Here is a 144,179-nt window from a genome sequence, read left to right as displayed (position 1 = left end):
CCCAGAATAGAACTGCCCCATAGGGTTTCTAAGGAGTGGCTGGTGGATTTGAACTGTTGACCTTTTGGTTAGCAGCCGAGCTTTTAAACACTCCATCACCTTAATGACGTGGATGGAGTCAAGTTTTTGGGACCTTCATTTGCTGAGGTGTCATGACTCAAAATGAGAAGAAACAGCTGCAAATATCCATTAATCATCAGAACATGGAATGTATGAAGTATGAATCTAGGAAAATCGGAAGTCATCAAAAATGAAATGGAACACATAAAGATCCATATCCTAGGCATTAGTGAGCTAAAATGGAACTGGTGTTGGCCATTTTGTATCAATCATATGGTCTGCTATGCTTTTCTTTGTCTCATGCTTGTTTTAATTGTGGTTTTATTTTTACGAATATTATATGGGCACACAAAGTCAAATAGTTCTATGAGGGTTGCTATGAAAACCAACAGGACCCCTTCCTCTCTCTTCTCCATTTCCCACTCTGCAGAAGACACCACTTTTCAATTCTTTGAGCTGATCCTTTTGGTATTTACTTCCACATGTCTAAATATCATGTTTATATCACTTTTTTTTGTGTTTGAATATTTTCTATTGATTTTCACTATAGAGGATGAGACTTTAACTTGTTTCCCCACCACTCCCACCCCACCCCACGGGTACATTTCCCACTCACCCTCATCCCTTCCGTTTAGTTATGCTGAAATTCTGCGAGATTGATATTCATTGTTTACATTATGATGGCTTTATAAATAACTGCTTTTGATTCCCTGCACATTTCATTTTCTCTGGAATTAATAATTGCCTTTTTACCCTCTTTGTTTAGTTTTTTATGTCCTTACAACTAAATTGACCTCCCCCACTCATTTATAAATTACCTCTCAATATGTTCAAATACATTATTGTTGTTCTTGTTGTGTGCCGTTGAGTCAATTGTGACTCATGGTGACTCTATATGACAGACTAGAACTGCCCCATAGGGTTTCCTAGGCTGTAAACTTTATGAGAGTAGATCGTCAGGTCTTTTTTTCCATGAGTGGCTGATGGGTTCAAACCACCAGCCTTTCTGTTAACAGATGAGTGCTTAACGATTGAGTCACCAGGGTTCCTTTCAAATACGTTAGATATTCTATCATTTTACCCCCCGGAAGAATGATTTTCCTGGAGCTTCTGGATTTGCTCCAGTGTGGACTGATTGTTCTAGGACTGTTGCATAGCTATCATCTTGGGATTTTGGTTCACTGTTACCACAGGGATTCCCTTTGCCTTTCTCTTAGGTTGGAGCCTCTGCTCCGCCGATCTCACATCTTTCTCTTTAGTTAATTCATTCATTTTGTAGCTTTCTAAGAAACAGTCCACAGGAGGTAAATTTTTTTTAGAATTTCCAGTTTTGAAAATGTTTTTATTTATGTTATGCTTATATTTAATTGATATTTGCTGGGTGTGGAATTCCACAATGGAAATCCCTTTCCTTCTGAAATTTTAAGGCATAGCTCTACTCTCTTCTACCTACCAGTATTACTGTTGAAGAATCTGATGCTATTCTGACTCTTGACCCTTTGAAAGAACTATGTTTCTCTTCTGGAAGTCTGTAGGATCTTCTCTCTGTCCTCACTGTTCTGTACCTTCACTCCGATATGCATTTATGCCACAATGATGGGTCTGCTTTCACCCATTGCGCTTGGTACTCTGTGGGCCCTGTCAGTCTGGAAATTCATGTTCTTCATTTCTGGAAAATCTTATTGAACTTTTTCTTGAAATTTTATCCTCTCCACTATCTTTGTGTTCTCTTTCTAGAACCCCTATTATTTCAATTGTTGGACTTCTTAGATTTTTCTCTCTTCCTTCCCATGTCTTTGCCTTTTTGTTTGGAAGGAAGATTTCCTTCCACTTAATATTCCAGTTTCTGTGTGTGCTGTTTTAAATTCCAAGAGCTCTTTTTGGTTCTCTAAATATTACTTTTTAAAAATGGCATCCTCTTCTTGTTTTATGTATTTTCTCAAAGATATTAATGAGAGTTTTTTGGAAATGTTTTTCCCTTGCATTTTTTTGTTTACTGCAGGCTTTATTTTATAGACTCATTTTAGTCTCTGTCTTTCATACTAACGTCTGTGGATCCTTGGATATCTGTTCACATTTAAGAGTTGTTGTTGCTAGGTCCATCAAATCAGCTCCATCTTGCCGTCATAGCGACCCCATGTATAACAGAATACAATACTGTCCGGTCCTGTACCATCCTGTGTTTAAGCTCATTTTTGCAGCCACTGTGTCAATACAACTCATTGAGGGTCTCTCTCTTTTTTGCTGACCCTCTACTTTACCAAGCATGATATCTTTCTCCAGCGATTAGTCCCTCCTGACAATGTATCCAAAGTAAGCAAGATGAAGTCTCATCATCCTTGCTTCTAAGGAGCATTCTGGCTGTACTTCTGCCAAGACAGATTTGTTGGTTCTTCTGGCCATCCATGGTATGTTCAATATTCTTCTCCCAAAACCATAATTTGAGTGCATCAATTCTTTTTCAGCCTTCCTTTTGCATTGAGTAGGGAACTATAAAAGTGATCAGAAGCTCTTGGTAAATTGGCAAGGCTCTTCAATTATGATCTTCACTATTGTGCTCTGACTGGGCTATTTCAGTGGATACCTGTCATCAGTGTCTTAAGTCTTCTTTTTTTTCTCTCTCTCTCTCTTGGATTTGTCAGATTCCGCAGAGAAGCTTTTTCAGCCTCCAATCTGGAGGTGTATATCTGGCTGTGAGCAGTCTGATTGCCAAAAACAGAAGGCTGGGCCAGGGTTTCAGTACTCATTATGTAAATTTTCACTTTATCATGTTTTCAGTACAGTATCCCTGCCCTCATCTGTGCCAGATACTTCTCCTCCCACCTAGATACTCTTTGTTTTAGTCCCTCTACAACAAGAACCTCAAATTTTCTTCCCAGGTGTGAGAGAGCCAGTTGCTGTACTGTATGTATTTGGGAAGAGATCTCAAGGGCTGTTGTTTAACCAAGTTTTCAAGCAATCCTCCTTTTTTTTTTAGTCCCTTCTAGCCTCCTTTTCCAGAGATATCTAATGCCCCAATTCTTGAGCCTTTGGGGGGTTCCTCAATTAAACTGGAGCCATGGTGACACAGTGGCTAAGTGTTCAGCTGCTAATCAAAATGCCGGCAGTTCAAATCCACCAGCCATTCCTTAGAAACCCTGTGGGGCAGTTCCACTCTGTCCTGTGGGGTTCCTATGAGTCAGAATCAATTCAACAGCAATGGGTTGGTTTTGTTTTTTGTCAACTAAACTGAGTTGTTTTTGCAGTCTCCCCACGATTGCCTTGTTTTTCAATATTTTTAATTCTATCAAATCATTTGCCACTTGTCCATTTGTTTCCTATCTTCTGAAATTTTGTTGCATTGAGTCCTTTTTTCCCCTGTGGATTTACGTCTTTTTTAAAAAGATATTTACAAGGTGAAGCCAAGATGGTGGAGTAGTCAGATGCTTCCTGTGGTCCCTCTTACAACAAAGACCGGAAAAAAAATAAGGGAATCAATTATACATGACAGCCTAGGAGCCCTGAACATCAAAGACAAAGTTGAGGAATTGGACTGAGTGGCAGGGGGAGGGAGAGACAGTTCAGAAGCAGTGAGGAGTCGCCAGACCTGAGCCAGTGGGAACTGGCACCCTGCAAGCTGGGATCAGCTGGTGCCAGCAGCAAAGCAAACAGTGTTGTTCCGAACACGTTTTTCATATCAGGAGAGACCAAGCACTGGAAAGGCTACTTACGCCTCCAGAATCAGTGAAAAGCAGCACTCAGTCGGCAAAAGATAAGAAGTGTCTAATCTACCGCGCGGGTCAAAAAATACCAGGTCAAGAAGGAGAGGGTGAATGTTGACATGTCATGGGGTTGGCAATCAATATCACAAAACAAATGTGTATTAATTGTTTAATGAGAAATTAATTTGCTCTGTAAACCTTCATCTAAAGAACAACTAAAAAAAAAAAACACAAACGGTAGCATTTAGAAAAAAAAAAGTCGCCAAGACATATTATAATCAAACTTGCCAAAACCAAAGATAAAGAGAAAATTTTAAGAGTAGCTAGGGATAAACAAAAAGTCACCTACAAAGGAGAGTCAATAAGACTAAGCTCGGACAACTCAGCAGAAACCATGCAGACAAGAAGGCAATGGGATAACATATATAAGCCTTTAAGAAAAAAAATTGCCAACCAACAATTATATATACAGCAAAACTCTCTCTCAAATATGATGGCGAAATTAAGACATTTCCAGATAAACAGAAGTTTACGGAATTTGCAAAAACCAAACCAAAATTAAAAGAAATACTAAAGGGATTCTTCCAGTTAAAAGATCAATAACACCAGACAGCAATCCAATACTACAACATAGGACAGAGCAACCAGATATCAACTCAGACAGAGAAATCACAAAAATAAACCAAAGCTAAAACACAGGAAACAGAGATGTCATTATGTAAAAGATGACAACATTAAAACAAAAGAGAGGGACTAAAAAATGTAGTTATAGATCTTTCATATGGAGAGAAAGTCAAGGCAATATAAAGAAATAAAAGATTGGTTTAAATTTAGGAAAAAAAAGATATTTACTACCATTTTAGTGGATTTTCAGAAGGGAGCATGCATAAATTATGTTCTAAATCTGCAATTATTTAATGCTTTTCTTAACCCCCAATCTCAAAGGTTACGATGTATGCATGTACAGATTCTGGGAACCTGTTTTTGAAAGTGTTTATGACACTTGCCCTGAACATGCTGGGAAGCAGGAAGAAGCGACTTATCACACAGTCTAGAACCTGCAACTCAAAATATGTTCCTTAGACCAGCATTACTGGCATCACCTAGGAACTTATTAAAAATTCAGAATCTCACACCCCATGCCAGACTTACTGAATCAGAATTCACATTTTAACATCATCCCCCGGTAATTCACACCCAAAAGAAATACTGAGAAGCACTGGTCCAAATGATAGCTTCTGAAGGAGAGGCAGTTTTGACCCGAATATTCCATTCAACAGTATTAATTATGTTTGGAAATCAACCGGCCATTTCTTCCAACTTAAATTCATACAGCTGTTCTTAGGGATATGACCTACAGGGAAACAATGGTTAGTCACACAAGTTGAATGGTGGTAATACCAGAACAGGTCCTGGAGCTTCAAGCTGTGAACATAATTACTGTTCAGTGACTCAAAAAAATGCCAGATATATACACAATTTACTTTAGTGGAAAAAGTATAAGCAGTGATGTATATCAAGTCATCTTATTGGAAAACAAATTTTTTTTTTAAAGAATTTGTTCTTATTTTAAGAGCTTGGTAAATAAGTGACTATTGCTATGACATTAACAGAGATTCAAAAACCGAAACCAAACCCACTGGTGTCAAGTCGATTAAGGCAGTTAATTCACCCTTACCTTTACCAACCTTTTGCTTTCTAAGAATTAGAGAGAAGCACCTGCTGCCTTGAAAATAAGGCCATCTATCCCCTCTGTTCCAGGTGTTCTCCAGATAAAAGATAATAAACTCCAGATTGGGGTTTGGTCATTCAGGGCAAGGGGTGAAAGGGAGTCTATTCTGGGAAATTTCCTAGAACTGGAAGGATTCAGTGACCAGCTTTATGTCATTTAAGATTGACAATTGATTGTACTGGCTTTAAATGAATAAGCCTAGCTCCAGTGGGCCAAAGTATAGTAAGATCAGTCAATGATCTGGGACAACAGAGCCTGTCATGTTCCTAAAACAAGTTGACTCCACAGGGGCAGAACTCATAAGAGAGTCAACTGGCTCAACTGAGTTACTGCAAACCATGGCTGCAATCGAGTGGAGTTAAACATTTGTCTAGAGTCAGCCTGGAAAACCCAAGCAGGGAGAGTATATGAACAAGAGTGTCATTTATATCATCAATAGGAACATCATCAGTACCCAATCCTGCAGGATCAACTGGACAAGTCCTGGGCTGGGCCCAGCAAGATAATCTGCTACTTGAGTGGGCAGAAGTTACATAAACAGCGAAAGAACCATGTCATTTGTAGAAGAATGCTAAGGCTAGATGCCAAGTGTTGAGTCCGAATTGTGATACAAGAATGCAACTGAGTAGATGAAGCAAAGATTAGCAGAAGGCAGAATTCAAGAATGTCAGAAGTGTTGGATCAAGTGAGAGGGGCAGGCCAAGGAGAATGGAATAGAGCAAAGATCAAGAATGATCTCCTTTAATTCCTATATACCATGGAGTAGTTGCTTCAAAGAGCTACAGGGGTCAGATGGTTAGCTGGTGGGGATTTCAAACGACAAATTCTAGTGGAGGAGGGAATGCTTTCTTAGGTAGGGTCTCTAAATTGAATAAACAGGAAGTTTGGTAGACAAAGCATTATATGAGTGGAATAATAACCGTGAACTAGACCTTGAAGCTTAATGAAGCTATTTTTTTTTATAGATACAAGCTTATTCAAATTGGAATCCTTTCCTTTCTTTGAGAAATGGACAATAAGTTGGGTCCTCAGTGTAATGATGCATGGGATAGGGTTTCTTTTTTGACCAACTATACATCCATCTCCTAGAGATGGATACTGTGATTATCACCTATATATGGATACAGTGAGTGTTAGGACTTTGTGTCTTCTCGTAATGAGGAGAAAATGAGAATGACTTCAACTATACAAAAGAGAGTTGCATCTTGTCCTCAAAGGCATAAATTGTTTTGTTCTTGTATAGAACTTCAATATATGTAGAAAGATTTTAATGGATGGTGAGTAGCCAAAGGGATTGACTGTGCTGGATATAAAGCCATATTCTCTAAACTTGAAATCCAGCTTTCTTTGCTCTTTTTTATGCTGCCACACATGGGACTCTAAAAACCACATTTCTCCTTTGCCAACTCTCCCTGTTAGAATCTTCTAAAAAAAGTCTCTATAAGCTCAAACAGCCTTACTCTACAACTTGAGTAACTACAAAGAGGAGAGCAAACTAAGCCTAAACCTACCAGAAGAAAGGAGATAACAAAGATCAGAGTAGAAATAAATGAAATTGAAAACAGAAAAACAATAGAAAGAATCAGCAACACCAGAAATTGGTTCTTTGAAAAGATCAATAAAATTGACAAACCTTTAGCTAGACTGACAAAGAAAAAAAAAGAGAAAGGTTGCAAATAACCAAAATAAGAAATAAAAGAGGAGGTATTACAAATGACCCAATAGAAATAAAAAGAATAATGACAGAATATTATAAACAACTGTATGGCTAAAAACTGGATGACCTAGATGAAATGGAAAAATTCTTAGAAGCACACAACCAAACTGACTCAAGAGAAAATAGAAAATCTCAACAGATCCATAAAAAGTGAAGAGATTGAATCATCCATCAAAAACCTCCCAACAACAAGGAAACATCCAGGACCAGATGGCTTCGCCGGGGAATTCTACCAAACATTTAGAGAAGAATTCACACCAATTCTGTTTAAACTCTTCCAAAAGATAGAGAAGGAAGGAATACTCCCTAATTCATTCTATGAAGCAAACAGAACCCTGATACCAAAACAAGACAAAGACACCACAAGAAAACTACAGGACAATATCCCTTATGAATATAGATGCAAAAATCTTCAAAAAAATACTAGCAAACAGAATCTAACAACATATTAAAAGACTCATACGCCATAACCAACTGGGATTTATTCCAGGAATGCAAGGATTGTTCAACATTAGAAGATCAATCAACATAATACACCACATCAACAGGATAAAGGAAAAGAACTGCATGATCACCTCTATGGATGCAGAGAAAGCATTTGATAAAATACAACACCGTTTCTTGATGAAAACCCTCAAGAAGATTGGAATAGAAGGGAAGTTCCTCAATATGATTCAGGACATATATGAAAATCCAACAGCCAACATTATACTTAATGGAGACAGATTTAAAGTGTTCCCCTTGAAATCGGGAACAAGACAAGAGTGCCCTCTCTAACCACTTCTATTCAATATTATATTGGAAGTTCTAGCCAGAACATAAGACAAGAAAAAGAAATAAAAGGTATCCTGACTGGAAAAGAGGAATTAAAATTATCTTTACTTGCAGATGACATGATCCTATATATACAGAAAATCCCAGAGAATCCACAAGAAAGCTTCTAGAGGTAATAGAGGAATTTAGCAAAGTTGCAGGTACAAGATCAACAAATAAAATCAGTTGAGTTTCTACGCAGCAGCAATGAGAAATCTGAAAGGGAAATTACGGAAATAAATCCATGTACAATAGCATCTAAGAAAATAAAATACCTAGGAATAAATTTAACCAGAGATGTGAAAAACTTATGCAATGAATGTTATAAAAGACTGCTGAAAGAAATTAAAGAAGACTTAAATGAATGGAAAGATGTTCTGCGTTCATGGATTGGAAGACTTAATATTGTTAAGAGGTCAATACTACCCAAAGCAATCTATAGGTTCAATGCATCACGATCAAACTTTTAACAGCCTTTTTTACAGAAATATAAAAACCAATCCTCAACTTTATATGGAATGGCAAGAGGCCACAAATAGAAAAAGCAATGTTGGAAGAGAAGAACAAAGCAGGAGGGCTCATACTTCGTGATTTAAAAATTTGTTATACAGCTACAGTAACCAAAACACCCTGGTACTGGTATAAAAATAGATGCACGGACCAATGGAATAGAATTGAGAGTCCAGAAATTCACACATCTAGTGTCAACTGATTTTTGACAAGGGTACTAAGGGCTTTGGCTGGAGAAAGAAGAGCCTCTCCAATAAATGGTATTGGAAAAATTGGATTTCCAGATGCAGAAAAATGAAACAGGGTCCATGCTTCACACCATACACAAAAACACATTCAAAATGGATTAAAGATCTAAATGTAAAAACTAAAACCATGAAGTTCTTAGAAGAAAATGCAGGGTCAATGCTGTCGGGTCTAGATTTTTACGATGGATTATCTAATATAATAACAGAAGGACAAAGAGCAAAAGACAAAATAAATAAATGGGACCTCACAAAAATTTAAAACTTTTGTTCACTAAAAGACTTTACCAAAAAAGTGAGAAGACAAGCTGCTGGCTGGGATAATGTATCTTCAGAAACCATATGTCACAGATTCAATTGTATCCACCCAAAATATCTGTCAACTTGGCTAGGTCATGATTCCCAGTATCGTATGATTATCTACCATTTTGTCATCTGATGTGATTTCCCTATGTGTTATAAATCCTACCTCTGTGATATGGATGAGATGGGATTAGTGGCAGTTATGTAAACTCAATCTACAAAATTAATCTATAATTTAAGCCAATCTCTTTTGAGATATAAAAGAGAGGAGCAAGCAGAGAGACATGGGGACCTCACACCACCAAGAAAGCAGCACCGGGAGCACAGCGCATCCTTTGGACCCAGGGTCCCTGTGCCTGAGAAGCTTCTCAACCAGGGGAAGATTGATGACAAGGATCTTCCTCCAGAGCTGACAGAGAGAGAAAGCCTTCCCCTGGAGCTGATGCCTTGAATTTGGACTTGTAGTCTACTAGACTGTGAGAGAATAAATTTCTCGTTGTTAAAGCCTTACACTTGTGATATTTCTGTTATAGCAGTGCTAGATGACAAGACACCATATACATAAAACTTTGACAACTTAACAACAAAAAGACAAATAACCCAATCATAAAGTGGGCCAAGGACTTGAATAGATATGTCACTCAAAGAAGATATTCAAATGGCCACTGTCTTAGGCTGGCTTCTTTAGAGGAGCAAAAGCAGTGAAGCATGTATGTATGTATATATAGAGAGAGAAAGAAATTTATATCAAGGAAATGGCTCACATGGTTGCAGAGGTTGGGAAGTCCCAAGTCCGGGAGTCAGGTATCAGGCTGGAGGCTTCTCATATCTCACGTAGCTGCAGGGGCAGACATACCCAATATTGGCAGGTCAGACCGCAGGTCAGATGGCAGGCTGTTTGTTCATGGGCTGTGGGGGCTGATGAATTCAAGATTGGCAAGTAAGATGGCAGACTGCTGACTCAAGTTCCAAGAACCAGAGTTCAGATGACAAGCTGAATGTAGGATCCAAAGCAGAGCAAAAGCCAGCGAGCTTTGCCAGAAAGTCCATATATATCGGATGCAGGCCATACTCTCAAGGAAACACCCTTTCAACTGATTGGCTGCTCATAGAGGATCTTATCATGGAGGAGATTACATTGTATCAGATCATATCTCACCATGGAGGTGGTTACGTAATTACGTAACTGCCAAACTACATCTTAACTGCTAAATCACCGAGAATCACGGCTGAGTCAAGGTGACACACAACCTTAACCATCACAGCCACAGCGACCCTATAGGACAGAGTAGAACTGCCCGATAGAGTTTCCAAGGAGCCCCTGGTAGATTTGAACTGCCAAGCTTTTGGTTAGCAGCCGTACCTTTTAACCACTAAGCCACCAGGGTTTCCTCATTAACCATCAGATAGATGCAAATTAAAACTATAATGAGATGCCATTTCACTCCCACTAGGATGGCTAAGACAAAATAATAATAACATATATTGGCAGGGATGTGGAAAAATTGGAACATTTATCCATTGCTGGAAAACAGTCATTGTGGAAAACAGTCGTTGTGGAAAACAGTGTGGCAGTTCCGCAAAAATCTAAAAATAGAGCTACCATATGACCCAGCAATTCCACTCAGAGGTATATGCCCAAACCAAATTTGTTGCCGTCAAGTCCATTCCAATTCACAGTGACCCTATGGGACACAGTAGAACTGCCCCATAGGGTTTCTAAGGAGCAGCTGGTATATTCTAACTGCTGACCTTTTGGTTAGCAGGCAAACACCTAACAACTGCACCACCAGGGCTCCAGGTATATACCCAGAAGACTTGAAAGCAGAGACTCAAGCAGATGCTTGTACATCAGTGTTCATTGCAGCACTATTCACAATAGCCAGAAGATGGAAACAACTAACCTAAATGCCCCTTAAAGGGTGAATAGGTAAACAAAATGTGGTACATACACACAATGGAATACTACTCAGCCAGTAAGAGAAACAAAGTCTTGACACATGCTACAATAGGGATGGAGCTTGAAGACATTATGCTGAGTGAAATAAGTCAATCACAAAAAGACAAATATTGTATGACCTCACTTATATAAAAAGATAAGAACAGGCAAATGTACAGGGACCAAAGTTTATTAGTGGTTATCAGGGGCAGGAGGGAGGGGGAAAAGGGGCTTATTGCTTTTGGAGTACTGAGTTTTGATTATAATGATGGAAAAAATCTCATTGATTAAGGGCATGATCACACAGTCAATTAATGTAATTGATATCAATAAATTACACACTTGTAAAGAGTTGAATTGGCAAAAGCTGTGTGAGCGATATATGTACAACAATGACAAAAAAAGAAAGACTATGAAAGAACGAACTCTAGGCGCTGAAGAAGATGTCCAACTAGCAATTCAAAGAGACAAAACCGGCAAGCAGGTTCCTTACCAGATCTGAAGACACTTCAGGCAGAAGGTGACATTACGGCTGCTTCTCTTTGCTACCCAGTCTTATACCACTTTAGCTGATTTACCCTCTGCCACAACTATGCTTATTGACTTTCAGTACCCTGAATGCCTGAGCCCTTCCCTATCTCTTTCTCTTGCTTCCACACAGATGTCTTTCCCTCTTTACCTATCTGCTCAGGTTACAGCTCAATTCTTTTGTGAAGACTTCCTTGTCCCCTGCTCCAAGGGAAGGTAAGTCAGGCCCTCATTGATGCCTTGGAGAACCTGGTTTATACTTACCTGTACTTATTCAACTTATGTTTTCTGTATTTATTCTATAGCCATTATAGATTTTCCCCCCACAAAACTGGGTTCAGATTCTGGCTTGACTTCACACTTGATCATGCAGAATCTCATTTAACTCACAGGGTTTCTGTGAGGAGTAAGCATAGTGCTTGGCACAGAACTTTTCCTTTAATAAACCTTTTAATGTTCACTCTTCCCTTGTAAGAAACATCGGTCAGGTTTAGTGACTTAAGACGTCTTCTCCATATTCTTTAATAATAGACCCCTATCACTCTTATAGGAGCCCTAGTGGCGTAGTGGTTAATAACTCGGGCTGCTAAACAAATGGTCAGCAGTTTGAACCCACCAGTTGCTCCTTGGAAACCCTATGGGGCAGTTCTACTCTGTCCTATAGGATCTCTATGAGTCGAGATCAACTCGACGACAACGAGTTTGGTTTTTTTTTTAATCATTCTCATTTGGGATATGCTTTTATATATATATATATATATACACTATAAAACAAAAAAAAAAGTCAGAATTGACTCAATGGCAACAGGTTTGTTTTTATCACTCTCATATGGGATATGCTTTATATATATATATATATATATATATATATATATATATATATATATATCCCACACACACACACAAAAAAAACCAAACCCATTGCACTGAGCCAATTCTGACTCATAGCAGCCCTATAGGGGATATATATCTTACAGTAACATTTGATAGGGATGATGATAAAAACAAATATAAGTTCTAAAATCTTCCGATTCCCTAATGGATTATCTTATATATTTGCAAGATAAGGACACTCCAATTGCAAATCCTCTTAGTTAAGATGGCACCATTAAGGCTGGAACCCAGGCCCATCATTCAGAAACACATCTAGCCATGGTAAAGTCCTCCTCAGTAGGAAAATGCTTTCCTCAGGCTGTCAGAAAAAGCTTCTATACCATACTTAGAAATGCAGTAGCCACCACCAAACATGGATATTCTCCCAGCTGGACTAGAAACATTGTGTACTCTTCCACTGGCCTTTGTGATCAGGAGAGGTAAGCTCAGTGTCACCCCAATGAGCCCAACCAAGTCTGCATTCAGGATCATTAAGAAATCATCTTTGGTCAGCCAATCATTGGGGACACAAGGCACACAGATGGTAACATCGTTCGCCAAACCCCAGAGGCCTGGTAGAAACAAAGAATATTAATTAGAAATGGGAAGATAATTTTATAATCATTTCAGTGTGGAAACTGCATTTTAGTGAGTGAGATAAATAATAATCAATAAACCTAATAAATAGGTAAATTATACAGTAAGTTAGAAGGTGACATACAGCAATAGAAAAAAAATGTAGGGTGAGCAGGGTTGGGGTGTTGGACACCATGTTGAGTGAGGGTCAGGGTAAGCTTTATGGAGAAGTTGAGAATCAAGCAAAGGCTAAGAAGGAGGAGTTGGTCAAAGGAATATCTGGAGAGGATAGTTCTAAGTGAAAAAAAATTCCTGTAGGCTATACCCTAAGGCAGAAACATGCCTATCGTGCTAGGGGAGCAGCAAGAAAGACAGTACATCTCAGGTAGAATGCTTGAGTTAGGGACTAGTAGGAGAATTGGTCAGGGAGTGGATGAGTACCAGATCACACAACACCTTATAGGCCATTTTACTGAGTTTAGTTTTATTTCAGGTGAAATGGTAAACCATTGAAGGTTTTAGGTAGTGTAGTTTTTTTTTTTAGTGACATAATCTGACTTATTTTATAAAAGGTGCTCTCTGTGTGTTATGTTGAGAATAGACTGAAGGTAGACAAGGGTAGAAGCAAGAGCCCCTGCAGCAGAGGTGGTAAGAAGTACTCAATTCTGTATAAATGGTAAAAGTAGACAGTACGGTTTCTTGGTGTATTGAACAAGGTGAGGGAGAGAAAAGGGGTAGTTAAGAATGACTTTGTTGAAATGAATAACAGAATGGCGTTACCATTAACTGAGATGGGAACGGTTTGGAGACAGGCAAAGATCACGTGTTCAATGCCATAAGGCTAAATTTGAGACAACTCCCAGATATTCAAGTGCAAATGTTGAGGAGGATATTCGAAATTTCAACCTGGAGTTTAGGAGAGAGGGATGGGCTAGAGATACAAGCGACAATACACATTATGTCCATGAGTTGAGCTCTGGAGCCACCCCCAACTCATGGTGACCCCATGATACTAACTGCTGCCCAGTCCTGTGCCATCCCCACGAGCAGTTGCAGATCAGACCTACATTGCCCACTTTCATTTTTTAGAACTTTGAGGGGAGTACATAGGACAAGAAGGTAGCATCCGGTATAATTTATGCCCTGAATCAATAGTCCAACTGAAGCCATTCCCATTACAGAAATGTTTATTCTCAAAAAGAAAAGAGCAAGATCTGGTGTTGTGGCTGTGCCAGCCAAAACCCATACAGGAGATGTTCACTGGCTCTTAAATGCCTATCTTAGTCATCTAGTGCTGTTATAACAGGGATACCACAAGTGAATGGCTTTAACGAAGAGAAATTTGTTCTCTCACATTTTAGGAAGCTAAAAGTTCAAATTCAGGGTGCCAGCTCTAGGGGAAGGCTTTCCCACTCTGTCAGTTTTGGGGGGAGGGCCTTGTCATCAATCTTCCCCTGATCTAGGAGTATCTCAGGGTAAAGACCCTGGGTCCAAAAGACGTAGTCTGTTCCTGGTGTTGCATTCTTGGTGGTGTGAAGTCCCCATGTCTCTCTGCTCACTTCTCTCTTTTATATCTCAAAAGAGATTGACTTAATACACAACCTAATCTTGTAAATTTAGTCCTGCCTCATTAACATAACTGCCTCTAAACCTGCCTCATTAACATCATAGAGATAGGATTTACAACATATAGGAAAATCACATCAGGTGACAAAATGGTGGACAATCACACAATACTGGGAATCATGGCCTAGCTAAATTGACATGCATTTTGGGGGGACACAGTTCAATCCATAACATTCCACACTTTGGCCAAAAAAAATTCATGTCTTTGCCACACATAAAATACGTTTACCCCATCGTATCTTAGCAAATGTCTTAAGTCAACACCAAGTTCAAAATCCAAAAATTCCTCTTCATCTGTGAAATCAAGAATATAAGTTATCTGCTTCTAAAGTACAATGATAGAACAGGCACAAGCTAGACATTTCCATTACAAATGGGAGAAATTGGAGGGAAGGAAGGGATAACAGACACCAAGCAATTCAGCAGAACACATTAAATTAGTTCTCAAGGCTTGAAAATAATTCTCTGTTCTCTCAGACCATTTAGGAAATGGCACTGCCCTCCAGACTCTGGGTGTTGGCCACAGTCTCTGGATACCGCCTGGAGGTCCCTCAGCCCTGAGCTTCAGCTCCACTTTCTAATCCCACTGGACTAGCATCATTGATCCCTCAAATTTGGACGGCCACCTTCTCCTAGTCCATCTGAGTGATAACTCCACCCTTTGAGACCCCAGAGGTCATTGCCCTACCCTTCAAGACTGAGGCAGCTCTGTTTCCTGTGTTCCTTATCTCTTTAGCTTCTGTTTCCTGGTTCCTTGGCCTCTCAGCCCTTTGGGCCTCACTGCCTGTGTCTTCCCTTCTGGGGCAAGTGTTCCATAGCTCTTTAGCTCCACCAATAAGTGCCTGAAGGCACCACACTTTGCCAGTCAGCTTCAACGAGAAGGCACTTAGCTCTCTTGCTGCATGGATCAGAAAGCCTAGCTCCACTGATAACTGCTCAGAGACACCCCATTCCACCAGGAAGCCTCTAGCACAAAAGGCTCTCAGCTCTCTTGCTTTATGAGTCAGCTCGAGTGCTGTCTCACACTGGTCTCCTTGTTCTGCTGCTGCTTCTGTGCTGTCTCCAGTATAATAAAAAAAAAAAAAAGTATAATAGCTCTCCTCATTTCCTTCTCAGTCCTCACCAGAATTGTCTTTGATATCCATAATTCCACCAACAGTCTGTTCAAGGCAATCCAGGCTTTTACTATTAGGCACTTTAAAACTCTTCCAGCCTCTATCCATTCACAGTTTCAAAACAGCTTTCACATTTTGGGTATCTGCCAGAGAAGCACCCTACTCCTGGTACCAAATTCTGTCTTAGGCTGGGTTGTCTAGAGAGGCAAAATCAGTAAAGTGTATAAATATATGTAGATAAAGAGACATTTATATCCAGGCAATGGCTCATGGAATTGTAGAAGCTGGAAAATTCCAAGTCCATGGTCAGGATAGAGGCCTCTCCTGATTTGTGTAACCACAGAGGCTGGTGAACCCAAAATCTACAGGTCAGACAGCAGGGCTCTTCTCACAGGCTGTGAAGATTGATGAGTCCCAAGATTGGCAGACAAGATGGCAGGTAAGCTGCTACCTCAAAGTTCCAGGACCTGGAGGTCAGACAAACAGGAGCCAACTGCAGGATCCAGAGCAAGCAAAAGCCTGCGTGTGAGCCTTGCCATAAAGTCCACTTATATTCGAAGCGGGCCACACCCCCAAGGAAACTGCCTTTCAACCGATTGGCTACTCACAGCAGATTCTATCATGGAGGTGATCACATATCAAATCTCATCATGGACGTAATCACATCATCATACAACTGCCAAACTACAATATAACTGCCAAACCACTGAGAATCATGGCCTAGCCAAGTTTACACACATTTTGAGGGGACACAATTCAATCCATAAAAGTGCTCAATGTCATGCCAGTATGTGTATGTGTGTGTATATATATATATGTGTGTGTGTGTGTGTGTGTGTGTGTGTGTGTCTTTTAACTTGATGCTGTAGGAAGTAAAAGCAAAGACAAAAAAGCCTGCTGCCATTTTGTTGATTCTGACACATGGCACCTCCACGTGTTACAGAGTAGAACTGCTTCGTGGGGTTTTCTTGGCTGTAGTATTAATGGAAACAGTTCAAGAGTCCTTTCTTCTGAAGCACAGGAATAAATGGTATGGGGGCGGGAGGGGGAAATAAAGTGCTAATTATTAGAACCGAAATTACAAACAAAAGGAGTTACAAAAGAATGTGTACCCGTAGTTGTCACGGAAGGCTTCGTGGAAGGGTTGGCTTTTAAAGGAAAGGCTCAGATTCAGAGAGGAGAAAGGACAGAAATGGTGATCATGGGAAACAGCTGACATCAGCCAACTTCAAACACATCAGGATTTAGCTCCTGGAGTGTAAGATTTCTTTCTGAAACGATGGAGAGGTGGAGGCTCTTCAATCTTTTCTTAAAACGTGTATTTGTATCAATAAGATCCAAGCCATTTTTTCATTTTAGTTCCTTTCTTACAGGAGAGGGAAGGAAAAATGAAATCATGTGGTCCAACATCGACATTTTGCAGGAAGCACAGTGCCTGGGGCCTAAAGGATTTTCAGGTATCTACAGAAATGCTTGAGGCATGAAAAAGCCTGTATTCACCACAGAGTATGAAAACAAAGTGGCAAAATAAAACAGTTGTCGAAATAAGATTATAAAAAATCAACTTCATTCATCGTTCATTTTTCTGTGAACAACTTGGGGGTTAAAATTTTTCATGTCAAAACAAATTCCTGAATATTCGTAATGATTCCTGCGGTGTCATAGCCAATCACAAATTAAAATGAATTATGGGTAGCTCTGAAAGTTAGTTTAATTTTTAACTTTATATTTAACTAAAACTTTATTTTATTTTTTTTTAATCTGACAGGTGGTACTAGGCCTCCACACTAAGCCTGCAGGGTAGTTCAGGCCTCAGTAATTTCTAAAGTAACTATGAAACTCAAAACAAAAATTTTAACCAGTTTTCTTGTCATGAACTTAAATTAGAAAATGGTGCTGCTCTCAGCAACTGGAAAAAAAGCACTGTTTGCAAAAGCCCTGAAAGGAAGACATTTAACTTTCTCAAAACAAAAAGAAAAAATGCCTTCTACAAAAATTATGATGAAGTGTTGTCCTCCTCCAGTAGCGCAGGGACTGGAGACATTGGAAAAGGGAGGATTACAGAGTTGGGCAGAGAAAATTAATTCTCCATTTCCTTTTCAGAACTGGGAGTGGGAGGGATATTCTAGGAAGGAAAATGCAAGATAACTAGAAAGTGAATTACAAAGAAAGTAGCAGTTCCTTCAGTGGATGGCGCAGCACACAGGGTTGGGTAGGCGGCAGGCCTTTCCTTGTGTCCTGCTCTGGCCTTTACTGTAGCCTCTCTCTTGGCTATTTCCTCTCCTTACTTCTGAGCTCTTGCCCAGAGTGCATTCAGGCCTCAGCCAGATTGGTGCAAGTAAGCAAGAGAATAAACACCTACAATTACTAGTCTACAGGGTACTCAACTGCAGCTGACCCTGATGGGTGCCCCCCACCCCGTTATAGTCTCCAAATGGTCTGCTCTGGAGCTTCTTCTAGAAAACTTGGAAATCTGTCTGCTCCCTTGCTAGGATTCAGGGAGTCCTCTCTGCTACTTCCCTGGCTTCCTCAGAAACTCTTGACCAGGACCTATAAGAGGAAACAACACCCAGAAAAACACCGCTCAGGTCTTTGTGATCAGAGTTTGGGTATAACTTGATCTCACTTGTGTTTCTAAAAGGTGCTTGATCATAAACTTCACCTGTGGGTACTTAACTGCACAATAAAGATATTCCTAGGCCCCTCCCTAGATGCAGTCGATCTTTCTGGTTGCCATCATTTGGCAAGTTTGGGAAAGACAGGTTTATACTGGTCCCAGGAAAAGACATATATAAAATGAAATGTAGTCAATGTAATGACATCCTGTATTAATGGAACCAGCTTTTTTTCACTCTGAATTTTCAGAGGCCACTGCACCTGGAGAATTAGAGGTGTTCTACACCATAGTCATCTGTTTCCATTCTCTTTGCCTTCTTAGCCTTCATTCTATCTTTCACCCAGGTACATACACTTTACCTGTTAAACCTATTTCCCTACTGTCACTATACCTACTTCTACCTTTCACCCAGGTACAAACATATCCCACAAAACCTAAATTTTTCAGGACAGTCCCAATTATAAACATTTATTCACTTACCCCATGAATACTACTGGATTTGTCAGTTCTCATGTAATGAAAACACCACCCCAATATATTCAACAATCTGACCCCTAAGACTTTGCATCTGGCAAATTCTCTGGACATTCTAAAACACTGAAGGCAAGACAGCAATCTGAAGGACAGGATCCCTTGGCCATATCTCTGTCCCCCACGAGCTCCTTCACTTTCTAGGTGGCTACAGCGATGCTCTTTGTCTGGGTGACAGACAGGATCACAGTCTCCAGCCTGTCTCATGTCTGGCCCCTCAGGTGCTCAGCCCCATGCCTGCTCCGTCAGACACGCAGCCAGCACCCTCAAGCTCTGCAGGTCCAGCTGCCTGGCCAGCAGTTTCCCGAAGCCCGAGTCACAGCCCGTGATAAAGACATACTTCTCTCGGCTCACCACCTGCCTCTCCTGGTACCAGTGCAACAGGTAGCACAGGTCCATGAGGCCCACCAGGTAGAGCCGCATGAGAAAAAAGAAAAAGTCTTCTAGATTCACACAGCTAGAGGTTAAATTGTTTTGACTGTAATCAGCTCCTCCTTTAATATACCCATTTTAGTTACCATGACTCCTGTGAAATATTAACTTTCAATAATAATGACCTTATGTATATCAGTTGACTGAGCAATTCTCAGAATTTGTACAATAAAAGATGGAACATCTCTCTGATCTTATTAACATAAATAGTTTCACCTCTCCCTAGGTGATGCAAAAGTTAATGCACTCAGCTGCTAACGGAAAGACTGGAGGTTCAAGTCCACCCAGAGGCCTCTCAGAAGAAAGGTTTGGCAATCTACTTCCGAAAAATCAGCCATTGAAAACCCTATGGAGCACAATTCTATTCTGATACACGTGGGGTTGCCATGAGTTAGAATCAACTCGATGGCAACTAGTTTTACCTGTCCCAAAAAGAACTTAGTTAAAACCCAGTTTGTTAAACCCTCGTTCAGAATCCAGGAGTTGGGTGGGATTTTCATACTACACAGTACCAGCAGGTCTGACCTTACTCATAAACTTGCAAAACCTAACATCTGCAGGGATATTGGTATATAGAGAAAGAAGTTTGGCATTCCAACCAACCAAGCAGTGAGTGTGGTGGTGGACAGCAGTCAGGGCATGCACGGGTCAAATTCTTCTCTCCTTGAGTTAAAAGCTTGTTTATACCTTGGCAATCTGTGGGAAAACATTGAGAGAAAATATATTAGCACACGACTATGGAAGCAAGCAATAGAGAACACCATGAAACAGTAATTTTTTTTTCTCTTAACAATGGGAGGGTCATGATTTTCCCTTAGGCACCAGTCCTGATTGCTGGTGGTAGCCACTGAGGATTGTGTGAGAGGGAGCACCATGCAGAACTGAGCACGGGCTCTTGTGCAAGATGACTGGTTTGTAATCCTGCCTTTTCCAGTGCCTGTTTGGATGAGTTCTCAATCTCTCTCACCTCAGTATCCTCATCTATAAAAAGGTCATAATAATAATCCATCTCTCATGGGGATATTGTACAAATAAACTGAATGCTTCATACAGAGCTAATCAGATTCAAGGGAAAAGAAGGTCTGCCATGAGCAAGGGAGCAAGGAGGAGCAGGAAGCGAGCCTGGATCCTGCCTGGCACACAGTAGATGCTCAAGAAGGTTTTGTTAAACTAATGAATGTGCCTTCTCTGCTCTGACAGTATTGAGGACAAATTTACAGCCTTCAAATTCTTTGTCTCCATAGCTCTTCTTCACCTCTGGGAACATTTGTATATTCAGGGCAAAGGATGGGAGTTTTGGTGTTTTCTTGCTCTGTGGTAGCAACATGAACACCCAAAGGACAAGCTCCCTTCTGAAACACAAGACAGGAAACTATTAAGCAAGGAAACAGTGTGTGTCTGTATGAAAATCCTATCCCATCCTATCAAAGGCAAAGCAGCATTAAGTCAGGGAAGAATGAAAGTATAAACCCCACGGCAGCTGGAGAAGAGGTCCAAGGTCAACACAAATGAGCAAGTTATTATTTTGAGTCATATGAAATTAAGGAGTCCCTGGGTGGCACAATGAAGCCTTAGTGGTGCAGTGGTTAAGGACTCTGCTGCTAACCAAAAGGCCAGCAGTTCAAATCCACCAGCTGCTCCTTGGGAAACCTACAGGGCAGCTCTACTCTGTCCTATAGGGTTGCTCTGAGTCGGAATCAACTTGACAGCAACTAACAACATGTGACGTTGCCATTTTGGTAAGTCACAAACAGTTGCATATGGACAATTTCATACGATTCAAACCAAGAGACTCAGTTCCTTGAGTACATCTCAAGATGCTTCAGGCAGAGGGAGGCATTACTGCTGCCTCTCTTTCCAGTCCAGCTTCATGTCCCTCTCACTGATCCAGCTACTTGGAAGCCATGCTGAGCAACACTTAGTTCCCTGGAAACTTGAGTCCTTTCATACCCATCTGTGCCTTTGCACAGGCTGTTCTCTCTGCCCAGATCTCCCTTCCCCTCCTTACTTGCCTTCCTTGACCCTGTGCCTCAAAGTAGAACTAGTCACCCCTTATTTATGTTTCTCTTGCACTTAGTAAACTCCTCATGGATTCAGTGGATATTTGTTACACAGCCGAGAGCCAGGGCTTTGCAAGGTTCTCAACAGTCCCCGTCTATATAGAGATCACTGCAATGACTCCTATAGCACTTTTTCTCCTGGTCTGGTCTCCTGGCCTGCCTGTCCACTTCCCAGGCCGTGAGGTAACATGCTTTCACCTCAATCCCCAAAAGGCATACTGGTTTAGACTAAAGTTGCCTCATAACCTGCCTAGAAAAACAATCAGTTGGGAGTAACCCTAACTACACAACCAGAGAAATGTTTGTAAAATTTTTCACAATGAAGTTTTGGGAATAATGTTCCTGAAGTTGCATGTTCAAGTGCCTCAGATCTTAACTTTTCCTGCTGTCTAATACCTGACAGATGGTGATTATACTGCACATCCATGTGTATCAGAGTTCTGCTGTGTTAACAACAACAAAAAAAAGAAAACAGTTGCCATCAAGTCAACTCCAACTCCTGGTCATCCCATGTGTGTCAGAGTAGAACTGCATCCCATAGGGCTTTCAATGGCTACAATTGTTTGGAAGTGGGTATCCAGGCCTTTCTTCCAAAATGCCTCTGTGCAGACTCGATTAGCAGTAAGCAAGTGCTTTAAGTGTTTTTTTATTATTATTATTGTACTTTAGATGAAGGTTTACAGAGCGAACTAGCTTCTCATTAAACAGTACCCATATTGTTTTATGACATTAGTTAACCACACCACGACATGTCAACACTCTCCGCTCTCAACCTTAGGTTTCCTATTACCAGCTTTCCTGTCCCCTCCTGCCTTCTAGTCCTTGCCCCAGGGCTGGTGTGCCCCCCTAGCCTCATTTTGTTTTATGGGCCTGTCTAATCTTTGGCTACGTGGGGAACCTCAGGAGTGACTTCATTACTGAGCTGAAAGGGTAGCCAGAGGCCCTACTCTCAGGGTTTCTCCAGTCTCTGTCAGGCCAGCAAGTCTGGTCTTTCCTTTTTTGAGTTAGAATTTTGTTCTACATTTTTCTGTAGCTCTTTTCAGGACCATCTATTGTGATCCCTGTTGGAGCAGTCAGTGGTGGTAGCCAGGCACCGTCTAGTTGTACCGGACTCAGTCTGGTGGAGGTCATGGTAGATGTGGTCCATTAGTCCTTTGGACTAATCTTTCCCTTGTATCTTTAGTTTTCTTCATACTTCCTTGCTTCTGAAGGGGTGAGACCAGTGGAGTATCGGCTGCTCACAGGCTTTTAAGACCCCAGACACTATTCACCAAAATAGAACGTAGAATATTTTCTTTGTAAACTGTGTTATACCAGTTGAGCTAGATGTTCCCTGAGACTACCGTTCCCACAGCCCTCAGCTCAGCAGTTTGGTCCCTTAGGGAATTTGGAAGTATCTATGGAGCTTCCATGACCTTGCCCTGTACAAGTTATGCTGGCTTCCCCAGTATTGTGTACTGTCTTATCCTTCACCAAAGTTACCACTTATCTATTGTCTATTTAGTGTTTTTCCATCCCCACCTCTCCCCACCCTCGTAATCATCAAAGATTGTTTCTTTTTGTGTGTAAACTTTTATATGAGTTTTACAGTAGTGGTCTCATACAATATTTGTCCTTTTGTGATTGGCTTATTTCACTCAGCATAATACCCTCCAGATTCACCCATGTTGTGAGATGCTTCACAGATTCATCATTGTTCTTTATCGTTGTATAATACTCCATTGTGTGTATGTACCACAGTTTGTTTATCCATTCATCTGCTGATGGGCATCTAGGTAGTTTCCATCTTTTTGCTATTGTGAACAATGCTGCAATGAACATGGGTGTGCATATGTCTATTAGTGTGACAGCTCTTGTTTCTCTAGGATATATTTCTAGGAATGGGATTGCAGGATCATGTGGTATTTCTATTTCTAGCTTTCTAAGGAAGCGTCATACCGTCTTCCAAAATGGTTGTATCATTTTGCATTCCCACCAGCAATGCATAAGAGTTCTGATCTCCCCACAACCTCTCCGACATTTTTAATTTCTTTTTTGGATTCGTGCCAGTAATGCTGGGGTGAAATGGTATCTCACCTTTGTTTTTTTTTGCATTTCTCTAACGACTAGTGATCGAAGCGCATTAACTGTTAATTCCACCCAAGGAATTCTAGCTTTAACTAGGGTGATCATATAATGTATTGTACAAATTACTCTTCTGTGTCCTTCTCTGGCCCATTAGGTGAAGCCTCTCCCTGGAGATTTCTGTCCTCACCCTTCAGAGCATTTACCTAGGGTGCCAGCCAGCACTGAGGCCTGTGCCAGGTTGGTGCAAGGCTAAAGAAGACTAAAGACCTACAGTGACAAATCCAGGGGATGGATGTATAAAAATCCCATCTTGGAGCTCAACTGCAGCTGGACCTGGTAGTGGCTCCCTACTTTACACCTCCAAACGGCCTGCTTTAGAGTTTCTTCCAGGAAACCACAACTTTGGCTTCTCCCTAGATAGGCTCAAAAGTGTCAGAGGGCTAGTTGCCTGGCTCACCTCAGAGTGTTTCCATGGCTGCTGGGCTGCAAACCATTCGCAGAAATACACTGCTTATGCCCCAGGGATCACTTGCTCTCATCTCACTGGTGTTTCCCAAATATGCCTGATCACAAGACTCACCTGGGTCACTGGTTGAACAGTAACATTTCCCAGGCCCCTAAGTTCTTATGATCATGAAAGTTTGGGAAGGACTAGTTTAGACTGCCCTCAAGAAGTGCATATAAAATGAGATGTGGGCAGCATAGTTGCATCCTATTTTAGAGGATGTATTAGTAAACAAGATTCTTCCTGAAAGGAGTAAGAAAAGGTGCTTCTGAACTTATCTTTTTGGCTAAGTCAGCATATCTGTACCCTGGATTTTCCCTGGGCAAGGTCCCTGCAGAGTTTGATTTCTGCACCATTTCTCTTCCTCACTGCCTTTGCCTACCAGTCCTTTATTCCACCTTGCAGCCAGTTACATACACATGAATTACATACAACCGGGATTTTTTTACAGCAGGCTAGACCTCTGTGTCCTCCTAAATACCTTTGTATTTGTCAGTCCTGGTGCAATGAAAACACTTCCCCCAATACATGCTCCACTTCAATTCTTAAACTTTGCACGTGGCACATTTTCTGGTAATTCTAAGACATTGAGGAAAAGCAGCCTATCTGAAGAACAGACCCCCACCCATAACCATTCCTCTGCCCCCACACACTCCTTTACCCGCTGGGTGGCTGCAGCAGTGCTCTGTGTCACACTCACACGTATCCAGGGTCACTGTCTCCTGTCTGACATCTGGCTCCTCAGCTGCTCCACCCCTTGCTCTGTCAGACACGCAGCCAGCACCCTCAAGCCTCATAGGTCCAGCTGCCTGGGCAGCAGGTTCCTGAAGCCTGAGTCACAGCCCGTGATAAAGACATACTTGTCTCGGAGGTGGCTCACCACCTGCCTCTCCCAGTACCAGTGCAGAAGGTAGTAAAGGCCCATGAAGCCCACCAGATGATGAGAGCCGATGGATGGGAAAAAAAAAGTAATTGCATATGTGTGTGCCATACACTGAAAACACACACACGCTTTGCACCTCCTTCCATTGAGAAATTTCACACACAGCAGTTTGGATTCCACCATTTCATCTTCAGTCTAAACCTTAGTTCTCCCCCCCGCCCCCCCGCCACAGTCCATCTTGGGAAAAGCAGTTTTCCACTGAACAAGAGCTCCAGTCATCAGAAACTCTTTTCAACTAACTCTGTTGACACTAGGCCCAAGGCTGCTCCATAATGGCTGGTGTCTGGTGGACATTTGGAAAATGAATCACAACCATGTGATCGAGGGGTTCATGGCTGGCAGAGGAGACAGATGGGTCAGTGGTTAATCACTATGCAGGAAGCCCTCACTATATGGATCCTCTTAGGCCCTTGGGCTTGGAAAACCAGACCTGTGGCTCAGAAGGAAACTGTACTGTGTGGCATCTATCTCACTGTGGGCAGGGTCTGTGACTTTTCTCTATTCCCTAGAAGCTGGCCCAAGGTCGGGCATATAGGTGTACAACAAATACTTGTTGAAGAAATACAGAATGTATGGTCTCTAGAGGATCAGTAAAGAAGTTACTTAATCTCCCTTGGTACAGTGAGTCAAGGAAGGACTCAAAAAGGAGTTGAGCTGGAAACTAAAAAGTAGATAGATAAGGAGAGGATGGGTATTCTGGGCAGAGAGAACAGCCTGCAGAAAGACACAGTGGGTTTAAAAGGACTCAAGTGTCCAGGGAACCGAGAGCCACTCAGCATGGCTGCAGCGAAGAATTGGTCTCTCAGAATACCATGAGACTGGGATAGAAAGAGGAAGCACTCTTGACTTCCTCTGCCTGATCATCTTCACATCTGGTAAGGAAACTCACTTGTATCTTGTGTTTTTGAGTTGTACCCTGGACACCTGATTCGGCTGCCCTAGAGTTTGTTGTTGCTGTTGTTAGCAGCTGTCAAGTCAATTCCAACTCATGGCAACCCTATGCGTGCAGAGTAGAACTGCTGCACAGGGTTTTCAGGGTTGTGACCTTTAGGAAGCAAATTGCCAGGCCTGTCTTCCAAGTTGCCTATGGGTGGGTTGGAACAGTCAGTCTTTTGGCTAGCAGTCCAGCACATAACTGTTGACACCACCCAGGGATTCCCTTGGGTTTACTCTTTCACGTCTTCCCAAAGTACTTTGCCTTGGGCGTCTTTAGGAGGAGGAAGCGTTGTTCACGGGCACATACTGTTCCTGGTTCATACTCTCCTGTCTTGTGTTTCAGAAGGGGGCTACAACCTTTTGATGGCTATCATAGAACCAGGCAACTTCGAAACAGGTCTCCTAACCCCTGACAACATACAGGATGTGCTTAAGGAAATCTGGAGCCAAGCGTCCCTAGAGACGAAGGAGAGCTACAAAGACTAGTACTTTGAAAACTGTAAGTTCCCTCTTCAATACCCACAGATCAACCAAAAAAAAAAAAAAAACCAGTTGCTCTCTAGTGGAGTCGCGTTAACTCAACTTCAGCTCATGGCAACCCCACATGTGTCAGAGTAGAACTGTGCTCCATGGGGTTTTCAGTGGCTGATTTTTCGGAAGTAGATTGCCACGCCTTTCTTCCAAGGTGCCTCTGGGTGGCCTTGAACCTCCAATTTTTCAGTTAGTAGCCTAGCGTGTTAACCATTTGCACTACTCAGGGACTCCACCCACAGACCAGGGATGACAAATTCATAAATTCAGTCTGTACTCCTTAAGTACCTCCTCTGTGCCAGGCACAGTTCCAGGCTCCCTTGCTGCTGCTCCCTCCTGCCTTGCTCAGGCCTCCTTTCCCCTGAACCTCAGCATGTACTCAGTATACATAAGCTCAGTGCCAAGCACTATTCTAAGACCTTTATAAAAATTAAATCAGTTAATCTTCACATCTGTGAAGTGGGGAATGTTATCATCTCCTTCTACCGTTAAAAAAAAAAAGTTGAATTACTTGGCTAAGGTTACCCAGCTCATCAGTGGCAAAGCCAAGGACCAATCCCTGGCAGTTTCACTATAGAGCTGTGCTCTCCAGTATGGTAGCCACTGGCCACATGGGCTATTGAGCACCTGAAATGCAGCTAATCCAAACTGACGTGTGCAGGAAGTGTAACACACCCACCAGATTACAAAGACAGTACCAAAAAATGTAAATATTGCATTAATTTTTATATATTGATTACACGTGAGAGGACATTATTTTTGATATATTGAACTAAGTGAAATATATAATTGAAATTAATTTCACTTGTTTCTTTTCACTTTTTTGAAATGTGGCCGTTAGAAAATATAAAAATACATATGTGGTTCACATTATATTTCTATTGGCCAGTACAGCTCTGGGGTCCGGGCTCCTCACCACACACCGTGGTTCCTCTCTGCACAGCCCTTTAGCAGCCACCACCCAGCAATCAGCGCAACCTTTTGCCCTCCCTGCACTCCAAGAAAAAAAATAAAAATTATTTCTTGATTTTTTCTCTTGCTTGCTTTCATTTTCAAATCTAATACATTTCTCCCAACATTTTATTTCTGTAACAGATTGCCAAAATTGTAAAGAGACCATGGCCAAATCGAGGATAAATCTGACCCCAGCCACCAACTGCATGTAGTATGCCCTGACGGTTGTCCACCCTCACGCTCATTTCACTGCTGACCGGGAGTCCAAACTCTTCTATGTTCCTCTTTTTATTTATCAACATCCCTGGTAGACTTTACCATTAGCAATATTAGATCAGTCAGACCTGCTTCTGGGCCACCAACTGATCCATGGATTCTTGATGAGTGTATATTGAGTGGGGTTTTAACAGAGTTATTTTTGAGGAACAAATTCGCTTTCCACTTTAACAAGATAGCACAGACTCTAGCATCTTTCCATTTACTCACTTCATGATTTATTCAATCAATTGATTTTATTCATTCAGCATATTCTAATGAGTATCTTTCATGTGCCAGGAACACCTCTAGACATTACCAAACCTGATACCAAACCCATTGCTGTCAAGTCGATTTCAATTTGTGGTGACCCCATGTGTTGCAGAATAAAACTGCATTCCACAGGGTTTTCAAGGCTGTGACTTTTTGCAAGCAGATGGCCAGGACTCTGGGTGGGTTTGAACCACCAACCTTTCAGTTAGTAGTCGAGCACTTAAACATTTGTACCACCCAGGGACTCCCTCTAGACTTTAGGGAACAAAATAAAGGCCTGTGCCCTGGTGAAGCTGCCTTTTTTGCAATATCTCACCAAGTATCACAAAACTGATGCTTCCTCAGAATTAGTAATCACGAAATTCAAAGGATCCTGGGATTTCTGAGTAAACTAGTGTGAGGGAGTATTCAAGGGCAATGTCGTGGCTATTAACCAGGAAAGTATTTAATAGTCCTGATGTTCCATTTTGAAAATAAAGATTTCTCTGACCAAATATTTTTTTAATTTGTTTTGTATACATTTAAATAAGCCAATATTTTTCTTTTTTCCCTTTCCTCTAAACTCTTAAAATACTTGAATTTAACTCCCCATATCCTTTTACAATGACTATGTGTACGATAATTTCTATAAAATTCTTCTCCAAACCCCTACCTTGTTTGTCTGGCCTTCACACCAACCCTATTCTTGCCCAACCTCACTCTCCTCTCCTCATCCCACTTCCTCTCAGCCCTGCCCACTTCCTTCCCTCAGCATTGGGAAAAAAGAAGGTTTAGTAAAGAGAGCCTAGCCTCAGAGTAAGACAGCTTGGCTTCAAACCCCAGCTCTTCCACCTCCAGCTATGTCACTCTGAACAAAGATACCAACATATCCAACAAGAGTTTAATGTCCAAGAGCTATAGAATACTTCAACATCTCAATAACAAAAAGACAAATAATCCAACTAAAAAAATGATCAAAGGACATAACAGCCACTTCACCAAAGAAGACATTCAGGCAGCTAATAGGCACTTGAGGAAATGCTCTCAATCAGTAACCATTAGAGAATTGCAAATCAAAACTACAATGAGATACCATCTCACCCCAACATTACTAGCATGAATTACAAAAAAAAAAAAAATAACAGAAAATAACAAATTTTGGAGATGTTGGAGGGAGATTGGAACTCGTATGAAATTTTGGTGGGAATGCAAAATAGTACAACTATGGAAAACAATATAGTACTTCCTTAAAAAGCTAGAAATAGAAATACCATACAATTCAGCAACCCCACTCTTGGAAACCTATCTGAGGGAAATAAGAGCTGTCACAGGACATAGGCACACCCATGTTCATTGCAGCATTATTCACAATAGCAAATAGATGAAAACAACATAAATACCCATCAACAGATGAATGGATAAATAAATTATAGTACATACACACAACGGAATACTACACAACTATAAAGAACAATGAGGAATTTGCAAAACATCTCACAACATGGATGAATCTGGAGGGCATTATGCTGAGTGAAATAAGTCAATCACAAAAGGACAAATATTTTATGAGACCGCTATTGTGACACCCAAGAAAAGGTTTACACACAGGAAAAAAAATCTTTGATGGTTATGAGGGAGGGAAGGGGTGGCGAAGGGAAATCACTAACTAAATAGTAGACAAGTGTTAACTTTGGTGAAGGGAAAGACAACACACAATATAGCCAAAGTTGTAGAAGCTTCCTAGACAAATCCAAACACCTTGAGGGGCTGAGTTGCTGGAGCTGAGGGGTGGGGAGATCTAAGTCAACTGACATAACATAGTTCTTAAAGAAAATGTTCTCATCCTACTTTGGTGAGCAGCGTCTGGGTTCTCAAAAGTGTGCAAGAGGCCACCTAAGATGTATCTATTGGTCCCATCACATTGGGAGCAAAGGGGAATAAAGAAAATCAAAGACACAGGGAAAATATCAGTCCAAAGGACTAATGGACCACATGAACCACAGCCTACACCAGCCTATACCCAGAAGAACTAGATGGTACCCGGCTACCACACTGACCACTCTGACAGGGATCACAATAGAGGGTTCCGAACAGAGTGGGAGAAAAATGAAGACTTAAATTCAAATTCATGAAAAAAAGACAGACTTACTGGTCTGACAGAAACTGGAGAGTCCCTCTTGACTATGGCCCCCAGGCACCCTGCTAACCCAGAACTGAAGCCACTCCCAAAGTCCACCTTTCAGCCAAACCATTAGACAGGCCTATAAAAGAAACAATAACACTCTTGAGGAACGTCCTTCTTAGTTCAATCTAGTATATGAGACCAAACGGGCAATACCTGCCCAAAAGCAAAGATGAGAAAGCAGGAAAGGACAGAAAAACTGAATGAATGGACACAGGAAACCCAGAATGAAAAGGAAGAGAGTGCTGACACATTGGGGGAATTGCAACCAATGTCACAAAATAATTTGTACCTAAATTTGAGTGAGAAACTAATTTGTATAATAAAGTTTCACCTAAAACACAATACAAAAAAAAAGAGAGAGAGAATTTCAAACCAATGAGGATAGAATGAATTTTTCAATAAATGATGTTGGGAAAAAGGATATAAATGAACAGTTCACAAATGAAAAACTGCTAATAGCACATATATGAAGAGGTGCCAACCTGCCACAAAATACTAATTAATCATTCTAAACATCAGACCTCATCCAAGTTTCACCAACTGTGTCAATAGCATCCTTTATAGCAAAAGGATTAAGTCAAGAATCAAGTCCAGAGTTCAGGATCAAATCCAGAATACATACAAATGATATTAAATGCATTTAGCATCGTTTGTATATTGCATTTAATATTTGTGTCTTTTAAGTCTCCTTCAGTTCAGTTTGGAAGGGAAACCCTGGTTGTGTAGTGGTTAAGAACTATGGCTGCTAACCAGAAGGTCAGCAGTTCGAATCCACCAGGAGCTCCTTAGAAACTCTATAGGGCAGTTCTACTCTGTCCTATAGGGTTGCTATGAGTCGGTATCGACTCGACGGCAACATGTTTTGGGTTTCAGTTTGAAAGAGTTCCTCTGTCTTTCCTTGCATTTCATGACCTTAACTAACTCTGAAATGTATGTCTAACCCCTCTGTGAAGGATACATTTTGTGAGAGTTTGTTACATGTTTGAGCTGGAAGGTAGGTTAATTATAATTTGGATCTTCCCTCCACTGAAACACATACTGTCTAATTTTTAAAGAAAAAATACATTGTTTTCCATATTGCAAGAGTCCCTGGCCTCGTGCACAGCTGAAGAAGGCTTTCTTTAAAAGGTACAGAAATTAGAGGTGACATTTTTTTCTGGCGGATATTTAAAAAGTAACCAATCAACCTATGTGAATCCCATGTTTAATGATCTGACCTCCACTCCTGGCTTTTTGATTGTATATTTTGCTGCCAAAACAAAGGGTTTGGAAGTTTAGTGTATCCTCTGCTAACAGGGTCATGTTGGCAGCTGCTGTGTCCATCACAAACACATACCTGCTCCTCCAAAGAAAAGTAACTGTGCAGCCGATCACCCACAGATTGCATGAGCACATTCCTCAACATTTCTCCCTCACTTGCAGGGAAACCCTTTGGGTCATTTGCATCATAATAAAGCAACCTTAGAATATCACTCCTTCTTGATCATATGCCACCTCCTAAAATGGTTGAATGTTGACCAATTCTTTTTGCTACAGTGACTCTGTGTATTCCTTCCATCTTCTTTTAATGCTTCTGCATCGTTCAATATTTTGCCCATAGAATCCTTCAAAATTGCAACTCCAGTCTTGAATTTTTTCCTCAGTTCTTTCAGCTTGAGAAATAACGTAGAATAGCTAAAGTGAAAGGAAGAAATGATGAAGTAAAAGAGCTGAACAGAAGGTTTCAAGGGAGCCTCGAGAAGATAAAAAAAAAGTATTATTATGAAATGTGCAAAAAGCTGGAGTTAGAAAACCAGAAGGAAGAATACTCTCAGCAGTTCTCAAGCTGAAAGAACTGAAGAGAAAATGCAAGCCTCAAGTTGCGATAGTGAAGGATTCTACAGGGAAAATATCAAACGATGCAGGAAGCATCAAAAGATGATGGAAGGAATACACAGAGTCACTGTACCAAAAAAGAATTGGTCAACATTCAACCATTTCAGGAGATAGTATATGATAAAGAACTGATGGTACTGAAGTAAAAAGCCCAAGCTGCACTGAAGGCACTAGTAAAAAACAAGGCTCCAGGAACTGACAGAATACCAATTGAGATGTTTCAACAAACTGAGGCAGCACTACAAGTGCTCACTCGACTATGCCAAGAAATTTGGAAGACAGCAACCTGGCCAACTGACTGGAAGAGATCCATATTTGTGCCCATTCCAAAGAAAGGTGATCCAACAAATTGCAGAAGTTATCGAACAATATCATTAATATGACACAAGTAAAATTTTGCTGAAGATCATTCAAAAGCGGCTGCAGCAGTATCAACAGGGAACTGCCAGAAATTCATGCCAGATTCAGAAGAGGATGTGGAATGAGGGATGTCATTGCTGATATCAGATGGATCTTGACTGAAAGAGAATATCAGAAAGATGTTTACCTGTGTCTTCTCGACTATTCAAAGGCATTCTGCTGTGTGGATCATAACAAATTATGGATAACATTTCAAAGAATGGGAACTTTAGAACACTTAATTGTGCTCATGAGGAACCTGTACATAGATCAAGAGGCAGTTGTTTGAACAGAACAAGGGGATATTGCATGGTTTAAAATCAAGAAGAGTGTTTGTCAGGATTGGACCCTTTCACTGTACTTATTCAATCTGTATGTTGAGCAAACAATCCAAAAAGCTGGACTATATGAAGAAGAACAGGGCATCAGGATTGGAGGAAGACTCACTAACAACCTGCAATATGCAGATGACACAACCTTGCTTGCTGAAAGCGAGAGAACTTGAAGCACTTACTGATGAAGATCAAAGACCACAGCCTTAAGAATGGATTACACCTCAACATAAAGAAAACAAAAATCCTCAGAACTGGACCAATAACCAACATCATGATAAACAGAGAAAATATTGGAGTTGTCAAAGATTTTATTTTACTTGGATCCATAGTCAATACTCATGGAAGCAGCAGTCAAAAAATCAAATGATGCATTGTGTTAGGCAAATCTGCAGAAAGAAAAAAAGAACTCTTTAAAGTGTTAAAAAGCAAAAATGTCAGTTTAAGGACTAAGGTACATCTGACCCAAACCACGATGCTTTCAATTGCCTCATATGCATGCAAAAACTGGACAATGAATAAAGAAGACCAAAGAATCAGTGCCTTTGAATTATAGTATTGGCGAAGAATATTGAATATACCACGGACTGCCAGAAGAACAAACAAATCGTCTTGGAAGTACAGCCAGAATGTTCTTTAGAAGCATGGACGGTGAGAGTTTGTCTCACACACTTTGGACATGTTATCAGGAGACAGCAGTCCCTGGAAAAGGACAACATGCTTGGTAAAGTAGACAGTAAGAGAAAAAAAGAAAGGCCCTCAATGAGATGGGTTAACACAGTGGTAGCAACAATGGGTTCAAGCACAACAACAATTGTGAGGATAGCACAGGACCAGGCACCATTACATTCTGCTGTACATAGAGTTGCTGTGAGTTGGAACCAACTCCACAGCGCCTAACAACAAGGTTTAACCAAGCAAAATAAGTCAACCTCCACATAGATTCAGAATCACATGGATTAAAGGCAGAAAGGACTTGCACTTGACTTGAGAAACGCGCGGCAGAAACAGCTGAACATCCAAGACAGGAGTTTGGCCTCGCCAAGAAGGGAGAGGTGGAGAGAAAGAACCCAAGCATAAGAGGCTCCATCTCTGCCAAGGCAAGTTTAGAAAAACCAGCAGATGAATTTAACATGATAAAATATCCTGATATCAAAGATTTCAAAGAAGTCTCTTTAATCCAAGGGGCACCTTGTGCTATCTTTATCCAGAGCAAATGTGATCCATTAATAACAGTAAAGCCCAACACTGTCAAAACCACCTATTTCATACATTCATCAATACCTCATGTCCATAAAAGGCATTAGTGTTATGTGTTATATAAGTTGAGCTAGATGTTTAACTGGCTGGATTTATTGAATTTTGCCAGATAGTTTACATTCCAGCCTAATCTCAAAATACTTTATCTTTTAAGAAATAGGAGCAAAGAAATTGGGTTTTCATGTATGCACACTAAGCAATTTGCAAAAATGTAGGGTTCATATCAGTAAGGTACGAATCATGACATTGGTAAAAACATGCCCTCACTTCACAAAACACACACAAAGACACCCACATACATGATCTCATTTAGTCTTTATGCAGTCCTGCCCTTTACAGGCCCTACCTTTTCCATTCAACTTCTTCTCCCATCAGTGCTCCCAGGCATAGATGTGCTCCTTAGAGAAGGTTCTCTCCTTTCCCCCCTCCAACACACACAGGGTTGCTATATACTTTGACTCATGTGGTCCAATTTAACAAGTACCTATGATATAAATATATATGACTCATGGTGACCTCATGTGCACCAGAGTACAGCTGTGCTCCATAGCCTGTACGACAGCTGACTTTTTAGAAGCAGATCATCAGGCCTTTCTTCCAGGCCTGGATTCAAACTTCCAAACTTTCAGTTAGCGGCCAAGCACATTAGCAGTCTGCACCACCCAGGGACAGTTACACTATAGTAGACACTATGCTGTTGTTGTTGTTGTTGTTGTTAGGTGCCGTCGAGTCAGTTCCAAGTCATAGCAACCCTATGCACAACAGAACAAAACACTGCCCGGTCCTGAGCCATCCTTACAATCGTTGTTATGCTTGAGCTCATTGTTGCAGCCACTGTGTCAATCCACCTTGTTGAGGGTCTTCCTCTTTTCCGCTGACCCTGTACTCTGCCAAGCATGATGTCCTTCTCCAGGGACTGATCCGTCCTGACAACATGTCCAAAGTATGTAAGATGCAGTCTCACCATCCTTGCCTCTAAGGAGCATTCTGGCCACACTTCTTCTAAGACAGATTTGTTCGTTCTTTTGGCAGTCCATGGTGTATTCAATGTTCTTCGCCACAATTCAAAGGCGTCAACTCTTCTTCAGTCTTCCTTATTCATTGTCCAGCTTTCACATGCATATGATGCGATTGAAAATACCGTGGCTTGGATCAGCTGCACCTTAGTCTTCAGGGTGACATCTTTGCTCTTCAACACTTTGAAGAGGTCCTTTGCAGCAGATTCACCCAATGCAATGCATCTTTTGATTTCTTGACTGCAGCTTCCAAGGCTGTTGATTGTGGATCCAAGTAAAATGAAATCCTTGACAACTTCAGTCCTTTCTCCATTTATCATGATGTTGCTCATTGGTCTAGTTGTGAGGATTTTTGTTTTCTTTATGTTGAGGTGCAATCCATACTGAAGGCTGTGGTCTTTGATCTTCATTAGTAAGTGCTTCAAGTCCTCTTCACTTTCAGCAAGCAAGGTTGTGTCATCTGCATAACACAGTTTGTTAATGAATCTTCCTCCAATCCTGATGCCCTGTTGTTCTTCATGTAGTCCAGCTTCTCGGATTGTTTGTTCAGCATACAGATTAAATAGGTATGGTGAAAGAATACAACCCTGACGCACACCTTTCCTGACTTTAAACCAATCAGTATCCCCTTGTTCTGTCTGAAAAACTGCCTCTTGATCTATGTAAAGGTTCCTCATGAGCACAATTAAGTGTTCTGTTATTCCCATTCTTCGCAGTGTTATCCATAGTTTGTTATGATCCACACAGTCGAATACCTTTGCATAGTCAATAAGACACAGGTAAACATCCTTCTGGTATTCTCTGCTTTCAAGACACCATGCTAGGGACTTTATATTCATATTCATTAGTCTTTAAACAAGCTTCAATCTTAGTATAAGGCCAAAGTATATGGTATAGGTTATGAGTCTCACAGGAAGCAAACTAGGAAGGAAGGAATTTGGGTCAGAAGAGTCAGAAAAGATTTTAGAGAGGACCATGAATGAAAAGGAAGAGAAAGACACTCCAGAGGAAAGAGCATGAGCAAAGATCAAAGGTAAGGATGAGCTGACTTTTACAGGAGAAGCAAGTCTCATCAGAAACCCACGTACTGAAGAGCGGGAGCCATGTGAGAAAAGCTGGATAAGGGTGTCAGCCTCCTGTGGGGAAGTGAGCAGTGTGGACTCAGCAGGGTAGGAGAAGGCAGACACATTCTTGATAAAGCGCGTTCCCAAAAAACCACAGGACCTTCTTGGCCAGAACTCAGCAACTCTGCTCCTGGGTATTCTGGAGCCCTGGTGATTCCCCTTGAGGCTCTGACTCTGTTTTCATGTTATTCTAGAGCCTGTTCTATGCTCTCCAGCTTGGGTTTTGGCACTCTTAACTCTCACTCTCACCGTGACCATTATTGGCTCTGCTATAGTAGCTAAGAAGAAAAACCTCTGACAACAAGAAGCAGCAAGACAAAATCCTTCAAGCAATTATTCCCCATTTTTAAATTATTAATTATTTGCATATACAAAAGAATATGTGTAGATATATGGAAATGATGAAGCAAGATAACTAAACAGCCAGAGCACATCTGTCAACCTGAGAACTACAATATTACTGTATTATCAGTGGGCCCTGTGTGTCCTTCCCCAGCCCAAAGTCTTACCTCCCCTAAAGGTAACAGCCATCATAAGCTTCTTTCCCCCCATTTATGTTTTTCTTTATAGATTTACCACATATATGTTGTTATTGTAAATTGCCATCGAGTCACCTCTGAATCACCATGACCCCATGAACAACACAACAAAATGTTGCCTGGTCCTGTGCCATCTTCATGATCCTTGGTATGCTCAAGTTCATTGATTCAGCCAGTGTATTTTGAGTGCCTTCCAACCTAGGGGCTCATCTTCCAGCACTATATCAGACAATATTCTGTTGTGTTCTGTCATGGATTGAGTTGTGTCCCCCCAAAATAACTGTCAACTTGGCTAGGTCATGATTCCCAGTATTGTATGATTGTCTACCATTTTGTCATCTGATATGATTTCTCTATGTGTTGTAAATCCTATCATTGTGATGTAATGCGATGGGTTAGTGGCAGTTATATTGATGAGATCTACAAGATTAGATAGTATCTTAAGCCAATCTCTCTTGAGATATAAAACAGAGAAGCAAGCAGAGAGACATGGGGACCTCATACCACGAGGAAAGCAGCTCTGAGAGCAGAGCGCATTCTTTGGGCCTGGGGTTCCTGCACTGAGATGCTCCCAGACCAAGAAAAGACTGATGACAAAGACCTTCCTCCAGAGCCGACAGAGAAAGAAAGACTTCTAGAGCTGACTTCCTGAATTCGGGCTTTCTACCCTACCGCACTATGAGAGAATAAACTTCTCTTTGTTAAAGCCACCCACTTGTGGTATTTCTGTTACAGCAGTGCTAGATGACTAAGACAGAATTTGATACCAAGAGTGGGGTGCTGCTCTAACAGATACCTAAAATGTGGAAGTGGTTTTTAAACTCTGAATGGATAGAAGACTCAGAAGGAAGTGAGGGGAACTTTTAACACCAGAGAAAGCACAGATACCAAGAAACTGCAGCAGAAAACCGGCAGCAGCACAGAACCGGCAGCAGCAGACCAAAGAGACCAGCGTGACACGGAGCTAGAGCTTACCCAAGGAGTGAGAGAGCTGAGTGCCTTTGCACAGGAGACTTCCTGAAGGAGTATGGTGCCTCTGGGCACTTATCAGTGGAGCTAGGCTTGCCAACCCATGGAGCAAGAGTGCCTTCTGGCCAAAGTTTACTGGTGGAGTGGGGTGCCTCCAGGCACTTATCAGTGAGCTACAGAGCTTTGGAATACTTGCCCCAGCAGGGCAGTTGCAGGCATGAGGCCCAAGGAGCCGAGAGGACAAGAAACCAGGAAGCAGAAGCTGAAGAGGCAAGGAACGCAGGAAGCCAAACTGCCTCAATCTCAAAAGGTATGGGCAAGACCTCTGAGGTTTCAAAGCATGAAATCATGGCCTCTGTTTCTAAGGGTGGAGTTGCCACTCATATGGACTAGAGGAGTGGAGTGCCTAAAGCTGAAGGAGCAGAGTTGCTGTCCCAGTGAGCCTGAAAAGCAGAGCTAAAGCCCAGGGCTGAGAGGTCTACACTCAGAATCTGGAGGGTGTGGCTAATACCTAGAGTTTGGAGGGCAAGGCCATTGTGTAAATTCTCTCAGAGAACAGAGGATTATTTGCAAAGCTTTGCGGGCTAATGTAATGTGTTCTGCTGACTTTCTTACTGTCTCTCTGCCTACTGGACTATGAGAGAATAAACTTTTCTTGTTAAAGCCACCCAACTGTGGTATTTCTATTATAGCAGCACGAGATAACCAAGACATGTTCCATAGAGTTTTCACTAGCTAGTTATTTAAATTAGAGTGCCAGGCCTTTCTTCCTAGTCTGTCTTAGTTTTGAAGCTCCACTGAAACCTATCTACATGGATGACCCTGCTGGTATTTGAAATACTTGTGGTATAGCTTCCAGCATCATAGTAACACATAAGCCACCACAGTATGACAAACTGATAGACAGGTGTGGACCACATATGTTACCCCAAAACCCATTGCCTTTGAGTCAATTCCAACTCATAGTGACCCTATAAGACAAAGGAAATAACGCATAGGGTTTTCAAGGAGCACCTGGTGGATTCGAACTGCTGGCCCTTTGGCTCTTAACCACTGTGCCACCAGGGTTTCCATATATATTATATATATCCCTAAACAACATTGGAATCATACTGAACATAATCTACATTTTATTTAATAAAAAATGAATATTTCCCCATTCGTTAAGCATCATCCTTCTACAACTTGATTTAATGGCTATTTTTTATTCCATCATGGACGATGGATGCCTGAAGTTTTTTTGAGCAAGAAAATTGAGGCTGTCAAGAAAAAGTATTCTGGAAAGAAGTGTGAGGCAGAGGAAACAGAGAAATGCGAAAAGGTCCTGGCAGCAAAGAAAATACACACAATAAAATGTATAGAGGCAATGAGAGAAATGTCACAGGAGAGAAGGCAGGGATAAGCACGGCAGAAACTTACAGGAGAGGCCAGGTGGTCAGGAAGAGCCCCCTGGAGGAAGAAGGGAGCTTCAGAGAGGCTGCGGTTGGGGCTAGGCTCAAGAAGCCAACCTGAAAGAGAATGATGGGGCCATTGACTTCCTTCCCTTCTCTCTGTCACCTAGTATTCATCATTCTGTATTCTTCCAAATAGGAGTAGAAATTTCCCTCCCCTACCCACCTCTCTACCTGGGGGCTTGTTTACCACTTGCCTTCTCCCAACCCCCTCAGAAGAAGACCAGCCTGAAGAACACGGGGGCCCAGGAAAGGTGACTCAGCATAGCTTTAACATGATTACAAATCTTTGAAAATTATCTTTCACATATTCACATTTGTTTCACCATTTACTTCATGTCTTATCAGCTGCTGCTTACAAGGTTTTTCTCTTTAAAACACACACACACACACACACACACACACACACACAATTTCTTTGGCAGCAAATTTCTGCTTCACTTTTACGGCCTAGAAGACCTGGTGGCATAATGGTTAAGTATTTGGTGGCTAACCAAAAGGCTGGCAGTTAGAATCCACCGGCCGTTCCGTGGAAACACTATGGGGCAGTTTTACTCTCTCCTATAGGGTCGCTGTGAGTCAGAATTGACTATACAGCAATGGGTTTGGTTTGTTTGTTTGTTTTTGGTTTATAGCTTAGCTCAAGGTTACAGTCTCTGGGAAAACTCCTCCCAGATGCCTTTCCTCCCCAGCCCTCTGAGAAATGGCTTCCTTCTCAGTCCCAGTACAAGCTGCTGTGACCCCTACACAGGGTGCTAGTTGTTTGCTGTGCTCTCCAAAGGCGGGAGTCCCTGTCTCCTCGCCTCTGCGGCCCCAGTGCCTGGCTCAGGGTCTGGCTCATTACAGGAGCAGTTTAGTTGTGTTAATAAACACCAATTTGAAACAAAAGCAAAAGAAACATAAGAAAGTTTAGGGGAGGTCGAATTTCCCTGGGTCTAGATCAAAAAGACTTCAGCTTGGGTAACTTTGTTACATAATCACTTCAGAAGTTCTTCATGGCACAATTTTCCATCCTATTGCCTCTGTGCCCTGCGTGTTCCACATAAAACCATCATCTTATTACCACTTCCGCCCACACCAAAAACACTACAGCCCAGCTCGATGAATGGCTCTTCATATCTGCAAAGCTCTGAAGTGCCTGGTTCTGCTTTCTCATTCGATGAATATTTATTAAGCAACTGTTATGCACAAGGAACGATTTCTTTTGACGTCCCCGGCGTCCCCTTGAGACTCACTGCAAGAGATAAATAAGGCACTATTATAAATGTACACTCAGACACGGAATAATGACAAGAGTGCAGCCAGCTTTACTTCTGAAAGTCGTGCTTTCAAAATGACCACATCCTGTACCCTCCTGCATCTCAGCCTTTTAAATTTTTATAACTTAGGCAGTCAGCATGGTACAAACTGTCTAGAAACAGCTTTCAAAAGTAAAGCTACTAAAGTTTAGGAAAACTTAGTTGTGTTCTAATTTCAGCTCCCATACCTGGTGAGAAATGACTACAATAAATGAAAAGTAAATTGTGTCCTCAAACCAACAGATCTGAAGGCCTTGTCTGCTGTAAAAAAAAAAAAAAAAATGCCACCTCGCTTCTTCATAAAACTAAACTGCATAGAAATAGAAGTTCAGTTTCTAACTGGATAAGGAAGTTTACAAATTAGGTTTCATGTAGAGAAGAGGGCTGGAGAAAGTTGGGGGGAGCCTGGGGACGGGCAGAGGAAGCTGTTCTCCTTAAAGCAGACTTACCAAGTTAAGAAGGAGTCCCTGGGTGGTTCACACGGTTAACCACTCAGCTACTAACCAAAAGATTGGTTCTTCATAACACACACAAAGATGCTGCGGAAGAAAGACCTGGTGATTGGCTTCCCCATGAGCCAGAATTGACTAGATGGCAACTGATTTGATTTTTTTTGGTTTATGAAGTTATGGTGCCATGGAGGAAGAGGAGTCTTAGGAAAGAGGGACTGGTCAAGAGGCAGATACTACAGCAAGTTCAATTGAGGTAAAGTTGTTACCGGAATAAGGTCCTTGCCTCTCACTGGTCAAGAATGAACAGGTAAGGCACACAGAATTTTCCACACAAGCAAAGCTTTATCGAAGAGGCTTGCAAGTGGAGATGAGGAGGGCCTAAGCCACGCTATACCCCCATCTCACAGAACAAAAGACTAGCCTGGGTTTTTAAAAGTTCTTGGATGGGAACAGATTCACATTTATTCATAGGCACAGGGGGGGATATGTTAACTACAGTGCACAGCACACAGCAGCTTTCCAAGATGCTTCCTGTCCCAGAGGCCTCCGGGATTCGTACGTAGCAGGACTTTTTATGGGGTATTGCGCCTGTGCAGTCTCCCAGCTGCTGCTGCAGCCCCTCACTGCCCCTGATAGAAGGTCACACAGCGGTCACAGGTGGATGTTCTGGGCATGTCCCTGGGGCTGGTTTTCTCCAGCTGCTTCTGAAAGACAACTTTAAAGAAGTTTGTGGGCTATTTTTTTGATACCCTGCCCCATTGTTCTGGGGAGTGGCTTTGTTTCTGGGCCCTGGCCCATTTCCTGTTGCTTTGTTTGCATATTTGGGGGGTGGGGCCCCCTCTGTTCCCTGTCTTAAAGGCTGACTAAAAACCCGTTGCCATTGAGTCAACTCCAACTCATGGTGATCCATATGTGTTCCACAGGGTTTTCAACTGCTGATTTTTCAGTAGATCACCAGGCCTTATTTCCAAGGCATCTCTGGGTGAACTCAAGCCTCCAACCTCTCGGTTAGCAGACAAGCACATTAACAATTTGCACCACTCGGGAACTGGCTGACCAGCATTCATTAACTTGCAACTCCAAAGCTACAAGAGAAGTTTCAGTGCCGACAAAGAAAAGAAATAAATTGCATTGGATTGAGCAGGGCATGAAGATGAGAAAGTGGAAGATTCTTTTGACAAATTTGACCTCAAAGGGAAGAGAAAAACAGGGCAGTATCTAGAAGGGAGTGTTGGCGGTAGTGGTCGTGTAGTCAAGTCAGTTCCGACTCAGCCATCCGATGTACAACAGACCAAAACACTCCCAGGTCCTGCACCATCCTCACAATCGTTGCTATGCTTAAGCCCATTGTTGCAGTCACTTGACAATCCAGCTTGTCGAGGGTCTTCCTGTTTTTGACTCACCCTCTACCTTACCAAGCACGATGTCCTTCTCCAAGGACTGGTCCTTCCTGATAACATCTCCGAAGTATGTGAGACCCCAAAAAAGACCAGATTTACTGGTCAGAGAGAGAATGGAGAAACCCTGAGAGTATGGCCCCTGGACACCCTTTTAACTCAGTACTGACGTCACTCCTGAGGTTCACCCTTCAGCAAAAGATTAGACAAAACAAAATGAGACTAAATGGGCATACCAGCCCAGGGGCAAAGACAAGAAGGCAGGAGGGGACAGGAAAGCTGGTAATGGGGAATCCAAGTTCAAAAAGGGGAGAGTGTTGCCATGTCGTGGGGTTGGCAACCAATGTCACAAAACAATACGTGTATTAATTGTTTAATGAGAAACTAATTTGCTCTGTAAACCTTCGTCTAAAGTACGATTAAAAGAAAAAAGTATGTGAGACAAAGTCTTGCCATCCTTGCTTCTAAGGAGCATACTGGCTGTACTTTTCCAAAACAGATTTGTTTATTCTCCTGACAAACCCATTAAAAAAAAAACCCATTGCCGTCAAACCGATTTCAACTCATAACGACCCTATGTCCCTGGTCTATTCAATATTCTTCACCAACACCGTAATTGAAATGCATCAATTCTTTGGTCCTCCTTATTCATTGTTCAGCTTTCGAATGCATACGAGGCGATTGAAAATACCATGGCTTGGGTCAGGCATACTTTATTCCTCAAAGTGAGGTCATTGGTTTTTTAACACTTTAAAGAGGTCCTTTTGCAGCAGATTTGCCCAATGGAGGGGGTACTAGAGCATGAAGGGAGTTTTTTCGAGATGGTTTGAGAAATGTAAGCATGTTTTTTTTATATAGGCTTAGAGGAAGAGCCAGTGGACAGGGAGAGACTGAAGACGTAGGCTAAGAAAGGAATAATTATTGGACTAAGGACGTGGTAGAGGGTTGGATTCAGAGTACAGGGAAAGGGATTAGTCTTACATAGCAGGAATCTTCTTCCATGAAACTGCACTGGAGGAAATGATGTTGGTCAGTAGGGAAGACAGGAAATAGAACAATTTCTCATTTGGTACCTTCAATTTTCGCAGTGTGACAAGTAGGTTGTGGGGTCAGGAGGTTGAGCACAATGGTGAGTATCTAAAACAGCTCCTGGGGAAAAATGGGAGACAGCTGGTTAGGGTCGTACAGGCTGCTGCACTAAACGCAGCATTAGAATGTAAGCTCAGTAGTATATTAGCAAGAATGACTGAAACAATGGATCACGTTTCTCTCCTGGGAAGAAAGTGAAGGCAGGTTGATGGACTGGAGGAAATGGTCGAAGAGGTTGCTGTTTGGAATTTAGGAGGACAGAAGTGAGGACCTGGAAAGATAGGACAGTGTGATCAGAAAGAGTGGCTCTGGCTGCTAAAAGTCTAGGTTGAGGTTATGACCTGTAGTTGACTGAAATGGAAATGAAGGTCACTAAATTTAAAGTTAGGGAGATGAAGAAAGTGTAAGGCTAGAATATTGTATCATCTTCATGAGCGCTGAGGACATCCAGAATGATGGCAGAACTGTGACAGAGAAGGTCATAAGCCAGGTGAAGGCACATCATTGGTGTGATAGACATTTGTTTTTGACTGCCCAGCTTCCATTTCTTCATCTTTTAATAGAGCACTCTGATTTCTTTTGGGAAATTACCTCTCTCTTATGTCTGCAGGTTAGGCGGGTATGTAAATCCCAGCACCCTGCTCTCCCCTAGCCAAAGGATGGGCACAGTACCACAGGCCAGCAGAACTCCTCTCCCTCAGTACTTTGAGCAGTACTAAAAAAACCAAAGCAAACCCATTGCCATCGAGTCGATTCTGACTCATGGCAACCTCATGTATTATAGAGTAGAACTGCCGCTTAGGGTTTTCTTGGCTGTAATCTTAACAGAAGCAGATTGCCAGGTTTTTCTTCTACAGCTGGGTGATTTGAACCGCCAGCCTTTAGGCAAGAAGTCAAGCGCGAACCGTTTGCGCCACCTAGTGATCTTTTGAGCAATCCAGGTGCAGAAAGGATGGTTGGGAAACATTTATTTCAGCGGTGGTGCCCGACAAGCCTGACAAAGGAAGTTGTTGCTACTGGTAACCTTAAGCAGCCTAAACAGTTGACACCTTAACAATTTGCACCACCCAGGGACTCTTTTGGTCTCAGATGGTTGTGGAAAAAGCATTCCATACTGCTGCCCCTACTGGTTACTTGGCAAACAAACCAGTCAGTTGCACCACGGTCTGTAGTGTGACCTGTGAGATGCACAAAGCCTTGAGCTAAAAGTCAGTGGGGGCAATGAGAAATTATAAGTGTACATGAGATATGTATGAGAAGCAGGCTGAGTAGTACTGCCATGATCTGAATGAATGTTCTTGTTTACAGTGGTTTTGTTATAATATAAAGCTACAGCTATTCATTATTTGACCTTTTTTTTTTTTGGCAACCCTGGTGTGTAGTGCTTAAGTGCTACCACTGCTAACGAAAAGGCTGGTAGTTCAAATCCACCAGGCACTCCTTGGAAACTCTATGGGGGCAGTTCTACTCTGTCCTATAGGGTCACTAATGAGTCGGAATCGACTTGACAGCAATGGTTTGGGTTTATGGGTGTTTTTGTATTTTCCAATGAGCTTTAAAACATACTTAATGAAAATTAAGGAGCTCTGGTAGTGCAATGGTTAAGTACTCGGCTGCTAACTGAAAGGTCAGTGGTTCAAACCCACCAGCCACTCTGTAGGAGAAAAGACCGGGCAATCTGCTCCCATAAAGATTTCAACCTAGGAAATGCTATGGGGCAGTTCTACTCGGTCCTTTAGGGTGGCTATGAGTCGAAATCGACTCGAAGGCAACAGATTTGGTTTGGTTAACTGGACTACAACATTGTGGCGAAGCTGATGTTGCAGCAAAGTACCATTTAATACTCTAAATGAGTATGAGGTTTCTTTCTCTTTTTTAAATATATTTTTTTAATTGTGCTTTACATGAAGGTTTACAGAGCAAATTAGTATTTAATTAAACAATTAATACACATACTGTTTTGTGACATTGATTACCAACCCCACAATGTGTCAACCCTCTCCCCTTCTCCACCTTGGGTTTCGCATTTCCATTCGTCCCACTTTTCTGTCCCCTCCTGCCTTCTTGTCCTTGCCCCGTGCTGGTATGCCCATTTAGTCTCATACACATGGTTGAGCTACCTGTGTTACTGTTTGTTTTACTGGCCTGTCTAGTCTTTGGAAACCCTGGTGGTGCAGTGATTAAGTGCTATGGCTGCTAACCAAAAGGCCAGCTGTTCGAATCCACCAGGTGCTTCTTGGAAACTTTATGGGGCAGTTCTACCCTGTCCTATAGGGTGGCTATGAATCGGAATCAACTTGACGGCAACGGGTTTGGTTCAGTTTTCGGTCTAATCTTTGCCGATGGGTAAACCTCAGGAGTGACTTCAGTGCTGAGTTAAAAGGGTGTCCAGGGGCCATATTCTTGGGATGGGGTTTCTTTTAAGGGTGACAAAAATGTTCTGAAATTAGATAGTGGTGATGCTTACACAACTCTGTTAATATACTAAACACTACTGAGTTGTACACTTGATGGGGTGAATTTTACAGTATGTGAACTATCTCTCAATATACTTTGGAATGGCAAAGTATTTCTTCCTCTCTTTCCTGTCTGTTATTAATTAGATTTTAGAAACCTTGGTAAATCAGTGCTCTACTTTTTTTATGAGCCTGCTAGATTTTTATTACATTTTGCTTAAAATCAGTTGGAAATCTTTGTTCAATATTCAACAAATAGAACACCATTGTTGAATATTTTAGCAAACTGCAATTATTGAAAACAAAACTTGTAAACAGCGAGACATTTAAATTCATCCCTACAAAGCAAGAGAGGAACAGAAAAAATTAACGACAAGAACTCGAATAGTGTACAAGGTTTAATATTGAAACTCTTTAATTGCATTTTGGCATATATGGACTTCTAGGAAGAACCTTTTGTTGGAAGTCCTGTTTTTAATGGATAAATGCATATCCTACACTAGAATGAAAAAAAATTAGAAGGTCTGTGCTTTTGCAGCATCTAGGTTTGGTGAAACCACAGAGACAAGTTTTTGTCAAAAATATTTGTTGAAGAAAGTTACTTTCAGAGAAGCCAAAAAGAAAGCAACTTAAGAAAATTTTTGAGTGACATACGTACACTTTTCAATACAAAAAAAATTGAAAATATCCTCCATTTAGCAGAATTTACTCTGAAGTTACTAAGCACTAAGCCCCTGTAGAGAAAGTATTTTCTCAATTAAAAATTTATGGATTACAAAGAAGAGTCAGTTGATGGTGTCAATAATTTCAAATTTATTAATCAATTATATGCAATTTTATGAAAAATTAAAAATAAAAAGACCATATTGAAAATGTATTCTTCAGAAAGAATTAATGATGGCTCAGTAAAAAAAAAAAATTTTTTTCCAGTATTAGAGACAGATACAGGTAAGATATTGATTAAAGAATATGGATAAGTACCAAAAATAAGAATTCTGCTTACTGCGTCCTTTGTCATGAGACCAGAAGAACTGGATGGTGCACAGCTACCATTAGTAAACATTTTGATCAAAGATTCTGTAGAAGGATCCTGATCAGAAGGGGGAAAATGCAGAACAGAATTTCAAATTCTCCTGAAGCTATGAAGGTTGAACTCCTGAAACTATTGCCCTGAGATAATCTTTAAACCTTAAACCAAAAATATCCTCTGAAGTCTTCTTAAAACCAAACAGTAGTTTAATTAAAAATGTCTGCCTTGAGCATTATGCTCTTTTAAGAACTATCTGTATGGGATCAAATCGACAACAGCAACTCAAAAGATTAGATAGGAACCTTAGAGAGCAGTGAGTTTATGTTAAGGAGGGAGAAACAACTCAGAAATGGAGGGTGAGAATACTTGCACCACTCAAAGAATGTAATCAATTTTGCTAAATGGTAAATTCAGAAACTGTTGGATTGGTGTATGTTTTGCTGTGTATATCCTCAACAACAACAAAATAATTTTTTTATATAAAAAAGGAAAAAAAGAATTCTGCTTAGGCTACTTTAATGTTTAGATAATCAATATAAAGTAAGGTATTTGCTTTAATATACACAGACATGTTTGTATTTTTAGAAAGAATTTTTATTTTTGAAAAAAGATTTGAACAGAACTATTATATATGTATAATAATAAATTAAAAGCTAATTTGTTGTTCCTCAAAAAGTTAAACATAGAATTATCATATGACCCAGCAATACTCCTAGGTATACAATCAGAGACTTGAAAGCAGAGACTCAGACAGATACACCAATGTTCATTGCAGCATTATTCACAATAGCTAAAAGGTGGAACCCACTCAAGTGTCCATCAACAGATAAATGAATAAACAAAATGTGATATAGACATACAACAGAATATTATCCAGTCATAAAGAGAAATGAAGTCCTGATACATCCTACAACAGAAATAAGCTTTGAAAATATTATGCTGAGTAAAATAAGTCAGATATAAAAGGACAAATATTGTACAACCCCACTTACATGAAATATCTAGAATAGGCAAATGAATAAAGACAAAAGTTTATTAGTGGTTACCAGGTGCTGGGAAAAACCAAACCCACTGCCACTGAATTATTTCCAACTTATAGCAACCCCACCTGTTACAGAGTAGAACTGCTCCAAGGGTATTCCTGGCCCTAATGGCACAGTGGCTAAGCCCTCAGCTGCTCATTAAAAGGTCAGTAGTTCAAACCCACCAGCTGCTCCGTGGGAGAAACCTGTTGCAGTCTGCTTCTGTAAAGATTTACAGCCTTGTCATAGAAGCTTCACAGACACATCCAAACTCCCTGAGGTACCGAATTACTCTCTTGAGGGCCGAGGACCATATTTTCAGGGGACATCTAGCTCAATTGGCATAATGTGGTTTATAAAGAAAATTTTCTACATCCTACTTTGGTGAACAGCACCTGGGGACTTAAAAGCTTGTGAGGAGCCATCTGAGATACTCCACTGGTCCCACCCTTTCTAGAGCAAGGGAGAACGAAGAAAACCAAAGACATGGGGGAAAGATTAGTCCAAAGGACTAATGGACCACAACTACCACGGCCTCCACCAAACTGAGTCCAGAACAACTGGATGGTGCCCGGCTACCACCACTGACTGCTCTGACAATATCACAATAGAGGGTCCCAGGCAGAGCTGGAGAAAAACGTAGAACAAAATTTTAACTCACAAAAAAAGACCAGACTTGCTGGTCTGACGGAACTGGAAAAACCCTGAGAGTATGGCCCCTGGGCATGCTTTTAACTCAGTACTGAAGTCACTTCTGATGTTCACCCTTCAGCCAAAGGTTAAACAGGCCCATAAAACAAACAATAATACACATAGCTCAACCATGTATACGAGACTAAATGGGCATACCAGCTCAGGGACAAGGACTAGAGGGCAGGAGGGGACAGGAAAGTCGGATGAATGGAAATGGGGAGCCCAGGTCAAGAAGGGGAGAATATTGACACGTTGCAGGGCTGGCATCCAATGTCACAAAACAATATATTAATTCTTTAACGAGAAACTAATTTGCTCTGTAAACCTTCATCTAAAGCACAATTAAAAAGGAATAAAAAAAAAAAAAGATTTACAGTCTTGGAAACCCTATGGGGTAGTTCTACTCTGTCTTACAGGGTCTCTGTGAGTCAGAACTGACTTGACGGCAATGGGTTTTGATTTTGGTAACTTTTACGGAAGCAGGTCACCAGGCCTTTCTGCCACTGGGGGGGAGGAGTGAATTATGCATATAAATGTATCCTTTTAAAAAATCCAACTGGGATCATACTATTTACTAGTATTTTTTCACTTTTTAAGAATATTGAGAATATATTTATTAAAATATTATATTAAATATAGTTTTAATAATTTTATGCAACGTATTTATAAATTATTTACTTGATAATAAATATATTTAAATACATCTAATATTCTTAAATATTTGTGTAAAATATTAAATATTTCTAAATATATTATGAGTATATAAATATTCTTCTGCAACATTGCTACTTAGTTTTCTATTTACCATTTCCCCTATTTTTGGAAATCAAGTTCATTTCTCATTTGTTCTTTATTTTTAAAGGCACACTAATGAATATTCCTTGTAGTTAAGTCTTTGCTTTGTCCATAATTTATTTCCACTGAATAAAGTGCTAGTAATTAAACTGCTGGGTGTAAGAGTATTCATAACATTAAGACTTCTAACTGTATGTACTCAAACTGATGCCCCAAAGGGTTGAACCAATCTACTCTTCCACAAATCATGCCCTGAGCCTAGACATCCGGTTTCCTTATGGACTTGCTGCCCCCTCTTGGAGGGTAGTAGTTGCTGCAAACCTTTATGGATTCCGCAGAGCAGCTGGTGCATTCAAACTACCCACCTTTTAGTTAACAGCCACCAAGGCTCCTTTGACCCTGATTAGGAGGATGGTTTTCAGGCCTGTATGCCAGAAATGTATTAAATGTAAATACCCCCTATCATAAACATAATACACAGTTATAGAAAATTCAAACATCACTAAAATGTATAATATGGAAAGTATAAATCCAATCCCCATCTGACTTCTGAGATAAACAACACCAACAATTGGGGATTATTTCTCACATGTACACACACACACATACCCCATGCATGTGTGTGTGTGCATATTTATTTTTCCAGAAAAGTTTTGATAACATCTATGCCATGCTACATTTTTCACTTAACAGCATATCTTAGACACAGCTTTCCATGTAGATAAGAAGTTGATAATTTAAAAGATTTTGCTAATGTAATTCATAAACACGAAGGTCAATGTTTTGCTTATCCCTGCCAACAGATCTAAATTAAAAGAATGTTTCAAGTCTCCCACCCTTACAAAACAGTGTAGTCCTCGAGAAAAACTCGTAAACATGCTGTTATGGATTGAATTGTGTCTCCCAGAAATGTGTGTCAACTTGGCTAGGCCATGATTACCAGTATTGTGTGGTTGTTCACCATTTTGTGATCTGATGTGATTATCCTGTTGTTGTTAGGTTCCAGCTCATAGCGACCCTATAGAACAGACTAGAACTGGCCCACAGAGTTTAAAAAAAAAGCAGCTGGTAGATTTGAATTGCCAAGCTTTTGGTTAGCAGCTGTAGCTCTTAACCACTGTGCCACCACAGCTCCGTGATTAGCCTACGTGTTGTAAGTCTAATGAAGTAGGATTAAAGGCAGTTATATTAACGAGGTAGGACTCAATCTCCAGGATTAGGTTGTATTTTGAGTCAATCTCTTTTGAGATATAAAAGAGAGAAACTGAGCAGAGAGACTAAGGAAGCTCATACCACCAGAAAGAAGCGCCAGGAGCACAGCACCTTTAGACCCGGGGTCCCTGTGCTGAGAAGCTTCTTGACCAGGGGGAAGAAGATTGAGGACAAGGACCTTTCCCCAGAGCCAACAGAGAGAGAAAGCCATCCCCTGGAGCTGGCACCCTAAATTTGGACTTCTAGCCTCCTAGGCTGTGAGAGAATAAATTTCTGTTTGTTAAAGGCATCCACTTGTGGTATTTCTGTTGTAGCAGCACTAGATAACTAAGACACACGCATAGAGGTTACCTTACCCCAGTCAACAGTTTAAATTCTCATTCTTTTTCCTGTGGTTGCTAATATATCAAGAATACCACCACCCACAAAGCATCAGAAAAACAGCCTTTATACTTCATGTAATTTTATATTTCCTGCATTTGCTTCATCGGCAAAATATTCATTGAGTGGGTATGAGGGCAAACCCTGGTGGTACAAACAATTAACGTGCTCAGCTGCTAACCGAGAGGTTGGAGATTCAAGTCCACGGAGAGGCTCCTCAGGAGAAAAGTCTAACAATCTACTTCTGAATGATTAATTCAGTCACTGAAAACCCTACCACGCACAGTTCTACTCTGGTATACACGGGGTCACCATGAATCAGAGTTGACGCAACGGTTTCTGGTAACAAGAGGCAAGGTCATTGACATTAAAGATTTATTGACATATTTACTTATTTTTCCCCAGGACTAAGCTATTTTGAAATGCTGGTGCCCTGAGAACATTGTGCGGTTAATTTAGGTCAGTTAACAGCATAAACAGGTCTTCCTGTTAGTGATCTATTTGAGCAAATTCTCTAAAACAAGTATGTTTGGCCACAGGAAGATTTCCAACAATATCCACTAAAATGGGAACAGAAAAGCAAACTCAAATTATTATTCTCTATTGAAAAAAAGGCTTAATTTTACATCCAATAAATGCTTTTTGACTGTTTACTGTAACAAGGCATAGCAACAGGTGTTTAAAGAAGTAATTCCCAAAGTTTGAGATTACTTAGATCATGGCTTTTTTATTTTTATTATTAAATATTTGAGGCATACAAGACAGCATAGAGAATATTAATTAACACCTATATTTTTTATATATCTAATACACAGCTTAAGAAATATATTACTTCAATTGACACTTCAATATACCCCCTCCTCAATAGCCAGAGGTAACTACTATCAGGAATTTGGTGTTTATCATTCAAATATATATTTTAGTACTCTAATTATATACATATATACCCCTATACAATATATAGCACTTTCTGTAAGTTTTAACATTTTAGACAACAGGTATCATACCACTATTCATGTTTTCTGTAACTTTTTCACTCAACATTATGTTCTTGAAATTTATGCACATTCATGTAGCTCAACCTTATTCATTCTAAATATATATGTATATCAGAAACCAAACCCATTGCTGTTCTGTCAATTCCAACTCATCACCCATTGCCTTCGAATTAATTCTGACTCATAGCAACCCTACAGGGCAGAGTAGAACTGCTCTATAGGGTTTCCAAGGAGGAGCTGGTGGATTCGAACTGCTTAATTTTTTTTATTGTGCTTTAAGTGAAAGTTTACAAATCAAGTTAATCTCTCATACAAAAATTTATATACACCTTGCTATTTTTTTTTTATATACTCCTAGTTGCTCTTCCTCTAATGAGACAGCACACTCCTTCCCTCTACTCTCTATTTTCGTGTCCATTCGGCCAGCTTCTCACCCCCTCTGCCCTCTGATCTCTTCTCCAGACAGGAGCTGCCCACACAGTCTCATGTGTCTACTTGATCCAAGAAGCTCACTCTTCACCAGTATCATTTTCTACCCCGTAGTCCAGTCCAATCCCTGTCTGAAGAGTTGGCTTTGGGAATGGTTCCTGTCTTGGGCTAACAGAAGATCTGGGGACCATGACCACTGGGGTCCTTCTAGTCTCAGTCAGACCATTAAAAAATTAAGTCTGGTCTTTTTACGAAAATATGAGGTCTGCATCCCATTGCTCTCCTGTTCCCTCAGGGGTTCTCTGTTGTGTTCCCTGTCAGGGCAGTCATCGGTTGTAGCGGGGCACCATCTAGTTCTTCTGGCCTCAAGCTGATGTAGCCTCTGGTTTATGTGGCCCTTTTTGTCTCTCGGGCTCATAATTACCATGTATCTTTGGAGTTCTTCATTCTCCTTTGCTCCAGGTGGGTTGGGACCAATTGATGCATCTTAGACGGGCGCTGGCCAGCGTTTAAGACCCCAGATGCCACTCTCCAATGTGAGATGCGGAATGTTTTCTTAATAGATTTTATTATGCCAATTGATTTAGATGTCCCCTGAAACCATGGTCCCCAAACCCCCGCCTCTGCTACTCTGGCCTTAGAAGCATTCAGTTATTCAGGAAACTTCTTTGCTTTTGGTTTAGTCCAGTTGTGCTGACCTCTCCTGTATTGTGTGCTGTCTTTCCCTTTGCCTAAAATAGTTCTTGTCTACTATCTAATTAGTGAATACCCCCTCCCCCCCCTCCCCCCTTCCCCCCCTCATAAACATCAAATAATATTTTCTTCTCTGTTTAAACTATTCCTCAAGTTCTTATAATTGTGGTCTCATACAATATTTGTCCTTTTGCAACTGACTAATTTCACTCAGCTTAATGCCTTCCAGATTCTTCCATGTTATGAAATGTTTCACAGATTCATCATTGTTCTCTATCAATGAGTAGTATTCCATTGTGTGAATATACCATAATTTATGTATCCATTCATCTGTTGATGGGCATCTTGGTTGCTTCCATCCTTTTGCTATTGTAAACAGGGCTGCAAGGAACATGGGTTTGCATATATCTGTTCATGTAAAGGTTCTTATGTCTCTAGGATATATTCCAAGGAGTGGGATTGCTGGATCGTATGGTAGTTCTATTTCTAGCTTTTTAAGGAAGCACCAAATCAATTTCCAAAGTGGTTGTACCATTTTACACTCCCACCAGCAGTGTATAAGTGTTCCGTTCTCTCTACAACCTCTCCAAAATTTATTATTTTGTGTTTTTTGAATTAATGCCAGTCTTGTTGGAGTGAGACGGAATCACATTGTAGTTTTGATTCGCATTTCTCTAATGGCTAATGATCGTGAGCATTTCCTCCTGTATCTGTTAGCTACCTGAATGTCTTCTTTAGCGAAGTGTCTTCATATCTTTGCCCATTTTTTAATTGGGTTATTTGTCTTTTTGTGGTTGAGTTTTTGCAGTACCATGTAGATTTTAGAGGTCAGATGCTGATCAGAAATGTCATAGCTAAAAATTTTTTCCCAGTCTGTAGGTGGTCTTTTTACTCTTTTGGTGAAGTCTTTGGATGAGCACAGGTGTTTGAATTTCAGGAGCTCCCAGTCATCTACTTTCTCTTCAGGTGTTTGTAAATTGTTAGTAATGATTCGTATACTGTTTATGCCATGTATTAGGGCTCCTAGCATTGTCCCTATATTTTCTTCCATGATCTTTATCATTTTAGATTTTATGTTTAGGTCTTTGATCCATTTGAGTTAGCTTTTGTGCATGGTTGAGGTATGGGTCTTGTTTCATATTTTTGCAGATAGATATCCAGTTATGCCAGCATCATTTGTTAAATAGTCTTTTCCCCTTTTAACTGACTTTGGGCCTTTGTCAAATATCAGCTGCTCTTATGTGGATGGGTTTATGTTTGGATTCTCAATTCTGTTCCATTGGTATACGTATCTGTTGTTGTACCAGGACCAGGCTGTTTTGACTACCGTGGAGGTATAATAGGTTCTAAAATCAGGTAATGAGGCCTCCCACTTTGTTCTTTTTTTTCAGTAATGGTTTACTTATCTGGGGCCTCTTTCCATTCCATATGAAGTTGGTAGTTTGTTTCTCCATCTCATTAAAAAATGTCTTTGGAATTTGGATTGGAATTGCATTGTATCTATAGACCGTTTTTGGAAGAATAGACATTTTTACAACGTTAAGTCTTCCTCTCCATGAGCAAGGTATGTTTCTCCGCTTATGTAGGTCCCTTTTGGTTTCTTGCAGTAGTGTCTTGTAGTTTTCTTTGTATAGGCCTTTTACGTCTCTGGTAAGATTTATTCCTAAGTATTTTATTTTCTTGGGGGCTACTGTAAATGGTATTGATTTGGTGATTTCCTCTTCCATGTTCCTTGTGTTGGTGTAGAAGAATTCAACTGATTTTTGTATGTTTACCTTGTATCCTGATAGTCTGCTGAACTCTTCTATTAGTTTCAGTAGTTTTCTTGAGGGTTCTTTAGGGTTTTCTGTGTATAAGATCATGTCATCTGCAAATACAGATATTTTACTTCTTCCTTGCCAATCTGGATGCACTTTATTTCTTTATCTAGCCTAATTGCTCTGCCTAGGACCTCCAGCACAATGTTGAATAAGAGTGGTGATAAAGGGCATCCTTGTCTGGTTGCCGATCTCAAGGGGAATCAGACTCTCTCCATTTAGGATGATGTTGGCTATTGGCTTTGTATAAATACCCTCTATTATGTTAAGGAATTTTCCTTCTATTCCTATGTTGCTGAGAGTTTTTATCATGAATGGGTGTTGTACTTTGTCAAATGCCTTTTCTGCATCAATTGATAAGATCATGTGGTTCTCATCTTTTGTACATTAATTGTTTTTCTAATGTTGAACCATCCCTGCATACCTGGCATGAATCCCATTTGGTCATGGTGAATTATTTTTTTGATACGTTGTTGAATTCTATTGGCTAGAATTTTGTTGAGGATTTTTGCATCTAAGTTCATGAGGGATATCGGTCTGTAATTTTCTTTTTATGTGGTGTCTTTACCTGGTTTTGGTATCAGGGATATCCTGGCTTCATAGAATGAGTTTGGGAGTATTCTGTCCTTTTCTATGCTCTGAAATACCTTTAGTAGTAGTTGTGTTAACTCTTTTCTGAAAGTTTGGTAGAACTCTGCAGTGAAGCATCCAGGGCAGGGCTTTTTTTTTTGTTGGGAGTTTTTTGACTACCTTTTCAATTTCTTCTCTTGTTATGGGTCTGTTTAGTTGTTCTACCTCTGTTTGTGTTCGTTTAGGTAGGTAGTGTATTTCTAGGAATTCATCCATTTCTTCTAGGTTTTCCAATTTGTTAGAGTACAATCTTTCATAGTAATCTGATATGATTCTTTTAATTTCACTTTGGTCTGTTTTAATATCACCCATCTCATTGCTTATTTGGAGTATTTGCTTCCTCATCTGTTTTTCTTTTGTCAGTTTGGCCAATGGTTTATCAATTTTCTTAATTTCTTTGAAGAACCAGCTTTTGGTCTTGTTAAATCTTTCAATTGTTTTTCTGTTCTCTATTTCATTTAATTCTGCTCTAATTTTTATTATTTGCTTTCTTCTGGTGCCTGAGGATTTCTTTTGTTCTCTCTTTCTATTTGTTGAAATTGTAGGGATAATTCTTTGATTCTGTCCCTCCTTTTTGTATGTGTGCATTTATTGCTATAAATGGACCTCCAAGCACTGCTTTCACCATGTCCCAAAGGTTCTGATAGGAAGTGTTTTCATTCTTATTGAATTCTATGAATTTCTTTATTCCATCCTTAATGTCTCATGTAACCCAGTCATTTTTGAGCAGGGTATTGTTCAGTTTCCAAGAGTTCGATTTCTTTTCCCTACTTTTTTCTGTTATTGATTTGTACTTTTATGGCCTTATGGTCAGAGAAGATGCCTTGTAATATTTCGATGTTTTGGATTCTGCTAAGGCTTGCTTTATGACTTAATGTGTGGTCTATTCTAGAGAATGTTCCATGTGCACTAGAAAAGAAAGTATAGTTGGCTGCTGTTGAGCAGAGTGTTCTGTATATGTGTATGAGGTCAAGCTGGTTGATTGTGGCATTTAGATCTTCCATGTCTTTTTTCAGCTTCTTTCTGGATGTCCTGTCCTTCACCACAAGTGGAGTGTTGAAGTCTCCTAGTATAATTGTGGAGCTGTCTATCTCAATTTCAGTGCTGTTAGAGTACGTTTTATGTATCTTGCAGCCCTGTCATTGGGTGCATAAATATTTAATATGGTTATATCCTCCTGGTAAATTGTCCCTTTGATTATTATATGGTGTACTTCCTTATCCTTTGTGGTGGATTTAACTTTAAAGTCTATTTTGTCAGAAATTAATATTGCCACTTCTGCTCTTTTTTAATTGTTGTTTGCTTGATATATTTTTTCTATCCTTTGAGTTTTAGTTTGTTTGTGTCTCTAAGTCTAAGGTGTGTCTCTTGTCAGCAGCATATAGATGGACTATTTTTTTTATCCGTTCTGCCACTGTCTGTCTCTCTATTGGTGCATTTAGTCCATTTGCATTCAGTGTATTTATGGATTTTTTTAATGAGTTTAGTGCTGTCATTTTGATGTCTTTTTTTGTGTGTTGTTGACAGTTTCTTTTTCCCACTTAATTTTTTGTGCTGAGTGGTTTATCTTTATATATTGCCTTTTCCTCTTATTCTTTTTTGCTGATTTTGTTTCTGCTGAGTCTTTATTTTTTTCTTGTATTTTATTTTAATGAGTAGGGTTGTTAGTCTCCTTTGTGGTTACCTTAATATTTACCCTGATTTTTCAATATTTGAACATAACTTTTGTTTCTTTATATCACCTTGTCTTCCTCTCCATATGAAAGATCTATGACTACATTTCTCAGTCCCTCTTTATTGCTTCAGTGTTGTCTTCTTTTACATAACGACATCGCTGTTTCCTTGTTTTGAGCATTTTTTTTAAAAATCTTGATTTATTTTTGTGATTTCCCTATCTAGGTTGACATCTGATTGCTCTGTCCAGTATATTAGTCTTGGGTTGATATCTGATATTATTGATTTTCTAACCAGAGAACTCCCTTTAGTATTTCTTGTAGTTTTGGTTTGGTTTTTATGAATTCCCTAAATTTTTGTTTGTCTGGAAATGTCCTAATTTTACCTTCATATTTGAGAGACAGTTTTGCTGGATATATGATTCTTGGCTGGCAATTTTTTTCCTTCAATACTTGTATAAGTCATCCCATTGCCTTCTTGCCTGCATGGTTTTGCCAAGTAGTCTAAGCTTATTCTACCTCCTTTGTAGGTGACTTTTTGTTTATCCCTAGTCGCTCTTAAAATTTTCTCTTTATCTTTGGTTTTGGCAAGCTTGCTTATAATACATCTTGGTGACTTTCTTTTGAGATTTTCCTTATGTGGGGCTCGATGAGCATCTTGCATAGATATCTTCTCATCTTTCACAATATCAGGGGAGTTTTTTGCCAACAAATCTTCAACAATTCTCTCTATTTTCTGTTATCCCTCCCCGTTCTGTACTCCAATCACTCGTAGGTTATTTCTCTTGGTAGAGTCCCACATGATTCTTAGGGTTTCTTCTTTTTTTTTTTTTTTTTAATTCTTTTATCTGATTTTTCTTCAAATATATTGGTGCCAAGTTTTTATCTTCAGTCTCACTAATTCTGCCTTCCACTTCCTCAATTCTGCTCCCCTGAATTTCTATTGAGTTGTCCAATTCTGTAACTTTATTGTTAATCTTCTGAATTTTTTTATTTTGGTTTTTAAATTTTTTTATTGTGATAAAAATATATGCATAACAAAATTTTTGCCATTTCAACAATTTTTACATGTACAGTTCATTGCATAACCATCATCATTCTGTTTGCAAATTATTCCACCACCGTTAACAGAAACTCAGTGTCCCTTTCCCTCCCAACACTGGTAAGCACTAATAAACTTTGGTCTCTATGCACTTGCCTATTTCATATAAGTGGAATCACATAGTATTTGTTTTGTATCTGACATTTCACTTGTACCAGAACTTCATTTTTCTTCATGACTGAGTAATATTCCATTATAAGTATTTGCCACATTTTGTTATCCATTCATCTGTTGATGAACATTTAGGCTGTTTCCACCTTTTGGGTATCATGAAGAGTGCTACAGTGAACACTGGTGTAAAGCTTTCTGTTTGTGCTCCTGCTGCTTTCAATTCTTTTTTTTTTTATTATTACATACCTGGTATTTCTATGCTTAACTTTTTTTTTAATTTTATTGTGCTTTAAGTGAAAGTTTACAAATCAAGTTGGACTCTCATACAGAAATTTATAAGCACCTTGCTATATACTCCTAATTGTTCTCCCCTAATTAGACAACACACTCCTTCCCTCCTCTATTTTTTTACGTGTCCACTCAGCCAGCTTCTGACCCTCTCTGCCCTCTCATCTCCCCTTCAGACAGGAGATGCCAAGATAGTCTCATGTGTCTACTTGATCCAAGAAGCTCATTCTTCAGCAGTATCCCATAGTCTAGTCCAATCCCTGTCTGAAGAGTTAGCTTTAGGAATGGTTCCTGTCTTGGGCTAACAGAAGGTCTGGGGACCATGACCTCTGGGGTTATTCTAGTCTCAAACCATTAAGTTTGGTATTTTTACAAGAATTTGGGATCTGCATCCCACTGCTCTCCTGCTCCCTCAGGGGTTCCTTATTGTGTTCCCTGTCAGGGTGGTCATCAGTTGTAGCTGGGCACCATCTAGTTCATCTGGTCTCAGGCTAATGTAGCCTCCGGTTTACTTGGCCCTTTCTGTCTCTTGGGCTCATAATTACCCTGTGTCTTTGGTGTTCTTCATCCTCCTTTGCTTCAGGTGGGTTGAGACTAATCTGAATTTCTGATTGCTCTCTCTCTATGGATTCTTGCAGCTTATTAAATTTTTCATTATGTTCTTGAATAACCTTTTTAATTTCTTCAACTGCTTTATCCATGTGTTCCTTGGCTTGTTCTGCTTATTGCCTTATCTCCTTCCTGATCTCTTTCCTGATGTCTTAAAGAGTTCTGTATATTAATCTTTTGTATTCTGCATCTGGTACTTCCAGGAAGGTACCTTCATCCAGAAGATCCTTCGATTCTTTGTTTTGAGAGCTTGTTGAAGTGATCATGGTCTGCTTCTTTATGGGATTTGATATTGACTGTTGTCTCTGAGCCATCTATAAGTTTTTGTATTAGTTTATGTTTGCTTACTGTATCCTAGCTTCTTGCTTTGTTTTGTTTTGATATGCCCAAATAAGTTGCTTGAGTGAGCTAGCTTGATAATTTTCACTTTTGAAGCTCTAATGCCCTGTCACCAGATGGCTAGAGCTGTTATCAGGTATATGAGCCTAGTAGTCTATTCACTTTTCTTGGATGGATTCAGCTCAGGTGTCCAGGTAGTTGGTCATCAAGTGTGTGGTACAGGCTCTGCCCTACAGTCTTAGAGGAGCAAGGGTGATTGGTGTAGGTGCAGGTATCCACGTGCAGCAGGAGGCCATGCTCTCAACAAGGCAGGGGGCTGACAACCATCCCTGAGTGTCTGTGAGGAAAGCGTGTCCCTGTTCCCTACAGTGCACAGGTGGGTGGGTTCTGCAGACGGACCACGGGCACCCAATGCTCTTGGTTGTAAGGACTGGGAGGTACCAGTTATCCTTGGACCCCTGTCATGGGTGGCTGGGTGATCTGAGTGGAGCCACCAGTTCTTATGCCCCTGATGTGGGTAGGTGAGGACCCTGTTTAATAGGCAAAGTGGTGTCAAACATCAAACACCCACCTCGCCACCAAAGCAGGCTGCCGACAAGGACCTATTCTCCTGAAATAGGCCCACACAGGTCCATGCAGGGGGGAAGGTATTCAAAGTCCCCAGACTGTTTATGCCTGGACAGGAGACACTTCCGTCCTGAGCTCCCCAGGTTAGTGGAGCTGGCTGATTATCTTTTCTCCCAGTTGTGAATTTATTCCTTCTCCAAGGCCAGGAGAATGTCTCAGGGCACTCAGCAGAACCTATCTCAGGCCCAGGGAAATCGACAGCCACTGAAGCCAGCTTGGGGGCGGGGGTGCGGTAAAATATATGCAAGTACTTAGCTTTTGCCATTCTTCTCTGGTTCCAGAAGTACGAGTAGGCTGTGCGGCTGGCCGTTTCTCCCTGAGGAAACTGCAGCGGATCGCTACCACCAGTCCCCCGCAGTCACTCCCAGGATTGGTGCCTGAGGGTTCCCGGCAATTCAGGTCTGGCAACTCCTCTCCACTTCTGAACCATCTTTCCCTCCCCCTGCCACTCAGCCCATTTTCTAAGTTTGCCTTTGATCTTCAGGGCTCCTAACTTGTCATAAAAATAATCATTTCACTTTGTGGTAAGAGGGATCACCAGAAGCTTCCAACAACTCCGCCATTTGGCCCCGCCTCCCCCAAACTGCAGATCTTTTGATTAGCAGCTGAGCTCTTAACCACTGCACCTCCAGGACTTCTTCCAACTCATAGCAACCCATTTATATATATTCATATATATATTAATTTATATATATAAATAAATACCTATTGCCATCGATTTAGACTCATAGCACCCTATAGGGCAGAGTAGAACTGCTCCATAGGGTTTCCAAGGCTGTAAATCTTTACAGAAGCAGGCTACCACATCTTTCTCCTGCAGACCGGGTGGGTACAAATCATCAACCTTTTGGTTAGCAGCCAAGCAGTTAACCTGCCACCAGGGCTCACTCGCTCTCTTCCTATATATACATATATTTATAAACATACTAAAATTTATACATTCTCCTGTCAATAGATATAAAAGTTGTTTTCAGTTTATCACTATTCAAACAATAAAGCAATGAAGATTTCTGTACAAGTTTTCTTGTGTACATGTATAATATTTATAATCTGTACCCAGGAGTGGAGCTGTTGCATAATAGGTCAAATGCACTTTAACTTTATCAGATATTTCCCAAATTGCACACCAAAGTAATTATACAGTTTTACACTACCACCAGAAGTGTGTAAGTTTTCCCATTAAACCACCTCTTCTACTCTTGGTATTGTAATGTCTGGATTTGCAGCAACTATCTTACAACCTTGAGGAGACAAGACGAACAAAAAGATCAAAAGATGTGCATAGACTTTGACCCTTAAGTAAATAAGCTACTGAACCAATGCCAGAGACTGCCTACCTCCAAATTTATTATTATTTAAGAAAAACAAACCCCTTCTTGCCTAAGTCATTCTACTAGCTGAAGCCAAGCCTTCCACTTGTATACCAGTTCCCATCCTCTCTCTCCTATTCACTGTCATTTTAGCAACTCTCCTCTCTCTCTCCTACAGCATGAATTGTTCTGAGAACCCAGCATAATGACTGATAAAAAGATTGACCCCCCCAAGTTCATTATTCTAATATTTTAAAACACCTGAGATAAAATGATTCTAAAAGCTTCCATAGAGGGGGGACAAAAACAGCTCACATACAGGAACAAAAATCAAAATGTCATTGGGGTTCTTAAGAGAAACAATGAATGCCACAAATGTTTTGCTGTGTATATTCTCAACAGCAACAAAATAAATAAAACTATATATTTTAAAAAGTCAATCTAGAATGTCCAAAATTAATAAGTGAAGAAATAGTAGTATATTATTAGAAATATGGAGGTAAATACCAGAAGAAATAGCTAAATGTTGATGGCATTTGCCTTGGGGGAACAGCAGTAAAGGATGGGGAGAGGGTATGGGATTGCTGTTTTTCATTTTAAGCTCAAGTATTAAATGTTTAACTATGCGTGTGTATTTTCTATTAAGTGTATTTTCACTTAAAAAATTAAAAATCATTTCAAATAAGGAAGAAATCTATTGAAAAAACGGCAACTGGCAAAATGGGAGGAGAAAACAAAATCATATTTTTACTAAAAGTACTATAGTATAGACCCATTTTGAGTAAGGACAGACTCACATATTCCTCAGTAGTCCTGAGCAATACCTTATCACACCACAGAAGAGCTATTCATGTACATAAAGAAATAACACCACAACATTGTTTTCACTTTACTCTGTTTAACAGGCCAAGGAAGTCTAATGCATTTTGGAAATATTCTCATCAAAATATGATTTAAATAGTAAAGGTTCATCACCTAAAGGAGTAAGCTTTGGATATCTGGAACATAAACATGTTAGTTCTTTGTCAATGCCGCACTGTAAAAACAGTGTGGGGCTTTGGAGAGTGGCATCTGGGGTCTTAAACACTAGCAATCGGCCATCTAAGATGCATCAATTGATCTCAATCCACCTCAAACAAAGGAGAATGAAGAACACCAAAGACACAAGGTAATTATGAGCCCAAGACACGGAAAGGGCCACATAAACCAGAGACTACATCAGCCTGAGGCCAGAACTACATGGTGCCCCACTATAACCGATGACTGCCCTGACAGGGAACACAACAGAGAACCCCTGAGGGAGCAGGAGAGCAGTGGGATGCAGACCTCATATTTTTGTAAAAAGACCAGACTTAATGGTCTGACTGAGACTAGAAGGACCCCAGTGGTCATGGTCCCCAGATCTTCTGTTAGCCCAAGACAGGAACCATTCCCAAAGCCAACTCTTCAGACAGGGATTGGACTGGACTATGGGATAGAAAATGATACTGGTGATGAGTGAGCTTCTTGGATCAAGTAGACACATGACACTATGTGGGCAGCTCCTGCCTGGAAAAGAAATGAGAGGGCAGAGGGGGTGAGAGCTGGCCAAATGGACATGAAAATAGAGAGTAGAGGGAAGGAGTGTGCTGTCTCATTAGTAGCAGAGCAACTAGGATTATACAGCACAGTGTATATAAGTTTTTGTATGAGAGACTGGCTTGATTTGTAAACTTTCACTTAAAGCACAATAAAAATATTTTTTTTTAAAAAAAGAATACTTCAAAAAAAAAAAAATGTTGTGGGGCCACTGTCTGACCTCCTCCAACCTCACAAGGGGGAAGGCGAACAAAGATCAATAGCGCAAGGCTGACTCCCACGAGGTAAAGCCCAGACAAGCCTTCTCTCTCCACCATCTTTACTAATTCTGACACCAACTGTCCATTGCACAGCACTCTCTACTTCTCTGCTGGGATCGATAATTCATTGCAATGGCCACACAGAACTCACAGACCATACTCACGATTATAGCATTTATTAGGGAAGTAACATTTACAATTTAGGCTCAGGAACATTCAGATACTGTTCTTCTATTAGGTCAGCCTCTCCCCAGCTGTGCTCACAGGCATGCCTCTCTGTGGCCCTCGGCCTCTATGCAAAGGCACTCAGCTTTCTCTCTGCATGGGCTGGGAGGCCCACCTCACCGTCTCCTGCTGCCAGGTCTGTGCTGCTGGGTCTCTTCTGCTGGTCTGTCCTTACTTAGTGGTGGTGGGCTCCTCCTATCTGCTTTGAAATTAGCTCTCTTTGAAGGCAAAACTGACCCATCCCCTCAGTGGGCCACAATTACCTATCACACAGTCCTGCCCAATCACCTGGGTGGGAGTTCCAAGACCATGGCTAGAAAGGCCACACATAAAAGTAATAATTACACTGCACACATAAATGAGTTTAGGCAAGAAATATTGGTACAAAAAGTCTAGGTTCTAAATAAGGATTACTGAGATAACAACCAATTTCGGACTTTTAATTGTCATTTCTGTTCCAAGAGCCGTCGAACCAGCTTTCTTTAAAATGCCTGGGCTGGTTTTGGCCAAGGTCTAGTCAATATGTAGTCTGCCAGTGATGTAGGTAAATAAGATAGAGGGATGTAGAAAAATCGAGCATCCCAACCAGCTGAATATCGAGTGCGGGGATGCATGGATGTCAGAGCATGTTCCATACAGTCGGTGACCCAGTTCAGGTTGGTGTTACACTTCGACAACACTTGTTTCATCAAGTCACAATCTGTCCACAAAAAGAGAAATGGTAGTCAGCAATCTTACTCCTCATATTTTTATTTTAAGATCCTGCTGTACGCAGTCACAAAAAATCTGTTGTTGTTGTTAATTGCTGTTACGTAGATTCCGGCTCATGACAACCCTATGTGTGCAGGGTAGAACTGCTCCATAGGGTTTTCAAGGCTGTGGTCTTTTGGAAGATCTCCAGGCCTGTCTTCTGAAGAACCTCTGGATGGGTTTGAACTACCAACCTTTTGTCCAGTAGTCACGTGCTGAACCGTTTGCACCACCTAAGGATCCAATCACAAAAATCTAACCAAGTTTAATTTCTACAAGGACTAGCCCAGTCAAGACCTGAACTTTCCAACATAGCAGCTGCACTTAAAATGTGACTACTATGACTAAAAACTAAACTTTTAATTTTATTTTATTTTAATGTTAATGTAAAAACTCAATTCAGCTATTGGAAATCTTTTAAGTATATTTGAAAAAACATTGATATGTGAATCTACTTTTTCAATTGTAAATGCTTTTACATCTTTATCAAGATAAAATTCACATATCATGAAATTCTGCCATTTAAAGTGTCCTAATCCACTTCACTAAAGAAGACATTCAGGTAGCTAACAGATACATGAGGAAATGCTCATGAGCATTAGCCATTAAAGAAATGCAAATCAAAACTACAATGCAATTCCATCTCCAACATGGCTGGCATTAATTCAAAAAACACAAAATAATAAATGTTGGAGAGGTTGTGGAGAGACTGGAACACTTATACACTGCAGGTGGGAATATAAAATGGTACAACCACTTTGGAAAGTGATTTGGCACATTCTTAAAAAGCTCGAAATAGAACTACCATATGATTCAGCAATCCCACTCCTTGGAATATATCCTAGAGAAATAAGAGCCTTTACAAGAACAGATATATGCACACCCATGTTCACTGCAGCCCTGTTTACAATAGCAAAAAGATGGAAGCGACCAGGGTGCCCATCAAAGGATTGAATGGATAAATAAATTATGGTATATTCACATAACAGAATACTACTCATCGATAAAGAACAATGATGAATCTGTGAAACATTTCATAATATGGAGGAATCTGGAAGGCATTATGCTGAGTGAAAATTAGTCAGCTGCAAAAAGACAAATATTGAATAAGACCACTACTATGAGAACTCAAGAAATAGTTTAAACAGAGTAGAAAATATTCTTTGATGGTTAAGAGAGGGGGGAGGGAGGGAGTGAGGGAGAGGGGTGTTCACTAAAAAAAAAATTAGATAGTAGATAAGAACTACTTTAGGTGAAGGGAAAGACAACACACAATACAGGAGAGGTCAGCACTACTGGACTAAACCAAAAGCAAAGAAGTTTCCTGAATAACTGAATGCTTCTAAGGCCAGCGTAGCAGAGGCAGGGGTTTGGGGACCATGGTTTCAGGGGACATCTAAGTCAATTGGCATAATAAAACCTATTAAGAAAACATTCTGCATCCCACATTGGAGAGTGGCATCTGGGGTCTTAAACACTAGCAAGCGGCCATCTAAGATGCATCAATCGGTCTCAACCCATCTGGAGCAAAGAAGAATGAAGAACACCAAAGACACAAGGTAATTATGAGCCCAGCCCAGAGACTACATCTGCCTGAGACCAGAAGAACTAGATGCTGCCCTGCTACAATCGATGACTGCCCTGACAGGAAACATAACAGAGAACCCCTAAGGGAGCAGGAGAGCAGTAGGATGCAGACCCCAAATTCTTGCAAAAAGACCAGACTTAATGGTCTGACTGAGACTAGAAGGACCCCAGTGGTCATGGTCCCCAGACCTTCTGTTAGCCCAAGGCAGGAACCATTCCCAAAGCCAACTCTTCGGACAGGGATTGGACTGAACAATGGGATAGAAAATGATACTGGTGAAGAATGAGCTTCATGGATCAAGTAGACACATGAGACTATGTTGGCATTTCCTATCTGGAGGGAAGATGAGAGGGCAGAGGAGGTCAGAAGCTAGCAGAATGGACATGAAAAGGGAGAGTGGAGGGAAGGAGTGTGCTGTCTCATTAGGGGGAGAGCAATTAGGAGTACATAGCAAGGTGTATATAAATTTTTGTACAAGAACCTGACTAGATTCGTAAACTTTCACTTAATGCACAATAAAAGCTAAAAAAATAAAATAAAACAAAGTGTACTAATCAATAGTTTGCATATATTAGAAGTTACACAACCATCACCATAATCTGAATTTAGAACATTTTTATCATCCCAAAAAGAAACCCCATAACTCATTAGCAGTCACTCTCCATTTCTTCCCAGCTCACATCAGCCCTAGGCAACCACTAATCTACCTTCTGTCTCTATGGTTTGCCTTTTCTGGATGTTTCCTATCAACGGAATCAGAATATGTGGTTCTTCATGACTGGCTTCTTTTACTGAACATAATGTTTTCAAGGTTCAACCATGCTGTAGCATATAAAATACTTCATTTCTTTTTATTGTCGAGTAATATTCCATTGTATGGCTACATCACATTTTGTTTATCCATTAATCAGGCGATGGACACTTACGTTGTTTCCACTAGGCTATTATGAATAATGCTGCTAGCAACTGTAAGTTTTATCAAATCTAAATACAGATCATGTATTTCCACTCATAATTCAGCACCCGAAGTATAAAATACACACCAATTTTCAAACACTAATATGGAAAAAGAATATAAAATATATTATTAATAATTTTATATTGATATGAACATGTTGAAATGATAGCATTTTGGATATACTGGATTAAATAAAATATATTATAAAAATTAATTTCACCTCTTTCTCTTTCCTTTTTTAGTGTGGCTACTAGAAAATTTATGATTACAAATGCCATTATATTTCTACTGGGCAGCACTGATCTAGATTATTCTGCTCCATGCACAAATAAATGAACAATTTCAACTCCTTTTAAATCATAAAATAACATATATCTCTGTTTTTATATATAGTCACTTCTTAGTCAATTCTATTTTCATACAGATTTCTATCATCAAACTGTAGATATGTACCCACAAGGAAGGGAAATATTTCCTAGTAGTATAAAAATTTAGGTGGGGGAGAGCTTAGAACAATGGCCAGCCCTCTGGCATGTTGTGAACTACAGTTACCTAGCAGGTTATGAGTTCTGAGTGGCTCAAGCACTGTTTCCTGTCAGCCTTTCCTTGATTCCCATCTCTCCCCTCTATTGATGGTTACCCTTTTAGGCCTGATGCACTCAGAAGACAGGGCTCTACATCAGAATCTTCTGTCTACACAGTCTCCTTCTTTTCTCTGGACTATGGTATCATCCGAATCTAGTAACAAGGCTGCTGCTATCCACCACAAGGCCTTTATGTGAAATGGAAAAGAGGGCTGCTCCCTTTGGCCCTGGTAAGCTGCTGACACCTTTTGTAAAGAAAAAACATCTCCTCCCCCAGGATGGCTCAGCCCCATGCCAGGGTGCACAGCTTACGACTGCCTTATCTCCCCTTTCAAGCTGTCTCCTCCTGAAGATCATCAAAATGATCTTTCTCACTTCCACAGGGCTCCTGTGACCTGGACATGAGGTCCAGTCTCTTGGAATGGCCGATTCATAGCAACTCTGTAAGACAGAGTAGAACTGCCCCGCAGGGTTTCCAAGGCTATAATCTTTACAGAAACAGATCGCCACATCTGTTTCCCACAGAGAAGCTGGTGGGTTCAAACCACCTACCTTTCGGTTAGCAGCCGAGCACTTAACCACTGCGCTACCAGGGCTGCTGGAATCATCCACAAGGCCACGCAAACCTGGCCCTCACCCACTTACCTCTCCTACCTTACACCCTCCCTCCTGTCACAATAAGGAGACAATTTTGAAGATGGCACTTTAGTCAAGCAGGCATCTCGCACCAGCCCAACCAAATCACCCAGAGGCACTCCTTCTCAAGACCCAGTGGTTGCATGCTCCTACCCACGTAATTCCTCCTTAGTGCTCAGGTGACCAGGCCCACAGGTGACAAGGCAGGGTAGGTGGAGCCCCAGTCTGCCTATATGCCCCTTCCTCAGCTGTGATAGCCATCACAAAGCCAACTGTGAGGGCACTGAAAACAACCTAAATGTCCATCAACTCCCCTCTGTCCTGAGAAGGCTTTGTTCTCAGAGACTCTCCCAATCATTCTCCACCAACCCACTTTTGCCTTCTCATGCAAGGCGCAAGGGTGCCCATTATCCTTATCAAAAGAAAAAGAGCTCACAGGCATCAAAAAAATGCTGTCCGTAGGTCTCCTTGATATCCGTAGGGGCCTCTTCCCAGGCTCGCTTCACAGCCTCTAAGGATTGCTGCATGTCTGTCATTCCTGTTCTGAAGTAGCCAGGTTCAACTATGCTGATTTTCACCCCAAAATGTTGAAGCTCACGTCTGAAACAAAAACCTCCAATTAACCCCTTTGATTGAAAGACACCACAATTTCAATGCTGTCATGGGGGGGGAGGGGGGGAGAAAAAGAGGTTATAAAAACACCTTTACTGGATATTTTAAAGAAATACAGAGGAGACAAGAAAAACTTTAAACATTCCTAGGTCCAACAAACTAACATAACTATTCAACCTTGCATTCATTCCTTTAACAGTTATTAACTGGAGGTATGAGGAATGCAAAGAATAAAAATAATTAGCATTTACTAGAACAGGCACCGTCCTAAGTGTTTTGTACACACAATCTCAAAAGATTAAGACTTAGTTCCCCACCTCAAAATGGATGAGTTTGACAAGTAAGCAAATAACTGCAACACAACTCAAAAGAATAATAAAGGAGAGGTATTCAAGGGACTATGGAATTGGAGAGGAAGATGCAGTCAGATTTTCTGAGGGAGACAGGGAAGGCTTCAGTGAACACTGAATTGAAACTTGAAGGACAAGGAGTAAATTTCCAAGTGAAGACAGGGAAGGACAGCAACACAGGCAGCAGGAACCACGCACACAAAGGCCTGTGAAAGACTACAGTGTGCTCAAAGACTGTAAGAGGCCATTAATGGAATATGCTGTGGGCATTAAAATTATACAAGTCATTGGTCATTCCAGAATATTCAGGTAGTTCAACAATCAGTTCCACCAATACTTATCAGGGGCTTTCTGTGTGCCAGGCACTATGCTAAGTGCTATCTACACCAAGTGAAGTAAGATATGGTCCTTCCCTCAAGGAGCTTAGAGTTCGTGTGGAGACAAACAAGTAAAATGACATTGCACACCATGGTAGAGGTATATACTTTGGGTGCTCTGGCACAGTGATGAAGGGTGCTCCCTAACCTGAGGGTTCACACAGCTTTGCTGGAGATGAAGCCCAAGCTGAGGTCAAAGAGAAACAGATTTGAAATTATGGTCAGTAAGAAAGCAAAACACAAAGCGCCATAACCCTCTAAAGCAGTGGTTCTCAAAGCATGGACCCAGATCAGTAGCATCATTAGCATCTGTGAGCTTGTTAAAAATGCAAATTATCGGGCCCCAGTCCAAACTTACAAATCAGAAACTCTGGGGGTGAGACACAGCAACCTGTTTTAACAAGCCCTCCAAGTGATTCTGAGGCATGCTAAAGTTTAAGAACCACTGTTCTAAGGCAAAGCCTCCCTCACCAAACCGAAACCTAAAACCTTCAGGACTTGAGCTTCAGAAAAAGATTCTCCAGATGTCTGTGTACACTGGGGGAAGAGGGAAGGGCTATACAAGCCAGTAGTGACCCTGCTCCCAGGATTTCCACTTCCCTTTGGAGTTTTCTCACTCCGATTCCTATCACACCACAATCTCCATTCCCCTTTAAGACCCCAACCCAAATGTGGGGCAAAACTTCCTTTCCCTGTTTATCCTTAGCACAACTAAGGCAAAATGGAGTTTTCTAAAGGAGCTAAACAGTGATTTGAATATCAGAAGGAAAAGTCTTTGCTCTTGGCCTGAGAATGAGTCAAGGACTCCAACAGAACAGTCACCAGGGTGGTGGTGGGTGGTGGTAAATCAGCTGGCAGCAGTCACATGGAGTAGACAAGACGTTGGGTGGGCAGGAAGCTAGGGGAAGTGCCTGCCACATGATAAGAACTCATGGTGATTCCCTTGCTTATTTCCTTTTCCCTTCTTTGGCAGAAAATATAATGTGTCTATTATAATAGACATATACCACTCATGGAAACCTTGGTGGCATAGTGGTTAAGTGCTACAGCTGCTAACCAAAGGGTCACCAGTTCAAATCTACCAGGCGCTCCTTGGAAACTCTATGGGGCAGTTCTACTCTGTCCTATAGGGTCGCTATAAGTCAGAATTGACTCGACGGCACTGGGTCTGGTTTTGGTATACCAGTCATGGTGCCTTCAATATTGACAGCTCATTTCCAAGTGAAATTGCCCCTCGTAAGCCCCTGCTGAAGAGGAGTTCATGCAGTTATATTTTGTAACTTGTGACTACACCCTCATATCTACAGCTGATTAGAACAAGAGGGTTCTTTTTTTTTTTTTTCCATAGTCTAGATAATGGCAATAATTGCACAACACTGTGAATGTACTAAATATCCACAGTCTTTTTCTAAGGCCATTATAACAAAATACTGTAAACTGGGTTGCTTATAAAAACAGAAATGTACTATCTCACAGTGCTGGAGGTTAGAAGTCCAGATCCACATGTCAGTTGGGCCATACTCTCTCTGAAGTCTCTAGGAGAAGACCCCTTCTAGTCTCTCCCAGCTTTTGGTAGCCCCAGGCATCCTTAGTGTATAGATGCATCTTCACATGGCTGTCCTTCCTCTATCTGTCCCTCTATGTCTACCGTTCTCTTTTATAAGGGTAGCAATGAGATTGAATTAGGACCCACCCTGCTCAATTCCTTAACTTATTAACTATTTTCTTTTATTGTGATTTAGGTGAAAGTTTACAGAGCACATTAGTTTCTCATTCAAAAATTTGTACATAAGTTGTTTCATGGCATTGCTGCTATCCTGCAACGTGTCAGCATTCTCCCCCTTTCCCTTTCCATCCCAGGTCCACCGTGTCCATTTGTCCAGTTTTCCTGTCCCCTTCTGCCTTCTCAGTTTTGTTCCTGGGCACGCGTTGCCCATTTGATCTCATAGACTTGATTAATCTAAGAAGCACGTTCCTCACGTGTGGTTATTGTTTGTCTTTTAGGCCTGTCTAATGTTTGGCTAGTGACTAGACCAGGAGGGTTCTTGATGGAAGGAGAGCCCATCTGAGGGCTGGAGAGTGGCTCTTCCCCTTATTAACTACATGACCATGGGCAAATTCCTAAACCTCAGTGCCTCGGTGCCATCAACACGTACAATGAGCAAAAAAATAATACCTTCATCATCGGGTTGTTATGGAAATTACTTGGAAGAGTCCTCAACACATACTAAGTGCACAAAAAGGACACCATAGTGTGTCACCTGACCTACATGAGAAATTAACTCAACCAATATGTTTCTCTCTCAGGACTCCAAACTAGGAGTCCTATGAAATATAAACAGAAGGAAGTAGCTGGTAGAGGGACATGATGTTCAAATGATGCATGAAGCCAAGAGGTAGAGGCAGTGATATTAGGGGTCACAGCAAATTGAAGTCATAAGAAAGCAAAGATATACAGAGTAAAGGGAAAGAAAAGGTTAGTTGGAAGCAGATGAACAACCAAAGAGAAAAAGAATTCATGTTAAGCAGAAAAGAAAGTAGTCATCCTCTCTTCAGAAATGAAATTTCATCAAGGATAAATCTTGGAAATTAAAGTGTGATGTGGTGACAGGAGACAAAACACAGTTCTGTCACATCCTGGCTATGGTGGGTAAGCTTTGGGAAAAAATCTTAAAAATCTGTGTCTCAGTTTTCTTTGTAAAACAGATTAGTAATCCGCGTGTCAAGATTTTGGGAGTGATAAACTAAGATAATGTAGGCAAAAGCAACTGGCACGATGTCTGAAACATTTAAGTGCTCAATACTTGTTTTTGTTTTAACTTAACAGAGTTACCTCAGAGCATCTGAAAAGGCTTCCACTCCATACTTGGAGCTACAGTAGATTCCTGCAAAGAACGCAATTCTTCCCAGGATGCTAGAGACATTGACAATCCTCCCCCGCGCTCTCTTCACCAAGGGAAGCATGCTCAAGGTCACCTCAATCAAACCCATCAGGTTCACTTTGAGGATATTCACGTAGGTCTCAATCTTCAGCCACTCACTGTGGCCAAATGGGCTAATAATGCCGGCATTGTTGACCAGGCCCCAGAGTCCTAAAAGAATAAAAATCAAATCAAGAGTTTAACTTCAGACAAAATGGCGAACTATTTATTTGATTAATCCTCCTGCTGAAAACAACTAAAAATGCTAGACAAAATATATTTTTTAATCTTATTAAATGCATCTATAAGATAACAAGAAAGTTAAAAAAAAAAAATGCTAAGGCCAAAAACTAAGCGGAAGCAGGAGACAGAGAGGGCATGAGATTCAAGGAAATCTGCCAAACAGTGTGAACTTGAACTTCAGTATTCATAGCCTCACAAAGCAGACACTCTTCTCATTAAACTGGATTCCCAAATAGCTACACTATCAGTCTAAGGGTAAACTAGACATAATGTCTCCTTCAAAAGGTCTGAAAGTAGAATTGTCTGTCTTGAACTTTGGTGTTGGGTGGGGAAGAATCACCCCTGAGGGTTCATAACCACAAGCTATCTTTCATGAGGGCTTACAACCCAAATTCATACTACTTGGGTGACATAAAACACCTTATGCCGAGAGTTAAGTCTAAGGTAGGGCTCTGAGTGCCCCTAGGCACCTGACAGAAGCAAATGTAGATCTTCTCTGGAGGTATCTTTATTGCACACATCAAAAAATCACCAGAGAGAGTTAGTAAGAAAAACAGCAACTCACTGTCAAAAACCACTAAACACAAAAGGATACAAAGCACCATATGTGAGAGCCAGCAGAAACAATACACAGCAGAAAAAGATTCCCAAAGACTTTATATACTAGAGATATAGTTACATAATATAAAAAGAAGTATTCTAAATATATTCTTAAATAAAAGAAGAAATTGAAAATTTTAATAGAGATATGATACCAATGATCAAAGTAGATTTGGAAAAAAACCAAATAGAACTCCTAGAAATAAAATCTATAATGACCGAAATTTTTTAATTTGGTGGACAGGCTTAATGGTAGATAGACATAGCAGAAAATAGTAAGTAGTAAACTGGAAGATAAAAAATTATGCAGAATGAGGCACAGAGAAAAAAGAGATGGAAAAAATCAAAGAAAAGATAAGAGATGCAAGAACAAAGTAAAAATACCTATCATATGACTGATCAAACCCAGAAAAAAAGGAGAAAGGAATTAGAATAAAGGTAATATTTGAAGTAATAATGGCTGAGAATTTTCCAGAACTAATGAAGGATACTAAACCACAGATTCAAGAAGCCATAGTGGGTAATATTTCTTGAAGGAAATAACCAGGATTTTGAAGGACAAGGAGGAAGCCTCCAGGCAGAGACAAGAAGAGCACTCTGGGCAAAGGAAGCCCAAGCGCAAAAGCAGGAGCCAAAGCAAAAGTGTCAAAGGGAACTCGTTGCATGCTTGGGACAGCAGGTAATTCCGTGTGACCAAAGTACAGGGTGCTGTCCATGGGTGCCAAGGCTGGAATGACACACTGGAGACCAGACAGTGAAGCACGGCAACAGGGAACCCCTGGAAGTTTTTAAACAGAAAATCTAAAAGGAGAAAGAAAAAAATAGAGTTAAGGAAACCAAATATGAGACTGCTGTAATGGTTTGTATGAAAAAATAACAAAGGCCTGGACTGAAGAGTGGCAGTAGGGATAGTGTGGGACAAAATAGATCGGGAACTATAAACTCAAATACCCACAGATAACACAAAGTAGAGAGCCAGGCTTTGTATAAGACAATAGGGAATGGTGGGGACTGTGAAGAACTGGAGAGCCTAGGTCCCCTAAAAAGGGGAAGCCACTGCTCAGCTCCATCTAAAGACTATCATGTAGGAATGTGGGCCCAGGGAGGCCAAATCTTGTGATTTTATGTGAAATATTGTGATTTTTAAATGTCAGCAGCTAATTTAAAATATATATTTCTTAATATTCTGTAACCCAAGCAAAACAATTTTATTACTAGTTTGCAATTCCTGGGGTGGAGAAATACTTAGGAGGTTCAAATAACAGGACCTATTGAATTATAAAATGAAGGAGTAGGGAAAAGAAAGATGACTTGATTATCTAGAGAAAATGGAACTTAACAAGAGAAGATGACCAAAGGCGGACTTGGAGGAATGCCTATATTTTAAGTGCAAACAGAGGAATAAGAATCGGTTCTTAAGAACACCTTGAAAACTCTTCAAACATAAATTTGCGTTAGTAAATACTCCACTTGCAAGGTACAATAATAGCCTCAGATATATTGGGTTCGACCTGGAGCAAAGGAGAATGAAGAACACCAAAGACACAAGGTAATTACGAGCCCAAGAGACAGAAAGGGCCACATAAATCAGAGACTACATCAGCCTGAGATCAGAAGAACCAGATGGTGCCCCGCTACAACCAATGACTGCCCTGACAGGGAACACAACAGAGAACCCCTGATGGAGCAGGAGAGCAGTGGGATGCAGACCTCAAATTCTCATAAAAAGACCAGACTTAATGGTCTGACTGAGACTAGAAGGACCCCAGAGGTCATGGTCCCCAGACCTTGTGTTAACCCAAGACTGGAACCATTCCCAAAGCCAACTCTTCAGACAGGGATTGGGCTGGACTATAAGATAGAAAATGATTCTGGTGAGGAGTGAGCTTCTTGGATTAAATAGACACATGAAACTATGTGGGCAGCTCCTGTCTGGAGGAGAAATGAGAAGCCAGAGGGGGACAGAAGCTGGCTGAATAAACACGGAAATACAGGGTGGAGAGAAGGAGTGTGCTGTGTCATTAGGGGGAGAGCGACTAGGAGTATATAACAAGGTGTATATAAATTTTTATATGAGAGACTGACTTGATTTGTAAACTTTCACTTAAAGCACAATTTTATATATATATGGTTCATTTTTCAATGTAAATATTAAGCAAATGAAATATGATAAAGAATCATGACTATCCTTCAAATGACAAAACCAGTCTTTTAAGCCCTGCTTTTAACATACATGTGTGTATGTAAATACATATATATATACACATATACATCTATATATAGATATATGGAGCCCTGATGATGCAGTGGTTAAGAGTTTGGCTGCTAACCTAAAGGTCAGCAGTTCAAATCCACCAGCCACTCCTTGGAAATCCTATGGGGCAGTTCTGCCCTGTCCTATAGGGTTACTATGAGTCAGAATCAACTCAACAGCAATGGGTTGGGGGGGGGGGTTTTGTTGTTCTGTTCTGTTGAGTTGATTCTGACTCATAGCAACCCTGTAAGACAGGGTCAAACTTCCCCATAGGGTTTCCAAGGCCGTAATAATTACAGAAGCAGACTGCCAGATCTTTCTCCTGTGGTGCGTCTGGTGGGGTTGAAACTACTAGTCTTTCGGATAGCAGCTGAATGCTTAACCACTGTACCGTCAGGACTCCTTACATATATATACACATAAAAAGACATACATAAAAACCTTAGCATCTTCACGCCTAAGTAAATGACAAGGAAAAAATACTTCTTCATACCTCTGTCCCCCACACGCTCCTTCACCCACTGGGTGGCTGCAGTAATGCTCTCTGTCTGGGTGACATCCAGGATCACCGTCTCCAGCCTGTCTGAGGTCTGGCTCCTCAGCTGCGTGGCCCCCTGCTCGGTCAGACACGCAGCCAGCACCCTCAAGCCTCGCAGGTCCAGCTGCCTGGCCAGCAGATTCCCGAAGCCTGAGTCACAGCCCGTGATAAAAACATATTTGTCTCGGAGGTGGCTTACCACCTGCCGCTCCCGGTACCAGCGCAGAAGGTAGTACAGGCTCACGAGGCCCACCAGGTAGAGCCACATGGTGAGGGTCCCTCCTTTCCCTTTGATAGAAAGAGAACAGTTTTCACTTTAACCCTTCCCTTTTTCTTCAACCAATATCTATTATTTACTATGTGCCAGGTATTGCGTTAAATCCTGGGGACTCTGTATTGACCTAATACTTGCTCCTATCCTCACGAAGCCACAGTGTAGAAAGGAGAGTCAAGCAGGTAACCAAACAAATGCATTGCAGTGTGACAGGTGCCATAACAGAAGTACACACACAGACTAATGAGGCAGGCAGCAAAGAAGGATGACACACTGACTGGCAAAGTTAGGGACCGCTTCACAGAAACAGTGATTGTGGAACCACGTACCCCTTACTGGACAAGAAAAAAAAATTAAGCCAGTTGTCATTGGGTCGATTTCCAACTCATGGTGACCCCACATGTTTCAGAATAGAACTGTGCTCCATAGTGTTTTCAAAGGCTGTGATCTTTCAGAAGTAGATCACCAAGTCTTTCATCCAAGGTGCCTCTGGGTGGATTTGAACCTCCAATCTTTTTGTTAGTAGCCAAGTACTTAACCATCTGCATTACCCAGGGACTACTTTCATATACTGCCATGCATTATATTTGATTGTGCACCTTTCTCATATCCCCTATTACTATTATTGCTACTACTAATAATAATAAACCAAAAACCAAACCCATTGCCATCAAGTGAAAAAAAAAAGCGGGACCATAATTTGAAGTGTTAATAAAATCCAGACAAGGCTTGTTTTTTGTTTTTATGTGGTAAATTGTATCTGGTGTTAGACTAAGTGAAGAAACCAATAGAAAAGGGGAGGTTAAAGCTGGGTGGTGGTAGCTTGCAGTGGCAATCAAGGAAATAAGGTCTTGGAGCAGACTTGGGCAGCTTGGATAGAAAGCAAGAGCTGGAGTAATTTAGGAAAGATTTGTATAGAAAGGAGACAGAAATGCATCAGTGGATTCTAACTCATAGCGGCCCTATGTCACTACTACTACTAAAATAATAATAATAATAAAATAGCTACCATTTATTAAGTGCCCCCTGCTGGCACAGTAGTTAAGCATTCTGTTGCTAACCAAAAGGTCTGCAGTTCGAATCCACTAGCTGCTCCTTGGCAACCCTGTGGGGCGGTTCTACTCTATCCTATAGAGTCACTGTGAGTCGGAACTAACTCGACAGCAATGGGTATGTTGCTGTCATTTTACTTCATTCAATCTTTATAACAATCCTAAAAAGTTGAGACGGTATTATGAGTCATTTAGAGGTTAGGTAAATTCCCAAGGTCATTAAGCAACTAGATAGCAGAGCTGAGATTTGCAGTCCAGGGCTGTTTGTCTCCCAAGTCCATGCTGTCCCCGGTGTGCCAGGCTACTTCTGAGACTGGAAACTGCATGAGGGCAAACACTCCTGTCTGTGCTGACTATAGACATGGCCGTCCTTGAAATGCGTGACAAAAAAGGCACCAAGCAAAAACCCAGAAGCAATGGAAACCTATTCCTTCACCCCCTGAAATAATTCTCCTTCCCAGGCAAGAGTCTTAGAGCACTGCAGAAGCTATACCAAGTGGGTAAGAAGGCTCTGCTGACCTCCCACTTTCTGAGGGATGTCCATTCTGATGGGGAAATCTCCAAAAGCCACACTGACACACCCACCAACCCCGTGCCCTTCCCTCACACAGGCAGAATCTCTTTCACTGAATTAGACTTGAAGGTTTTATCCTAAGTCTTTAAGACAAATTGATAAAAGAAAAAGAGGAAATTTGCTTCTGCATTTGCTATAAAACTTCCTAAGAACACTGTGTAGCTGTACAACGTCTAAGATCTCACACGATAAATCCTGTCAGGTACTTAGTACCAGGAAAGATTTTGTCTTTTCTAAGTAAATAGTATTTGCTGTTGTTGTTAGTTGCTGTCCAGTCAGTTTCCACTCATGGCAACCCCATGGGTTCACAGTAGAACTGCTTCATATCGGGTTTTCAACACTGCCTTTTGGAAGCAGATCGCCAGGCACTTCTGAGGCACCTCTGGGTGGGTTCGAACCACCAACCTTTTGGCTAGTAGTCAAGTGCTTAACCATTTGCGCCACCTAAGGACTCTTCATTATTTTTAAATTATCTACTTTTTCATATTGTCTTAGATGTTCAAGGCAAAATTTAACAATCAGTACTTCTATCAACCCTTACGAACAGCATTTTTTCTTCTCTCTTCCTTTTCATTGTTTTGATTTTCTATTTCTTTTTGTATTTCTATTTGCATTTTAAAAACCTTATTGTAATGTGTCTTTTACTTTAGATGGCCTCAAACTTTTTTTAAAGAAGCTACATGTGTCCATTTTTTCAAAATCTATCCTGAAGTACAACACTGTCAGTGATAATATTCATACACTTATAAGGAAGGCCAGTTAATATGACTATTGTTCAGATTTATGCACCAACCACTAAGGCTAAAGATGAAGAAATTGAAGATTTTTACCAACTTCTGCAGTCTGAAATTGATCAAACATGCAATCAAGAGGCATTGATAATTACTGGTGACTGGAATATGAAAGTTGGAAACAAAGAAGAAGGATCGGTAGTTGGAAAATATGGCCTTGGTGATAGAAACAATGCCAGAGATCACATGATAGATTTTTGCAAGACCACCAACTTCTCCATTGCAAATGCCTTTTTTCAACAACATAAGCGGCAACTATACACGTGGACCTCGCCAGGTGGAATACACAGGAATCAAAACAACTACATCTGTGGAAAGAGATGATGGAAAAGCTCAATATCATTAGTCAGAACAAGGCCAGGGGCTGACTGGGAACAGACCATCAATTGCTCATATGCAAGTTCAAGCTGAGGCTGAAGAAAATTAGAACAAGCCCACGAGAGCCAAAACACAACTTTGAGTATATACCACCTAAATTCAGAGACCACCTCAAGGATATATTTGATGTGTTGAGCATTAACAACTGAAGACAAGACGAGTTAAGGAATGACAAGAACATCATACATGAAGAAAGCAAGAGGTCGATAAAAAGACAGGAAAGAAAGAAAAGACCAAAACGGTTGTCCGAAGAGACTCTAAAACTTGCTCTTGAATACTGAGCAGCTAAAGCAAACAGAAGAAATGATGAAGTAAAAGAGATGAACAGAAGATTTCAAAGGACAGCTTGAGAAGACAAAGCGTCATAATGACATGTGTAAAGACTTGGAATTAGAAAACCAGAAGAGAAGAACATGCTCAGGATTTCTCAAGGTGAAAGAACTGAAAAAAAAATTCAAGTCTTGAGTTGCAATACTGAAGGATCCTACAAGGAAAATATTAAACAGTGCAGGAAGCATCAAAAGAAGACAAAAGGAATATACAGAATCACTATACCGAAAAGAACTGGTCGACATTCAACCATTTCAGGAGGTAACATATGCTCAGGAATCAATGGTACTGAAGGAAGAGATCCAAGCTGCACTGAAGGCATTGGTGAAAAACAAGGCACTGTAAGTGCCACTCGTCTATGCCAAGACATTAGGAAGACAGCTACCTGGCCAACTGACTGGAAGAGATCTGTATTTATGCCTAACCCAAAGAAAAGTAATACAACCGAATGTGGAAACTATGAAACAATATCGTTAATATCACACCCAAGTAAAATTTTGCTGCAGGTCATTCAAAAGCGTCTGCAGCAGTATATGGACGGGGAACTGCCAGAAATTCAGGCTGCATTCAGAAAAGGATGTGGAACCAGGGATATCATTGCTGATGTCAGATGGATCCTGAGAATAACAGAACGATGTTTACCTGTGTTTTATTGACTATGCAAAGCCATTCGACTGTGTGGATCGTAAAAAATTATGGATAACATTGTGAAGAATGTGAATTCCAGAACAATTAATTGTGCTCATGAGGAACCTGTACATAGATCAAGAGGCAGATGGTCAAACAGAGCAAGAGGATTCTGCATGGTTTGGAGTCAGGAAAGGTGTGCAGCAGGGTTGTATCCTTTCACCACACTTACACAATCTGTGTGTTAAGCAAATAATCCAAGAAGGTAGAAAATGATTGCGAGAATTGCACAGGAACAGGCAGTGTTTCCGTCTGTTGTACACAGGGTTGCTATGAGTCGGAACCAACTCGATGGCACCTAACAACAGCAACAACATGTGTCCATGAATAAAACTTGGTTGACAGATTCTCCAATCTCAGCCTTATTTCTAAAGCTGCCACCCTCTGCCAACTGGAAAAAAGTTAGCAAATACTAGGGCAGCTGATGCCTAGTGCTTGCACTGTTTTCAATCGCTGCTCATTTCAGGCCAGTATGTGAGACTCCACGAAAAGAAAGAAAAATATTACCTGACAAAGCCTTGTTTTGGAAAATGGTTTTCCTACGTTGGATTTCAAATTCCTCTGGAATTTTGCTTCCGTCCTCCACAGATCAGTAATGTAACAAGCGGGAAGGAATATATGGACCACTAAAATCCTTTTTATTGGACATGGGGTTAAAAAAAATAAAAAATTAACCAGTCCCACTGCAAAGAGCTGGCTCACAGTAAGAGACGGGAATGGGGCAATGACCCAGGCTAGACGACAGAGCTTCAGCAACACAATTCTCATGGCCTAATTAAAGAAGGTCCCTTTTGCACAACAACCCAGGGGCAAGGACTAGAAGGCAGGAGGGGGCAGGAAAGCTGGTACTAGGGAACCCAAGGTCGAGAAGAGAGAGCACTGACATGTCGTGGGATTGTTAGCCAATGTCATAAAACGATATGTGTACTCACTGTTTAATGAGAAACTAGTTTGTTCTGTAAACCTTCATCTAAAGTACAATTTAAAAAAAAAAAAAAAAGGCCCCTTTTGCTTACACAAGCTATCAGTATTAACCTTGAAAGAGCTGGTCTTTCCCCTTGTCAGGAATTCACAATTTGACGAACATACCCACGGAGTTCTATTTCTAAGCGTAAAATCACACCCAATTTCTAACTAATAAAAAAAGCCATTGCAGTCGAGTCAATTCCAGCTCAATAACAACCCTAGAGAACAGAGTAGAACTGCCCCACAGGGTTTCCAAGGCTGTAATCTTTATGGAAGCAGACTGCCACATCTTTCTCCTGGTGGGTTCCAACTGTAGGACTTTCAGTTGGTTAGCAGCCAAGTGTTTAACCACCGTGCCACCAGTGCTCCTTTTCTAACCAATAGTTTTCCTAAACTCCAAGGGGGTGAAGATAAAAGACCAGAAAAAAAAACACAGTGATGCAACAATGGTGACAAAATTTCTCTCAGACTTTTATTATAAACCAGGATCACTTGGCAAAGTTGAGGGATCTTTAAAAAAAATAAAAACTGTACTCAAGACCTCTCTCCAAACATACCTCACCTCTTCCCTCCAACACACACACACACACACACACACACACACACACATGCCTCATTTGCTCAGATAGGGTCCAGTCCTGGAGATGTGAGAGGACTTTGTGGCATCCCTACTGGGTAACTCCCTCTCTGCACTGCTTTTACAACACCCCCCTCTTGTGGCAAGAGTCCAGGCTGCCAGTTCTCACCAGTGTCCTTAATATAAAATATTAATTTGCTCAGCCTGAAAATCAGGTCTATTGTTGCCAAACAGCAAAGCAGAAAGAAAAAAGCTGCCCTGGTCAGTCAGAGTTTCCTGGGCCCTTCAGCCCCATCCGCTGAATTTAAGTTGGGATACTAAAATCCAAAGCCCCTGGGGAAAGGGCAAGCTGATCTCAGCTGAGCCCACTTCTACGGCTGCCAAGGTGAGACACTGTTGTTGTGTCTGTCCAATTCCAGACTCATAGTGACCCTACAGAACAGAATAGAACTGCCCCACAGGGTTTCCCAGGCTAAATTTTCACAGGGACGAATCATCAGGTCTTTTCTAAGTCGGAGTCTCCGGCTCTTATACAAACTGCCTTGACCTTTTGGTTAGCAGCCGAGCCTTTTAACCATTGCACCACCAGGGCTCCTTCAAGATGAAATAGGCTGATGTAAACAGGGGCTCTCAGACCTGGTGCTATGGGCCTTCCTCCCAAAACAGCTGCAGTGGCTTCCTATCTTGGGGCCTGCAGTCGGGGTGATTTTATAATACAGAAACCCAAACCAGTTGCCATGGAATCATTTCTGATTCGTGGAGATCTCATGTGCGTCAGAGTGGAGTTTTCGATGGCTGATTTGTCAGGAGTAGATCACCAGGCCCTTCTTCTGAGGCACATCTGGGTAGACTAGAACCCCTAACTTTTGGTTAGCAGCTGAGTACATTAATTCTTTTCACCTTACTGGAATATAATTCACATACCATAACATTCAACCCTTTATAGTGCATAATTAGTGGTTTTTAGTATATTCACAGTTGTGCAATGATCACCACTATCTAGTTTCCGAACATTTTTATCAGCCCTTCCCCAATAAGCCCCGTATCTATTAGCAGTTACTCCCCATTCTCCCTCCTCTTAGCCCCTGGCAACCACTAATCTACTTTCTGTCTCTATGGATTCTGGACATTTCATATAAATGAAATCATATATGTGGCCTTTTGTGTCTGGCTTCTTATACTTAGCGTGCTTTTAAGGTTCATTCAGGTTGTAGCATGTATCAGCATTTCATTCCTTTTTATGGCTGAATGATATCCCATTGTATGGATACAACATTTTGTTTACTCATTCATCAGCTGGAGGACATGTGGGATATTCACACTTTCTGGTTATTATGAATAATGTTGCCATGAATATTTAGGTACAGTTTTTTGTGAACACCTATGTTTTCAATTCTCTTGGGTACATATCTAGGAATGCAGCTGCTGGGTCAATATGCTAACTCTATCTTTAACATTTTAAGGAACTGCCAGGCAGTTTTCCAAAGTGGCTACACCACTTTACAATCCATTTGAAATCCGTTTTACAATCAATTTTACAATCTGAGTTCCAATTTCTCCACATCTTCGTCAACACTTATTACTGTCTTTTGTTTTAGCCATTCTAGTGGTGGTGAACTGATATCTCATTGTGGTTTTTTATTTGCATTTCCCTAATGACTAGTAAAAGAGTCCTGGTGCTGCAATGGATAAGCACATGGCTGCTAATGGAGAGGTTGGTGGTGGAACCCACCAAGCAGCTCTACAGGAGAAAGACCTGGTGATCTGCTTCTATAAAGATTATAGGCAAGAAAATTCTAGGAGGCAATTCTACTCTGTCACTTGGTATCGATACCAGTCAGAATCAACTTGATGACACCTGTAGGGTAAGGCTATTCAGCTATATGCATCCTCTCCTAATGGAATCAGCTTTGCTCTTCCCTGAAGCATGGTGGGGATGAATTTGGGATGGACCTGGATTTGGGCTAAGGTAAAAGGCCAGGAGTGGTATGACTGGGCCAGCAGCCAAGGCCAACGAATGCCTTGGCAACAGGAAGGAAAACATCTGGGCCTGGACGTGAAATCCCCGGGGACACCAACTGCCCAAAGATGTGGGAGAAAAACAATGAGCCTTGGTCCCAGCTGGAATGGTATATAAGCTTGTGTCTCTTGCTAGATGGTTGCAGAGCACTAAACTGGTCCAGCCAACGCCCTGGGCCATGGTCCTGTAAGTAAGCTTCCCGAATAAACCACACACGTGTCATGATAGCTGGTTCCAGAGTCCTTCTTCAGTCCCTTGGAGATGCCACTGACCTTGGGTTCAGGTGCCACTGGATTGTTACCCAACAATTGGCGAGCCATCCAGGAGACAGATGAAACCTCCAGGAGCACCGGACATATGGCGGGGAGAGGAACCTTGCCGGGGTGAATCCCGGGATGTCCCCTGTCCTCCATGGGTGGCGGGAGGGTCGCAGCTATCTTAGATAGCAAGAGCCCACCTTATGAGTACAGGGATGCCCCGAAAGCACCTAAGGGCATTGAAAATACGTTGTGTCAGCTGGAGGCCCCAAAGCGAAAGCCAGATTGCCGTGCTGAGGCAGCTAGTGTGCGGTAGCTTCTACTGGCAACATTGACAGGAGCGTCCAATGTGGAGCCAGCCACTAGGGCCCTAATCAGACAGCTGGAAGCAGAGCTGCAACTGGAGGATTTGCCTGCAGCATATTCGTCCTCCACTGAAACGTTAGTGTCCCGTTTGCAGAAGCAAGAGGCATCTTTGGGGGAAATCACAGGGTAGCCACCAACCTTTATGTGCGGAGGTCTGGCCCATACGCTTTTCTGTGGGAGAAATCCCAAGTTGGCCAGCGAAGCCCATCTAGCTCAATCAGTAGAGCATAGGACTGGAGCTAGCTGGAGTGGCTAAACAGGTCCCTGGCACTGAGAACACCCTGTAACACCCACTGCAAAGCAAGAGTTAAAACATCAGGGAAAAAAAAAGGAGTAAAAACCCCTTCAAGATAGCTTGTGTTGAGCGACCTTGAAGAGACCTCAGAATTCTCTGATAGCTGCCCCGGCCAAGATAACTGAACAGCAACCTAGCTGCAGCTTCAATGGTAAGGGAAAACCAAAAGAGGGGGACCCACCTCCAGGTTACCAGGCAACTGGGCTGGACCCATGCTTGTACTCAGTGTGGTGGAGGTGTGGCCCCACAAATGAGTGAGGGCTCTGCCAACTATTCCCAGATCTTTCAGAAATAATTAAGATTGAGGATTAAGTCTAATTTCTCTGTCACCAGCAAGGACCATAGGCCTTGTGTTACAATTAAAGTCCAGCAAGGTTTTAAGATATACTTTCAGTCTCAGGTCACTATCATTGAGACACTTGCCCCAGTCTGACTATGGATAAGACCCTTGGGCCCCTACAAATCCTTACTGTATGTACTGATGATGTTGATGTATTAATGCACGCCTTTGTAAACTTTTGCCTGCAAGTTAGGGCCGTTTTTAGAGGGGCAAACAGAAACTGTGGCATGGGCCATAGTTAACAGCCTGGCCATTCAATCTGGCCACTGACAACCCTCAGACTGACAGATAAGGCAATCCCCTATAGAAATGAGACATCTGGACAAAATAATAATAATAATAATAAAATCAGTTCTCTCCTGATAAGCTTTTGTTACTTGTGTGGATAGTCATCAGAAGAGTCCCTAGGCTGAGAGGGGAAAATAGCCAATGAGCAGGCCAGTCTTAACCAGCTGACTACACAGGCTGAAGCATTGTCTGCTCCAGAGCAAAGAGATGTGCAATCAACCACCTTCTGGATTTAAGAGAGGACTGTCCATGGAGATTCACACACCATCCTAGGTTGGGCCTACATGCATGGACTGCCACTGTCATCAGAAAATGCTGGATAGCACAGGAAAGCCGACCTGCCTACGAGACCCTGGCCAAGGCTAAAACCTGTGCAGCGACAGATTCCTGAGCCAACAGGACACGGTGTTCTCAGCAAGTAAACTGTATCGGGCCTTTTTATCCTATACAGAGGCTTCCACTGGATCTTGAATGAACTCTTCACACTCTTTATCACCCCAAGACATAGGTGCAATTGAGCACTTCAATGGACAGGTTTAAATGGCTGATGGGAGGGGACAAGACAACCCCAGCCTGAACCATGCATCTCAGACAAGCAAGTCTGGGGTCTCAATGCAGCAGTTCCCTGCAAGGGCATTTCTTATTTGTGCCAGTTTGATCAAACTGTCTATTCTATAAATGTGTTTCTTTGGTGTACAAATTGTTCCTGACAAGAGATCTGGGTTCCACAAAGGCACTGACCGGAGACCATGAGAGGAGGCCAAGCCTAAGGCTCCCCCCGCTGAGGGGTGAGAGTCTCCCTCACCCCTCGACTAGAGGTGTGGCCAAGGTGCTCCACAGGTGCAGGAAGCCCTCCGCTGGGTGACAGGGGACTGGAGGCCACACATTGAAATGATCATACACTGGACCCCCACTAACAAACGTGTTTTGGCATTGGTGGACACCTGAACAGAATGCACCCTGATGTATGATAACCCAAATAGATTTAAAGGGCCACTAACAGCTATTGATGGTTATGAGAGTGGGGCCATCAGGGTGCGCCAAATCAAACTAGTGCTGCAGATTGGAAGACTACCCCCCAAAGGCCTACCAAGTAGACATAGCCCCGATTTTGGAATACATTCTGGGCAGAGATATCTTGTTGGGGCTGGACCTGCAGACCTCCAGTGAGTTCCACCTGCAAGTCAAAGCCATAGAAACTGTAGTACAAGGTAATGCTAAATGGTCCCCTGTGCAGTTGCACTTCCCAGCTCGGGTCATGGCCCTAATGCAGTACCGCCTCCCTGGCAGGCACCAAGAAATCACTGAGGCTGTGCAGGAGCTACACCCAGTAGAAATTCTGAGACCACCCAAGAGCCCCTTCAATAGTCCTGTCTGGCCAATGCACCAGCCAAACGGCTCCTGGAGAATGATGGTAGACTACTGGGAATTGAATAAGGTGACTCTCCTTTGTTTGCAGCTGTACCCAACATTGCACAGATGATGGGGCAAATGGGGGAGGCATTGGGCACTTACCACTTGGCTGATGCTTTCTTTAGCATCCCTCTACACTCAGCCAGCCAGAATCAGTTTGCCTTCAGTTGGGAGGTGAGGAAGTAGACTTTCACCGTGCTCCCACAAGGGTACCTGCGTAGCCCCACCATATGCCATGGCATGGTTGCCACTGACCTCAAGCAGTGGATTCCCCCTGCTGAGGTGGCCGTATTCCACTATATTGATGATGTCATGCTGACCTCTGACTTCTTTGCTTCTTTGCAGACTGCAGCTGGTGAGTCACGGGGATAGGCGGTGAATGAGGGAAAAACACGGGGGCCTGGTTTGTCGATCAAGTACTTGGGTGTTACCTGGCTGGGTAAAACTCAAGTGATGCCTGAAGCGGTGATAAAGTCCAAGCCTACCCATGCCCAGAACCTGTGAATCAACTACAGGCAATTGTTGGGCTCCTGGGGTACTAACACCCCTTCATACCCCATGTAGCCCAAACCCTATGGGCCCTATATAGGTTAGTGAAAAAAGAAGTGAGACTGAGGGGAGAGAAACAAAAAGATTGGATGAGAAAGTGATACAGGGGGCTAGAGAGGAAGAGAATGAGCGAGAAAGAGAGAGACAGGTGTAACTGTGGAGTGTTCTAGAAAGTGAGGGTGTGAGAAGACGACTGAGCCCGTAAGAGACAAGAGACAGAGACACAGAGAATGTGAAGAAAGGAGCAGTTTGTGATTGAGAGACAAAGGAAGAGGAGGCCTTCCAGCAGGCTAAGGTCACTCACTGTAAAACAAATACAGGCTTTAGGAGTGTTAATACAAGGTCAGCCATGAGAATTGGACCGTAGCCTGTTACCCCAACGGGTACGGGTAGGGCCTGTGGCAACAGCAAAGCAACAAGAAAGTGCCACCAGGATTTTGGTCCCAGTTGTGGTGAGAAGCGCAAGAGAGGTACAGCATGTTGGAGAAAAACAGTCATGTGCAGTGGGAGCAAGTTCTTATAAAGGACCAAGTTCCCCTTTACTGGGAGCATTGGAATGGGACTAATAACTCTCACCCTCTCAGGGTGATGAGCTGGACACCTGACAACAGCGTGCTAGAACCCTGCTAGTTGCCAATAGTTGGTTAGGGAAGCAAAAGCAAAGCCTATGGGCAGGGGCATACCCATTGCCCAAGGGGTGGCTTTGGACACATGGCTTGCATGGGTGGCTGTAACTGCCCTACAACTGGGTGGGGCCCTGAACCTGGGGGCGGCTGTACACAGCTGCTCATATTTACACCACCCTCCCCAGTGTTCCCAGCAATTGGGAAACTGTAACAGCCCGGCGCAGATACCAGCACACATCATGGTGGTTTTGCCCCTTGCCCCTGTTCTCGCCCCAGGCCACCACTATAGATGTGGAGTGGCAGGTAAAGGGGCTAGCCAGACACACCACAGCTGCACTTAACACCACCAGGTGGGCTAACACCATTCTGAATGTGGGGACTCGACAAATACAGAAAGCCATCTAGAGTAGGATGGCCCTTGACATCCTGACTGGCACCCAGGGTGGCACCTGTGCCATAGTAAAAACTGAAAGTTGCATATTTAGCCCTGATGCCTCTAAAAACGTGTTTTTGGCTCTGCAGGACTGGCAGCAACACCACACTTCTATCAAACATGACACCGCTGATCCTGTCTTCAGCTGGCTGCAATCCCTCCCGTCCACCTGGTGGACAGGCTTCTGGGTGACATTGGGACTCTTATTACTATGTCTTTTCCTGTGTTGCTGGTTATACTGAGTATATGGTCTGGTTTTGCAGTGCTCCTCTGCATAACAAGTCCGAGGGTTATCGCTGAAGAGGGGGCGGTAAGATTGTAAGGACATTAGGAGGGCATGCAGGGGTGGATTATAGGGTAATGGTATTCAGCTATATGCATTCCCTCCTAATGGAATCAGCTTTGCTCTTCCCTGAAGCATGCTGGGGATGAATTCGGGATGGACTCAGGCTAAGGTACAAGGCTGGAAGTGGCATGACTGGGCCAGTGGCCAAGGCCGAAGAATGCCTTAGCAACAGGAAGGAAAACATCTGGGCCTGGATGTGAAGTCCCTGGGGACAGACCTCCCAAAGATATGGGAGAAAAACAATGAGCCTTGGTCCCAGCTGGAATGGTATATAGGCTTGTGTCTCTTGCTAGGTGGCTGCAGAGCACTAAACTGGTCCAGCTGCCACCCTGGGCCACAGTCCTGTAAGTAAGCCTCCCGAATAAACCACACACGTGTCATAATCGCTGGTTCCGGAGTCTTTCTTCGGTCTCTTGGAGATGCCACTGACGGGTTCAGGTGCCGCTGGGTTGTTACCCACAACAATGACTAATTAGGAACGTAAGTCTCTAGGAGTTGGAATCGACTTAATGGCAATGGTTTTGGGTTTTTTTTTTCTTTTCTCCCTTCTCCTTTTATCAATCATAATACCTATGCTATGCAAAACATTTATGGAAAAAACAAAGAAAAAATAAAAGGAAAAATCATCCTCAATTCCACCATTAGAGACAGATGCTGCTAACATTTTGATGTATAGGGGTATAATCTTAGAGTTTTTCCTATTTCTATAAACACATGTATTGTTTTGTAAAAAATGGAATCATATGATATACGCCAATTGTTATCCTGCTTTTTTCATTTTTAAATGTATTGTAGAGACCATTCCATGTCAGTGCATTTATATATATATCATTATTTTAATGGCCTCATAGTATTTGGTTTTGGATTTGGATGGCACAAATGGTCAAGCACTTCACTACTTATCCAAAGGTGGCAGTTTGAATGCACATGGAGGCACCTTGAAAGAAAGGCCTGGCGATCTGCTTCCAAAAGGTCACAGCCTTGAAAACCCAATGGGGCACAGTTCTAATCTGCAACACGTGCAGTCACCATGAGTCAGAATTGATTTGAAGGCAACTGGTTTGGGTTTTTGTGTTGTTGCTGTTTAGTGACTAATTATGTTAATCATCTTTTCATGTGCTTATTGCCCATTTGTGTTCTTTGGAGAAATATTCAAGTTCTTTGCCCATTTTCTTTTTGTTGAGGTGAAATTCGCATAACATAAAAATAACAATTTTAAAGTGAATAACTCAGTAGTACTTAATACACAGGTAGGTCCTGACTCGTGATGGGGTTCCAACGACTCCGTCTTAAGTCAGTTTTGACATGTTAAACACCTCATTTTTTTTGGTTTTCATTATTATTGCCTTTTATTATCAGTATCTTTATAAATCATAACATTGAACATCTGCGACTGAACATCCGAGAATAGCATCAGCCAATTAAGTGCTGCAACACTGTACGTAGTACACATCACTAATGATAAGATGTACAAAAAAAGTCTAAGTGAAACTTGCAGTAACCCAAATGCATTTTAAGTTGGGGACTACCTGTATTCACAAGGTTGTGCAAACACTATCTCTATGTAGTTGCAAAACATTTTCATTATCTCAAAAGAAAATTCCCTACCCATTAACCAGTTACTCCCCATTCTGCCCTCCCTCCAGCCTCCACCCCTCTTTGCCCATTTTTTAATTGGGTTATTTGTGTTTTTACTGCTGAGTTACAAGAGTTCTTTATGTATTCTGACTACAAGTCCCTTATCAGATATATGATTTAGCCAGGGTTATATTGGATGTAGTAGTCTCTGGGTCGTATTAACCGGTCTTCCTTCTAGGCTATCATTGAAAGCATTGTACTTCAGGGTAGATCTTGAAATGTTCTTGCAGCGGGTTAATTACTTTTGTGTGTGGTCTTTCTAGCCACAGTATTGTAACTCCCACCCAGGTGATTGTGTGATAGGGTAATTGTGGCCTACCAAGGGGATTGGTCAGTTTAGTCTTAAAAAAAAAAAAAAAATCCCAGAGCAGAGAGGACAAGCCCACTGGCACCACCAAGGAAGGAGACGCCCAGCAGCAGGAGACAGCGCAGTGGGCTTCCCAGCTCACAGAGAGAGAAAGCTGAATGCCTTGGGCAGAGACTGAGGGCCAGGGAGAGGTGTGCCTGTGAGCACAGGTGAGGAGAGGCTATCCTGCTAGAAGAACTGTATCCTGAGTGTTTTTGAGCCTGAATTGTAACTGTTACTCCCCGAATAAACCCTGTAGTTGTGAGTATGGTTTGTGAGTTATAGGTGGCCATTGCAATGAATTATAGAACCCAACAGAGAGTGCTGTGGGAAAGAAGGTTGGTGTCAGAATTAGTAAAGATGGCAGAGAGAGGAGGCTTGTCTGGCCTCCACCTCATGGGAGTCAGCCTTGCACTATTGATCTTGGTTTGCCTTCCCCCTTGTGGGGTTGGAGGAGGTCAGGCACCTCCCCCAAGCCCTTTTTACAGTTCTTTCTGATGATGAACACAATGCCATTCCTCTTCAATTTGTTATTCCAGGCATAGCAGGCCATATGATTATCAGATTCAAAATGGATAGTACCAGTTCATTTCAGCTAAATGCCTAGCATATCGATGTTTATGCATTCCATTTCATTTCTGATGATTTCCAGTTTTCCTAGATTCATACTTTGTACGTTCCACATTTCAATTATTAATAAATCTTCACAGCTGTTTCTTCTGATTTTGAGTCTTGCCACATCAGCAAATGAAGATCCCAAAAGCTTTACTTCATCCATGTCATTAAGATCAACTCTACTTTGAGGAAGCAGCTCTCTCCAATTATATTCTGAGTACCTTCCAACCAGAGGGGCTCATTTTCTAGCACTAGGTCAGGCAATGTTCCACTGCTAGTTATAAAGTTTTCACTGGCTAATTTTTTCAGAAATAGACTCCCAGATCCTTCTTCCTAGTCTGTCTTAGTCTGGAAGCTCAGCTGAAACCTGTCCACCATAGGTGACCCTGCTGGTATTTGAAATACCTGTGGCATGGCTTCCACCATCACAGCAACATGTAAGCCACCACAGTACAACATACTGACAGATGCAACAAACTGAAGACCAGTTAATACAACTATTATTCAAATTTATGCACCAATCACTAATGCCAAAGATGAAGAAATTGAAGATTTTTACCAACTTCTGCAGTATGAAATTGATCTAACATGCAATCAAGATGCATTGATAACTACTGGTGATTGGAATGCGAAAGTTGGAAACGAAGAAGGATCAGTAGTTGGAAACTATGGCCTTGGTGAAAGAAATGATGCTGGAGATCACGTGATAGATTTTTCCAAGACCAATGACTTCTTCATTGCAAATATCTTTTTTCAACAACATAAACAGCCAGATGGAATACACAAGATCAAATCGACTACATTTGTGGAAAGAGACAATGGAGAAGCTCAATATCATTAGTAAGAACAAGACCAGGGGCCAACCATGGAACAGTCCATCAGTTGCTCATATGCAAGTTCAAGTGGAAGCTGAAGAAAATTAGAACAAGTCCACAAGAGCCAAAGTACAATCCTGAGTATATCTCACCTGAATTCAGAGACCATCTCAAGATGAGCATTGAACACCAATGACCAAAGGCGAGGTAAGTTCTGGGATGACATCAAGGGCATAATACATGAAGAAAGCAAATGGTTATTAAAAAGAAAGAGAAGGCCAAAATGAATGTCAGAAGAGACTCTAAAACTTGCTCTTGAACGCAGAGTAGTGTCTTACCCATCTAGTGCTGCTACAACAGAAATACCACAAGTGGATGGTTTTAACAAACAGAAATCTATTTCTTCACAGTAAAGTAGCTAGAAGTCTGAATTCAGGGTGCCAGCTCCAGGGGAAGACCTTCTCTCTCTGTTGGCTCTGGAAGAAGGTCTTTGTCATCCACCTTCCCTTGGTCCGGGAGCATCTCAGCACAGGAACTTCAGGTCCAAAGGATGCGCTCTACGGCTGGTGCTGCTTTCTTGGTGGTATGAAGTCCCCAACTCTCTGCTTGTTTCCCTTTCCTTTTATCTCTTGAGAGATAAAAGGTGGTGCAGGCCACACCCCAGGAAAACTCTCTTTACATTGGATCAGGGAGGTGACCTGAGTAAGGGTAGTATTACAATCCCACCCTAATCCTCTCAACATAAAATTACAATTACAAAATGGAGGAGAACCACAGAATACTGGGAATCATGGACTAACCAAGTTAATACACACATTTTTGGGGGGACATAATTCAATCCATGACAAGTAGCCAAAGCAAAAGGTAGAAATAATGAAGTAAAAGAGCTGAACAGAAGATTTCAAAGGATAGCTCGAAAATACAAAGTTTTGTCCTGAAACGTGCAAAGACCTGGAGTTAGAAAACCAAAAGGGAAGAACACGCTCAGTGCTTCTCAAGCTGAAAGAACTGAAGAAAAATTTTAAGCCTCAAGTCACTGTATTGAAGGATTCTACAGGTAAAATATTAAACGAGGCAGGAAGCATCAAAAGAAGATGAAAGGAATACACAGAGGCACTGTACCAAAAAGAACTGGTGCCCATTCAACCATTTCAGGAGATAGCATATGATCAAGAGCCAATGATACTGAAGGAAGAAGTCCAAGCTGCTCTGAAGGCACTAGTAAAAAACAAGGCTCCAGGAATTGATGGAATACCAATTGAGATGTTTCAACCTATGGATGTAGCACTGGAGGTGCTCATTCGTCTGTGCCAAGAAATATGGAAAACAGCTACCTGGCCAATCGACTGGAAGAGATTCATATCTGTGCTGATTCCAAAGACCAGTGATCCAACAGAATGAGGAAATTACTGAACGATACCATTAATATCACACGTAAGTAAAATTTTCCTGAAGATCATTCAAAAATGGTTACAGCAGTACATGAACAAGGAACTGCCAGAAATTCAAGCCAGATTCAGAAGATGATGTGGAACCAGGGATATCGTTGCTGAAGTCAGATGGATCTTGGCTGAAAGCAGAGAATACCAGAAAGATGTTTACCTGTGTTTTACTGACTACACAAAGGCATTCAACTGTGTGAATCATAACAAACTATGGATAACATTGCAAAGAATGGAAATTCCAGAACACTTCATTGTGCTCACAAGGAACCTGTACATGGATCAAGAGGCAGTTGTTCGAACAGAACAAGGGGACACCACATGGTCTGGAGTCAGAAAAGGTGTGTGTCAGGCTTGTATCTTTTCACCATACTTACTCAATCTCTATGCTGAGCAAACAATCCGAGAAGCTGGACTATATGAAGAAGAATCTAGCGTCAGGATTGGAGGAAGATTCATTAACAACGGGCAATATGCAGATGACACCTTGCTTGCTGAAGTGATGAGGACTTGAAGCACTTACTGATGAAGATCAAAGGCTACAGCCTTCAGTATGGATTATACCTCAACATAAAGAAAACAAAATCCTTACAACTGGACCAATAAGCAACATCATGATAAATGGAGAAAAGACTGAAGTTGTCAAGGATTTCATTTTACTTGGATCCACATTCAACACCTATGGAAGCAGCAGTCAAGAAATCAATGCATTGCATTGGGCAAATGTGCTGCAAAAGACCTCTTTAAAGTGTTAAAAACCAAAGACGTTGCCTTGAAGACTAAGGTTCTCCTGACTCAGCCCATGGTGTTCTCAATCACCTCATACGCATGTGAAAGCTGGATGACCGAAAAAGAACTGATGCCTTTGAATTAAGGTTTTCACAAATAATATCAAATATACTATCGACTGCCAGAAGAACCAACAAAGCTGTCTCGGAAGAAGCACAGCCAGAATGTTCATTAGAAGCAAGGATGGCAAGACTTCATGTTACATACTTTGGACGTGTTATTTGGAGGGATCAATCCCTGGAGGACATCATGTTTGGTCAGCAAAAAAGAGGAACACCTTCAGTGAGATGGGTAGACACAGCGGCTACAACCGGCTCAGTCAAAACAACGATTGTGAAGATGGCACAGGACCAGGCAGCGCTTCATTCTGTTGTACACAGGGTTGCTGTGAGTCAGAATCAAACTGACGGCACCTAACAACAACAACAGTCCCTGGGTAGCTGCTAACTGAAAGACTGGAGGTTCTAGTCCACCCAGAGGCACTGTAGAAGAAAGGTCTGGTGATCTACTTCCAAAAAAATCAGCCACACGTATCAATTCTACTCTGACACAAGGGGTCATCGCGACGAGCTGGGATCAACTTGATAGCAACTGGAACTGGATATTGGATGAGGGGAATCACAGTAAGACCCTGTAGGAAAGAAAAACTATCAACCTGTATTACAAAGCATGAGAAAGGTGTTCATGCCGTGAGAGATTATTCAGACTACACAAAACCAGATTTAGAGAGGAAGCGCCGCTAGACACCAGCCATTCCTTCCAGTAACAGCTGGGCTCCTGGCCCTGCAGCTTATAAAATATTTGCAAGGAAAATTATTGGATTTTTTTTTCTCATTTCAAAAATAATTGTTGTAGAAACTTGGAAAATATAGAAAAGGTCACAGAATATAAAAAAGTACCCATATTTTTTTATATAGGCACACCCATGTTTATTGCAGCACTGTTTACAATAGTAAAAACATGGAAGCAACCAAGGTGCCCATCAATGGATGAACGGATAAATAAATTATGGTTTATTCACACAATGGAACACTACTCATCAATAAAGAACAGTGAGGAATCTGTGAAACATTTCATAACATGGAGGAACCTGGAAGGCATTATGCTGAGTGAAACTAGTCAGTTGCAAAAGGACAAGTATTGTATAAGACCACTATGATAAGAACTTGAGAAATAGTTTAAACTGAGAATAAAACATTCTTTTATGGTTACGAGACGGGGGAGGGAGGGAGGGTGGGAGAGGGGCATTCACTAATTAGATAGTAAATAAGAACTACTTTAGGTGAAGGGAAAGACAGCACACAATACAGGGGAGGTCAGCACAACTGGACTAAACCAAAAGCAGTTTCCTGAATAAACTGAATGCTTTGACGGCCAGCGTAGCAGGGGCAGGGGTCTGGGGACCATGGTTTCAGGGGACATCTAAGTCAATTGGCATAATAAAATCTATTAAGAAAACATTCTGCATCCCACTTTGAAGAGAGGGGTCTGGGGTCTTAAACGCTAGCAAGCAGCCATCTAAGATGCATCAATTGGTCTCAACCCACCTGGATCAAAGGAGAATGAAGAACACCAAGGACACAAGGTGATTACGAGCCCAAGAGACATAAAGGGCCGCATGAACCAGCGACTACATCAGCCTGAGACCAGAAGAACTAGATGGTGCCCGGCTACAACTGATGACTGCCCTGACAGGGAATACAACAGAGAACCCCTGAGGGAGCAGGAGAGCAGTGGGATGCAGACCTCAAATTCTCCTAAGACCAGACTTAACGGTCTGACTGAGACTGGAAGGACTCCGGTGGTCATGGCCCCCAGACCTTCTGTTGTCCCAGGACAGGAATCATTCCCAAAGCCAACTCTTCAGACATGGATTGGACTGGACAATGGGTTAGAGAGGGATGCTGGTGAGGAGTGACCTTCTTGGATCAGGTGGACACTTGAAACTAGGTTGGCATCCCCTGCCTGGAGGGGAGATGAGAGGGTGGAGGGGGTTAGAAGCTGGCGAAAAGGACATGAAAAGAGAGAGTGGAGGGAGAGAGCAGGCTGTCTCATTAGGGGGAGAGTAATTGGGAGTGTGTATCGATGGCACTAGAAAAAAAAAAAAAAAAAAGCAAGGTGTATATGGGTTTTTGTGTGAGAGACTGACTTGATTTGTAAACTTTCACTTAAAGCACATTAAAAATTACTTTAAAAAAAAAAGGTACCCATAATCTCATCTGTTTGTTACCATTCTGAATACCTACTACGTGTGAGGAAGTATGCTAAAGCTAATACAAAGAAAATAAAAAACCCTGTCCTAAGGAAACTAACACAATAAAATGTACTAAGTCCTGATGGAGCAGGAGAGCAGTGGGATGCAGACCTCAAGTTCTCATTAAAAAAAAACAGACTTAATGGTCTGACTGAGACTAGAAGGACCCCAGAGGTCATGGTCCCCAGACCTTCTGTTCGCCCAAGACAGGAACCATTCCCAAAGCCAACTCTTCAGACAGGGATTGGACTGGACTATGGGATTAAAAAAAAAAAAAATTTTTTTTTTTTTTATGGGATAGAAAATGATACTGGTAAAGAGTGAGCTTCTTGGATCAAGTAGACACATGAGGCTATGTGGGCAGATCCCGTCTGGAGGGGAGATGAGAGGGCAGAGGGGGACAGAAGCTGGCTGAATGGACACGAAAATAGAGAGTGCAGGGAAGGAGTGTGCTGTCTCATTAGAGGGAGAGTAATTAGGAATACATAGCAAGGTGTATATAAATTTTTGTATGAAAGGCTGGCTAGATTTGTAAACTTTCACTTACAGCAGAATAAAATTTTTTTTTAATGTACTAAGTCCTATAAACAAGTCCTATTAAAAAAAAAAAGTGCTATAATGTAAAAGTAGCAAGTAATTGATACAGTACAATTCCATTTATATACATTTTTAAAGCATGCAAAATAGGCCATATATTATTTATGAATAAGGAAGACCGAAAAAGAATTGATGCCTTTGAATTATGTTGTTGGCAAAGAATACTGAATATACCATGAACTGCTGGAAGAATGAACAGGTCTGTCTTAGAAGAAATATAGCCAGAATGCTCCTTAGAAGTGAGGACAGTGAGACTTCGTCTCTCATACTCTGGACATGTTATCAGGAGGGATCAGTCCCTGGACAACGACATCATGCTTGGTAAAGTAGAGGGTCAGCGAAAGACAAGAAGACCCTCAAGGAAATGGGCTGACACAGTGCCTGCAACAATGGGCTCAAACATAGCAACAACTGTGAGAATGGCACAGGGCCGGACAATGTTTCATTCTATGGTACATACGGTTGCTGTAAATCAGAACCCACTCAAGGGCACCTAACAACACCAACAACATTGTTTACAGAGACACATATGTATAAAAGTAAACAAACATGGCTGTGAATCATAAATGCTAAATTCAGGAAAGTGATTACTTTTAGAAAGAGAGGGAAGGATTTTTAAGGGCTTTTAATTTAATTGTATCTGAAAAAAAATGTAAAGATGTGTCAAATCTAGGCAATGAGTACAAGGATATTATTTTATTCTCTGTATTTTTCAGTATATTTGAAATAGTTCATAACAAAGAAAAGGAGATATAGGAAGACTTAACTTTGTCTGGGATAGGAAGCCTTCACAAAAGAGGGAGATCAATCAGAAGGCACTCTCTAGCATAAAATGGTATTCCAGCCATCGTGGTCAGCATATACAAAGACATGGAGACATGGAAGAACATCAGGCATTCAAAGACTATTTTTTTTTTTTTAACTTTTATTGAGCTTCAAGTGAACGTTTACAAATCAAGTCAGACTGTCATATATAAGTTTACATACACCTTACTCCGTACTTCCACTTGCTCTCCCCCTAATGAGTCAGCCCTTCCAGTCTCTCCTTTCGTGACAATTCAAATATTTTCATATAACTAAAGGACAATCTGCAAGTAAGAGAACAGAAGATGAAGTTAAAAAGTGGCAGGGACTCCTTGAAATGAGTTTGGGAAGTCACTGATAAATCCTAAGCAATATCTTAGAGATTTCCCTGAAACAGTGAAAAAGGTGGAGCAAGACTGGAAGTGGGGAGACCAACTAGGAGTCTACTGCAGCAATCTAAGTCAGAGATAATAAGAATCTGAATTCAGACAATGGTAATGGGGACAGAGAGAAGAGGACATATTCCAGACATTTAGAACTAGAATGGACAGGGCTGCCTGGTGCTTAGATGTGGAAGTGAGGCAGAGGAAAGAGTCTCAGACTGACTCCCAGGTTCCTCCCTTCGATAATTGAGTTGATGGTGGTGGTGCCTGTAAAACAAGATCAGAAAAAGAGGAAGAACCTATTGATTCCCCAGACCACTGCAATTTGCTTTCTGTCTTGACTGTTCCATAAAACGATCATACATGACTTCTAGCTGCCAGATCTGAGCACTCTCTTCAGTCTTCATCTTAAATGACTATGCTCACCCTTTCACAGCTTTCTCCTCCCTTGGCTCCTTTGAAATCATTCTCTCCTAGCTCTCCTGCTTCTATTACTATTCTTTCTCATTGTCCTTTGCTGGGTTCTCTTCAATATATAAAGTTAATCCCCTTAAGTATTCTATCCCAGTCCTTCTCTTCTTGCCATACACATCCTCCTTGTTTGTTGATCCCAGTCATCATCCTGGCTTCAAACCTGACCTGAGGAGTAATGACTTGTAAATCCCTAACTTCAGTCCAGATCTCTCTCCTAAGATCTAGCCCCTCTCAGGGAGGAAATTTTGTTTGGAAAAATAACTATTTCTCTTTAGAGTAGAAGGTGAGACCCCAAGGGCACAAAAGAGATCCAAGCTGTTCCATAACAGAAATCAATAGGAATCTAGGGGTAGAAGGCTAGTTGGCGGTGGGGAAGGGATGAGAGAGAGGTTAACATAACAAAGCAGGACTTTGAAGAACAGGATTGCCTCATACTCAATGTTAGATTATTCATGTAAATGCTTCTCCAAATTTCCCAAACCTTCAATTTAATATGGTTCACTCACAATGGTTCTGGGTTATTTTTGGTTTTTGGTGTGGAAATCATGGGAACAGGTGCACTCAATATCTGGGTCCGTTTATTCCAGTAAAAGGATAACCTGTGCAGGATGACAAGTGATTTCTTAACTGAAATAACTCTGTTCTGGCAGGAGCTCTGAGCCAGAGGTGGCCATGAGAAAGTAAGCTTACCAGTTTGCAGAAATCAAGGAGATGACACCGGACATGTTCCAAATTGTGGACTGGGAGCCTGGGCCAATCTTATCCAAGGCATAAGGAACATGTTGATGCCAACAGACGTTTGGGTTACAAATGCATCCATAACACTTCACTGCACTTTTTGATTTGTGTCTATTGCTCTGACTAGACTATAACGTTCTTGGGAGCAGAAAGCATCTCATCATTAAATTTTTCTCCCAAGAGCCTGGCAAAGTGCCCACATATGTTTATAAACTATTTGTGCAGTAAATAGATGACTTAAAGAGTGGCTGAATGAGCCATACTTTTATTGAAGAGATCATCCTTCTAGATGCTAAAAACACCCAGAATAACAGGTGGAGCTGAACTGGAAGGGAAGTCCATTAGGTAGGTGTCCAAATCTGCAAAGAACTTGGAGAGACAGACCTGGGACTGATAGATATTACAAAAACGCTAAAGAGGATGGTAAAGCCAGATAGTACAAGGCTTGAAGGAGAAAGGACTTTTGCACCTAGGTGGCCTAGAAATCCCAATGGGAAACAAACTGAATGCCAATACTGCCTCCTGGTGGCGTCTGGGATAAACGCCTCTATGCCGGAACACAAGGAACCTTGGTAAGCACTCAGCTGCTAACTGAAAGATCAGCAGTTCAAACCCACCAGGTGCTCCATGGGAGAAAGATGTGGCAGTCTGCTTGCATAAATATTACTACCTGGGAAGCCCTATGGGGCAGTTCTACTCTGTCCTACAGGGCCGCTATGAGTCAAAATCAACACAACAGCAAAAAATCATGACAGAACACCTTTAAGGAATAAATAGCCTTCTCACATTGAGTGGCTCTGAGTCATGGACTGTGCCAGACACTCCTTTAACTCTCATAACAACCCCATGCAGACTCAGCATGTAGCTTAGGGGTTAAACGCACAGGCTCTGGAGCCAGGCTGTCTGGCTCCCCACTTACTAGCTGTGACCTTGGACAAATTAAGTTTTCTATGCTTATTTCCTCATCTGTAAAAGAGAAATAATACTAACACCTACCACATAGATTCTTATAAGGAATAAATTCTTAAAATGGTACCTGATGGCATAGTAAGTGCTATATAAATATTAAATATATATATAAATATTAGCTATTATTATTCCCTTTTTCCTGATGAGAAAACTAATGTTAAACAAACCAAGCATATAGCAGGAACTCAATAAATATAACTTCCTTTCCCTTCTCCCCTTATGTCTTAGCTCCTTACTTAAGATATTGTCCTCCTTAGCAACCCTGGAATTTAAATAGGGGACTCCTGAAGAGCCTAAAGAAGTCAGTTCCTAAAGGTAGCAACAAGGAAGATGAGAAATTTCCATTTGATGGGAAGCTGAGAAATCTCCATTTAAAAGTCCAGTGCGCATCGCAGCACTGTTCACAATTGTCAAAAGATGGAAATAACCTAAATATCCATCAAGAGATGAATGGATAAACAAAATGTGATCCACACATACAATGGAATATTATTCTGCCACAAAGAGAAATGAAGTCCTTATACATGCTACAACACGGATGAAACCTAAGAACATTATGCTGAATTAAATAAGTCCATGACAAAAGGACAAATATTGTTTGAGTCCACTTACATGACACAGGCAAACGCACAGAGACTGCAGCGCAATGGATCACTTTCATATGGCCTTTCTCACCATGGTCTTGTATCTCCCACCCAAGTAACTGGGTGAGAGTATACAAATAAGGTAATTGTGGCCCACCAAGAGGATTGGATAGCTTGCTAATAATGCAAATAAAGTTCATGGCACCCCTGTGCAGGTGGGACCATGCAAATGAGGTCTATGGAAAACTAACAAAAGGACTGGTCAGTTTTGCCATCCCACTAGCCTTAAGATGAGCCATCCCAGAGGCAGGAGGAGAGGATCTCACCACTGCTAAGAAGAGCCAGGAGTGGAGCACATCCTGTGGACCTGGGATCCCTATGCTAAGAAGCTCCTGGAATCAGACCAAGAAAAAGAGAAAGAGAAAGCTGTAACATGAAGATGGCGAGAAGTGGCAGCAGAGAAACAAAGGCAGGAGTTGGCACAGTAGGCTTTCCAGGCCTACGGAGCAAGAAAGCTTAGTGCCTTTGAGCAGGAGTCTTGCTGGCAAAGTTGGGTGCTTCCTTTGTGACCCACGGAGCTAGAGGTGAGCCTTCCAGCAGGGGCTTACTGGCAGAGTGGTGTGCCTCGGGGCACTTATCAGCAGAGCTGAAAGTTTTGTAACACTTGCCCAAGCAGGGTAGAGCCTAAGGGGCCAAAAGAACTTTATAATGCTTGCCCAAGCAGGGCAGTGGGCAAGGGGCCAGAGAGAGGCAGGCATGGCTGGGAAGAGGCTGTCCTGATCGAAGAACTGTATCCTAAGCATTCCTGAACCTGAATTGTAACCTGTCACTTCCCTAATAAACCCATAATCCTGAGCATTGTCAATGAATTATAGAACTCAGCAAAGAAGTAGGGAGTGCCATGGGAGGGACAGTTGGTGTGAGAATTGATGAAGAGGGTGGAGGGTGGAGGCATGTGTGACCTCCACCTCACAGGAATCAGCCCTGGGCTGTTGATCATGATTCTCCTTCCTCCTTGTGAAATCAGAGGTTAGACGCCGCCCCCATGCCATTTTTAGAGAGATTGAAACCCTGGTGGCATAGTGATTAAGAGTTCAGCTGCTAACCAAAAGGTCGGCAGTTCAAATCCACTAGGCAGGTGCTCCTTGGAAACCCAATGGGGCAGTTCTACTCTGTCCTATAGGGTCGCTGTGAGTTGGAATCTGACTTGACGGCAACAGGTTTTTTTTGGTGGTTACCAAGGGTAGGAGGCAGGAGAGAGGGGAAGTCTTGGCTTAGGGGGCACTGAGTTTCTGTTAATCGTGGTGGAATAATCTGGAAATGGATCATGGTGCTGGTTGCACATGATAGAATGTAATCAGTATCACCAAACTGTACATGTAAAAAATTTTGAATTGATAAATGTTCTGTTATACAGTAAAATCTACGAAAGCCAGAACTTGTATAAGGTGAAAACCTGTCAGCAAAGGAAAACTCAAATACTTTCCACTAAAATGAGAGAGAGAAAAGTGGTAAGACTGCACCCTGTCAGAGACGGAAAAGTTGCAAGACCCGGAAAAACAAGGCAATCCCATTGAGTTCGGGTTCTCACAGGTTTCATAATTAAAGAATAAAAACAGTCCAAGGTGGATGTGGTTCCAGAAAGACCACTCTGCAAAGCATTCCTATTACTACTGGAAAAGTGAAGACCCTAAAGGCTCTGAAATTGACCCTACCCAAAACAGGATGCATAGGGGCTGTGAAAATTAACAATCAAGATTTGTGCAGGAAGCCAGATTTCTGGCAACATTAAAAAATATGATCTGCCCAGAGCCCACTGCAGACTAACTTGCCCACAGAAGCTGGGGGGTGATGATCATTTTCAAGATTAGGCTAATAAATCCATTTACGAAAGACTCTATTCTCTCCTGACTTTCCTACTATTACTGTGAAAATAATATTAATAATAATGGTTTTCAAGTGACAAGATACTCAACTAGATTATCAGGCTGCCCACCGCAACCCACATTTGCAATGAGATGTATCTTTTATTCAGTAGGGCTGATTGGCGTAACTGCCACATCAGTAGCAAACCGACTCTTTTCATACCCGTAAAGCTCACCATGATTCTGCAGGCTTCTCTAATTCATATTTTAGCGTTCCTGGGTGTTCTACTGAATTCAGCAATTCTTTGAAATATTAAAAGAACTAACTTCCAAACTCTCTTTAAAAAATGTCTGCATCGTTCGTTTTTTCTGAAACATTCATAAAGTTAGAACGGAATATCTTTATTACTCCACTTTAATAACCTAAGTCGATAAACCAAAAGTCTCACCTTTCAGAGACGTTCTTCCGGGAACGGACACTGTTTCCGCCCACGTGAACGGTGCTGTAGTGTCTGCGCGCCTGCGCCGAGCCCCTCGACTGGCCCATTCCCGAAGTAGAAACTACAAATTCCGGCGGTCCAGTCAGCCAGCAGGGCCCAGCGCGCCTGCGCAGTGACGGAAGCTTCGGCTGTACTTTTTTTTTACAGTTCCCGCCAATTCTTGGGGTAGTCGTGCTCTGGCATAATTCCGTGCCCCATGGAGGTGTTTGACCCTGCCGATCTGCCCGAACTGCTTAAGATTTATTACCGGAGGCTCTTTCCCTATGCCCAATACTACCGCTGGCTCAACTATGGCGGAGGTGATGCTGCGGAGAGCGGGTGGGTAGTGGGTTGGGAGGGCAGTGTAAGAAGGTTCTTGGCGGGATGTTCTCGGAATGACAATATGAAGTACCTCCTGCGAGCTAGGCATTGTGCCGGGCGCCTTGGTGCATTATCTTGAGCCCTCCTCACCTCCTCTGAGGCGGAAGGGGGCCGAGAGAGGCTACACTGATCAGCCTACGGACACACAGTGAAAGGCATAGCCGCTGCTCCTCCTCCTACGCGGTCAGGCTCACTTTAGGTGTCCAGTTGACCTGCCGCGGTGCCTAAGCAAGGGGGTTACTGGGTTGTAGCATGAAGGTACAGAGTCGTGATCTGTATCAGAGACAGAAGAGCGTCTCTGGGAGGAGGAGAAGTACTATCCTCTTGGCAGCTGATTTAATTTATTAATGCCTACCGGGGCGTTAGATTTTTAACATTTCTGCATTTTTTCTGCTCACTTTACTTTTCCCTAACAGTTGCGGAAGGATACATCCCTTCAAATGAGGTACTCTCTCTTGTCCCTTTTTTTTTTTTCCCTTTCTTTTTTACATCTAGTATAGTGTTGGGCACGGGGCTCACTAACTGTATTCTCATTTCTCAAATGCCATAATGCCCTGAACTGAGTAAGGTACCAAATTAGCTTTAAAATGTAAATTTCTTTTGCAGTGATAAAGAATTACTTTCAACACCGTGAATTTTCATTCACATTGAAAGATGATATTTACATTCGCTACCAATCCTTCAACAACCAGAGTGAGCTGGAAAAAGAGATGCAGAAAATGAATCCATACAAGATTGATATAGGTGCAGTATATTCCCACAGAGTAAGAAATCATTTTTATGTATTGTTTTATTTTCAAACCAAGGATGGGTTGGTGCCCCAGCCTTTGATATAAATTTTTAGAGTTTATTCAAGTTGAGGACCCATAATGTTTACTTAACTGCTTTTGCAGGTAGACTGGTAATCTTCTTTGTTTTTTGACATTCTACATTACTGACTGGAAATCGTTTGGGAGCGAATTGGTTACATTCCCACTAGGACAAAAAAATTTAGTATCTGGCTAAAAGACTAAATGAGGACGTCAACGTGGTTTAAGGGAGAGAGTAAAAAGTATTATATTCTCTTCCAGCATTGGTGTTATTCTTGACTCCTCTCTTTCTCTCACACTCCCACATTCTTTGCCTTAGGAAATCCCTTTGGCCCTACCATAATATATATCTATAACCCAACTACTGCTACCATCATTCTGTCTCACCTGTATTACTATAAAACCTAACAGTTTGCCTCTCCAGACCCTAAAATCTACTCTCAACACAGCAGCCAGAGTGATCCTCTTAAAACAAGTCAGATTCTGTGATCCTTCTGCTCAAAACCATTCTCCAGTGGCTCCCTATTTCACTGAGTGAAAAGCCGTTCTCTCCCTCTTACTCCACTACAGCTACACTGGCTCTTGCTCAAGCTGTCTCCACTGCCCAGAACACATTTCTCTAGATATCTGCTTGGCTCATTTCCTCACCTTCAAGTCTTTGCTCAAAGAGCACATTTTCAATGAGATCTGCTGCAACCTGCCACTCCTCCCACCCCCTGCCACTGACCTATCCTAGAATTGCCTAGAATAGTGGGTACCCCATAAATATTTGTCGAATACATGAATAAATCAGAATTGCTCTTCCCTTCTTTAAAAATACACACATGGGATGATAACTTTTGTATGGAGCTTTTTCGTATGCTGCTTAACTTGTTCCTCATATCAATCTTAATCTTTTTGCAGAGGAGAAAATGGGCCCAGGGAACTTAGTTTGCCCAAGGTCCCACAGTTTCTAAAAGATAGAGCTGGGACTTGAAGCCAGATTTTCTGACTCTAAATCCCAGGTTTGTCTCCCACCTGCAGAGTAAGGGGAAAAGAAGAGATAAGGAAAGGCAGGCAGCAAAAATGCTTCAGAACAGTTTACTGAAGAATAAAACTGAAGTCTCAAAAGAAGGGCCAGGATGCCATTCTGCTTCCTTGTCCCACTGAAGGAGGAAAAAAAAGTATCATTTTCTTATTGTGCCGAGAGAGGCATTTATAGACCTTTGTGTATGTGTTTTGTAAGGAGCCCTTGTGGCACTGTGGTTACGTGCTCAGCTGCTAACCAAAAGGTCAGCGGTTCAAACATACCAGCCATTCCACAAGATGTGACAGTCTGCTTCAGTGAAGATTTACAGCCTTGGCAACCCTATGGGGAAGTTCTACTTTGTCCTACAGAGTTGCTAATAGTCGGAATTGACTTGATGGCAGTGGGTTTGGTTTGGTCTTTGGTATGTGTTTTGTGATTTTTATCAGTTATATATGCCAATAGTTTATAGAATCAAGTAGTTCTATAGGCATTTTGAAAAAGTCTCCCACCTTTACCATCAGCTTCTGCTCCCCAGAGGCAACCACTTTATTTTAGCTGATTCTTATTTGCCTCATGTCTCTAAATAACATTGCTTATATTTCTTTCATTTTTCCATTTTAAGCATTATATATTGACTGTCCATCCTGGCAGATGAGGATTTAGCTTTCTTTCACCTCACCCTCTACCCTCACCACACACAAAACCTTCCCATGCCTAATTTATTATGCTCCTAATGTAAATTTTATTACTTTAAAATTTAGATTATAAATTCAACCCCAGACTCTTTGCCAGTTGTCTTCATCTCCCAATATATTCAGATCCATCAGGTAGTCTGTCAGTTTCATCTTGAAAACATTTCTCCTGGAGATTTCTGACCTCTCCAGTCTGGACTGATTACTGTTTAGGCCTGATGAATAAATATGGTCTTATAATCTCCTTTCGTCATCACTTTGGATTCCTTTCATCTCTCTCCTGTGTTGGATCTCCTGTTGCACAGATGCTATGTCCTCTCCTTTCTTGGCTCTCTTTTGATGGAGCACATCTTCCAGGAGCTTCCTGAGAAAAGGTGCATGGAAGACAAAATTTTTGACACCTTATATGTCTGAAAAATGTCTTCATTCTACCTTTATATTGATTGATGGTTGAGTTTGGAAACCATTCTCCCTAAGAATTTTGAAGGCACTTCTCCATTCTCTTCTACTTTCCAATATTGTTCTTAAGAAGACTGATGCTATTCTGATTCTTGTTCCCGTGTGTTGGACCTGGACACTCTTAAGATTTTCTCTTTATCCCCAATGTTCTAAAATTTCACAATGATGTATCTCGATGTGCATCTTTTGATACTTATTGTGCTAGATATTTGGTGAGCCCTTTTGATCATGAGGTTGTGTCCTTCAATTCTGGGAAATTTTCCTTTTTTGATATAATTTTTCCTGTTTTCTCTGCTCTCTCTAAAAATCCTAAAGTCAGATGTTAGACCCCTTGGACTGGTCCTCTGTGTCTATTTCCTTTTCTTCTTATTTTCCTTTTCTTTAATCTCCAAGAGCTCTTTTTTTTAGAGCATCCTGTACTTTTTTCATTGATACATCATCAGTATTCTATGAGGATACTGATGGTAGTTCTTGAGTTTTCTTCTAATGCAGAGCTTGTTTTCTCTAAGTTGCTTTTTCTGGAGCTTTTCATATTAGAGGCTTTCCTCGTATGTCTGGTAATTTTTTATTTGTTACTTATATTTAAGAATAGAGTACTAAACTTACTGGAAGTTCTGTACACACTGCTGAGATTTCTTTACTGCAGAGTAATCTGGCTGGGCCATTTTACTGGGGAATCTCTGAGGTCAGTTTCTCTAGATCTTTGCTAGAATGAAAATCCCACTTGCCTAGGGATCTTTGTTTAGTCACTGATCTGTTCCTAGAGCCTAGAACATCTGGTCAGATGCTCCAGAGAGGAATCTTCAGTCTCCTGCCTGGGGTGGCCATGGAAGAGCATAGAAATGGGGAAGGGTGGCTGGATCTTGGTATTCCGTACATCAATGCTCCATTAATACCCTCTTCTGCACCTGTGCCTGTTACCAGAGACTCTTACTCTGCCCAGATAATAATTCAGGTTTCTTCTGCCAGGAAAAAGGAAGAGCAGTCACCTAGCTGTACAGAGTAAGTGCAGGAATCTGGAGCTAACTGCTTCTTAAAGAGACTTTGAACCAATCCTCCTGTTTTTAATTTCAGCCTCACCACCACCCCACCCCTACACACACACATACTCCAGAGATACCTGGTGTCACCTATTCCTAAGCCTTTGGGGAGATGATGTTCTGAGGTGTAGATTGAGTTGCTTTTTAGCTTTTCTTACTGACACCTTAAGATTCAGCTTTCAAGGGTCTCACTCAGTTACCTCTCCCCACTGATTTCCAGGAAAGTTGTGGTGTTGTCTCCTCTCTGGTTCTTTTTTATACCTTTTTCAAAAACCTTTATCGTTTTTGTGGGGTTTGGAGGGAGCAAAAGTAACCATCTGTATTCAGTTCACCTTCTTTACCTGTTAGACCATAACCTCTTTATAATAAAGGCTCAGCTCAAGCTAATGGGGGGAATCCTTTTGAATTACTGCACATTTTAAAATAAATGAATTTTTATTACTTGTATATACAGTAACAAGGTCTCTAAAACACTTTGCGGTAGGGTATTAATTATTTGTATGTACTTTTCCTTATGAGAGACCCAAAAACAGTTTTATTATAATTTCTATCAATCAACAAATATTTATGGTGGCTATGTATTTATCAGACTCTGTTCTAAGCATATAAAAGTTAAACTGTCATCAGTTCTGGGTATATGGGATCTAAATTAATGAACTTTGACACAGACTTTACATTATATGGTTTCTTTGCTTCTCTTGGAAACCCTGGTGGCATAGTGGTTAAGTGCTACAGCTGCTAAGCAAGAGGTCAGCAGTTCAAATCCGCCAGGCGCTCCTTGGAAACTCTGACAGGCAGTTCTACTCTGTCCTATAGGGTCACTATGAGTCAGAACCAACTCGATGGCAGTGGGTTTTTTTTTGGTTTGCTTCTCTTTGGCCACATTTTCTGTATAGGTAGAAAATAAGCAGATTTAACAGTATGGCAGCTATTCTGGAAACATAAATATTTTGTATTTGTAGCCCAGTCAACACAGTACAGTGAAGCTGGGCGCTTTCCAGGCTCAGGAAAAAGAGCTGGTGTTTGACATTGATATGACAGACTATGACGATGTGAGGAGATGTTGTAGGTAAGTACAATGTACCATGCTGTTGGGGTGGCTGATATTGATGCCAGTGAGTAATGATAACTCTGCTCCAGTTCTGCAGACATATGTTCTAAATGTTGGACCCTTATGACAATGGCCATGCGCATCATCGACAGAGCATTGAAGGGCAAGTATCAGCGGTATCTGAGTGGGGTTAGGTACAAGAATCTGTTTTCCTCTGTACCAGTTTACTATCTAATCTCATAAATTTCTAATATGTTTCCTTGAAGCATTTTACATGAAACATGATAGGGAGATAAAAGATAAAGTTGTTGAACAAACAAGTGTTTTTTCTAATTCAATCATTTATTGAGCTAAGTACTCAATATTGCTAGGTACTGTTCTAGATGAGGGAAATCACACAGTCTAAGGAGGAGACAGATTTAAAAAATTGAGGGTTACAGTTGTGTTAAGTAGTATGCATAGGGTGTTATGCGGATATAAAGCGGCAGGAGTGCACACAGGAATGGGAAGAGATCAGGTCAGAAAAGGCTTCCCTGAAGAGGTGGTGGTGGTGGTGGTGGTGATGGTGATGATGATGATAGCTAACTCATATAGGGGTTTACCATGTGCCAGGCACTATTCTAAACATTTTAAATATATTAGCTCTTTTAATATCCCTAGACTAAGTCTTTAAGGATACACGGCAATTGGTCAGGGGGAGAAATGGAAGTAGCAAGCATGAAGAAATTCTTGGCAGAAAGACCAGGATGGGTAAAGACAGAAAGACAGGCATGTGAGGGGCACAGGAAACTACAGATAATTTAGTGTGGTTAAAGGAAAAATACATGTTGAAAAGAGGTAAAAAAAAAAAAAATTAATCTAAGGAAGTAAGCAAGAACCAGAAATTTGTAGATTGGTTTTAAAACCTATTATTTCTCTCCTCCTCAGAGGACTTTGGATTTAAGCATCGTCTCTGGGTATATTCCGGAAGGAGAGGCGTTCACTGTTGGGTCTGTGATGAATCAGTTAGAAAACTGTCCTCTGCAGTGCGTTCTGGAATAGTTGAGTATTTGAGTCTCGTAAAGGTAAGCGCCTCTTAATGATAGTTTACATTTCTTTGTTTGCCAGGTGTTATTAAACCTGGAACGTTTACTAACAAAGAAAATTAAATTTTTATAGCATCCACATTTCAGAGTAGGTAATCTTATTAATAGATCAATTAATATTGTAGTAGCTACATTTTTAGATATTTCATATTTTGTTATAAGTATACTCCTTTGTGGCAAAAGAAAGATTAATTTACTTTTCTGGATCAATTATGTCAAGTAAACACAGACAGAAAGCTACAGGTATTGAGACTGTATAAAATAACATCCAAGCTTCTATACTTTGACAGAATTTAATCAGTATCTTTGCATTTATATAATTTTAAATGTAAAAGAATACTTTAAAGTTATTTGTTATGTGATACACACAAATTTTTTGTTTGTTTGTCTGTTTGATGGTTTATTTTTCAGGGTGGTCCAGACATTAAAAAGAAAGTTCACCTCAGCGAAAAAATCCACCCTTTCGTCAGGTCTGTTGGAAAAGAGCCAATTTAAGTTGTGTCTGATTTACCAGCATGTGCTTTTAGAATTCTCTTGCTATTAATTTTCACTGCTGGGGTAGAATTTTACAGTAATAGTAGCTGCAGTTAATTGACTGCCTATATTGTGCTGTATTATCTATGATAGGCGCTATACAAATGTTCTCATTGGTCTTCACAGCAGCCTTATAGGGAACATGACAATATCTCCATTTACAGATGAGGGAAGTGAGGTTTCAGAGAGATTGTATAACTTGCTTGGCATCACACAACAAGTAAGTTGTTAAATTCAGGATTCAGTCCTGGTCTGCCTGAATCCAAATGCTATTCCCATTGAATTCATTACTTCTCTAGGATATTAGAAAGAGCCTTGGATTAGGAGTAAGAACCTCCGTTCTGTCACTTATTATGACCTTCATAAAGTTCTAGAGCCTCCATTCCCTTCTCTGTATGATGGGGAGAATAGCTTCTCTGTCTGTCTCATGAGTTGTGGCAAAGATTAAATGAAACAATAGATGTGAAGAATACTTGCAAAATGCTTTATAATTGTTAAGGTGTTAAAGCAAGCAATTCAGACTAGAAACTTTAGAACTGTATCCCACATTGTACTACTGATGTATTGTGTTATCTTCGCTTGGTTACTTTCTGCCCTGGTTACATATTTATGATTATGATTAACCTGAGTTGTGGAGTTCAATTAAGAAGTTAACATTTCTTGAGTATTCTGAGCCAGGTACTATGCTAGGTTCTGTTCCCGTAGAGCATCTCATTTAACTCTCATAACGCTATAAAGGGGTAGCACTCCCATTTTACCCAGTTAAGTCCTTGAAATTCAGTAAAAACTGGAATAACCCCTAGCTTCCCAGCAAATGGCCACAATATTTACCTGGTGTCTATGTTGCTAATAGTGTTGGGGCTTTGTTGTTCTTGTTGTTCCTACAGAAGATCTATAAATATAATAATAAGATACTTTGAAGAATATGCCTTGGTTGATCAAGATATTCTTGAAAATAAAGAAAGCTGGGATAAGATTTTAGCCCTTGTTCCTGAAAATATCCTTTCCCAAGACCGTTTATATGTGAGCTAGTTGCATCAATCTGTGCTATTATAAATGTGTCCTGCCTGCATATCCTTATATACTACTTTCTAAACACAATCTTTTTTACACATGACACCTCCTATATTTCTGCGTTTTTCTATCTCTAGTATAGAATAAAATAAAAAATGAAGCCATTTCACAAATCAGTTTCCTCTTTTTGGAAGTTGATCCTCTTGAATTAATGGCTGCTTAAGGAATGCTGAATCAATTTAGTCAAAATATATGCAGACTGAGGAAAGATTATACACTAAACTTTATAGTTATTTTTGTATTCTTTCTGTCATATCACCACTGTATTTTTACAAGAAAATTTTTTATGGATATAAGCGTTTAACATTTGTGTTTCAAAAAACATTAATAATTACTTTCCAAATATTTATAAGCTTTAGATATCCTTGTGGTAATACATACTGAAAACTGAGTTGTTCACTGATGTGCTCTAAATGAGCGTGTTCCTTAATGACCCATCACCAATGCATGATGACCTTCAACAAGGCTTCCAGAAGTATCACAGTTCGCTTCAGCGTTGGGAATATTTCAAGAAAGTAGCCGGTAGATATCAGGTATACTCCTGAAATTTGTATTAAAATATAACAATGCAATTATTAATTGAATTGATTTTTTTGCTTAGTAAGTTAAAGATGCTTTAAGATCATTTTTAACCTTTTTAAAAGAAATCCTCAAAAGTTCCTACTGATCCTCATGCTGGACTTATGCCTGTTTTTAGAGTAACGTCAAAAATGACAGATATGGACCCTGGTTAGAATGGGAGATCATGCTCCAGTACTGTTTTCCACGGCTGGATATCAATGTTAGCAAAGGAATCAATCATTTGCTGAAGAGCCCTTTTAGTGTTCATCCTAAAACAGGTACTATGTAAAGAAAGTAAGGAAAACAGAAAATGAAAGTTATTTTTTGTTTTAGCAAGCATGTCACTGGGTGTAAATACATATAATCTCTGAGATATTCAGATATCTCTGAAGAATTGCTCTATCAGCTAATACCTAAATTATGTTTTACATGGTCAGTTAAATAGCTACCACATCAGTTGTCACTATTAAATATTTTCCAGCTGAGTTCCTAAGGCTATGTGATGAATGAGAGTTGGAGAGAGCCTTAGAAATCAGTATAACAGCTCTCAGCGTACAGACGAGAAAACAGTGGACAAAGGACTTAAAATGACTTGTCCAGAGTCATAAAACAAATTGTGTGAGAGCTAGGAACAGAGTTCTCATAACTCAAAGTCCTGTGCTTTTTTCCACTATATTATCTCTCTCAGTTCTTTTGCAAGAGTTTTAGCTTTACCCTTTTACATTTCTCTTAGATTTGGTGGACTGAAATTGACAAAAATAAGTATGAACGTGGCTATTATTGTCATAAAACATAACTCCATCCAGTCAGGGGACATAATAGAGAAGTGTATCGTTGTCCTCTTCAGTGTAAACAATCCAACTTTGTGGCTTGCTCACTGTGATACCTTAGGCAAATTATTTAAGCTCTCTGTGCCTCAGTTTTGTCATCTGTAAAATGAAGGTCATAATAATACCAACCTCAACAGATTACTCTGAAGATCAAATGTAAAAGCTTAGAAAAGTAGCTGGCACACATTCGATTCTCTGAAACTGCATAGTTTCGTTTAATAAACTATTACGACCCTGCAGTGTATATGTTTATGTAGCCCCTCTTGAAACCTGTCAACTATGTGTTTTTAGCTTCTTTGGTAATAAGCTTAATATTTCTTGCTTAATTATAAGGCTTCATTGGGCAGCCCCTCATTCTCAGACAAGGTGTAGGTAAATAATTGTCACTCATAGTATATATACTTTGATTATATACCTGTCCCTTCATATTAAGTAACATAGTCTTTTTTTCTCTGACTTTAAACAGCAACTCCGGATTCCCTTAATTATTTTACTTATTACCTGGCAGTCTTTTAGAATCATATCATTTTTAAGACATGATGAATTTTATGTAGTGGACCAGGTGAGGATATTGTAAAAGGGCAGGATAATGTCTGTTTTATTTCCAAAATGCTTCCTCAAGATGCCCAACGTGAAGAGTGTGTTTTGATCTCAGCAAATAAACCAAGCTAATGTAATGAACTATTCCCATCTATTTTGTTCCATGTTCAGGACTCACTAAATTTGAGATCATCCCGAACATAAATATGGGAGAATATTAGGAAGAGAAAAATAGAAATGAAAGAGTCACTGGGGAATGGTTCAACAGTCTTTCACACCTGTTTTTTGTTGTTGTTTGTTTTGTTTTGCTTTTTGTAAGAAAAAGGCACAGCTAATGTGGAAGTACTTTAATTTATATTTCTAAATACTGCTCTTAATATTTAGAAATATAAATATGAACCCTTTTCTAAGCCTTAGATAAAAGTCTTAACTAAAAATAACTTGTAGAGACAGACTATACTGATTTGTATTCCATGGTTATCAGTTTATAACTTTTGGTTTTTACAGGTCGCATTTCTGTCCCTATTAATTTACAAAAAGTGGATCAGTTTGATCCATTTGCCGTTCCAACTATAAGGTATGTTTCAAATCAATTATCACACCCTATGTGAGTTTGTTTGTAATTGTTGTTCTCATTTTGAAGTAGATTGGATTAGATTCCTTCCAGAGAGGTAGCTGTATGGAAACAATATATTTGATTACCACCTTGCTCTGAGGTTACTTGATAGGGACCCTAGTAAAATAACTTTTCCTTGTGAGTTCCACAAAACACTTTTTTCAGCTGTTCCAAGGAGCCCTGGTGGCACAGTGGTTAAAAGCTCGGCTAGCAGTTCGAATTCACCAGCTGCTCCTTGGAAACCCTATGGGGCAGTTCTCCTCTGTCCTATAGGGTCGGTATGCGTCGGAATCAACTCAACAACAATGGATTTGGTTTGGTTTTTTTAAGCAAGAAAAAGGCTTTCAGGTCAAATAAGTTTAGGAACTGCTGACTCAAAAGGTTCACTACTGCAAGATTTCTCCATCTTCAATATGCTAATATGCATGAAAAACTCTAAGGAGAGATTACAGTTTTTAGAATATCCCAAATTTATTTGACCATAATTTTTCTGCAGAAAATCTTGTGGTATTCATGTGCTCTCATACACTAAGTAATGTTGATAAAGAGCTAACTTTAAATTTCTCTTATTCTGTTACAGCTCCATCTGCCATGAATTGGATATCATTTCCACGAATGAAGAGGAAAATGAAGCTGAATCTGATGTCAAACGTAGAACCAGAGGTAGGTTAATACATTGAAGTCCATTTTTTATATGACATCCTTCTGTCACTCTAATAATTAAATCCCCTCGGACTCAGCCAAAATGGTTCAATGACTATCCTGAAACTAGCTTAGTAACAATGTTATAGCAGTGTTTCTGTCCTTTATTACTTGCCCAAGTGATGCTACAAATACCTACTGAGCAATTTCTAAATGCTGGGATCTATATTGTAAGATAAAATTGTCAATTGGTGATGTTGTTTGAATTTCACAGTCTTTTAAATAAACAACTGTTTATTTAATAATTAATATGTTTGCACTGTTTTTTTTTTTTTGTTTGTTTGCAGTGCTTTTATTCTTTACTTTGTTTTTGATGTATACAGATAGGTTTTATGGTACATAGGTTTAACCTGTGATTGAATTCTATGTTCTAGAATTTGAAGAAGCTACAAATTTTAAAAATCTTCCTGCTAGTACCAGTCAAATCTTCTTATACTAACACCTAAGAGATACTCTACAGCAATAGAGTCCAAAGGACTTTCTTCGATGATGGAAATACTATACATCTATACTGTCCAGTATGGTACTCAATAGCCACATGAGGCTTTGAGCACTTGAAATGTGCCTAGCATGACTCAGAAACTGCACTTTTAATGTCATTTCATTTTAATTTAAATAGCCACATCTGGCTAGTGGCTTCTGTATTGGACAGTATAGACTTGTGGTCTCTGATTGATCTTTTATGGTCAAATATTACTGTCCTTTCAGAATCTAAGGTTAAATCTTTATCTATGCCAGCTCTAACAATACCTAAATGTAGTACATTTCACTATTAATGTTTGTGAAATGACTATTGTTTTAGAAATCTGAAAAAATTCTCCAGCATCAAAGACAGATTAGAATAAAATAGAAAAAGGAACGCAGAGAAAAACAGATAATGCAAGGAACAAAGCCCTTTTTAAAAAAATACTATAATATCCTCAGAGAATGATAAGATATTAAAACTGAAATTTTTATTTTATTTAATTTTAATTAAATTCAATTACTGGAAATTTTTTAAGTATGTTTGGGACAACTTAGGTACGTGAACCTACTTTTTCAACTGTACATTTTATAATTTAAATCTTAATGTAGATCAAATGTTTCTAATAATTTAGCACCTGAATTGAGAGAAGCTTTAAGTACCAAATGCACAGGGAGTCCAAAGACTTGTATGAAAAATAACGTAAAATACCTTTTTTTTTTAACATGTTGAAATCGTAATATTTTAGATAGTCTGGGTCAAATAAAATATATTATTAAAGTTAATTTTACCTGCTTGTTTTTACTTTTTTTAATATGCCTATTAAGAATATTTTAAATTGCATACATTTCTCACATTATATTTCTATTGGGCACACTGTTCTAGAGAATTCTTATAAGAAACTTAAAGTTATATTTGCATGTTATTCTTGCTGCCAAAATGTTAACTCTAATGCATGTTCTTCATAATTTAGATTATAAGAAGACCGGTCTCGCTCCTTATGTGAAAGTTTTTGAGGAGTTTCTTGAAAAACTAGATGAATCCAGAAAAGGACAACTTCTCAAGAAGAGTGGTAAGACTCTATGGCCTTTCCCTTTTATCTATTTGGATCTTCGCATGGGTAGTTTAAAGGATCCAGCAAGGGAGCAATTTTGGAGCTCTAGTCTTTGTTTCCCCGCCCCCCAAAATTTACTGATTTGTGTTATTATCCTCATTGTTAGGTGCTCTCGAGTCAGTTCTAACGCATAGCTACCCTGTGTACAACAGAACAGAATACTTGCTGGTCCTGCACTGTCCTTAAAATCACTGTTATGTTTGAGCACATTGTTGCAGTCATTATGTCAATCCATCTCATTGAGGGTCTTCCTCTTTCACTGACCCTCTATTTACCAAACATGATGTCCTTCTCCAGGGACTGGACATCCATAATGTTTTTGAAAATTGAGGTCTCTTAACTCAGTTCAACACATATTTATTAAATACCTTTTATGTATCAGGTAATATAAGGGAAAGAAACAAAAATGAATTATAAAAGGATTAATTCCACACTATGCTTAAGAAGTTAATAATCTTACTAACTTGGTACAAAACAAAGAAGTGCAAAATGCTAAGAAAGACATGGCATCTGATAGAGGGAATCTGAAAGACTTCATATGAAACGAGTGATATTTGAACTTCTTTCAGTGAACAGCTGTAACAACTCTACTTCCCCATGCCAAATACCATGCCTTGAGGTATGAGTAGGATTTCTACAAGCAGAAATTTAATGGAATAAAGGTTCAAGGATGGAAAAAGGGAGATTGTTCATTCTAGAAGGAACAGCAGGAACAAAGGCATAAAGGCAGAAAAGTATCGGGTCGCTCTGGAGGCCGTCAAATAGTACAGCTAGACTGGAAAAATATGGGTCAGGAGGTGACGGGATATAAATCTGAAGAAGCAAGCTGAAGCCAGAGTGTAGGTGGCCTTGAATACCAGACTGAGGAGCTTGTACTTAATTCAGTAGGAACAGAGAAACCATTAAGAGTTTTTGAGGAAAGGAGTACCATGAGTGTAACTTTACTCTATTAGAAAGATAAATCTGGCATTAGTAGATCTGGGTAGGGGCTAGAAAAGAGCCCCTTGGCCCATTGGGCTGTTAACATTAGGATAGTAGCACTGGAGATCTCCAAAAGGTACAAATGCTGGAACTATCCTGAGAGTTGGTAATGATTTGTAAGTGAAGTGATGAAAAAAGGGAGGAAAAGTGTCACAGAAGCCGGGGAAAGGAGGGTTTCAAAGAGATTATCAAGTGTCAAATGCAGTAGTGAACTGATAAAATCCTGTTGTATACAGTAACTAGGAGAAGGAGCAAGGAGGATAGTAGGGTCGAAGGAAGAGTTCTTTGAATATGAGAGACCTGAGCATATGTATAAGCCAAAAAGGAAAAAATTCAAGAGGTTGATGGATGCCATAGGAAACTATGGCAATGTTATAGAAATACAAATACCCTCTCTATTTCATTTTTTAATTAAATGTGCGATGGTTTAAGGAGTAGTGCCTAAGGTAATACTTTGCTTGTATTAACACTCAAGTATGCGTTTATTGAGTGTGTCCCTGAGTGGCACAAACAGTTAAGTGCTCAGCTCCAAACTGAAAGGTTATCAGTTCATATCCACCAAGAGGCATCTCGGGAGAAAGGCCTAGCAATCTGCTTCCGAAAGGTCAGAGCCATAAAAACCCTATGGAGCACAATTCTACTCTGCAACACATGGGGTTGCCATGAGTCGGAGTCAACTCAGTGGCAACTGGTATGTGCTTACTGAATGAATAGTGATGACTCTGAACTTAGAAAGCCTCTTTGAAGCTATCATTCCAACCCATGGTATTAAGTCTTTTGTATTCTCATTGTTCTGTACTAGCTCAGCCTATGAAGTGTGCTTCAGTAAATGTGAAAGCAATTCTTTATGCATGACATGAATTTAATGAAAGTATTAAGCAAATCAGAATGTGAAAATTTTTCCTTTACTGTCCTTTGATAAAAATCTACTCTATTTTAGATTTACAGAAAGATTTCTGAAGGTAACAACTCCCCTCAAACCAATACAGATATCTTCTTTCTTCAACCAAGGATCAAATACTTCAACAGTCAACAAATATGGCAGAACCATGTATGCATCTTAATGCTCAAAGTAAAATTTCCTTTTTTTGAGAAATAATTGTATTGAAAAGAGTGTCAGAGTTCCTGGAAGAAGCAATGAAAGGAAGAATAAGTGCTGGTTGGATTTCAGATGAGATTTGTAAACTTTAATATTACGTAATACAAAGATAATTCTAAGATTTCTGATATAAATACTCAGTTCTGCCAGTTGCCATGTAGAGCAGTAAGCGAGCAATAATATGCCCAAGACTTTAATCTCAGCTCACTAGATACAGCCTCCAGATTTCTGGGCAAGTGAGGGCTCTGTCCTTAAGTCCCAGACACTTGAGTAAATTATACCTGGCATGCATTTCCTAATTTTGAGTAAATTATACCTGGCAGTCATTTCCTAATTTTGCTAACTGATATTTTTATCAGTCAGGCCATACCCCCTGGTCCATCTCTTAAAAATCATTTTCAACAGGGCATCTAAGCCTACCAAAACTTCAATTCAAAAGATATCAGTTACTAGATTAACAATATTAGGGCCCAGTATGTTATTTTTTTTACAACTCTTGCAATTGTAGTTCCTAACTTCTTCCCTCACAAAGCAGCTGGACTGGTCTACTGTAAAGAAGCAGCTTAGAAAAAATAACCAACTTCACCAATGTAGAACCAGTTGTATTTGTCAATATCTAAATAGAATGCTTAAATTTTTAAAATTGAATTTCTTCCATGTCTGGTTTTATGTGATGAGAGTCTAAAGTGTCAGGTTTCTCTTGCCTAGTTTTACAACCAACCTAAATAAAGCAGTCATTCTGATTTATATTCTACCTTCTAAGAAAGAAAAGCAAGCCATCAGCCAGTGCTTTCCTCTGACTTGTGAAAATGTTCTTTCCTCTGCATTTCCTTTAAGCTTGTTTTCTCTATAGTCAGTCTTTTTTTTTTTTTTCTTTTACCTTTTGCCTTATATAAAGCAGGCTCCATTAAACAGACTGTATTAAACAGTCAATACACTGAAATGGCTTGCACTTTTGTCTCGTAATTTTTTAAGAAAAAAATATTAAAGGCTATTGTGCAAAATTCCTCAGTATTTGAGATGCTATTTACTCTGTATTGTTCAGGCTTCAGGTTCTAAAAACAGGGAGTCAACTAAAACTCCTGAATGCACGTAATTACTGAAGACTTCTTAGTCCATCTTAAGAACTCAGAATGGGCTGGAAGGACTGGTGTTATGCTTTCAACAAAAGACGCTGTAAGCTTCCATTACTGTTTTGTAACTATGTCTATCATGAAAGTATTTTAATGCTTTAATATTAAAACCCTTGGTTAAGAGCTGGTGTACTAGCCCATAAAATTTACACAACATAACTGCGCTCATGGAAGAGTAAATGTTTGTTCCTGAAGAGAGCAGAAACATGCTCAAAGACTCCTGACTTCCTTTTTGATTTGCCAATTCACCAATACAGTACAAATGTAGAAACAAAAGGGCACAGAAATGGTTTCCATCTCCAAATTTGCCCAATAAAAAAACTCTAAGAAAAAGTAAATACATCCTTCCTTCGTTAGACATTACAATAGAGTTAGAAAAAGTCAATGAGCTTCACAGGGAAGAAAAGGGAATGGTAAAATATAGTTTTATTTGTCTAAGGGGATGACTGGCTATTTCTGGCCCTTCTTCTGAATGTAAATGGACTGTTGGAAATCTTCCAAATCACTTATTTACCTGTTTAGAAATTAATTCTATCTACGATTTTAATGAATGGGAATTCCGGAACGCTAATTGTGCTCGTGTGGAACCTGTACATAGAACAAGAGGCAGTTGTTCGAACAGAACAAGGGGATACTGCGTGGTTTAAAATCAGGAAAGGTATGCATCAGAATTGCATCCTTTCACTATACTCACTCAATCTGTATGCTGAGCAGATAATCCAAGAAGCTGGACTATATGAAGAACACAGCGTCAGGATTGGAGGAAGACTCATTAACAGCCTGCGTGAGATATGCAGATGACACAGCCTTGCTTGCTGAAAGCTAAGAGGACTTGAAGCACTTAATGATGAAGATCGAAGACTACAGTCTTCAGTATGGATTGCACCTCAACATAAAGAAAACAGAAATCCTCACAATTGGGCCGACAACGAACATCATGATAAACAGAAAAGATTGAAGTTGTCAAGGATTTAATTTTACTTGGATCCACCGTCAGGGTCTATGGATACAGCAGTCCAAAAATCAAATGACATATTGCACTGGGCAAATCTGCTGCAAAAGACCTCTTTAAAGTGTTGAAAAGCAAAGATGTCATTTTGAGGACACAAGCCATGGTATTTCAATGGCCTCATATGCATGCGAAAGCTGGACAATGAATAAGGAAGACCAAAGAAGAATCGATGCCTCTGAATCATGATGTTGGTGAAGAATATTGAAAATGCCATAGACTGCCAGAAGAATGAACAAACCTTGAAGAAGCATAGCCAGAATACTCCTTAGAAGCGAGGATGAACCTCGCGTACTTTGGCCATGTTATCCGGAGAGACCAGTCCCTGGAGAAGGACATCATGCTTAGTAAAGTGAAAAAGAGGAAGACCCTCAATGAGATGGATGGACACGGTGGCTGCAACAATTGGGCTCAAACAGCAACAATTGTGAGGATGGTACAGGACTTGGCAGTGTTTCATTCTGTTGCACATAGGGTTGCTATGACTTGGAACCAACTTGACGGCACCTAACAACAATAGTTTTAATAGTAACAATAAGCACTTTTCAGTTGTTGTACTCATGGTGCCTATTTAATCTTCCTAAAAAATTCTACTACATAAAAAAAAAAAAAAAAAAAGCTACTATTATCCCCACTTTACAGATGAGGTAACAGTCATAAATGGGCTAATTAAATTGCCTAAAGACACTGTTAAGTGACAGCTGAGATTCAGATAGGGATCTGGCTTCAGAGCCCATGTTCTTAATCACCCCACAATATTGCCTCTCCTGTCTACAGAAAAAGGAGCTCTGGTGGCAAAAGCTGTTAAGCACCCAGGGGCTCCACAGGCGAAAGACCTGGTGATCTGCTTCCATAAAGATTAGAGCCAAGAAAACCCTCTGGGGCAGTTCTACTCAATCACATGGGGTCACTATGAGTTGAAATCAACTCGAAAACACCTAACATCTGAAGAAAATGTTAGAATTTCCCATTTCTGGTAAACTCCATTATCTCACTTGATCCTAATTCATTAATTGTAATCCTCACTACACTATGGTAAAATCCTTAGAAATTTTAAAGTAGCTTTCAGAGCATTTCAAATTTTCACTGCTTCCATTAAAAGGCAGCCACCATCATGTCTGTGCCCCTGTTCTTTTTTCTGGGGGAGGGAAATCTTATTTTTTTTATCAGTTGAAGAATTACTGGTTAGAGATGCCTGTATAAACCTCAGTGTACCAAACTGTAGAAGGTGACAAACTGTGAATAGGCCGGTTTCACTCTGGGCTTCAAACCAGTTCCTGGTTCAATCATGGCCAAGGAAGCAACATTGGAACAGACCTGAATTTTTTAAATTTGGGTGAATAAGCACCATAACTGGAACAAAAAAGTCACAGGTCGAAGCCTGGCTAGAAACTTAATCTCCCTCTTAGAAATCAAGGGCAGCGTATGTGTTAAATAGCAACCAAATCTCTTGCCATTCCGATTTCGGGCAGAGTCTAAAAAGGTACGCCACTCAAATATAGTGACCAACCGGGGGCTTTGATTCTCGCTCTCCTCAGTCCTGGCAATACGCCAGTCTCACGCATCACGCAGCAGAAAGGGCTCACTACACCTCTTTTTTCACACCTCTTTTAAGTCTCCCATTCCAGGGCTCCCGCGGTAATTTGAGATCTCCAAGCGAATGCGTAATGTTAACGTTAGCCTAAACCGTGTATTTCAAAAATATAATTGGGGGTTAACTTTGTCCACCAGAGGGCGGAGTTTGGATCTCATTAGGTTTACCTCCAGCTCTTAGAAATTCCCCGACGGGGGGTGCGGCGGGAGGGACTGCGCGGCCACCGCATCTGGTTCAGTGAATTCTTACCCATATTTAGACCTCGTCACCACGCCCGCTCCGGGAACAAGCCGGACGGGTCACTCGTTAAAGGAAGTCGCTGCCGGCAGCTCCTGACCCGGAATCGGATCCTGGTCCCGCCTCCTCCGCGCCAGGCTTCCTTCTGCAACAGGCGTGGGTCACGCTCCCGCTCGCTCTCTTTCTGCCGCCATCTTGGTTCCGCGTTCCGCGCACAGTAAGTGCTGTCTGCGCCGCTATTCTCTATCCACAGCCATCCGCCTTTCTTGCAGGCTAAGCCGCTACGGGGACTGAGTTAAGGAGACTTGGAAGCGTTATGGGGCTGCAGGATCCCTACTCGGCCGTAGGAAGTGTGGCCTTGAGGCCTCCGGACAAAATGGGGGCTGCAGTTGGTGTCCTGGCAAAAGCAGAGCAGAAGGGCGAACCGGGCCCGGAGTCCAGGGTTGGGAAGGTGGGAACCGTTGCGATGTTGGGGGCGGAAGTGTAGTGCTTCTGCTGTTGGGAACGGCTTCACAAGAATCCAGAGGAGGTTAAGGGAACGTGGCATTGGAACTCCCACCCCGTTCTTATTGTGATAAACGAGTGTTGGGACTAAAGACACCCTTTTTCCCTTTCTCGCCCGCGAAAGTTGGTAAACGGGAGTCCTGGAGGTCCCAGCCCAGGCAGCGTCAATGGAAGGAGGGGACGGTGTTCGAGGTAGCGTCTGAAGTCTCCTATGGTTGGGACCAGACCGAGGTTCTCACCCTCGTGTTGAGAACGCAGTGATGATTGCTGGCCTTGTGGGATTTAGAGAGTGGAATAAAACTAGCCACGGGCACTGGGAAGAGGCGCGGTGAGAAGGTGATTCGTTTGATCAGAGAACTGAGGGTCACGTCATTTCCCACCCATTCCCTACTGTTTGGGGGGAAGATTGTCCCCAAGCACACCCTCGTGATGTTTTTCTTAACAGTCCTCTTTAGGGTTTTTAAGAATTCTTGATTGTAAATTGGGCAGGCGAATGGATACCAGTCAATTCAGGCCTTCTTTTTATTCCCTTCCTTCAGAAATGCCCGGCGAAGCCACAGAAACCGTCCCTGCTACAGAGCAGGAGTTGCCACAACCTCAGGCTGAGACAGGTAGGTTTCCCTAGCCCTCTTACCTATTGACCTTAAGACTGTTTGATGGGTAAAGTGACAAAGAAGGAATATAGTTCTCTCTTCGGAAAGTTAACGATGGGGTTTGTAGCTTTACCAGGAAGGGGAGACCATGAAATTAACTGCTATCCTGGAGGAATGAACTGAAAATAGTATTTTTTGGGTTTGAGGGTATTAAAAGCGACCCAGCCTGCTCTGTGGTTTATACCAACTGTCTCAAAAGGAGCTGTGCTGTGAGACACCCCCCCCCACCCCCGCCACACACATACACCTCACATAGAAAAACTGAGCAGGGAAGGGTCTCAGTGATTCTTACCAACTGGAACTAGATGACAAACAGGCCAAGGAGACCTGAGCTTTTGTGAAGTTCCAGCCAGCAAGTTGCATCAAGGTTTTAGATAGAAGAGCTTGGCATTGTGCCTTCATCACATGCCTGGCTGAGTTGAGTACTATTGGTAAATGTGTTCTACTGGGCCTCTTAGGTCAGTTAACTTATTCTATGGGTTGGTACTGAGAGATTTCTAGTGTGTTGGAATAGTGCTTGCCCCAACAGCTTGTCTGGAACCCAGGATCGAAATAAAGCCTTCCTTTGGCTGCTTTGGAAATGCTGGCGGCATAGTGGTTATAAGTGCTATGGCTGCTAACCAAAGGGTCGGCAGTTCGAATCCACCAGGTGTTCCTTGGAAACTATGGGGCAGTTCTGCTCTGTTCTGTAGGGTCGCTGTGAGTCGGAATCGACTCAACCGGGACTGGGTTTGGTTTTTTGGTTTGGTTTGGCTGCTTTTCAACTTTGAAATTAATGGGTGTACAGTATAAGTGTGAAGGCAAGTGTTGAATTCTGGTGAAAACATCTTTATAGAAAACTTCAGAGCAGGTAGTGAAAAAAAATTTAAGGGATGGTCTCCTTGCTGAACTAGTTGTGCAGAGGTAAACTAAGGGAATCTAACCACCTAAGCTCTATTCCCTTATCTTTTCAATGATAAGTTTGGTTTTTTGTTTGTTTGTTTTTTAACCTTTCACATTCTGTCCCTTTTTGGAGCTAAAATAGAGTTGTTTGTAGTTGAAAGCATTAAGGTCCTCCCTCCCCACCTGTCTGATTTTAGCAGCTGAAAGGATTAATGCAGCTGTTAAAAAGAAGGAGGCCCTAAGCTGGGGACTGAACTATATGTAGTCCCTGAATGACAAGGGACTTAAGGGATAAAATAAGGACTGATCTCTAAATATCCCATAATTTCAACGCTAAACAAAACCTTAGAGATCTGTGTCATTGAACAATTTAATTTTGTAAAGATGGAGGATGGAATTTAGAATAACTCGGTTCCAAGCTTCAAGACAAATGCTATTTATTCCTGCAGCAATTCTTAGTGTTGTTAAACTTACTCCTGAATAAGTGGGTTTATAATATTAAAGGGAGCAGTGGTAGTAAAATAGTCAGGATTTTGTCTATAAATACAATTAGTCTATCAGAATGAATGAGAAAACTAGCTCAGGGAATTGTTTATGATGTCAAAGCAAGCAGTTTGAGTTTTATCCCAACTCGAGGTCCAATCAGAAGAAAATACATTCTGTGTCTTCAATTCTGATTAACCTGTATAAAAGGTTTTCACTGTAATCATAAGACATTGACCGTACAAACTCTCCAGGAAAAACTGGTTGAGCCACATATCTTTTTTATAGTAGGATACTGTAAGAACTTCAGGGTTACTGGTTGAGTAAGTTATGGATTTGGATGCTATAAGGGTTTTTGGGTTTTGTTTGTTTTTGTTTTTTTGTGATTTGACACTGTCCTAGGGATTGGTCTAATCCTGTGTTATCTCCTGAATGACAGGCAGGCTGTTTTTTCCATCTTTCAGAAAACCTTTTATTTAACTTTAGTATTAGGTATTAGTCTATTTTGGCATAATGAAATATTTATGCATATTAAGGGGTGAGGATCTCACTGATTCACTTCCAAAATAGAACCATAGTCCAGTTTGACAAGTTGGGTTGCAGTTTCACAGTACAGTCCTTACCTTTGTGACTAAGCTCTCTCTCTGGAGGTCTAATTCATATTGGGTTGATGTGCCAAGAGCTAACATTACCGAGAAAGGTCCGTAGGAATTATGGAGTCTAACCCATTTGTGGGTTTTGGTGAGCAAACTGAGGCATAGGGAGGCTGAGTGACTAAAATATTTAATGCTTGGTACTAAATTCTAAAGAGTTTCAACTTCCGGAAAAACTGACCTAGTGGAAGCCTAAGAGTATAAAGACCTGTTTTTTCTCATTCAGCTCTGATTTCCCATCATTATCACCACTCACTACCCTTTTTGTTTCCGTTTTCAGTATCTGTTTCAGTTAGTTCATGATCTTTGGGTGGACAGGATAGCACAGCTGTTCTTTTAGTGGTAATTTTATTGCCTGTGAGAAAGATTTAATGAATGAGGTTTATTGAGGAGCAAAGGAGAAGGCAGAGCTGAGAAAGGGCAGAAACACGTTATTCCCACCCCACTCCTGGGCCTGCGCTTTCATTTAGAGGCTAATGGGCTCCTTTTAGACTATTCTCCCCACCCTGAAATAGTTGGCTTATTTTGGTAGAACTTGGGAAGTGAGGGAGATGAGGAGAGGGATATACCCTCGCTTGACCCTTGAAGTAATCTGGGGAAGATTGTCTAATCCTGTGTGGTTACTTTCATACTTAGATTTAAAACTTTAGTGTCTCCTGTGAGGCATGTTGTACTGTATTGGGGCTGCATAACTCACCTTTGTTTTTTCATTCCCTTTCCTTCTTTATCCCTTTTTGCTTTTCTCCTCCAGCTGTGCATCCTGTGTCTTCATCCTTGAGTGTCACTGCTGCCTTGGAGCAGCCTAGACCTACCCTTCCCCCTCCTGACTCTCTGGCCCCCCACCAGTTCCCTCTAGCAACCACTAACCAGCCTTCCCTGTTCCCTTCTCCCTCTAATGTTGCCTCAACCCCTATTGAAGCTCCTTTTCCTCAGTCATCCTCTGGGATAGCTGTGCCTTTGGGAGCTTCCCCTTTCCCCTCTGGTACCCCAGCTTTCCTACCAGACTTAATAGGGCCTCCCATATCCCCAGCTGCCTTAGCTCTGGCCTCTCCAATGATAGCTCCAGCTCTGAAAGGTGCCCATTCCTCCTCAGCTCCCTTGGCTCTTGTGGCCTTGGCTCCCCCTGCAGTTCAGAAGAGCTCTCCTCTCCCACCTAACCCTCTGATTTCACCCCCAGTTGCTGTAGTTGAGTCAGTGTCAGTGACATCTCTATCAACTCCCATTGCTCCCTCAAGCCCAAAGACTGCTTCTGTTCGTGTTCCCTCCCAGGTAGTCCCTAACCCAAAAAGTACCTCCAGCCCTCCAGGTATAGTCAATGCCAGTTCATCGCACCTTGTAAGTCCCGTGGCCTCTCATCAATCTGGATTAGCTTCCTGTCCTGAGATCCCACCCATCACTCCCCTAGCCATCACTTCCCCTCCGGTCAAAGGCATCCCTATTCCCTCAGCTCTGACTTCTCCACAAAACTTGGTAACCCTAAAGGAGTCCATTGGTCCTCCTGCTGCCTTATCTCTTTCAACCCAGTCTGTTCCTGTGGCAACTTCTCAGAAGGCTGTGGCTCCCAGTGACCCAGTTTTCCTCACTTCTCTGGGCTCTCCTCTTGCACCTTTACATCAGAGTTCTTTTGGTTCTTCTGTCCAACTTTCAGGTCAAACAGACCAAAATACTCTGTCAAATCCTACAATTCTGGATAGCATTCCTGTAGGTTGCTCTTCTATGGGGGTGTCTTATCCTTCTGAAAGATCTGTAATGCCTCCCCTTCATTCCATGAATGAGGTGGTTCCTGCTGCTGGGACTCCAACTTCCCCTCTGCCTCTGAGTGTTGACAAAGGCCCTTCTGGCTCCCTATTATCTCCTACAGCCTCTCGCATTCTCCAAGGTTCTCCCGATGCTGCTTATCATCAGCCTTTGGTGGCCCAGTTTCCTGTTGCTTCTCCAGGGAGTCCAGGCTTAAAAGAGGCTCCTGTTTCTTCTGTTGGTGTCACCCCACTTGTGATGACTAACCCTTCTACAATTTCTGTAGTATCTACTGCTTTTGAGGTAACTACTTGTATGTCTCCTCCAATTTCGTCAGGTTCCATGAGCAGTAAGGACCCAGTTTCCTATACTGCATCGGTTATGGGACCCGTAACTCCCGAAGAGCTTCCTACTTCTCAAGTAAAAACCGCTCTGGGGATACCAGTTTCTCATTCTTTTCCTCTGCCAGCCCCTGAAGACCCCAAAAGTCTCCCTCCTTCAGCATTGGAAAAGCTTCCAACCCAAAAAGATTTCCAAACTGTACTTACCTCGCCTATAGAAGCTCCAATTTCTCCAGCCCACGCAGGAGTTCCTACCAAGAAAGATTCTACTCCATTGGCATTGTCAGTCTCTACAGATTCTCCTCCCCAAAGTACATCATCTTCTCTGGAGATGTCTCTTTCTTCTGAAGCCACCTTAGCAAAGAAAAGCCTTGTAGAGCCTCTTCCTGTAGTTAAGCCAGACAGTGCTGCTGCCTCTCCTCTGGGTGTTCTTCACTCCCCAACCTCTGTAATCAAGACAAATCCCTGTGGAAGCCCAGACCCTACTAGTCTGCTCCTCAAAAGTTCTCCCACTGTCCCAACAGTAGCTCCCACAGGCATCTCAAACAAAAAGAATCCTGCGACCCCTGCTGGTGTGGCTCTTGTAACTGTCAAAGGTACCTCTACTCCTACAACTACAGCTTGCCCTTTTCTAGAAGGAGCTGTCTCTGTAGTTCCTAAAGGCCACCTGGCTAAGAATGGTACTTCTACTCTTACTACTTTACCTTTGGTTCCTTCAGCCTCTGAAAGTTGCCCTGTGACTCCAGCTCTGACTTCATCCCCTCAGAATGTTTCTGCTTTTCCAGCTACCTTGGCACTGGCCCCTGATGTTACCAAGTCTGTGCCTTTTCCCTCTCTTCCCCCAGCTGGGACTCCTCCAGATGCAAAGGAAGTTGATGGTATTTCTCATACCCCAGCATTGGCACCAGCAGTTTTCTCTCCTGAAGTGTCCCCAAATGAGAAAGATTCTGGTGTTTCTGTTACTACATCTTCAAAGGGAACCCTGACTTACTTAACTGATTCACCATCTCTTTTAAGCACGAGTGTGTCTCCTCAGACTAAAAGACCTCCATCCAAGAAGGGTTCAGCTACTTCCCCTGCTACCTTGACTCTTGCTCCTTCTGTTCCTAAAAATGAAATTGTTATTCCTGGTTCTCCAGTTGGAAATCTTTCATCCCCTGGTTCTCCACTTGAAGCTTCCCTTCCTCCAGATGCCAGTCTTTCTTTTCAAGGCCCTAATGGCTCACCACCCAGGAAGCATTCTCCTACTCCATCCACTAAAGGGACTTCCACTTCCCCACCTGTCACTCCTTCTTCCTCCAGAGAGGCTCCTGCTATCCCTTCCCCCAAAGATGCCCACAATTCCCCAGGTATGACTCCTCCCTCTGCCAAAGGGTCCCCAGGAACCCCATCCCCCAAAAAGAGCCCCACTCTCTCACCTGTGACTCCTCCCTCTCCCAAAGAGGCCCCCATCCCCCCACCTGTGACTCTTCCCTCTTCCAAAAGGGCCCCAGTAGCACCATCCTCCAAAGGGGACCCTGCTACCTTATCTATAATGACTCCTTCCAAAGGAGCTCCGGCAGCACCATCTACCATAGGTGCCCCAATTCCCCCACCTGTGACGACGACTCCTTCCAAAGGGGGCCCAGCAACCCCGTCCCCCAAGGATGCCCTCACCCCCCTACCTGTGACTCATCCTTCCAAAGAGGCCCCCAATCCCTCACCTGTGACTCCTCCCTCTTCCAAAGGGGTCCCAGCAGCACCATCCACCAAAGGGACGCCCACTCCCTTGCCTGTGACTCCTCCCTCTTCCAGAGGGGTCCCAGCAGCACCATCCGCCAAGGGAGTCCCCACTCCCTCACCTGTGATTCCTTCCAAAGGGGCCAACACTCCCCCACCTATGACTACTCCTCGCAAAGGGCCCCCAGCAGCAGCACCATCCATCAATGGGGCTCCAACAACACCATCCACCGAGGGAGTCCCTGCTCCCCCACCTGTGATTCCTCCCTCTTCCAAAGAGGCCCCAGCAGGACCGTCCACCAAAGGGACCCCCACTGCCCCACCTGTGACTCCTCCTCCTTCCAGAGGGGCCCCAGAAACACAGTCCACCAAAGATATCCCCACTTCCCCAGCTATGACTCCTCCTTCCAAAGAAACCCCAGCAACGGCATCCCCCAAAAGTTCCCCTACTTCCCCAGCTTTAGTCATCTGTCCCTCAGAGGCCACTACCCCTCAGGCATCTAAAGGACTCCCAACAAAGAAAGGCCCTACAGTTCTCAAAGAAGTACATGTTGCCCCATCTCCGGAGAGTGCATCAGTTATCATGGCTCCCACTCAGAAAGGTCCATCAGCCAAGAAGGCTTCTACTCCTTCACCTTTGGTATGCCCGGATCCCTCAGCTAAACATGGTACTAAAGGACCGCTTCATACAGTGGCTCCAGCCCCACTACTGACAGTTTCCACTCAGAAAGGCTCTTCTCCAAAGACTTCCAAAACCCTCCCTATTTCTCCAGCGAAGGGCAAAGATTCTGTTCATGCCTCAAAGATTCCCTTGGCCCCTCCTCCTGAGTCTAAGACATCTGCCACTCTAGGAACAGCTGCCTCTGAGAAGGTCCTTCCTAAAACTGGACCAGCATCTCTCTCTGCAGCACCCACCCCATCAGTCTCTCTGCCTGTTGCTCCCTCCCCAGTTCTGCCTCTACTTCCTAAACAGCAATTTCTGCCGTCCTCACCTGGGCTGGTGCTGGAGTCACCCTGTAAGCCCCCAGCCCCTGCTGATGAGGATGAGCTGCCGCCTCTGATTCCCCCGGAACCAATCTCGGGGGGAGTGCCTTTCCAGCCGGTCCTCGTCAACATGCCCATCCCCAAATCTGCCGGGATCCCTGCCCCAACCCCCTCTGCCAAGCAGCCCATTCTGAAGAACAACAAGGGTATTGGCCTTGGTTTGCTGTGTGCATGGTGTGTTGCCCACACCCCTCTCAGGGGCTACCCACCAATACTAACCCTAGGGTGCGCTGCTTTCTCCAGTGTATATACATAGAACATAGAATGATAGTTTTAAATGCGAAAGCTTTAGGAATATGAAACAAAATCTTGGTTTTCATAACCTCAGATAGTCTGTTGTGTATCATTGTCACCAGACAAAATCCTGAGCCTGCACCTTTTTTACCTAAATAATCTCTGGTTTTGAAAACCAAGACCCGCTAGACTTTTAATTTACTCTAATTTCTACCACATCACTAACCTTGTCCCTGGGCCTGGGATTTGCTAAATTATTGGGGAATCTGAACCTGCTTGAATTTCTTTCATTTCTAGATTTAGTAATGAACAGTTGCCCAGGGACTCCCTTTTCTTAAAAACGTACAGACGTGTTTTTCCTAGCCTGAGAATGGTGCAGGAGTATGCTTCCCCCACCCCCGCCCCTCCCCAGTAGTCTTTGTTGATGTTTGGTCTTTCAATTGAGGGAAACTTAAAATATCTGAATTTTGTCTGGGAGAAATGGGGGAGGTTACAGGACAATATCTAGCGGATATAGGTGACAATTAGAGCTGTAGATTGACATCATTAAGAATCTCCAGGCTGTATTGATTAGATCAGATTGCCAGGGTGAATGGAAATAAGGCTGAATGTGTGTACACAACTGTTTCTGACTTGCCTCCACAGTGTATTTTTCTCACAGATGTATCTTGGAAATACCTTACTTATCAGAGTTCTTCTGGGATGGTTGGGCTATTGGGTAAAATCTGGAGTTACGTGGATCATTGTTCGCTTGTGTCAAGAAGTGAAGACCCTGAGGGAAAGGAAGCAGTTGTCATATATAAACTGCTTAGTTGTATCTAGTGATTACCACTCATTTCGGGGCTGGGTCTTTAATGGATGTGTACACACTCCTTTCCAACTCGGTTGGCTAAGTTGGTGGCTCTTGAACTGGCTTCACACAAGTGAGTTGGTTTACATTAAACTTTGTGAGGTCTAGAATAAGTCAGTGACCTCTAGTCCAGGCATAGTAAGGTGCCTCCGCCTGCAGTTTCTACTATTAAATGGTGAAAGATGTTTGTCGTCTTAGGGTCTGGAACAGAATCTGATAGTGATGAATCAGTACCAGAGCTCGAGGAACAGGATTCCACACAGGCAACCACACAGCAAGCCCAGGTGGGTGTTCTCTTACTAATTGGTTAAGCACTGCAGTCGAGGAATCATTGAAGAACCAGCGTTGATCAGAGAAGCCAAGTTGTGTATTTGGAACTGTGAACCTTAATAAAGAGAAAACCACATGGGGATTGTGGTATCCAGGTCTTAGTTTCCTGTTACTCACAGCTGCTTTATCTCCTCAGCTGGCAGCAGCAGCTGAAATCGATGAAGAACCAGTCAGTAAAGCAAAACAGAGTCGGAGTGAAAAGAAGGCACGGAAGGTAAGATTTTAAGTTCTAAAGAAGGATTAAAGGCTTTGGAGAAGCAATTTTTAAGAGAGTGAAACACCTGCAGTGGAATTCCCGGTACTGGTAGAGTTGTGATTACAGTAACAGAAGTTACTATCGCGGAGGTCCGAAGGGTCCTGGAAAACCAGTTCTCTATTCTTATATAAACTGTTCTTAGCCCAGGAAAAGACGCTGCTTTGGATTTGGTGGTACTGTGTTCGTTGCTTCCTGAAGCTGCTACTAAAGAAGTTGAAAACCTGCTATTTTCTCTTCAGGCTATGTCCAAACTGGGTCTCCGACAAGTCACAGGGGTTACTAGAGTCACTATCCGGAAATCTAAGAATATCCTCTTTGTCATCACAAAGCCAGATGTCTATAAGAGCCCAGCATCAGATACCTACATAGTTTTTGGGGAAGCCAAGGTAAGTAAGGTTTTCTTGGGAGTTCTTCTAGACCAAAGTTTCTCAACTTTGGCACTACTGACATTCTGCGCCAATAGTTTTTCACCCCAGTAGAGAATTGCTGCAGACCTAAGTTACTTACCTTTCTACATGATGTATAATGAGTGGGGACAAGCATTTCTAACTGTACAGTAGGTTCCTTGAAGTGAGTTGAGAGTGAGACTTTGGAAAAGATGTATACGGTTTGTTTTCATTTACCACAGACTTGTTTCATGTGAATCTGTATTCTGTGTCCCGTAGATTGAAGACTTGTCTCAACAAGCACAGCTAGCAGCTGCAGAGAAATTCAAAGTTCAAGGTGAAGCTGTCTCAAACATTCAAGAAAACACACAAACTCCAACTGTACAAGAGGAGAGTGAAGAGGAAGAGGTATATCAGGAAATGTTTTATACTTTTAATTCTTTCCATATAGCAACATGGAAGGATTCATGTATTGTTTTAGGTTCTCAAACCCCACTGATTTAAGTGGTTTTGAGTTATAGTGAGAACAAGATTCAAGAGGCTCCTGACGCCAAAGAACTACTGAGGTTATTCTTGCCACTTAGTTTGCTGAGGTTTTTTTTTTTCCCCCCCCTCCTTTCTTAGGTTGATGAAACAGGTGTGGAAGTTAAGGATATAGAATTGGTCATGTCACAAGCAAATGTGTCAAGAGCAAAGGCAGTCCGAGCCCTGAAGAACAACAGTAATGATATTGTAAATGCTATTATGGTAAGCATCCAGGCTTTTAGTCCTTGATTCCCTCTGCCCTGACCAATTCTCAGTGGCTTTTAAGACTCTGATACATTGTTGAACTGAATCCTGATTAGCCCTTATGGTAGCATCTTAAACATGAGTAATGTCTTTGAGATAAAAGGATACTAGACCCTTTATTTTTTCTGCTTAGCATCAGCCAATTACAAAGTCTCGTTCCAAAGCCTGTGGTATAGTGGTTAAGAACTTGGCTACTACCCAAAAGGGTCAGCAGTCTGAATCCACCAGTCACTCCTTGGAACCCTGTGGGGGCAGTTCTGCTCTGTCCTGTAGGGTAGCAACGAGTCAGAATTGACTCGATGGCAGCAACAGGTTTATTCTGAAACCTATTCTAAGTTGCCTCAGGTTTTAATGACCTGAAATCTCTCAATTTGCCTCTGATTATCTTTTTTCTCTTACAGGAATTAACAATGTAACCATCTGAAAACAAGGACTTTTTTTGGTGTTTCAAAAGAGTAACTGCAGTTTGGTTTGAAATTTGTACTGTTTCTATCATTAATAAAGTTATGGCTTCTTGTTGGATGAACTCAGTGGGTGCTTGGTCTCTTCCCCCCAAAGAACATGAAGGCTCTAGAGATGAGAACACACATTTGTTACCCTTAAGACCTCAGCTTCCATCGAAAAGCTTTATTGCCCAGATCCTCCTTAAAACCTCAGCCTTTTCATCTCTTTTAAGAAGTTATTGTTCTAAGCAGTCTGTTAGGGAATTGTCTTCAGAGACTACAACTTTACTGTAAAGTTACTGATTTACACTTTCTGCCCCAAATGTTAACCCTTAGCAAAACCTGATTCCTTTTTATCTAATAATCAGCCCCTCTACATCCTTTCTGGATTCATATTGGGGCTCATCTGTTGTCTGAGAAGCAGTTCACATTGATTGCATCTTGACACATGAGGACTTGGTACAGTGTTGTCGGCTATAGAGTGGATGTGTAGGCAAAGACTGCACTTCGTAGGAGATGAAGAGCTACTTTCGGAAGGAGAGAATTTTAACTCCAGTATGCAGTGCAGATGCCCTGCTCTTGACCATGCACTGTGCAGACACTGCAGAGTATGAAACCATCGGGAAATGATCCTAGTCAGGAAAAACTTGTTGAATGATGACTATCTGGCAAGCATAGTAAAGACTGTGAAATAAATGATCCTTGCCTTCAACACGTTTGTTTTGCTTTTTAATCTACAAGAAGAGTAAAGTTTCAGAATTTGAGTTGTCAAAGAGTGTTTTTCAAGAAAGAAAGGATGTAAAAGGGGTAAAATGGCATAATGTGGAAGGCTTGAGAACTAAGCTGAGTTCAGAGTTTTATCATTGAATTCCCAGTCCTATGATAGAGTAGTCATTATTTTAGAAGGCATAAGTGGAACTGAGGACCTAAGAAGTTAAACGACTTTCCCAAGGAAGACCCCAAAAATCAGGGCCTTTTTTTTTTCCTATTCTTTCCACACCTAGGAACTGGTGGGGTGATGGGAGAAACAAAATGCTCAGCCTTGAGATTTCAATATGACTTCGCATCTCACTTACGGCCAATACTAGTCCACTTCAGCTCACTAGTGCCTAGGATATCAATGTTTATGCATTCTATTTCATTTGTGACGATTTCTAATTTTCTTAGATTCGTGCTGGTATTGGTATTGGTCACTTTGAATCGGACAATCATATGGTCTATGCCAGGAATGACAGCTTGAAGAGGAGTGGTGTATTCATCACCAAAAAGAACATTTCAAGATCTATCCTGTAGTACAACGATGTCAGTGATAGGATAATATCCATATGCCTACAAGGAAGACCAGTTAATATGACTACTGTTTGAATTTATACACCAACCGCTAAGACCAAAGATGAAGAAATCGAAGATTTTTACCAGCTTCTACAGTCTGATGGAAACCCTGGTGGCATAGTGGTTAAGTGCTATGGCTGATAATGAGGAGGTCAGCAGTTCAAATCCACCAGGCACACCTTGGAAACTTGGGCAGATTCTACTCTGTCCTGTAGGGTTGCTATGAGTCAGAATCGACTCAACGGCAACAGGTTTGGTTTGGTTTTTGGTTCTACAGTCTGAAACTGATTGAACATACAATCAGGATGCGTGGACAGTTACTGGTGATTGAAACCCAAAAGTTGGAAATGAAGAAGGATCGGTAGTTGGAAAATATGGCCTTGGTGATAGAAACAATGCCAGAGACCACATGATAGAATTTGTAAGATCAGTGACTTTTCCATTGCAAATACCTTTTTTCACCAACGTATACTGACTATACACAAGGATCTCGCCAGATAGAATACACAGGAATTAAATTGTGGAAAGAGGCGATGGAAAAGCTCAATATCATCAGTCAGAACAAGGCCAGGAGCTGGCTGTGGAACAGGCTATCAATTGCTCATTTGCAAGTCCAAGTTGAAACTGAAGTAAATTAGAATAAGTCCACAAGAGCCAAAGTATAACCTTGAGTATATCCCACCTGAATTTAGAGACCATCTCAGGAACGGATTTGACACATTGAACACTAATGACTGAAGACCAGATGAGTTGTGGAATGACATCAAGGACATCATACATGAAGAAACCAAGAGGTCATTAAAAAGACAGGAAGGAAAGAAAAGACCAAGATGAATGTTAGAAGAGACTCAAACTTCTTGAATGTCGAGCAGCTAAAGCAAAAGGAAGAAATGAAGTAAAACTGAACAGAATATCTCAAAGGGTGGCCTGAGGAGACAAAGAAAAATACTATAATGACATGTGCAAAGAGCTGGAGATAGAAAACCAAAAGGGAAGAACGTGCTCTGCATTTCTCAAGCTGAAAGAACTAAAGAAAAAATTCAATCCTCGAGCTGCAATAGTGAGGATTCTATGGAGAAAATATTAGACGACACAGGAAGCATCAAAAGAAGATGGAAGGAACACAGAGTCATCATAGCAAAAAGAATTGGTCAATGTTCAACCATTTCAAGAGGTAGCATGTGATCAGGAACCAGTGATACTAAAGGAAGAAGTCCAAGTTGCACTGAATGCATTGGTCAAAAACAAGGCTCCAGGGGATGACAGCATGGCAATTGAGATGCTTGAACAAACATGCAGTGCTAGAAGTGCTCACTCGTCTATGCCAAGAAATTTGGAAGACAGCTACCTGGCCAACTGACAGATCCATATTTATGCCTATTCCCAAGAAAGGTTATCCAACTGAATGAAGAAATTATTGAACAAAATCATTAATATCACACACAAGCAAAATTTTGCTGAAGATCATTCTAAAGCAGCTGCAGCAGTATATCGACAGGGAACTGCCAGAAATTCAACCCAGGTTTAGAAGAGGACGTGGAACCAGGGATATTGTTGCTGGTCAGGAGACGTGTGTGTCAGGGTTGTATGCTGTCACCATGCCTATTCAGTCTGTATGCTGAGCAAATAATCTGAGAAGCTGGACTATATGAAGAAGAATGGGGCATCAGGATTGGAGGAAAACTCATTAGCAACCGTCTTTATGCAGGTGACACAACCTTGCTTGCTGAAAGTGAAGAGGACTTGAAGCACTTGCTGATGAAGATTTTACAAAACAAAAATCCTCACAACTGGACTAATAAGCGACATCATGATAAACAGAAAAGATTGAAGTTGTCAAGGATTTCATTTCACTTGGATCCACAATCAACACCCATGGAAGCGACAGTCAAGAAATCAAAAGACTCATTGCATTGGGCAAATCTGCTGCAAAAAACCTCTTTAAAGTGTTGAAAAGCAAACATATCACCTTGAAGACTAAGGTGTGCCTGACCCAAGCCATGGTATTTTCAGTCACGTCATATGCATGCAAAAGCTGGACAATGAATAAGGAAGACAGAATTGATGCCTTTGAATCGTGGTGTTGGCGAAGAATATTGAATATATCATGGACTGCCAAAAGAACAAATAAATCTGCCTTATAAGAAGTATAACCAGAATCCTTAGAAGCCAGGATGCCGAGATTACGTCTTACATACTTTGGACATGTTGTCAGGAGGGATCAGTCCCTGGAGAAGGGCAACATGCATGGTAAAGTGCAGGGTCAACAGAAAAGAGGAAAATGAGATGGATTGAGTGGTTAAGAGCTACAGCTTCTAACCAGAAGGTCAGCAATTTGAATCCACCAGCTGCTTCTTGGAAGCTCTGTGGGGCAGTTCTACCCTGCCGCATAGGGTAGAACTATGAGCTAACCTATAGGATCACTATGAGCTGAAATTGACTCAACATCAACAATAGTGTTACCATTGTGTATCTTTTTTTCCAACCATTTACTTTTTTTTAAACTTTTTATTCTGAACAAACACATAAAATTGCAAAAATAGTACAGAGAAGTCACATATACACTTTAGCTTTCCTCAATGGTAACATCTTACATTGCTGTGGTTAGGTGCTGGCGAGTTGGTTCCAACTCATAGTGACCCATATACAACAGAAAGAAACATTGCCCAGGCCTGTGCCATGGCTACAATTGTTATGCTTGAGCCCATTGTTGCAACCACTGTATCAATCCATCTCATTGAGGGTCTCCCTCTCATTCATTGACCCTGTACTTTACCAAGCATGATGTCCTTCTCTGGGGACTGATCTCTCCTGACAACATGCCCAAAGTATGTAAGATGCAGTCTGGCCATCCTCACCTCTAAGGAGCATTCTGGCTGTACTTCTTCCAAGACAGATTTGTTCGTTCTTTTGGCAGCCCGTGGTATATTCAGTATTCTTCACCAACACCACGATTCAAAGGTGTCAGTTCTTCTGTCTTCCTTATTCATTGTCCAGCTTTCGCATGCATATGACACGATTGACAATACCATGGCTTGGGTCAGGTGCACCTGAGTCTTCAAGGTGACATCTTTGCTTTTCAACACTTTAAAGAGGTTTTTTGCAGCAGATTTGCCCAATGCAATGTGTCTTTTGATATCTTACATTGATCAAAAAAAAAAAAAAAGGAACAATCTACATACTATTTAGGTTTTACCAGTTTTTACGTGCGTGCATTCAGTTGTATATTGTGTGTGTGTGTGTGTGTAGTGTTCTATGCAACTTTATTACATGTATGGATTTACGTCCTTTTTTAAACAGTCTTATTGAGATATAATCCACGTTCCATACAAGCCACCCATTTAAGTATCACTCAATGGTTTTTAGTAAGAGTTGTGCAACCATTGCCACAATTAATTTTAGAATATTTTCATCAGCAGCCCAAAAAGAAACCCCATACTCACAGCAGTCACTTCCCATTTCTCCCCAACCTTAGGCAACCACTAATATACTCTCTGTCTATATAGATTTGCCTATGCTGGACATTTCATATAAATGTAGTCATAATTTGTGGTCTTTTGTGTCTGAATTTTTCACTTATAATGTTTTCAAGTTTCATCCATGTTGTAACATGTATCAGTACTTCATTCCTTTTTATGGCCAAATATTATTCCCGTATATGCATACATCACATATTGTTTATCCATTGATCATTCAGTGGACATTTGGGTTGTTTCCACTTTTTTGTCTACCATGAATAATATTATTATGAACATTTGTATACAGATTTTTATCATGAACATATATTTTCATTTCTCTTGGATATATACCTAGGAGTACAGCTGCTGGGTTATATGATAACTCTATGTTTAACATTTTCAGGAACTGGCAAAGTTTTCCAAAGCATCTGTTCCATTTTACAGTCCTACCATCAATGTATGAGGGTTCTCATTCCTCCACATCCTCCCCAACATTTGTTATTGTCTCCCTTTTTTATTTTAGCCATCCAACTGTGTGTGATATGGCATCTCATTGTGGTTTTGATTTGCATTTCCCTTAATGACTAATGATATTGAGTTGATATTTATTTTTGTGCTTAGTATATGAAATGGGTGCAATTTTATTTTATTCCAGATAAATAACTAGTATACCAACACTTCTTCTTAACTAATAAACATCTGTTCTCAGTTGAATTACCACTTTTGTCTTAAATTCTTATATATACTTAGATTTGTTTTCAAAATCTCTCTTCTGTTCCACTGACTAACTTGTCTATTCCTGAGTTAATTCTATACTGATTTAATTATAGAGATTTGATATTATCCTTTTATGTTTGTAAGCAAATTCATTGTTCTTTTTCATATTTTCTTTTCTATTCCATACAGTTTCAAGTAATTTTATCCAATTCTATTCCCTCAAGAAATACTGTTGGAATGTTAATCAGAATTTATTAAATTTATGCATGTATTCTTTAGAAGGAAAATTGACGTTTTTGTGGTATTAAGTCTTCTCAGTGTGAGAACATGCTATGTTTCTCCATTTCTTCACAACTTATTTTATGTCCTTCAATAAGATTTCATAATTTTATTTGGTTTCTGTAAACTTTCCTGTTAACTTCTAAGTATTTTTTTATGTTTGGCACTATTGGGAATGTAATATTTTTATTTGGTTTTCCGGATGTTAAAATAGAGAAAAGCTATTGATTTTTGTATGTTTTCCTTTATAAAATGTTGTCTCTGAGAAAAGCTAATGGAGAGTAGGGAGGCTGGGGCATGCTATTTTTTCTTAACAAATTTTATAGAATTAGCTTACTCTTTAAATTATGTGCATGTGCAATTTTGATAAATAGTTTTTAATTAAATATAAAACAACGGTAATTGGGGCATCCCATATAGTTTCTGGAAACCCTGGTGGTGTAGTGGTTAAGTGCTACGGCTGCTAACCGAAGGGTTGGCAGTTTGAATCTGCCAGGCGCTCCTTGGAAACTCTATGGGGCAGTTCTACTCTGTCCTATAGTGTCGCTATGAGTTGGAATCAACTCTACGGCACTGGGTGTGGTTTGGTTTGGTATATAGTTTCTGATTTTTATTTAAATGCTTTAGTACTTTACTCTTTAGTAATATATTTGCTGTTTGTTTAGATATATAGCCTTCATTATATTTAAGTAGTTTCCTTAATTTCTTACTTAGTTGTTATTATAATTACGTATATTATGCATAGATGTTGACATCTATCAAAAGTTTTTCAGCATTTATTAATATCATAATCTATTACCATGATCATAATAAATTATAGTTATTGATTTCCCTAGTATTAAACTACCCTTGCATCCCAAAATAAACTTTACAAAATCATAGAATATTATTATTTTAACGCATTGCTGGATTCTCTATTAATATTTTGTTTAGAAATTTTGCAGCTATAAGTGATTTTGGTCTATAATTTTCTTATAAAAGGGAATAAAAACTATAGCAGGCTGTAGTGGAGAGCCTGGAATAGTTGTGATATAATGAAAAGAACTTAAGTTTATAAGTCAGAAGATAGCATTTATTATTAAACAAATCCTTATTAGCCCTCCAGAATGAAACAATTTATTCCATAAGCACTATATTCTATGATCCTACCACATTTGCAGGAAGCTTCAGTAAGGATAGATGCAATAATGTTACAGAAACAGGCTGTTATTACCCATCGAGTTGGCATCAGGCAATCAGAAATCCTCCATTCCAATGGCAAGACACTGGATCTTTAAAGATTTCACGTCTCTAGTACCATCCCTAAGGATATAGGCTATAGCGAGATTCATAGACACAATTCATGTAAGTACAGGGAGCATGTCAAATATTTTAGCTAATCCATAACACCACTGTTCTCAACAATCAGAGCCCATTTCTAACATCCATTATTCCAGTTAACAATTCATGAATCCCTTTGTGATGTTTAAGGTTGTATGTCAACTTGGCCGGGCCATGATTCTCAGTGGTTTGATAGTCATCTGATGTTGTGATCACATCCATGATGAGATTTGATATTATATGATCACCTCCATGATGAGATCTGCTGTGAGTAGCCAAGAAGTTGGAAGGGAGGTTCATTGGGCATGTGGCCTGCATTGATTGTAAGCGCATATTCTTGCAAGGCTTGTGGACTTTTGCTCATTCTGGATTCCACAGCTGGCTCCTGTTCATCTGACCTCCTAGCAGCTTACCTGCAGTTTTACCTGCCAATCTTGGGATTTGTTGATCTTCACAGCCTATAAGCAAGAGCACTACTCTCTGACCTGCCAGTCTTGGGTTCATCAGGCCCCGTGGCTACGTGAATCAGGAGAAGCCTCTATCCTGACTCACGGACTTGGACATTCTGGCCTCTACAACTGCATGAGCCATTTCATTGATATAAATCTCTCATGTAGATACATATGTATTTATATGCTTTACTGGTTTTGCTTCTCTAGCAAACCCAGCCTAAGACATTTGGTACCGAGAGTGGTTCCAGAGAAGCAAAACTATAAGAATGAGTTTTCTAAGTCAGGTCAGCCTTAAAGATGTTGATGACTCTGCCTCCAGTAGTAAAGAGGACAATACTAATGCATGGCATAAGGTGACAATTCAAATACACAAAATATCACCCCAATAGACCAGGTATTGGTGAAAGGTGAGGATCTGGGTGATTGCATGTGTGATACCTTCCTGCAATTTTGTCAGAATGAGACGTATAAGGAAGCTGGTTTGTTGGTCCTACTTAAACGCTAGACAAACTGGTAAAAGAGATGTGCTCAGGGCTTCAGAGTCAAAGCTCAAGAGCTGTATAAATGACCTCAAAGTTTTCACTTGTGCCTTGAAAAAAAAAACCCTATTTCATGTAGTAACAGAGCTGATATTGCTGAAAACCAAACCAAGAGTCTTATTGTAAAAATGTCTGAACTACAATGCCACCTCAACTGCCAACCTTGAGAGGCGTTTGACGTTAAAGTGAGAGAACTGATTGGAAAGAAATGGGATCCTGAAACTTGGGATGGGGACATGTGAGTGGATAATCAGGAAGCTGGAGACACTAAGCCCCTAAATTCTGTTGAATCGCTCCTACCAACAAAATCAGCCCTCTCACTCCCATCTGAAGAGATTACTCCATGTTTGTCAGCTAAACTACCCAACCCAGTAAAACCATTACCCATCTATTCCCATCTAATGAGATTAACCCAGCTGCATCTAACCTTTGTCTGAGTCATTGCCTGGGGCATCGCCTGAGGCAGATGCTTTACAAAACAATGCTGAATGTTCTCAAAACATTTCCCCACCAATTTTGACTTCTAGACCTAGAACTAGACTTAAGTTCCAGTGAGCCCCAAAAGGTGAGATACAAAGCATGACCGAGGAGGTAGTGTGCTACAACTCCAAAAGAATTGCTTTACTTTTCTAATGTGTACAAATAGAAACCTGGGGAATATGTGTGGGAATGGCTATTAAGGGTGTGGGATAATGGTGCAAGGAACATAAAGATGGATCAGCCTGAGTTTATTGATATGGGCCCACTAAGCACAGATTCTTCATTCAGTGTTTCAGTTTGAGAAGTTAGGATCTAATAGTTTATTTGGTTGGGTTGCTAAAGCATGGATTCCATGGTGGCCTACACTGAATCAAGTTGAAGTACCAGACCTGCTTTGGTATAATGTAGAAGAAGGTACCTAAAGGCTTAAAGAAATGACCATACAAGAGTGGATTTATCAGGTTAGACCTGCAGACCCACAAGTGGAGTGCCCAGAGGACACACGTTTTACCACAACAGTGAGGAACAAACTTGTGAGGGAATCCCTAACATCCTTGAAGACTGCTGTGATTGCTGTTTTATGTGGGTCAGATTTGACATAGTTAACTGAATTAAGACACCTAACTACAATAACTACAATGGGACTGATTGGATCCTGTGGCGGTAGAGGTCAAGTAGCAGCATTCAGTCAACAAAGACAGGGTGGCCATGGTTACCGCAATGGACAGCAGAATCAAAGCAGTAGTCAGAATAGTCTGACTCCTATGGACTTTTGGCTACTTAGTCGTGGTGTCTGTAGGAGTGAATTAGATGTAAAACCTACTAAATATTTACTTGATCTATACAACTGGATGAATTCTAGGTCAAGTGAACAGCAGCCTAACTCGAATTGCCAGAATAGAGAGTCACCGCCCCTCAATCAATTCCCAGACTTGAGCGAGTTTAAAGACCCACAGATTCTTGATTGAAGGAGAGGCCAGGTCCCCTTGAGGAAGGACTCCAATACACTGCCAAAAACTTTTACTCTTTCTCCCAGCCTTTTCCGAAGAAATCTAAGGCCTTTTATGAGAGTGATTGCTCATTGGGGAAAAGGAAACAATCAGACATTTCAAGGATTACTAGAGATACTGGCTCTGAACTGACACCAATTCCAGGAGATCCCAAAATATCACTGTGGCCCACCGGTCAGAGTTGGGGCATGTGAAAGTCAGGTTATTCATGCAGTCTTAGCTCATGTCCATCTCATAGTAGATTCAGTGGGTCCCTGAACCCATCCTGTAGTGATTTCCCCAGTCCAGGAATGCATAATTGGGATAGATACACTCGGCAACTGGGAGAACCCCTGCATTGGATCACTGACAAATGGAATAAGGGCTATTATGGTAGGAAAAGCCAAGTGGAAGCCATTAGAACTACTCTTACCTAGGAAAACAGTAAACCAAAAGCAATACCACATTCCTGGAGGGATTGCAGAGATTACTGCCACCATTAAGGACTTGAAGGACGCAGGATTCCCACCACATCCCCATTCAACTCGCCTATTTGGCCTGTGCAAAAAATAGATGAACCTTGGAGAATGACAGTGGATTATTGAAAACTTAACCAGGTGGTGACTCTAATTGCAGCTTTTGTTCCAGGTGTAGTTTCATTGTTTGAGCAAATTAATACATCTCCTGGTACCTGGTATGCAACTATTGCTCTGGCTAATGCCTTTTTCTCCATACCCATTTTGAAGGACCATCAGAAGCAGTTTGCCTTCCACTGGCAAACCCAGCAATACACCTCAGTTGCCTCAGGGGTACATCAACTCTCCAGCCCTATGTCATAATTTAGTCTACAGAAACTTGATTGACTTTCTCTTCCACAGGATGTCACACTGGTCCATTACATTGATGGCATTACACTGATTGGACCTAGTAAGGAAGAAGTGTCAATGCATCTGGACTTATTGGCAAATCATTTGCATGCTCCCCACTAGAGGGTGGGAAATTAATCCCACAAAAGTTCAGGTGCCTTCCAGGTCAGTGAAATTTCT

At 41.2% G+C, this 144,179-nt stretch overlaps 4 protein-coding genes, 1 long non-coding RNA gene and 1 pseudogene across 10 annotated transcripts; 3 read left to right on the top strand and 3 right to left on the bottom strand.

Annotated features, from left to right (window-relative positions):
• Positions 1-12,715: 12,715 nt before the first annotated feature.
• On the bottom strand, positions 12,716-24,875 carry LOC126076444 (retinol dehydrogenase 16-like; annotated as a pseudogene).
• A 38,473-nt stretch (positions 24,876-63,348) lies between these two features.
• HSD17B6 (hydroxysteroid 17-beta dehydrogenase 6) lies at positions 63,349-103,268 on the bottom strand. 2 transcript variants are annotated; one of them, XM_049883616.1, is made up of 5 exons: positions 103,221-103,268; positions 75,852-76,184; positions 72,174-72,432; positions 68,438-68,601; positions 63,349-64,185 (listed from the first exon to the last, which is right to left on the bottom strand). In XM_049883616.1, exons 2-5 carry the CDS (start codon positions 76,162-76,164, stop codon positions 63,968-63,970), a joined length of 954 nt encoding a protein of 317 aa, XP_049739573.1. In that variant the 5' UTR covers positions 76,165-76,184; positions 103,221-103,268; the 3' UTR covers positions 63,349-63,967. The 2 variants fall into 2 exon arrangements, with proteins under 2 accessions (XP_049739573.1, XP_049739574.1); XM_049883617.1 differs by lacking the exon at positions 63,349-64,185 and adding an exon at positions 64,232-64,468.
• Positions 103,269-103,352: 84 nt separating this feature from the next.
• Positions 103,353-122,375, top strand: PRIM1 (DNA primase subunit 1). 4 transcript variants are annotated; one of them, XM_049883610.1, is made up of 13 exons: positions 103,353-103,570; positions 104,238-104,395; positions 108,603-108,709; positions 108,781-108,854; positions 109,619-109,755; positions 110,188-110,246; positions 111,198-111,307; positions 111,826-111,917; positions 112,082-112,223; positions 113,823-113,892; positions 114,512-114,594; positions 116,070-116,168; positions 122,286-122,375. In XM_049883610.1, exons 1-13 carry the CDS (start codon positions 103,468-103,470, stop codon positions 122,360-122,362), a joined length of 1,311 nt encoding a protein of 436 aa, XP_049739567.1. In that variant the 5' UTR covers positions 103,353-103,467; the 3' UTR covers positions 122,363-122,375. The 4 variants fall into 4 exon arrangements, with proteins under 4 accessions (XP_049739567.1, XP_049739568.1, XP_049739566.1 ...); XM_049883611.1 differs by lacking the exon at positions 122,286-122,375 and adding an exon at positions 118,132-121,043; XM_049883609.1 differs by lacking the exon at positions 122,286-122,375 and having other exon boundaries at positions 116,070-118,053.
• On the bottom strand, positions 106,182-122,373 carry LOC126075684 (uncharacterized). Its single transcript, XR_007517233.1, has 3 exons — positions 122,194-122,373; positions 111,766-111,925; positions 106,182-106,505 (listed from the first exon to the last, which is right to left on the bottom strand). It is a non-coding gene; the product is annotated as an uncharacterized LOC126075684 (long non-coding RNA).
• A 22-nt stretch (positions 122,376-122,397) lies between the features above and the next one.
• Positions 122,398-133,650, top strand: LOC126075683 (nascent polypeptide-associated complex subunit alpha). Of its 2 annotated transcripts, XM_049883614.1 has the most exons (8): positions 122,398-122,480; positions 123,307-123,378; positions 131,562-131,647; positions 131,830-131,907; positions 132,189-132,335; positions 132,615-132,743; positions 132,960-133,082; positions 133,526-133,650. In XM_049883614.1, exons 2-8 carry the CDS (start codon positions 123,309-123,311, stop codon positions 133,538-133,540), a joined length of 648 nt encoding a protein of 215 aa, XP_049739571.1. In that variant the 5' UTR covers positions 122,398-122,480; positions 123,307-123,308; the 3' UTR covers positions 133,541-133,650. The 2 variants fall into 2 exon arrangements, with proteins under 2 accessions (XP_049739571.1, XP_049739570.1); XM_049883613.1 differs by lacking the exon at positions 133,526-133,650 and having other exon boundaries at positions 132,960-133,124.
• On the top strand, positions 123,475-131,555 carry LOC126074799 (nascent polypeptide-associated complex subunit alpha, muscle-specific form-like). The gene is made up of 2 exons (XM_049881609.1): positions 123,475-123,479; positions 126,089-131,555. Exons 1-2 carry the CDS (start codon positions 123,475-123,477, stop codon positions 130,533-130,535), a joined length of 4,452 nt encoding a protein of 1,483 aa, XP_049737566.1. The 3' UTR covers positions 130,536-131,555.
• Positions 133,651-144,179: the final 10,529 nt, after the last annotated feature.

This window comes from Elephas maximus, chromosome 4 (genome assembly GCF_024166365.1).
Source record: "Elephas maximus indicus isolate mEleMax1 chromosome 4, mEleMax1 primary haplotype, whole genome shotgun sequence".
Lineage (NCBI taxonomy): Eukaryota > Metazoa > Chordata > Mammalia > Proboscidea > Elephantidae > Elephas > Elephas maximus.
The sequence above is the reverse complement of the archived record's forward strand: the minus strand, read 5'-3'. Positions and strand labels throughout refer to the sequence as shown.

Coding starts and splice junctions, on each gene's coding strand:
- HSD17B6 (XM_049883616.1), bottom strand. CDS start 76,164: ATGTGGCTCTACCTGGTGGGCCTCGTGAGCCTGTACTACCTTCTGCGC. Junction 72,433..75,851: donor GGAGCGTGTGGGGGACAGAG/GTATGAAGAAGT, acceptor TTATTCTTTTAG/GACTCTGGGGCCTGGTCAAC. Junction 68,602..72,173: donor GCCTTTTCAGATGCTCTGAG/GTAACTCTGTTA, acceptor TTTTTGTTTCAG/ACGTGAGCTTCAACATTTTG.
- PRIM1 (XM_049883609.1), top strand. CDS start 103,468: ATGGAGGTGTTTGACCCTGCCGATCTGCCCGAACTGCTTAAGATTTAT. Junction 111,308..111,825: donor TTTAGCCCTTGTTCCTGAAA/ATATCCTTTCCC, acceptor ATGACCCATCAC/CAATGCATGATGACCTTCAA. Junction 112,224..113,822: donor TAGTGTTCATCCTAAAACAG/GTACTATGTAAA, acceptor TGGTTTTTACAG/GTCGCATTTCTGTCCCTATT.
- LOC126075683 (XM_049883613.1), top strand. CDS start 123,309: ATGCCCGGCGAAGCCACAGAAACCGTCCCTGCTACAGAGCAGGAGTTG. Junction 123,379..131,561: donor ACAACCTCAGGCTGAGACAG/GTAGGTTTCCCT, acceptor TTGTCGTCTTAG/GGTCTGGAACAGAATCTGAT. Junction 132,744..132,959: donor AGGAGAGTGAAGAGGAAGAG/GTATATCAGGAA, acceptor CTCCTTTCTTAG/GTTGATGAAACAGGTGTGGA.